A 138,137-nucleotide genomic window follows, 5' to 3' on the forward strand; every position below is an offset into this window, starting at 1 on the left:
ACCGCACCACCTCCCCACCCCAGCCCCGGACCCATCTCCAGCATAGAGGTCAGGCCTGCACTCGGCAGGGAGGCGCTCAGTCCCCTCCCGTCTCCAGCGCAGAGGTCAGGTCTGCACTCGGCAGGGAGGTGCCCAGTCCCCTTCCGTCTCCAGCACAGAGGATAGGCCTGCACTCGGCAGGGAGATGCCCAGTCCCCTCCCATCTCCAGCACAGAGAACAGGCCTGCACTCGTCAGGGAGGTGCTCAGTCCCTCCCATCTCCAGCACAGAGGTCAGGCCTGCACTCGGCAGGGAGGTGCTCAGTCCCTCCCATCTCCAGCACAGAGGTCAGGCCTGCACTCGGCAGGGAGGTGCTCAGTCCCCTCCCGTCTCCAGCACAGAGGTCAGGCCTGCACTCAGCAAATGGGGAGCAGATGCATCATCAACACTGAAGAGACAGACACACAGGCTGCTGAGCACCGCGCCTCCAGAAGGGTGTCCTGGGGCCAGACACGAAGAAACGCTCCCTCATGACCTGTTGATGGACCCTCAAAGGCAAGAAAGTGCCACCTTGTGAACCGAGTGTAGGCAGAAATGGCACAGAATCAAACCAACTTAGCCCGCGATGGCAGGAACCAGGCCTCAGGACAATCTGAGCAGTGAGACACAGCGACCGGTTCCTGAGGTCAAAGTGGGAGTGACACATCGTTAAAGCCGGAAACACGTGACAGAAAGTGTCACGGTCTGACAGAGCAGCTGCATCTGTGGTCAAAGCCCTCACGAAGCCCGGAGCACTCCAACCACCCAGTGCCCTGAGCATCACATTCTAGAACTTGGGAGAACTGCCTCCTCCCCTGCAGACTCAGAGCTGCTGAGTCCAACAGCTTCACGAGGCCCCAGTGCCCACCCACTCCTGAAGCAGAACCTGCTCTGATCATGACCATGTGCTCATGCCCTGCTGTTCCTGTCAGGGCCAAATACCTCAAAGGTCCTGGCTTCAATTTGATGGCTCTTCCCACAACTCTTCTTAATCTGGACACCATTTAAGAGAGCGGGTGTGAACAGTTCAGTAAGGCAAGGTAACCAAACAGCTTCAGGCTCAGCTATGTGTATCAGCATGGGGAAACAGCAAGAGGTGGGAGGTCCAGGTATTAGGATACAGGCAGGCTCAAGTGGGGTACGGGTGGAGGGAGGGTAGAACACACACAAACCCACTGTTGACACTACCTGTCAATCAAGACCCAAATCACCACCCTCATCAGGACCAAAAATACCATGAACCATCACTCCCTGAGCACGTGCTGGTGTTCCACACTGCTTCTCTTACCCTCACACCGACCCTGCCACGCCAGTGCTCTTAAGTTCCCAGGTTATGGGCAAGAAAAGTGAGGGTTCGAGTTACCGTAGCATCGTCAGGATTGAAATCAGACTGGTTTCAGCACACGAGAAGCTATACACGGTGGAGAGCCAGGCTGTGTGCACGCGCTGCACGCAACCGCACCTGCATGGGGGAAGCCAGTCTGGCCAGCTCTGAAGGTCCCTGGCCTGTGGTTCCCAGTTCCACGTTGTCGTCCTGAGAATGAAGTTTCTCCAACGTACCTGAAACGATGGCATCATTCAGCAATGGTGAGGGATGAGGGGACAACTCAAATTTGCCCTGAAAACGTTTTTTTCTCCAGTTAGTCCACTACATAACCTTGGCACGAGGGGGCTATTTTGGGCTACCTTCGATATTTGCCAAATTCAATAATATAACTATAGAAAAAATGTAACAAAAGTAACAGCTATGTAAAAAAACTTTAGTGGCACATGTGCTAGTTTAAGTGTTCATAACTGGAGCCTGAGAACGCAGCCCGAGTGGGCCCTTAGTATTCTAGAATGATACCCAGCCAACATTTAACAGCAGCTGCCTTTGAGGATGGTGGGGAAGTGCTGTCCAGAGGCTTGAGCTTGACCTTGACCTGTTAACGTTTAATTTTTTAAAGGAACACATTGGTGGATTTCCGGTACAAAGACTAAGTTTGAAGATTCAAAGGAAATGCATCCAAAGTTTCCTGGTGGGGGAACAGTGCTGACTTAAACATTTCAACTTTTCTGAATATTACAAATGTTTATGTTGTAATCATGGGAAGACAAATAAACTTTAATATATATTCTTAAAATGAATAGAAAACCCCTAGGTTCTAAAGGGGAACATCTGGCTAAAGAGGTTATTAACTGTACTTCATTAATAGGAATAACCACCCATATCTCTACAGAGTAATGTAACTCAGAACTGCAAGTAAAATGTATGAGCTCAATGGATGAAGAATGCTTGTGTGACTGGTCTTTGAAAGGGTAGCTCTCTCGCACATACACACACTCACACAACTTAAACTGTGCTATATGCAAAAATAAGAAAAGACATTATTTACAGCAGTATTGGTGATCTGAAAATTTTAATTTCTTTTAACCTTATATTTAAAAACAATTTATTTTACAATCTCTTATGCAGATATTCACAAATTCAAACCACTCATTGGGTTCACATTAGCTGTCAATCCACACAGGCTTTTTACTGATATTCAGCGAGTCTCGGCTCTTACACCTGACGTTGCACTGACAGCCAGGTGCACACAGTACTTTCGGGCCTGCTGCATGGACAGGATTCTTATAATTTTCAAATAAATGCCATTTCTTAAAATATTAATTCCAGTGAAGAGATCAGTGAAAACACAACCCATCCAGGTCAAGTTTGCAAGTGGTACTTTCTTGAGAGGCAGCCTTGATTTTAATTTCCTGAGGCTTACAAAGAATGGGTGCCCCATGGGCACAGTGTACCCCCTCCCTGCATCAGCTTTTGTTTGGCCCCCATGAGCACCCCAGGCTTCCCTTGTGGCTCAGCTGGTAAAGAATCCGCCTGCAATGCAGGAGACCTGGGTTTGATCCCTGGGTTGGGAAGATCCCCTGGAGAAGGAAAAGGTTACACACTCCAGTATTCTGGCCTGGAGAATTCCATGGACTATTGGGGTTGCAAAGAGTTGGACACAACTGAACGACTTTCACTTTCATAAGCACCTCACAGCCCTGGGACAGGCAGGGACCTGACCACAAACTGGGACCCAACTTCAAGTGCAGATTCAAGAGTGAGGCCAGCACCTAATCTCTGGGAGTGTCCCCTCCTGGGTGGAGATATTCGGACGTCATCTCTGAGGTCCTCTGCCCAACTTCTAAGCCTTTAAACTCGACACTGGAATGAAGAGCAAATAAAAGGTCTTTTTCAAAAGCTTCTGTTCCTTTTCTGGATCATGACACAGGCTCTAACCTGCAACAGCTGAGAATGAAGACTGAATTTTCTCCGGCATAAGCTGCTGCAAAGTGATCCGCACAAATGTTCTGTGGCTTAAAACAGATCATCTTTTTAAATGTCTGGCATTGCAGATACTTAAGATCTTTTTTGTTATGTGAGACGAGGCTTTTACTAGGGCTTCCACTGTGGTTCAAAGTGTAAAGAATCTGCCTGCAATGCACGAGACCCAGGTTCTTTTAAGTTTCTCACCTTCTTGACAAGGTTCCTAGGAAAGTCATCCCAAACCAGTGACTTCTGCCTGCATTTAGGTTTATGTAAACTAAATCTGGGTAGCTTTGTATTATGGAGCCAAAAGGGAGAATGGCACTGTGGCAGTCCACTAGGCGCTGTCCCAAAGCACGATAGTCCCAGCTCTTGAACAACAGACGCTTACTGTCTCATAGCTCTGGCGGCCAGAAGTCCCTGATCAAGGGATGGGCAGGGCTTGTTTCTGAAGGCCTCTCTCCGTGTCTTCACATGGTCTTCTCTTGGCCTGTGTCCCAATCTCTTCTCGTAAGAACAACAGGGATGTTGGATGAGGGCCCACCTGAAAGGCCTCACTTTAACTTCTGAGAGACCCTGTCTCCTTACAGTCTCATTCTGAGGCACTGCGGTTAGAACTTCAACGAGCACATGAATCCAGGGGATACAGTTCAGCCCAGAACCACTCCAGAGTTTGACTTTCTTCACACCCCTTCACGTAAATATCTGTAGTAGGCTTAACATAAGTATTGAGAAGAGGATTTAAAAACCAAAAGATAGAGCCATGTCACTTGCACAGAACTGATGTGAAGGGAGGCACACCTGTCAGGGTGTGTGGAGACTGGCAAAGGCTCTGCAGCGGCTTCAGGTGGAGAACCGTGATCAGACAGTCAAGTCCAGATTCCAGGGAAGTTTACTTCTGAAACAAAAGCCAGCGTCTCCCTTAATGGCTGTGACTCCAGCACTTTGTGGATGGACATGCCAAAGATGAGCAGAGTCCTCGCCCAGATCCAAACCTGCCTTCCCCACATCCTCCTGGCCCCCCAGACAGCCTCTTGAGGCCCCAGTGCCCTGCCATTGCATCAGAGGAACCTGGGCGGCAGGTGTGAACGCAGCCTCGGCATCCTTCTGCAGCTCAGTGAACCCAGCCCTGGGCCCAGGCGCCTGCACTCCAACAAGTACCTACCTACCAGCCCCAGGAGCTCTAAGCTGTCATCTCTGCACCCATGAGAAAGGCCATGCTTGTCCAAGCTGCAAAGCTGACAACACCTTTATCTCAGACAAGTGCAGTCTAGCACAGGCAGGCGGGTACTCTGTACACACTCATGGTCCATTATCCCCACACCCTCCGGTAGGTCCCTAGAAGCCCCACACATCATACTGCTAAAAATCACAAGAAAGATCCCCAGGGAACCTGCCTGATCTAATAGTTTGTCCCAAACAACAGATTCCTTCTCTATGAGTAAAATCAGCACCTGCCGACAGGGGATCACACTGCCAACAATGACAATGATTCTCATTCACAAGGAAGACTATACTAACGCCTTCAAGTATAAAGATTAATTACGAATGTCAGAGAGCCTGATCTGATTGCGTCAGCCACCTCAAAGAGGAAAGCAAGCGACAATCCTCCTGGAAATTCAGTACAACCTGTCTGAGTAAGACCTCAAGACTCTGGAGAGGCAACCACGTGACCAGAGGGCCCCACTCACGTGGGGAGATGCCTGGGATTCGTCTTTTCTGGCTGTATCCTTCCCTGAGGTCCATTCCACTGGTTTTAAGACAACTGGGTTCTCTGGTCTGAAGGCCACAAGTTGGGAGACTTTTGGTTGTAATCTTTACAGTTCCAAGAATTCATCCTTGATGAACCCAAGCGTAACATGCCCTGTCCAAAATTTATATTTTCTCCTGGTGTGAAGGCCTTTCTGCAGGCTGCATGTATGTACATGTATGTACTGGCTCCTACGGGAGATGAAGTCCTTCCGCTTTGGCAGGAGGATACAGCGTGGCCATGCTGTGTGAGTTACTGGCTCTTTTTCCTGTGTGTCCTCATGTGTGCAGCAATTGAACCAGCTATTTCTGCATTCTTCTTGTTCTGGCCAAAATAATCCAGAAATTCACCATCTGGTCCAATCAAGTACATTATGATTGTATGATCCACCTGCAGAGAAAAGGGAAAAGGGAAGGAAGACGAAAAGTTCACCAAAATAAGCTCCTTACTGTACTGAATAATACAGCAGGTAAGATGCTAACCTCTGCAGCATTTCTATTATTTATGGAATGGGCCTAAGTCTATTACGGTCAATTCACAACCACAAATTATCTAAAATCTTTTTTCAGAAATTTGCCCTGACCATTGCTTTGACACATCAAGCAAGAACTTGGAATTCTTTCAGTTCAATCCTTAACACCCTCATCTACAGAATTCTGAGGGAAGAACACACTTCTAAGAAATGGCTGCTGCTGGCCTTCACAAAGCAGCCAAAGCTGTGGATCACCGATGCCCACTTGGAAAGAGTCCATGTTTACGAGTAAAATATTTTATCTGACCCCTATCATAAAGAGATATCACATGGGGTTAAAAGTGTTGGTGAGAAATTACTTTATTAAGTTCTTGGGTATGTTCTTTTATGTTTTTGGAAGAACTGGTTATCATTTATCACATCCTAAATTCTACTTACCATGTTTTATGAGAAAAAACCCAGAACACTAACCACTAAACACATAATATATATAAATTCCAACATAGTATTTAGTTCTGATATTAGTGATTCAAAAGGAAACATGAAAATGAATGTTCTCTTTCCGTGGGAAGTGTTTACATTACACTGAACAATCGCACCTAAAGAGAATTCCTTGGAGCCATCAACACTATACTTCCCAGGAGTCCCCTTAAATCCATTATCCACTTTCCTGGAAAAGTTCTTAAAGTGTTCCTAGCTCGACCTAAAGTCCAGACCAGCCATCAGTGTTCTGAGTCATATGCTTCACAAATCCAAGGTTAAATGAGCAGAAGACTTGGTCCTTGGAATCCTTGGAATTTATTCCAGGCTTGATTGCTATTCGGCAAGACAAAGACAGGAATGTGATCACACATACCAGACTGGAGACACCCCAAATATACCCAGACACACAAGCTACGTCTGTGAAGTTGTCATGCTTTTTTTACACACACACATTTGAAAAGAGAGAGCAAATGGAAAGAGTCACTAGCCTACTCACATCGGAAAGAATGCAGACCTGGGGGCTCAGACAGCTGCTGATCTCAGGGGTCTGGGGATAACTCACCTCGGGAGGACAGGGACCTGCATTTCTCCAAACAGCTGACAGAGTCAGAACGAGGCCTCCAGGCATCCCCTGAAGCCCTACTCCATAGCTCACATCTCTTTTCACCCCATTTCTTCCTTATTCCTACTCTTTCTATTCTGTTCTCTCTCCTCCTTCAGAAACCAGAATTTCAGTGTGTGTTTGGCTTAATTTTATGAGTATTCTAACACGGAGTAAAAATACTGTCCCACCCAAACTGTCAGACTTGTCAGTGGCCGCATCTCAGTGTTCACTGAGGTTGTGGGCAGAGCAAATTAGCATCTGTTTCTACTGTAAAGTTTGAGTAGTTTCTAGTGCAGAGAAAGGACACTACCATCCACAGACAAGCACTTCCACATGTCATCTTAACCCAGGAGACAGGTACTATCTCCTCTGCAAGCGACAAACAGGCTCCAGGGGGCAAGTGACATAATTAGTAAGTGCCAGAGCAAGCTTAGAACCAGATCTACCCCATTCCAAACTCCATAATCTTTGGACTGTCCCACCACCGTCTCTATAGGAATGCTGGGGAGCAACACGCGGTGTTTCTAACATGCAAGTTTGCACACATACATACATACTCCTTCAGACTCCCTAAGTTCTCCTCGGGGAGCACTGCAGCCACCTGGTCCTGCTGGATTCTTCCAGACAATCCTTTTGCATTTACTGATGCGCCAATACCCACCTATTTCTTTTTATGCAGAAGTGACAACACATTATGGGGCTTCCCTGGTGGCTTAGTGGTAAAGAACCCACCTGCCAATGCAGGAGATGCAGGTTTAATCACTGGGTTGGGAAGAGCCCCTGGAGAAGGAACGGCAACCTACTCCAGTATTCCTGACTGGGAAAGCCTATGGACAGAGGAGCCTGGCGGGCTATAGTCCTTGGGGTTGCAAAGAGTCAGACACAACTGCGTAACCACTACCACATTATACTTGTTTTCCCACTTGGCAATATACTGGATGTTGTTCTGTATCAGCACATGTATAGAAAGAAGCCTTTTAAAAAACCGTTGCTTGGTTTTCAGTCTTTTACAAACAATGCTGTAGGTTATATCTGTAAGGCAAGTTCCAAAAAATAGGGTCTCTAACTTAAAAAGTATTTAAATGCTTTAAATGCTGACGATAATACAAATAGCCTTCTGAAGAGGGCGTATCAGTTGACTCCCATCAACAAGGCATGGAAGTGCCAGTGGGTCCAATTTCACTCACTGTAGTATTTTCTTTCAGTAAGTAAGATCATGACAATATATTTGACCTTTCTGATCCAACAGGTGAAAGATGACGTCACATTATACAACTCACACTTCTTTTATTAAGACTGAACATCTCAGGTTTGAAAGCCATGTGTATTCTTTTTCAAAAGTATTTTCTAACTAACACTTAGAAAATAATACAACATTACACATATCACACAATGGCTTGCACACTTAGCTGTCAGGAATGTGTAGCATGTTCAGGTTATGCACACTATGGGTCTGAGGATGCCACGAGCATTCAAAGCCAGAAGCTCCTCTCTGTTGCTACTGAGATTAAGAAAATCTCATTCCTTTACCTCTCCATCTTAAAGTACTCCCTCACTCCCTGCATGTTCTTAAATCTTAAGTTCCCCTACCATCTCCTCAAGGGACAGAGTCACACTAGTATGGAAAAAAACCAAGAAGCTTGACAATGTCTCCTCCTACTGGCTGATTTTGCAAGTGTAGAGCAGTGAACTCGCTGATTCTTATCAAAACATTGCATTCTATTGTAGTAGGTCAGTATTTATTTCTCAAAATGGGGTCTCAGATGGGTTCTAGAGGGTTTAAGAAATCTCCACAAGATTTAAATATTCACATTTTAAAGATTAAAAGATTAATACCCATATTCTGGATTATTTGCATGGCTATCTTAGGGTTCAAATCTCAGTACCTGCGTTTGGTTTATGTTTATGAGCTCACTGGCACCTTGCCTTTCAGGGCTGGTTATGGTCAGACAAGAAGAGATGCACTCTTACTAAATGAAGACCAACCAGCTCAAAGGTTTCAAAGTATTTTTACTTGTCTGTCTGCCTATCTACCGGTCTACTGCACTGATCAACCTATGGGATCTTAGTTCCCCAACCAGAGACTGAACTCTGGCCCTTGCAATGAAACCACTGGACCACCAGGGAATTCCCTCAAGGTCTTTTAAACAAAAAACGATGAGGGTCAGTTGATGATAGAGGTGGGTGTCTGACAGCAGTGTGACCCAAATCACATTCCTGTGGTAAGCAGTGCTCTGGGTTCAGCAAAGTATCTCTTAACATTAGCTGAATGATTTAACTGAGTATTTTAGGTTGTTTGGTCTAATCTGTAAAATTTAACTTTAGAATTATGAGCTATAAGCACAAGACTAAGGAGTGTTAACTAGTTGACAACTGTGTGTATGTTTAATTTAATAAAGCTGTTCAACCCTGAAGTCTGACTGACTAGCTCAAATGCTCCCACTCTTATCATAAGTTAAGCTCAAAACCAGTCAGTACAACTCTCTTTTACAGAAAGATAAAGAAGTCTGAAAACCTCTCCTTTCTCCTTGGCTTCTTCTCTGCTCTTCTCATGCTATTAGTGTGACAAAAGGAAACCACAGTAGGTCCTCCTACTTCACTTAGAGTGTAAGAAAAAATGCTGATTTTTCTCTTCTTCTCCCATGAACTCAAGTTTCCCTAGGTCTATGAGGCACTGGAACTAAAAATAAGATTACTATGTGGGTTTAAGGCAAAGGGACCAGAAACAGACCTTTAATTTAGGCCAAAGGCTATGGGGCACCCACATGCTCCAGGTTCAAAGGTGGTGGGGAATCACAGTGGGCTGTAGAGGTAGCACTGCAGTGAGACGACCCCCCTGCAAACCCTCCTGGAAGCTGGCCATGGTGCTGCTGGCACACCAGTGATTCAGGGTCCTGACTGTCTTTCTACAGAACCAGTTCTGCAGCTGGAAAGTCTCTTATGATTCATCACTTTGTCGCAACAGTATTACAGAGAAAATAGAGCATGACAACTGAGGAAAAATCTCGAAATACTACTAAAATACAATGTAAGCTCTTCATGGGATAGGGAAGTATGCCCATGTTGGGAAGGAAACTGGGTGGGTAGGAGTGGTGCTTACGCTTCACTGAGAAACCACTGACAAGAAGAGGAACAAGGTGACTCAGACTCCTGGGTACTGCTGATGAATGTGAACAGCTCTCTAACCTAAGAGCTGCAGAAGAATCACCTAATAGAATTTGTTCTTCATTTTAAAAAAGCATATTAAACACCTAATTATGCAGAGCATAGTAGTTGCAAACGCAACTAAACACAAAATAATGTAAATGTATATAGTTGGTATGAAAAGAAATCTTATAAAAAGTCTAACTGCCTATGGCTTTCTTTTCTCTTGGTTTTCAGAATTCTTACTCACTCAAACCCAAAAATGCAGGTCCCTAAGGCCTAACACTGCTTATCAAAAGGAGCATATTTCTTAAGCCTCTTCATTAGGGGGCAGAGAGAACCAATACAGTGTTTATAAACTAAAAGTGAGCTTTGTCCAAAATGATTATTTTATACTTTAGTGAATTTAAGATATCCCAGATTTTAATATACTGCTCTACAATTTTATGTGCCATGAGAAAAATGGGCAATTAAACCATTAGAACAAAAAATATAAATTACTCATCCTTCAAAAACTATATACACTTTTCTATCCTCTCAAGCATCCCTAATTATTAAGGAATTTGCTATCATCTCAGATTATTTACCGTTTTCATTTTGCTTTTAAAGCCAGTTGTCATGGAAAGCTTGTAAATGTCTGAGACCTGGGAGCCCGCCCAGGTGTTGAAACTGAGCAGTTACTTACTATGTAGTCCTCATCTTCGTCCTTGGGGCCAGGGCTGTAATACACTCTGAATGCTCTGGCTACTTGATCAATCTCTTCTTTTGTGCCAGTCAAGCCAATCAGTTTGGGAGAAAATTCTAAATAAAAAATGAGAAAGACAGTGAAAGAGAGGCAAAAACCCAACCATCCCTACTTCAAAAAACAGTTATAAAACTACTGCTACTTTCTTCCTGTGAGTCCCTAAACAGTTTTTCATGTTTCAAAGAAGAAGAAATTCATCTAAAACAAATGAAAATTTTCCTCTGTGATATATGTCACATTCACCAAGACAGACCACACTGGAATTAAACCAGAGATCAATAGCAGAAAGATATCTGGAAAATCCCCAAAACACATGGAAATTAAACACATTTCTAAATAACACATGGGCCAAAGAAGAAATCTCAAGAGAAATTTAAAAATTAAAATGGAAGCACAACTTACTGAATGCATATAGTAAAAAGAAGACATAAAACCTATAAGTTTCTACCTTAGGATCTAGAAAGAGAGCAAATTAAATCCCAAGTATGCAGAAGAGAATTAGAGCGGAAATCAATGAAACTTGAAACAGGGTATTAATAGAGAAGAGCAATGAAACCAAAAAAAGTTCTTGATAATGTATGTCAAATCCTTTCATGAATATCTAATAAAGCTGGAAGCAGTGTATCCTAATTATTTATGTCTTATCTTTTGTTAATTTAGTTGTTTTTAAACATTTATGTGTAGTTCTGAGATATGCTGAAGTTTAAAGATATCCTTATGAATTAAGCATCACAGTTTTCAATTGCATCATACGAGAAAAAACTTGGCTGATTAGTTCATGCCAGGTTCAAAATACCTGTGCCTCATTTTCCACCACATAATCTCACAGCATGCATTTGCTATTAAGTTTTTGGAATTTGTAGAAGTAAGCTGGGGAAGTCACTTACAACACCTGGATTCATCAGACCACTGAGCTGAGTCCAGCATTTAACAGCAGCACTTTCTTTCAAAGGGAGAGGAAGCCCATTATCATTCTCTGATCTAACTCATTCTAAATAGGAAAATCTGCTCAAAAACTGAAAAAGCAAGGTGGTTTGTCTTGCTTCCCCACCCTCTGAGTAAATGAAAAGAAGGTAAGTGAAGCCTGAACAAGCTGCACATCCAAACCTTTTAAAACTATTGCTGAAACTCCAGTAATTTTCTAAATACCAACTTAAATAAATACTTAAAATTCTCCCCAAATGCAACTAGAAATGGTATCATCAACCACTATACTTGCTAATGAAGAATATTATCATAGGGTTTTGGTATTTCCGTTAGCAACTCAAACAAACATCTACTTATTTGGGGATACCTAAGTTTGGTTCATATGTGATGATAAGTCAGTATGACACATATTTAAATTTGAGATCATTTATTACCCAATGAGTTATACCTGCTTTTAACTGCTTTTAAAAAATAACAATGCTATTGCTCCAATTTCTGACAAAACTGTAAGCTGTGGATATAAATTCTGCTTATATATAATAAAAATTCTAAAACTTCAATGAGAAAACAAACCTTTGTAACCTTCGGTTAGGCAAGTATTTCTCACAGATGAAACAAACAAACAAAAAATCTATTAATACAAAAGAACAAACTAATAAACGGAACTTCTCCAAAATGGAAGTGTGAGGTGAAAAGTTAAAATCACTCAGTTATGTCTGTGGATATACAGTCCATGGAATTCTCTAGGCCAGAATACTGGAGTGGGTAGCTTTCCCCTTCTCCAGGGGATCTTCCGAACCCAGGTCTCCCACACTGTAGGCGGATTCTTTGCCAGCTGACTCACAAGGGAAGCCCTCCAAAATGGAAACTGCTCTTCAAAATACATGGCTGACATGACAAGCCATAGGCTAAGAGGAAATATCAGCAAATCATGAACCTGATAAAAGACTTTTATCAGGAATATAAATAATAAACAAATACTTAAGTAAAATAAAACAGCTCCATAAAAATGGGAAAAAGATGTAGAGACACTTTACCAAAGACAATACAGATGGCAAGTAACAGCATGAAAAGATGATTAATATGAAAAGTTATCAAGGGAAATGCTTTATTAAAACCACAATGAGACACCACTAACACACCTACTGAAGCGGCTAAAATTAAGAAGACTGACCCTACCAAGTGTGGCAAGGATGTGGAGGAGCTGGAGCTCTCATATGGTGCCAGTGGGAGTGTAAAAACGCACAACCACTTTGCGAAAAAGTCTGTCAGCTTCTTAAAAAGTTAAGAACTCACCTATTACATGACCTAGCCACTCCACGTGTCCACACAAAGACGTGCACGAGTGCTCTCAACAGCTCTATTTGTAAGAGTCAGAGACTGGAAAGAACTCCAGTGTCCATCAATGGGATACTACTGAACAATAATAATGAATAAACTATTGATACAGACCATAACATGGATGAATCTCAACATAATTATACTGAAGGTGTGTGTCTGTGTGTGCGGGTTAGCCGCTTGGTCGTGTCTGACTCTTTGTGACCCCATGGGGTGTAGCCCACCAGGGTCCTCCATCTATGGGTTTTTCAGGCAAGAATACTGGAGTGGGTTGCCATTTCCTTCCTCAGGGATTGAACCCAGGTCTCCTGCACTGCAGGCTGACTCTTTACTGTCTGAGCCAACGTGAATGAATCTCAGCATAATTATACTGAAGGAAGTCATTAAAAAAACAGCATATACTGTATAATCCCATTTACATAAACATAAATTTGAAAACTAATCTGAATTGACAGAAAGCAGATAAGTGGTTGCCTAGAGATAGGAGGTAGGTGCAGGGGAGAGACATGAATAGCAAGGGCACGTGGAAGCTGATGGGGGTGATGGATACGTTCACTCGGTGTCCTGAGTTCTTACATGTGTCAAAAGGAATACACTATGCTGTACTTTATGTACTTTTTATATATCAACCATCTCTCATTACACGTTAAATAATAAAATATACAGCAGGTCTTACATAAAACACATTTGAAAATAACTCAAAGCTCTCGAGGATATGTATTAGGTGTCAAATGATAAAAATAATTAGATAAAAATAATTAGAAAACTATTCATTAGTCCTTCTGATCAGTAGCTTAAATCAATTTCACCATAATTAAAATCGAAATTCCTGATTTTTAAGCACTCATGTTCCACACACTAGTAAAACAACAAAACCTGTCTGATCAGATTTTTACTCATTATTATTATTTTTTGCTTCCAGTGTTTAATCACACGAATTTTAACAAGTCATTCTTTTCTTTCCTTTTACATATTTTCCCTTACTTGAATTATATTTAATTGAATTATGGTTGATTTACAATACTGTGTTCTCATCACCTTTTTTATCTGAAAAAACTTGAATTCAGAGAAATTACCCAAACTCATAAGAAATTAAATTTTCACCCTTAATTCTACCATAATTTCTAGCCTTTAAAAGTACCTTCTAATAGGCTTTAAGTACATATTCAGATGTTTTAACTGAAATTCTTTCTTAAAACAGCTATGTATCATTTATACTTTAGATTTATAAAATACGTACTGAGTTCAAAAATGTGTTTATATTTAGTTATTTTTCTTTAATCTCCCAATGAACATACTCCCAGAATGCATGTTTGCCCTAATTTTATGAAAGGGAGAATGAGGTTCTGAGCTAGAATTAGAAGCAATTCACTTCAGTTCAGTTCAATAGCTCAGTCATGTCTGACTCTTCGCGACCCCATGGACTACAGCACACCAGGCTTTTCTGTTCATCACCAACTCCCAGAGTTTCCTCAAACTCACGTACATCGGTGATGCCATTCAACCATCTCATCCTCTGTTGTCCCCTTCTCCTCCTGCCTTCAATCTTTCCCAGCATCAGGGTCTTTTCCAATGAATCAGTTCTTCACATCAGGTGGCCAAAGCATTGGAGTTTCAGCTTCTGCATCAGTCCTTCCAAGGAATATTCAGGACTGATTTCCTTCGGGATGGACTGGTTGGATCTCCTTGCTGTCCAAGGGACTCTCGAGTCTTCTCCAACACCACAGTTCAAAAGCATCAATTCTTCGGCACTCAGCTTTCTTTGTAGTCCAACTCTCACTTCCATACATGACTAGTGGAAAAACTATAGCTTTGACTAGATGGACCTTTGTTGGCAAAGCTTGTTAATTAAAGCTTGTTAATATGCAGTTCAGGGTGGTCACAGCTTTTCTTCCAAGGAGTAAGCATCTTTCAATTTCATGGCTACAGTCACCATCTGCAGTGATTCTGGAGCCAAAGAAAATAAAGTCTGTCACTGTTTCCATTGTTTCCCCATCTATCTGCCATGAAACGATGGGACCGGATGCCATGATCTTGGCTTTCTGAATGTTGAATTTTAAGCCAACTTTTCCACTCTCCGCTTTCATTTCATCGAGAGGCTCCTGATGAATTGCTCAGAAGCAATTATGTCCTCTCAACTCAAGGCTCTCTCTTTCCTTTCTGATATATGAAGGCCAAGTTCAACCCTTCCCCGTGACAAAATAGTTTACTTACCAGCCAGAGTCACACTTCTGAGCCACTTTCTATCCACCTGTACAACAAGTGATGGCACCACTCGTCCCTGTATCTCACAAGGCACTGCAAGGTTCCAGTGAGCTGATCTTTCAAAAACTCTAAGCACTAAACAGACGTAAAGTATTGGAAATAAAACATACCTTTTACATAATTGGCGATGGCTTCTTTTGTGTCCCTCTCTGGGTCAATAGTGATGAAAAGCGGAGTTAAATTTGGCAGAGTTGGAATACTGTCTGAAAGAAAGTTCTCATTAATCATTATTCACATTCTAAGGGAGAAGACAAGTAGCAATTACAGCAGTGTGCAGCACAGCAAAGTGGTCAGGCAACACAGGGGGACAGCTAACACCGATGGGGGAGGGAGGGGAGCCGCAGGAAGTGCAGGTGCATACGCGTCTGTGGTGTAGTCAGATACACATCCTAGTGAACACCCGCACCAGTGCGGACATGCTGTTACTCAGAATCACATCATGTGGACATCCTGTCTTTTAATCCAATCCAGTGTTTGTAGGATTCCCGCCCCCGCCCCCCCCCCCCCCCAACCATTTCTCAAGTGCCAGGAAACTGTTAATAAGGTCTGAATATCCTGGAACAATTCATTTCCTAGTCTAACCAGCAGTCACCAGGGGAAAGGCAATGGTACGGTCAGTGACGAAAGGCTACAAATGACGAAAGGCTACAAAAAGTAAGGGACACAAAGCAGAGTTAAGGGAGACCCAGACCACACCAACATTTTTAAGCAATCTAATATTTAGCATCAAAACAAACTTCCTCTTTGGTGGAGAATAAGGTCACCGGAATCACAGCAACTAACAAGTGCAACTGAGATTAACTGAGATTATATGTTCTCACAAACCGAATGAGTAATTAAAACCCTCCACCTACCAGTAACAAAAAGCAAAGTAACCTAAGGGCATCAAGTAAACATGTACTTTTTTACAGAATGAGACAGCTTTCTTACCTATTTCATCCACGACTTGAATCATTTTTTCTAGTTCTTCTGGACAGATATCAGGACAATGAGTAAAACCAAAATAAATCAATACCCATTGACCCAGGTAGTCCTTATCAGTTTTGGGTTCACCAGTATGAGTTGTGAGGGAAAATGGGCCCCCAAGTAAAGGCTTTCCAATGCTTCGCTGCCGTTCCTTCTCCAGCTCTTAAAAAGACACAAACAGGAGAGGAAAAAAAAGTCAATCTAACCACAGGTACTCATATGCCTGATCTATGGTTCACACTATATTAATGACTGAGGGCACAAAATGTGGAAGAAATAGCCTGTTTCCAAGAAGCTTAAAAAAATCTTTTAAGAGAAATAAGTATAAAGTAAAATGAAATGAAATGCTATTGTACATAATAGGGACTATAAGAAAAAAAAAAAGCAGTAAAAAAAATTTTCTTCCTCTTCCAGAACAATTCAGCCCTTAGCCATTAGGTGCGGCCCTGATGGAGTGGAGGAGGGACACAGCAGAACAGAATGTCTGAGCCCAGGTGGGAGAGTTGGGTGGCCTGGCAGTGATGTTGCAGCCTGAGTGTGCAGGAGGATAGCTGCATGGGGACAGGACAGCAGAAATGTGACCTTAGTTACATACAGGGGCCTGATCAAATAAGTAAATATATTAAACATAACTGTTAAAACAAATGGAAAAGGAATTAGAACAATAGAAAGAGACAGTAGAACAAATCATGAAGTACTGGAAAGAAATGGGAGGTAGTGTATGAACTTATGGTTTCAATACATATAGATACAGAAATAAATATAGCTATAAACATGTACATCTCTTTCCTAGTTCTGTCCACTGGAAGGACGCAGGAGCGGACACACCCTAACTGCAATGAGCTCATATCCTGACTTCCAAATGTCATCATCTTCCACTAAAAGGAAATGAGGCTCTTTAGGGAAATGGCTGGTACCAGGGTTAGGGCAGAGAAAGTACACGATCCTAGAACACTTTACCACACTAGAATTAAGGATGAACTCAAGAGAATATTGGAGGACTGTTGGAAGGAAATAACAGCCTGTTCAAAGGAACTCCCATTGACCAATCTGGGATAATGGCAGCATCAAACTAAAGAGAATAATGGACTACAACTCACTGGCTTTCAAGAAAATCATAAGTCCACACTGACATAAGTACATAAATTGAATTTGATGGGGAACAGAATATTTACATACATAAATGGACATCACAAAACACACAATTACATCTTCAGTAGAGAAGAGTGACAGATACCACCTTAATCAAGTGATCAGACTGAATTTTATTAGTAATGGGACAAATTGAAATCATGTGACACCTGATTAAATGCAAAAAGAACACAGCATCCTCAATCTAATCAGGAGAAAATACCAGAAAAACCCAAACTAAGAGACAGTCTACAAAATAACTGGCCTTAAATCTTCCAAGCTGTCAAGGTCATGAAAGTCAGGTAAAGGCTGCAAAACTGTTACAGACTGAAGGAGAACAAAGAGAGAACTAGCTATGAGGTGTAGTTCTACACTGAATCCTTCTGCTGTAAAAGGAGGGCAACAGTTGGGACTTCCCTGGCAGGCCAGAGGTTAAGACTCTGTGCACTTCCACTGCAGGGAGTGAGGGTTCAATCCCTAGTGGGGGAACAAAGATCCCATGAGGAACGACCAAAAAATGTTTAAAAAATAAAAGGAGGGTATCATATGCAAAACTTGAACAAGATCTGAAGATTGAACAGTAGTAATTTTCTGATTTTGTTGATTATATTGTGGTCACGTTGAAGAATGTCCTTGTTTGTAGAAAACACATAATACAGTATTTAGAGATGATGAGGCATCATGTCAGCAAATACTCATTTCTAATACTGTTTCATAGTACAAGTTTTTACAAAACAAGATTATTAACAGAAGGTGAAAACTGCAACTAAAGTCAAAAGAAGCTTGGGTTTTCTAGAACTATCTCTACTATTACTTTCCTAGTTTGTCAAGTTTGTTTCATTTTGAAACTGAAGCAACTTAAGTGCATATTAAAATATGAAAATCATAATTAGCAAAACACTGCTTGCTACATGAAAGAAATATATCTGTGTATCAATCTGGTGCTTATATTCCTAAGGTTCTAAAGCCTACGAATTCTCACTCCCAGATATAAACATTATCCTCTGTATAATGGCATCAAAAGTTACTCTCTAAAGAATCAAAACAGAGTTAAGTGATACTTTAAGGATTTACTAGAAGCTTCTAAAACAAACCTTAAAAGTCCTGAAATATTCACTAAAATATAAAGTTCTTGTAAACAATTTCTAAACTCCGAGTGTTAATCCAGAGCAGCTCCTGGCATTCCCACACCAGGTTCTCATTCACTTCCTTCTGGCCTGGCAGAACCTCATCAAGTGAAACCCTTTACTTCTGTGTCTGTTTCATTGTCATGTGCGCCTCAATGGCTGGACTGCACACCTTAGTCATCTTTGTACCCTCTGGACTTCCTACCATCTACATCCTAATCTGTCTACAATAAGTCTTTTCACACAGTTAGACAGTCTGCCCTGAACAGAAAGGACAGTGGAAAAACAGATGAAACCCAAATAAAGTTTGTAGTGTAGTGAATAGTCATGGTTATACAAGATGTTAACATTAAGTGAAGATACATGAAAGATACGTGGGAATTCTGTCATTTTTACAACTCTACCATAAACATAAAATTATTTCAAGATACAAAGCTTAACACCAACACCACCAGGATGCTAGTCCATAGCCAGGAAGGGTTACATTAAGAGCTCACTGGATGGCATCTACTTACTCTCCGTCTTTTCTTTCTTGAAGTACTTCATTCCGGCCAATAAAGCTCCTCCAATAGCAAATGTGACGGCTAAAGACTTCCAGGAAACAGGCTACTGGGGCAGAGATTTCAAAATTAAAAATATTAGTAAAGTGCATTTAATTACACTAAATTTATTACAGCAGTTTCTAAAATACATACACAGAGGCCTTGATCTTGTTAAACATGCAGGATGTTTTACAGTACCTTGGGATGAAAAAATACAGTTGCAGCTGAGCTCCTAACACAATTACTAAGGCACGTCTTTTCAAGGGAACGTTCCCTAAATCAATTTCTGTTCCCGTGAAAACAGGACCCAAGGCTCAAGCACCATGACTGTTAGCACGTGTGACCAAGATCCCAACTGCTGATTTAAAAATCAGTTAATCACCTGCTTGTGCGGATACTGAGAAATAAACCAAATAAATCTGGGAGGTGAACCGAAATCTGGTTTCCAGAAGTAACAAAGCCAAAGTAGAAAAGACTTAAAAGTGGAACTTCTTGCAAATAGCATCATTATTTCTTTGTACTTTCTTCCAAGTCCCGCGATAAGTAAAATAACTCATTGATCTTCCCCCAGCTCCAATAACCACTTCTCTTACTTATCACTACAGCCTAGTTGCTCCTAAGTTCTTTTGGGGTCCTAGAATCCAGGAAAAACCAAAGGGAAAAAGGTATACTCAGCACGCAACCACGACGCACATTTGCTCAGTATCAGCATACAACACAACAAGCCTCTGAAGGGAGAGTCGAGTGACAATTATAAAAACGTTAACTCTTTAATTGTGGCAAACTTACGGTTGAGACCCCTTGAAAAAACCTGAAACTTACTTTCTTCGCGCAATAGCGAACTAAAATCCAAGTCCGGTATCTTTCTTTAACGCTGAAAGTGAAAGTCGCTCAGTCATGTACGACTCTTTGCGACCCCATGGACTATACAGTCCAAGGAATTCTGCAGGCCAGAATACTGGAGTGGGTAGCCTTTCCCTTCTCCAGGGGATCTTCCCAACCCAGGATCGAACCCACGTCTCCCGCATTGCAGACGGATTCTTTACCAGCTGAGCTACAAGGGAAGCTCCTTTAATGACCGGGGTACGTGCAAAACGGAGGAGAACGCGGGATGAGATTCTGCTGTGACTCAGGTGAGCAGGCTGAGTGGAGGTCAACCTGAGGCCAGGTAGAGTGATTTCTGAGGTCATGACCAAGTGGTATGGGAAGGGCGCAGGGCTGACTGACAGCCGAGACTAGTAAAGGCAAGGCTCTGGTATGTACTCACCCCCGGCTTCGAGGGGCGCATGGGGTCTCTGCTGCCCTTCCGTTCCGGTCCTGACGACCCGGGCGGGGGCGGCATTGCAGTGCTGAGGGGGCGGCTCCCCAGGCAGCAGGCAGCGAGCCCCGAGGCCCGCCATGCCCCCTCTGGCCTCGCGCAGAGCCGCCCCAGCAAGACCCTCGCGGTCCCCTTCTCTGGGCCCCAAACCCCGAATCCGTGAGGCAAGAAAGGCCAAAGTTGGCGGCCCGGAAGCCGCATTATCCGGCCGGGCGCGAGCGACAGCCCCGCCATGAGCTCGAGAGACCGCGCCTCCTTTGACCCGCCCCTCGACGTCCGGCGCCGTTTCCACCTCCTCCGGAAGTGAGGGAGAGCCGCTCTTTCCGCTGGGCTCGATGGTGACGCGGTAGCCCATCCGGTAGCCAGGGAGCATTTCGCCGAGGAGCCGGCGCGCGGTAGGTGGTTCCTCGCGGCCGGAGGCGGGGCGGACCGGGCTGGGCGGGGGTTTCGCGCCCGGGCCGACCGGGTAGACGGCCGGGCTCGAGGGGTGGGGCAGGTGCGGGAGAAGGGGGCAGCCTCCGGGGCTGGGCTTCGTGGCGGGTCCTGGGCCGAGAGGCCTGAATACAGCTCGGGGACCCCAGGCTTCGGCGACCGCAGCAGCTGCTCCTCCCCCGGCGCCCCCAGCCTTGGAAAAGAGAAAGCGGTGCCGGGGGACTGGCGGGACCGGGCAGCCCCCGTCCCCACCCTGTCGGGCGCCCTCGGCCAGCCCAGCCAGGAGGCCGGTCGTTCACCGCTTTGCACCCATTGCACTTGAAATACTGTTTGACTTTAAAAAGAAAAAAAATTGATTAAGATGTTTGAGTAGTGCAGGGTGACAAGGACTAGTCAAGTATGACCGAACTGCCTGGAACTTATATTCCCAAGTTACAAGGAATCGAACTACAAATAACGGCACTGTACGGAGTAGTGTTTGTTGTTATATCCCAGCCCTGGACTTGGTCCCCCTGGGCTCCGCGATTGATACAAGCCTATATTTATTTAAGCCCACTACTAATGAGGGGTGTCTTCCATGGTAGCTCAGACGGTAAAGAATCTGTCAGCTATGCAGGTGACCGGGGTTGGATCCCTGTGTTGGGAAGATCCCCTGGAGATCTCCAGTACTCTTGCCTGGAGAATTCCATGGACAGAGGAGCATGGTGGGCTACAGTCCATGGGATCACAAAGAGTCAGACATGACTGAGCGACTGACACTAATGAGGGGGGAGCACTCATAGGTTTATTTTTCATTCCTTGCGAAAATTTAACTCGCGTTCAGTTGTCTTGCCTTTGCTTCAACATCTGCTGTCTTAGTCTTACCCTTCTCCATCTCTGAGGTGGATTTGCAAAATATGGAAAAAAAAAAAGACGAGAAACCGGCCTTCTTACTTCCTTAACTTTGGATTCCACTCCTTCTGGGGATTTTTTTCCCCCCGGGGTTTCTACTGAGCAAATGCATCTGGCAAAGGTGACCCTGGGACATGATATTTTCTATGAACTGGCATCTTTAGCTAGTGTGTTCCTCTGCTTGCTAACCAGGAAGTTGGTGGTCTGCTATTACCCATGTTTCTTGATTCCTGAATTACGCTAGAATTCTCTAGAATATCTGCTGGAAGTAAATATTTGCTTAGCACGTCAAATCATTTTTAATTGAACAGATTTTTCTGTCTTGAACCTGCCTATGGTTGAGGTTCCTCCCCCACCCCATATCTCTGTTTGTTTCCCCAGGGAGAAGTTACTCCTCCAACAAAAAGACACGAAAGTTCCTTGCTTATTCAGGCAGTGAGCATATAAAATGCTGTTCACCTCTTTGCTCAGTTGTAGGTTAACTGATCAGACAGCTATCAGATAGATTAAAATTGAATTCAATGTTTTTTCAGCTGGTCTGTTAACTTTTGTCAGATTCTTCTAATAGCTTGTTCCTGTGTTTGTTTACTAATGCATTTTTATTACAACTTCTTCATGTTAAATTTACAATGTTAAATAAAATAGTAACTTCTAAAACAGTTCCTGACTGAAAGAAGGTGTCCTGAGCTTTTGATAGAATTATTTGGTGTCTGTGGAAGAAGGGCATGTGTGTGTATTTAAAATTAGTGTATATTTATTAAAAATTACAAATTATACCAGACTTGAATTTGACTTCACAGGAACTTGAATGCCTGTTCATTAATATGTTAATACCCTTTAGTTAATTGCTGCTCTTGTGCAGAATAGAGGTTATCTATTTTACAGGTGAGGAAGCAGAAGCATTTTGAGGATTTGATAATTTGGACTTAACCCATCAGACTTTAAAGCCCATGCACGTTTCTCTACCTAGCTACCTCGTGGATTGACTATTAAGTTTAATATTCATCTTGGCATTTTCTTCAGTCCAGTAGGAAATTAAGACATTTATAACATAGTTACCTTTTTCATCTTCTTTATTTAGAAAGCTATTTGGAGTATGGATTATAAGCCTGAACCTGAACCCCTCAGTGAGAGCTCAGAACTTCTCTTCTCCTTTGGAGTGATAGCAGATATTCAATATGCTGATTTGGAAGATGGCTATAATTTCCAGGGAAACAGACGGAGGTACTACAGACACAGTCTTCTTCACTTACAGGGTGCTATTGAACACTGGAATAAAGAAAGCAGCCGGCCCCGTTGTGTACTTCAGCTTGGAGACATCATTGACGGATACAATGCGCAGTACAAAGCATCAGAAAAGTCACTGGAGCGCGTCATGAACACATTCCAAATGCTAAAAGTCCCTGTCCATCACACGTGGGGAAACCATGAATTCTATAATTTCAGCAGAGACTATTTAACAAACTCCAAACTTAACACAAAGTTTCTGGAAGACCAGATTGCCCACCATCCTGAGACTGTGCCCTCGGAGGATTATTACGCGTATCATTTTGTGCCATTCCCTAAATTCCGCTTCATTTTACTCGATGCTTATGACATGAGTGTCTTGGGCGTGGATCAGTCTTCTCCAAAATACCAGCAGTGTCTGAAGATACTGAGGGAGCACAACCCAAATACGGAACTGAATAGTCCTCAAGGTGAATTATTCCTTTGAGCTGAGAATCTAATACATTGTCTTTAAATTCTTCAGCTACCTTTTATTCAGCAGGAAGATGGACGATTAAGGTAAAAGTATACTGTCCTGTTGTTCAGGGTCAGGATTTCTCACTCGCCTCAAGGCACATGGAGCGGTGGCAGTTGGTTCAAGATTCATTTATGTAGCAGATATCTGAGGGCCTAATACTCGCCGGGCACTTTCACTAGGGCACCTCTTCAGAGCTATAGGCAGGACTGACAGCACCACTTTTTTGTGGACAGAGTGGAGGAAGCAAGAGAAGATAGTGTGCAGGACAGATAATAAATGAAAGAGAAGTGATAAACGCCACCCAGAAGAGAGAGCATAATATTACAGAAAAGGACTAGAGGTACCATTGTAGTTAGTTGGCCAGAAATAGCCTCTCTAAGGAGAAAAGCATTTCAGCTGAAACCTGAGTGAGGAGTCATCATCCTCGGGAAGAGTGGGTGGAGCACAGCGTTGGAGACAAAAACAAAGGCAAGAGATGCAAAGCAGAGTAAGACCTTGTTAGTAAAGAATGCACAGGGGTCTGGGGGTGAAAGTGACTTTATAGTGACTCAGTGGACATGAAAACAGTCTATTTTGTATTCAGTGTAAACAGGGAGCAAGGGAAGTAAGCAGAGGAGTATTGAGGTCAGGAGTAAGACACAGCGTGATTTACATTGCTGTAAATTCTTTTAGTTCCCTATTTTAAGTCAACTGCTGCCGAGTATTCCTGAAGAAAAAAGCATGAGTCTCCCCCATGGTAGCTAAGTTTGGATGCCTGAGTGAGAGAAGCGTTGACATTTGACGGGTGTAAATGACTGGATTCGTTTCAGGACTTCGTGAGCCCCAGTTTGTCCAGTTTAATGGTGGATTTAGCCAAGAACAGCTGAGTTGGCTGAACGAAGTTCTTACATTCTCCGACAGAAACCAAGAAAAGGTGGTGATTGTGAGTAAGTATTTAAATGATTCTGTTACACTAGCATTTTAGAGAATGGGCTTAGTTAAAGCATACTAATGATATTTAATATTGAGATGTCTCTTTTTTATAAAATAAAAGCTTAGTTTAAAACTCTTTGTTGAGAAGCAATCTGAATATAAAATTAATGTTTAAGAATTGTAAAATAAAAAGGAGAAAAACATATATTAGAGATTGTGATTTGGCCTTTTAGGTTTCAAAGCAGAATTTCCCCAAATGGGATCAATTTGTCTAGCAATGTGTGTAAGTGAAGAATTCCAGTCAGGCCCCGGCCCACATCTCAGCCTCAGGAGTCCTCCTGGTGGGTGCAGTGGTCTCTGCTGCCCACTGAAAGCAAAGCTGGAGTCCCAGGAGACCAGTGTGAGAGGATCATCTGGCAGGGCTGCAACTAAATCCTCCATGTGGCTGCAAGGAAATAAGTGTGTTGTTTTCACTTAGAGTCATTTTTCACGGCATATTGCCATCAGAGATCATAGGAATCTGGAGGTGCTTAAAGTACACTCAGATGTAGATGTTTGTGGGCGCATATGCACACACACGTACACACACACATGAACTGAATTTGGGTTGCGGTATGTCTTGTGTACGTGGTGTGGGGGCTGAGAGGAGTTCTCCTGTTTAAAACTGACGTGGCCTGAAGATTGGACCGAGGGGCGCGGGGATAGCATGCCCTTCTGGCTCTTGTCTCTGTGACCCGTGTACTCTGGACAAGTGATCAGTGTACACACTGCAGTTTTCTTACGTTGTATCAAGTGAAACTATGAACATGAAGTCCTTTTGAAAGTGACAGGCTTTCAGATAGTTGGTAATATAAAATTGTATCCAGGGAATTCCCTGGTGGTCCAGTGGCTAGGACTTAGCGCTTTTCACTACTGAAGCCTGGGTTCTGCTATCCCTGGTTGGGGAACTAAAATCCTGCAAGCCGCGTGGGCCAGCCAAAAAATAAATTATATTTCTGTAAATCAGTTTTTACTTCTCTTTCACTGACATGATAAGATGGTGCACAAGATGGTGTTTTATTCTTAAATTTTACTCAGAATAAAGTGTTTCTAGAATATCAAATGTCATTCAAGGCTTGGAAAATTAAATAAAATTAAATAAGGTGCCCTCAAGGGTGACAGCCCTGCTGTGACACTGTTCGGCTCTGTAATAAGTGGTCTCCAGAATGGGATACTTCTTGTCTCTGATTCTTGGTTTTTGCTGCCAAAATGTACCTGTTAATTTTACCTGTACTGAATGTACAAAATGTACCTGTACTGAATGCTCTGATCTCTTTGAACCCAAAGAGATCGAACCATGTAGCTCACGGCGTGCAGCTCCTGAGACGAGCCCCCTTTGTCGTCTCCCCCTCTGTATTCCCGTTTCTTTGCCCTTCTCTCAGTGCACCTGTCTGCATTAGCTTCTGATGGGTTTCTTCCATTTTGCTGTCAGCTCAGAGGCCAGGTAAACAAACCTGTAATAACTGAGTGCCTTGGGTTTTCTTTAGCAAAGTTTAAAATGGCTGATCGACATTTTATTTTGTTTCTTCACTTTCATTTTGGCTACTCAGTGGTATTTGGCCTACTCAAGTTTTGCTATTCAGTTGGAAGGATGGAATTGCTATTAGCGGAGATATGGAACATGGCAGTAGGAGGGGTTTCGGGTGAAGAATTCAGGAGTTCAGGTTTGAAAATATATTTCAAGTGTCAGATGCCTCTTAGACATCAGGAGAGAGATTGAGTAAGCATTGTGGACATACTTGTCAGAAACTTGGACTCGAAGTTTGGACTGGATATCTCAATGTGAAAGTTGAAAGAATAGAGCTGATGTTTAAAATCGTAAATTACTAAGAGATCACTATGCTATTAGGTGTAGATAGTGTTGTGTATCCTGAGGACCAAGCATTCGGGCAGCCCAGATAGGACCCAGAGAAGTGAGAATGCAGTAAAGGAGGGTGAGTATCAGAAGCTGTCAAGGTTGGGAGAAGAGTAGGGGGATGGTGGTGTTCTGGAGCCAAGTATTTCAAGGAGAAGGGAACAACTGATTGTGTCAGACACCAGTGGGACTTGATAGGTGTGTCCAGCATAACATTGGGTCTAGAAAGTCACATGGCCTCCTTGGACTCTCAGCCCTTATCACAGCTTGAAGAGTGGTGGTGGTGATGGTGTGTGTATGTGTCTGTGTATGTCTGTGTGCTAACCCTCTGTTACCGCCTCCCTTTTTTTTTTTTTTTAATAAACTAATAGTTTTTAAGCAGAATAAAAATATTCAGAATAAGATTTCAGAATAAAAATAAACGGTAACAGAAAAAAGGAAAGTGATTTACTGGGAAGAAGTAAAGACCAATGAGCTATAGCACCCATACTTGGGCGTGAAACCGTACCTGCTATGTGATGTGGCCTCACATGTGTCTTGGCATCAAGGATTTGAAGTTCTGCCTCTGCCTCATGGGGAAGCTAGTGTGACTGTTCCCTGCTCTAACTTAGTTTTCTCGTGTAAAATGGCTGTGACCATCACGACCTCCTGGAAGTGTTTAAAGTGGCACAAGTCAGTTCTTTATAAAACATCGAGTATTTATATGACATATAATGACATATAATCCATGGACACCTCCCTAGACTGTTCTGTTACTTAGGAGTAGCTCGTTCTATGTGTGTAACACTCATATACACATAGGAAAGTTGACAAGACTGGATTCCAGTATGGCATCTGCCTGGCCGGTGGCTGCCTTTGCTGACCGCCCTGCCCAGGTCCGTCTCCCCTGGTGTTTGTGCATCTTGAGACCCTGAGGCCGTAGATCTCTAACTTCTGCCTGTACAGCGGCTGCTCTCCCCTTGGGTATGAACCGTCTCCCCCTTTTTCATGCTCCAGAGACGTGGCTATAGAGTATCTAGTTTTTTGCGTATGTTGGTTCTCTGTGCTCTCAGTCCAGGATGAGTGGCAGTACACATTTTCTTTTTCCTGAGTACTCGTTGTTAGCCTGTTTTTTGTGAAAGAGGTCTTTCTTGATTGGTTCATAACTCTTCTTCTCTTAAACAGGCCATCTTCCCATTTACCCCGAGGCCTCTGACAGTGTGTGCCTGGCCTGGAATTACAGAGACGCCCTGGCAGTCATTTGGTCTCACAAGTGTGTGGTATGCTTCTTCGCCGGCCACACTCACGATGGCGGCTACTCTGAGGACCCTTACGGTGTGCACCACGTCAACATAGAAGGGGTTATCGAAACAGCTCCGGACAGCCAGGCCTTTGGCACCGTTCACGTCTATCCCGACAAAATGATGTTGGAAGGGAGGGGCAGAGTTCCAGACAGAATTATGAATTACAGGAAGGAATAAGCCTTCCTTCCATTTTTTGTCTGATTTTATTTGTTTACTTTTATAGGAAGAGACTGACTTGGCTTTGTGGTTTTGTTTGCTCCCCATTCCCCAAGCCTCAGTCTCATTATTTAGGATTCTATTTGCATAACAAATAGCCATAAATGGCTTCAATGTGTGTTAGCTCATAAGATACTCTGAAGTGTCATTTTTGGGTAATATATCCCATGCTGAAAATTGGAAAGAAGATGAATGAAAGTAGCGTGAGTAAACCAGGGAGGAGACTGAGGTGGAAGGTGGATATACTCCTCAAAACAGACACTATTTAGCCTTACCTGAGATGTTTTTTACTTTTTACAAGGAGAATGTATTCATTCACTGTGTTAGCCATGTAACTTAAAATTCACAATAAAAAAGTAAAAGAAGCCCAGGTAAACTTTTTCCGTTTACCCAGCTGTGTGAATGAGCTGTGGACACTTTTTGCTTATAGTACTCATCATATTTGTACTTTTATGGGTTTATGCTCCTGTTTTGTAAGCCAAAAAGATCACCAGTTGCCTCACAAGTGAACAAATGGCACCTCCGTTCACACAGGTAGATGTGTGGTCTCCTTGCACACCTCCTGTGATTTCAGCCAAAGCAGGACTGTGCCTGCCATCCTGCCTGTCTGGGCCCCCAGCCGGTGCTGGGTGAGACTGTAGTAGGTAAATGAATTTAACCCTGACTCCTTTCATAGACAAGTGGGGCATGTTTAACTGAGTTGTCATATATTCTGAGGCTTATTTGCAAAAACATTTACTCAATGGCAGATGAGGACTGTTCAAGTGTAGAGAAAGTTTGATTCAGGGCCTAAGGAAGGGGACGACAAAAGCCAGGGCTAGTCAGCGTAGTGTGCCTGCCGAGTACCAAGGCACTGTGGAGTACAGCATGTGCGTCTCCACTGGCTGCTGACAGATTTCCCCAAACTCGGCGGCATAAACTGTGTGTGTGTGTTCTCTGACAGTTCCAGAGGTCATAAGTCTGGAAACATCTTCACCGGGCTGAGAGCACCATGTTGTCAGGGCCAGGGACTCTGGGGGATACTCTGTTTCCTGGCCATTTCCAGTTTCTAGAGCTGCGTGGCTTGCTGTCCTTGGCTCATGACCCCACCCTCTGCAGAGACAGCCTCACAGCCTTCTCCAGTCTCTTGCTGCTTTATTGTCACGTGCCTTTCTCCTCTTCTGTCTGTGTGGTCAGGTCTCCCTTTGCCTCCCTCTTACAACAGTGATGGCATTGAGGGCTCACCCAGACAATCCCCATCTCAAGATCCTTACTCACATCTGCAAACTGCACATTGTGATGTAAGGTAACATTCATGAGAATTGGGATCCGGTTACGTTTGAGGCCCTTTATTCACTTTCCAGACTTGGCTATAATGTGCCCTCTGCACAGTGTCAAGCATTGCTTGGAGGCTGGGTAGGTCCTTATGGAATTTGAAAATAAGTCTGTTTCTTCATTTCTTGACTACTAGTTATATATACAAAAACTATGAATATGCACCATAAACGTACACTAGAACACTGAAATCCTTTATATAAGGAGACAAACTACCAGACTCACTTTCACTCTCTTGACATAGTTGGTGCTAATACTTTTTGAGTGAAATATTTCCTAAATCTCAGGAAACTTCACTACGGAGTTTGATGCCATCAACTAAGAGTTGCATCCAGATGCTTTAGAACAGCACCGACCAACAGAAACAACTTGTGAGCCACCTTGGTAATTTGAAATATTTTAGCAGTCACATTTTAAAAAGTACACAAACACATAAAATTAATTTTCATAATATAATTTTATTCCAATACATCTAATGTTATTTCAACATGTAATCAATATAAAAATATTTTACATTCTTTTTATACTAAGTTTAAAATGTAGTGTGTGTTTTATGCTTAATCCATCCATTTGGACAATAACTTTCATTGAAAAAACCTGGTCTGTATTTAGGTACAAAATTTACAGTCGAAGAAGTAGATTCACATATTTCAGTTGTTCCAAACAAGCTTAAAGCAAGTGTTCCAAATACATGTAATCAGTTTCCTCATAATTGATGTTTGTAAATTAAAAAATTAAAACTTCTTCAGTAAGTACATTTCAAGTGCTCAATACAGCATGTGGCTTGTGGTCGCCAGATGGTGCAGCTCTGAAATGATCTCTCCAGAGCTACTTTTGGCATTCGTTAAGGATATGTGTATAGATTTTGGTCTTACTTTTCAATTACATGGTAATTAATATTCCCTCTCTGCTGCTTTTTGGTCCCAAATTCCTTTATTCTAACTTTCCTTTCTTTCCAAGACATAGTTGTTCACTTTGTTCACCCGAAGTCCTCATTTAATTCACAGCACCATTTAATTCATGGTACCAGTCCAGTCTAACAATGTTAGTTGAAGGGCACAGCCCTCCTAAACTCCTATCTATCATTATCCAAACCCTGCTTCCCTCTGTTATCCTGTGCGGAGGACTTTATGTTTGGAATGCTCTCATGTTATCTACTTTAATCTTCACAATTACATAAATGAGTGGGTGGGCTGGTATTTATAGATAAAGAATTATCCAAAAGATAATTTCAGTTATCTTTGGAATTCTTGGAATTCTTTAATTCCAAAGAAAGTAGATTTATATATTTCTCCAAGTCACATGGATAGTGATGAAGCAGAGTTGGGATTCATCTTTCTTAACTTTCCTACTACACTATGATAAAACAGAGTCAGACCCTTTTCTTATTAGTCCCATCCAGTCCTGTGTTGTAAGCAGGCATACAAAGTTCTTAGGATTTAAAAAAAAAATTCATCTCTAGTAGTAACTCAACTGAAATAAATTCCTAGGAAGTCAGCTTGTTACAACCATGTTTATAAAAAATCAAGAACTCTCATTTTAGGAACAGGATTCTTCATTTAAATCACTGTCTTGCAGTGAGCTGGCCAGGAGGAGCGCATCTCCTTGTTTATATATATGTAGACCCAGGAGATAAACGGGAGAAGAGCGACTGTGGTAGCAATGGCCAGCTGAATTCTTCCACCACCTGGAGCCCTATAGACACACAAAAATGATTAGAAACAAAAATCCAATTTGGTTTGGTAACAAATAAGACTGAATTTAATAAAACACATCACTGCATTTTTGTACAGTCTTTAATTTTTTAAATTGAAATATAATTCTTACTTGTAGTTCTTTATATGTTCCTACTGCAAATCCTTTTTTTTTTTTTTTAATGTGTATTCTACATAGCTTTTCCCGCTCACTTAATAATGTGTTGTAAGGAACTGAGGTCATTGATTAAGCAGTGTTAAAATGGATCCTCACCTAATGATTTTAGTGTCCCGTTGAGGAAAACTTTCTCCTCAAGGTTTTGAAGATACTAAATTATCTTTTCTAAAAGTTTCATTGTTTTGATTTTTACATTAGATCTATAGTCTGCCTAGAATCGATTTTTATGAAAGTTGGAGGGGTTGTTTCTCTTTTTTCTGTATCGATATTCAATTGATCCATCACTATTTATTGAAAAGATTATCCCAGAGTGCTACCATTGTCCTAAGTCAAGGGTCTATATGCACATGGAACTGTTTCTAGACTTTTGTTTCATTCACTTATCCTTTTGCCAGTATGGGTTTATTGTATATGGCCAAAGAATCATTATTTAGGTGTTCTTTATTTTAATATTGAGATCTTTAATTTCTCCCATAATGTTTTATAGTTTTTATAGTTTTGCTTGTAGGGATTTTGCATATCTCTGCTATATTTAGTCCTGGGGTGTTGATATATTGATATTATAAATGGTAACTTTTTATCATTTTCTGTTATTGCTGATTAAAAATAAGATTTTAGTAAATACTATGTCACATAGTATCCAGCAATCATGCCAAACTCACCTATTTGAAGAACATTTTAGATTTTTAAAAAATTTTCTACATATGCAATTAATGTCATCTGTGAATAAGGAAAATTTAATTTTTCCCTTCCAATCCTTGGGCCGTTTCTTTCTCTTTTTTTTGCCTTATTGTACTGGCGAGGACAAGCGCTAGGATGGTGGTGAGAAATGGCAGCCGGGGCCACTCCTCACTCCTGATCTTAGAGGAAGTATTCAGCGGCTCACCATTAAGGGTTATGCTTTGATATAGCTACTCTATCAGGGAGCTCAGTGCTAAATAAGCTGCCTGCAATGCAGGAGACATGAGTTTGATCCCTGGGTCCAGAAGATCCCCTGGAGAAGGAAATGGCAACCCACTCCAGTATTTTTGCCTGGGAAGTTCCATGGACAGAGGAGCCTGGCAGACTACAGTCCACGGGTTCACAAAGTGTCAGACACGACTTAGAGACTAAACAACAACAACCCTTTATCAGGGTAAGTCTGTTTTCTATGAGTTTTTATTATAAGTGGCTGTTGGATTTTATCAAATGTTCTTTTTGTATAGATATTTTTTTCTTTCATTCTATTAATCTGGTGAAAAACATTGGTTGCTTTTCAAATGTTAAACTAACTGTATTCCTAGAAAAAACCCAGCTTGGTGGTTGGGTCATGAATTGCAGGACTTGATTTGCTAATTTGTTTAGGGTTTTTCCGTTCATGGTCATGAATGAGATGGCTGTATAATTTCTTTTTTTCTTTCCTTTTTTTGGGTGGTAGGAGTAACATTCTTGTCAAGTTTTGGTATCCAGATTATTCTGCCCTCAACAAATAAACTGGAAAGTATTCCTTCTTTTTCTGTTCTCTGAAAGAGTTTGTTGAAGGTTGGCATTATTTCTTCTTTAAATATTAGGTAGAATTCTGCAGTTACGCCATTTAGAGTTTTCTTTTAGGAAAAGTTATCTACTCAATTTCTTTAACCATTCTAAGACCATTCTGAGTATTTCTTCCTGTATCAGTTCTGACAAATTGTATTTCTCAGTGAATTTGTGCATTTCATCTACATTTTCATATTTATTGGGAAAAAGTTGTTAATAATATCTTATGATTTTTGCAGTATCTGTTACATGGGTAATAACTTTCTTTTTCATTCCTGATTGTTTTTTTGTGCCTTCCTGATTATTTTTTTGTGCATTCCTGATTATTGTTTTGTGCCTTCCTTTCCTTGCTCTCTAATTATTTTTACCTTTTTAGTCTTGCTAGGGTTTATCAATATTATTAATCATTTCAGAGAATGAAATGTTGATTTTTTTTTTTATTTCATTGGATTCTGCTTTTGTGTTTATTTTCTCATTATTTCTTTGGGCTTATTTTACTGTTATTTTCCTTCTTTAACTGGAGAATTCTTAACTTCTTGGAAGTTTAGCTCATTGATTTTTCAGCCTTTTTTTTTCTTATACATGTATTTAAGGCTATAAATTCCCCCATAAGCATGCTTTTTAGCCCCCATCCCACAAATTTTATTGTGTTATGTTTTCTTTATCATTTAGTTCAAAATATTTTCTTTTTTTTTTTTTTAAATCTTTTGACCATGCCACGGGACATGTGGGATCTTAGTTCCCAGGCCAGGGATCAAACCCATATCCCCTGCCTTGGAAGTGTGGTAACTTAACCACTGGACCACCAGGGAAGTCCCTCAAAATATTTTCTAATTTTCATTGTGATTTCTTCCAGATGTTCTTTGGAAGTATATTTCCTGATTTCCAAACATACCGTGGTTATATAATTATTATTTTTGTTAATGATTTCTAGCTTAATTGCACTGTGGTCAGAGAACATACTCCATATTACAGTTCTTTGAAATTTGTTGGGACTTATTTCATGCTCAACATGAAGTATTTTTGTAAATATTCAATGTTTACTTGAAAAGAATGTGAATTCTGCTCTTCTTGGTGCTAGTGTTCTATATATGTCCATTAGGTCAAGTTTTTTATTGTGTAGCTAGTCTTCTATATCTTTATTGATTTTTAAAATCTTGTTCTGTTAGTAACTGGAAAAAGCGTATTAAAGTTTCCCAAAATGATTGTTAATTTTTCAGTTTTTCTTTTTTGGCTTGTCAGTATTTATTTTATATATTTTGAGGCTATGTTAATTATATATGCTTTTTATTAATAAGTGGTGTTGAGATCACCAGAGAGCCAAAGGGGAGAAAGATAATATTGCATCCATTCTTTTTGCCATTATACTAGGATAAATTCTAAATAGGTCAAAGATTTAAATGTAAAAATGAAACCATACGTGTATTAGGAGAAAACTTGGGTAAGTTACTTAAAACCTGAGAGGACGGAAAGTTTTCCTACCTGTGACTCCAGATCCAGAAGCAGTAAGGGAATGGATTGATCAATGTGGATACATTAAAGTATTTTTTCATGGCAAAGCATACTTTGCATGAGTAAAGTAAAAGGACAATAAAAGCAAAAGAGAATGTTCATCTTATATCACTGCTGCTGCTGCTGCTAAATCGCTTCAGTCGTGTCCGACTCTGTGTGACCCCATAGACGGCAGCCCACCAGGCTCCGCCGTCCCTGGGATTCTCCAGGCAAGAACACTGGAGTGGGTTGCCATTTCCTTCTCCAATGCATGAAAGTGAAAAGTGAAAGTGAAGTCGCTCAGTTGTTTCCGATTCTTTGTGACCCCATGGACTGCAGCCTACCAGGCTCCTCCGTCCATGGGATTTTCCAGGCAAGAGTACTGGAGTGGGGTGCCATTGCCTTCTCTGATCTTATATCACAGACAGGGTTAATAGCCCTAGTATGTAAAGAGCTTCTAAAAGTAGAGAAGACCAACTGCCTTAGAAACTGGTTAAACCTACATCTCTCAGAGATGAACTAACATGTATAAAAAAATGCAAATGGCTCTTAATCATACAAAAATATGCTTACCTTTGTTCCTGATAAGAGAAATGCAAGTGAAAGCTACTACCCGTTTCTCAACTATCCAATTAGTAAAACTTCAGAAATTTGACAATACACTCTGTTGGTACCGTTTTTAATATCAAGCGATTAGATACAGTCTGAACAGTAGAGGGCTGGATGCATATACTGTGGACATATCAAAATAAGCAAAGTTAAAAAAAAAAAAAATAAGCAAAGTCTTTATATACCACAGAATGATCTCCAGGATGTGGTAAGGGTAAAACGAAGAATACAATTGTGTATAATGTGCTACCACTTTATCTAAGACAAGCCGGAGTACCAATGAATGCATGTATTTGCTCCATTAAGAAAGCATGGAAGGATAAACCACAAAGTAGAAAAAAGTTTTACCTATAGAGAAAGGGGGGAATTAGGGTTGGGGGATAGAGAAGTTAGAGCCCTTTGAATGTCCTCTGTTTTGTAAATCTATATGTAGAACCATATAGATATTTTACATAATTATAAAACAAAATATATTTTAAATAAAGTATCCCTAGAAATTTAAAGTAAAATGAAATAAACTATGTATTCACTTGGTGAGATTAGCATACAGAGTAACTATTCCACGTAATTTGAATGTGCATCCCTTAAATAGATATTCCCTAACAACAACAACACTACCTATTTTCTGTAATTATATTATTATTCTGAGATTGTGTTTGTATTGTGGGATAAGTCAGATGAGTTATGTTGAGGTCTCTGAGACTAGAGATTTTTTGACATGATTAAAAGGAAATACAGATTTAAGATTGCTGATAAGTTTAAATGAAAACCTGTGTTCCTGAATTTGAATTCTAGGATCAACATGAACTCATAAGGGATTTTATCTTTAACTATATATATGTAAAAATATATATACATATAGCTACTTTATATATATTTTATATACTCATACATATGTATGCATATACATTTATGACACACATAATACACATGTGTGTATATACACATACATGTGTACATATATGTGAATTTCCTAATTCTAACCACTAAAAAGAATGAACTCAATCCAGTAGTAGTGAGCACCATTTATACCCACAATGTGACCTCTAAATACTATTAGCTACCAAAAGTAAAGAAGGCTTTTGGGGGAAATGGTTGATTCCAGGTCTGGGGCATAAAATGTACACCTTAGTGTGGAACATTTTGTCATACCAGAAAGCAAGGAAGCAATCAAAATTTACTAAGACCAAAAAAACTAATAAAAGTTTACTAGGATCATGTTAAACAGAATTCTGAAGCCAGTGTGAAAAAGTGCCATTAATCAAAGATGGAACAGTCTAAGCAACTGCCATGGCCTGAAAAAACATCAAGTATGTTGAGATCTATGACTTTATAATGGTACTGTTACATAAACAAAACTCACTGGTCACTTCTGGAAGAGGCCCAGGCAAGAAAAACTCATTATTCTGAAAACTGGGCAATTAAGAGAATCAACTCCTTTTCCTCTTATGATTTGTATCTGAGTAGTCAAAGAATTGATAAGTAGAAGTTTTCGAAGTTTTCCAGGTAATAGCCAAGAAATTATATAATTAGAGTATCAGCATTCTGCAACTCAAATGAATTCGTGGATTTAGGCAATGGTCATGAAGATGTTATACTATGTTACAGAGAAACAGCGAGGTGTGATGTACGTTATTATGGAAGTACATAACACCACCCATGAGGTGGTCTTGCCTGGTGGTGGTGGTGATGGTGGTGATGAGGATGACAAGAGGAGAAGGAGAAGAAGACAACGATGACCAGCCTGTGCCTAAGCCTGGGATCTTACCACCAGTTTTTAGGAAACACGGAGCACAGGAACAAGCATTTATCATACAGTTGTGGAAATGTAAACACTGGCTGGACAACTCAATACTGAATAATTACTGTTTTATTTTTGTGTGTGTATTGGTAGTAGAGTGGTTATTTTTTAAGTGCTTACCTTTTAAAGACACATACCAAAATATATAAAACACAAAACAATATGATGTTTGAGATTTATTTCAAAATAATCAGGATAGTGGTAGATGATACAAGATTGGATATATGAAAAATGTTGAAAATGGGTGATGAGTACATCTGATTCATTATATTTGTCTCTCTACTTTTGAATATGTTTGGATATTTCAAAATAAAAAAACAAAAATTTCTTCATTACCAAAAAATAGTCCCCTACTCTAATGCTGATTTTAAAGTCTACTTTTTAAAATTAAAATGTCTATACAGGCTTTCATTTGGTTGGTGTTTGTATACTGTGATTTTTCCATCTTTTGACTTTCAATCTTTCTGATTCTGTGTATTTAAGAGTTCTCTTTTGTAAGCAGTGTTTGGTTGGGTTTTTAGTCTTTTTATCTATTTTGAAAATCTTTGGATCTTTATTGGAATATTTACATTTAATGTAATTTCTCATATGTTTGAATGTAATTCTCTCTCTCAACATCTGCTTCCTGTTTCTCCATCTGTTCTCTGTTTTTCTTTTCTCCTTTCCTGCCTTCTGTACTCCTTTTCTCTTAGTGGTTACCTCTTAGATTATTTTCCTAAGATTTTTTTTAGATTATTTTTCTAATAATCTAAGGTTTTCTCTTAGATTATTACCACGTGAATCCTTGAGTTATCAAAGTCTGATATAAGTTAGTACTTTTACCCTTTTCAGATAATTCGAGGACCCCAGACTGCTTTAGCTCCATTTTTTTCCCTTCCAACTTACATGCTTAGTTGTCATGTATTTTTCTTTTTCTATTGCTGTTTTACAAAGTTAATATTCACATATATATACCTCCAGTTTTATATTTTATTTGCTACTCACTTTTCCTCATTCTCCAAGCTTCCTTTTGAGATCACTTTCTCCCTGAAGGACACCCTCTTAGACTGGCAACTCCCTGCGATGACTCAGAAAACTTTGTATTGTGATATTCACAAAAGTATCAGTGATCGTGAAACACTGAGCCATCTATTGTTAGCTTCCCTTACAAAAAGGGAAGATTTCTCTCAAAAGATTCCTGGTTACATCTCTGTCAGTATTCTCATTCACCTGCTTGAGCACATCTGATTTTAACTGATGGGTCGAAAACTTACTTTGAAGAGCTGTGGCACAGACCCAGCCATGCTGCGATGATCACGAGACCAAACAGCTCCCTACAAAACAGCAGAGATTTCATTTTTTTTGAAGAGGCTGCAAGTGAGATGCATATCATTCCATTTTCTCCCTGACACTTGCTTCTGCTGATTGTCTGATGACTTCCTCCAAGATACAGAGCATCTACAATGACACTTGATTCTGCTGATTGTCTGATGACTTGCTCCAAGATACAAGCATCTACAAAATACTTTCAAGTCTGGCCATGACTCGTAAATTACTTTTGTCAAACCCTTTAAAGCCCTATATGAAAATAAATTTCATCTTATGAGGCAGATATGAACTTCATGATTGTTTCCCAATTTATAGATGAACAGAGAAACAACCAAAACAAAAACACAGATAAATCTACTTTATGTCATGGGGAAGAATACTACAGTCAAGAAGATAATCCCAGATTTGATAGGCACTCTCTTCATATTGTTTTAAAGGGGTCAGTGTTAGGCAGGTTGAGCTCAAATCAGTAATTCAAGTACACATTGTAGGAGACGAGGTCATGTCTTAGAGGAGAGGAATGATTTGTCGAATGAGTCAGTCTAATGATTTGGGGGTGGGTATATGCTTCTAGAATTATTTGTTAAAAGGTCGTATCTTCTACACAGAGTAGAACATAATTGTATTTGGCCAAGTACCACTTGGAAGCCCCTCTTTGATTTCACTGAATCTCGTGGGCTTCAAGTAGGTGGGGGTTGATTCAAACCGTCTGGTCTGCATTCCCATCCCCAACCCGATCTAATTTCCAAAGATTAGGGCCTGTAACAGCAGCACAAAACCAGTGGGACTTAATCTACAGGACTCTCAGTCTTGGTGTTGGCAGATGTGGGACAGAAAGGAAAGGAACGGGGCTCTTTGTGAGGTCAGGGAGTCAAGGGTGAGGGGAAGCAGAGGAAGAGGTGATAAAACGAGCCAGTGATGGTGACAGAGGGTGCAGAGGACGAGATGTACAAGGGCAAGGCTGGCAGAGGTCCCCCTCTGAGGAGGCCGATCATATTTGTAAGTAGAGTTTGGCTTGTACCAGGACCGAACCCAAATGCTGACGGAGTTTTCACCTCATTAGACTGGACTGAACATTACTCTACACCATCACTGCTCATCACAAGGGGGGCCAAGGTCCAACTGCCTGATGGTAATATAAGGTGATGTGTAGCATTTAAATCCTGGCTCCAGCTCCATCACTGCCTCAGTTTCTTTAGCATGTAAAGGAGATGATATCTTCCCTGCCCCTCGAGGTACTGGGGGAGTTAAATCACCACAGATAAGGTGTTGTGAAGACACAGATTTATAGTTCTTCCCCACCCCCTCCAAAGAGCGAAACCCACCACTCACTCACCTGCCTTCCTCCTCGTGCAAGAGGTTCTGTTTCTTATGAAGCAAGAGGTTGTATGCCAAGCTGATAGCCCACAGGCCACAAAGGATAATATGTATTGCAGACACACTCTTCCAAATAAAGTTACCTAAAAACAGATATCCTGGTGCTGTTAATCATGGAACCACGCCCCAGAGAAACAAGATTTCTTTGTATTGGCTTTTAATCTGCCTTCAGGGAAAGCATACAGAAAAGGCTGGGGTTTTTTTTTTTTTTTTTTTTTTTTTTTGGTTGTTGTTTTGATTTGCCCTCAAATCAAAAGGTTAAAACAGGTGAAAACAATATTTATAAACTTAAGTGGACATTTATTATTTTGGTTGTCCATTATCTCCCATTCGGATGCTGACTGACCCATCTTTTCTCTGGGGACCCACCCTTCCCACACTCTCAGTCCCGGTGTCCCAGACGACTGGACACTAACAAGGTCAAGGTATTCCATCCCTTTGGTGACAGTGATTTGTCTCAGGATGAACAGATAACCGATCAGGAGCACCAGCTCCATCCTGAGCTTTTGCGGAGCTATCAGGGAAGTGGATTCCAGATTCTGCTGGACCCAGCATGGTGAAGCTGTGACCTTTGAGCGGCAGGGCCACCACGTGGAGCCCAGGGCTGAAGTGTAGCTGATGTGCAACTAAGCCTGCAGAGAAGTTTAAGTTCTGAGTCACCACCAGCACCTGAAGCCAGCACCACCCCAGCCTTTTCAGTAAAGGATCCCAGTACATCTCGCTTCAGCTTGTAGGCCATTTGAGTTGAGTATTTTTTCCTTGCTTGCAACTAATGGAGCCCTAATGGATACACCTTAAAGATGTAAACAGAATTCTAGGGGCCTGTACAAGAAGCCCATACATCTGGGTGACAGGAGTTTTCTCCACCCAGGCGGGAATCATTTGTCTTTATTCTAAGGCCCTGAGGAATTTCCAGCCCCACTAGTAGAAGCTGATTTAAAGAAAGTGAAAAAATAACCTGCAGGACTGATATTCCCCACTAATAAGAAAATGTTAGTAAACAATGTAAAAAAAATTTTTTTTTTTCTGCTAGAAGACACTTTTATAGAATGAAACTGTCCAACTTAGGTTTAGTGAATTTTTAGGGCTGTAAAAGGTGAAGCAGCTTTGTTTTGCCCCTGAGGTTGGTGACCTATGGCCCATACAAGCCAGCTAATGTAAATGAATATTTTATATGTATTCTCACCTGGGATGTATGTGTAAGCAGTCCAAGGAGCAGGTTATGAAACAAATACACGATAAAGCCTCTGTGTTACACAGCCATTCACTGACGAACAAGTGTTGGGTACATGAGTTAGACATGATCCTGCTTTTAAGGAGCCCTACAGTCTAGATGGAGGAAGCATATATAGAAGTGTGCAGGAAATTACTGGAGTTACTGTGATGGATTCCCTGGTAGCTCAGACGGTAAAGAATCTACCTGCAATGCAGGTGACCCAGGTTCGATCCCTGGGTCGGGAAGATCCCCTGGAGAAGGAAATGGCAACCCACTCCAGTACTCTTGCCTAGAAAATCCCATGAATGGAGGAGCCTGGCAGGCTACATACCATGGGGTCACAAAGAGTTGGACACAACTGAGCAACTTCATTTTCACTTTCACTGTGATGGTACACAGGGAGACTAGAAAGGGCAATATGTATTAATGAGAAATCCAGAGATTTCTATAATTACAGACATTATAGACAGTTTCTATATAATAGTAGCAATGCAGATACATAGGTATCTGATACATAGCAGTTCATTCATTTTGAATGAATTCAAAATCAGAAAATGATGAACCAGAGTGGTACTGGGAGAAGGATTTGTATGGAGTAGATACATAATAGACATTGATCCCCACTGAGTATGGAGACAAAGTTAGCAGTTTGATTGTTGCTGATTTTCCATTAACTTAGTGGCTTAAGAAATAAGCACAGTGACTGAAGCCCTTCTCTCTTGGGCTACATGGCCTAACTGCTGTTCCACATTAGCATCAGAGATGCTGGGATCCAAGTGCATAAAGCCTGTCTTAGTATGGCACATCCCCATCAAGTTTTCCTGAAGATGGAAGGGGATGATCTAGATTGGAATTCACCTCCTCTTAGGATCAGAAAGAAGAAGAAAGACATGGAGGGCTCCAGTTTTTTACTGGGAGTTGGGCAGACAGACTCTCATTATTAAAAGGAAATCTGATGTTTCGTATCACCATTGAGAATTCAAGGTTCATACCTGTGACAAGAGGGTTAAGTCCAACAAGCAGGGTCAGAGTGGCAGGAATTGTATACACAACCTGTGAGCAGAAAGAGGAAATTACAGGGGTAAGAAGGATGCCCAATATAGGAGATGTTCAGAGACGTTTAGGGAGTAAAGAAAGACGACACCAGTGGTGGCCCCATGTGCCATGATTTACCTCCAGCTTTTAGTAACAACCAAGGAAGTGGTAACCTCTGCTTTTATGGCACTTACCATGTCAGGGTGTCATTTTATCTCTCTTCTCCTAGACTGTAGGCTCTTCCAGGAAAGACTTATTCATTTTCAAGCTCTAGCAGTAAGCAGAGCTCTGATCTCAAGACACAGTGACCTCCTAATCTCTCCCAAGCGACATCCATGCCTAAATGCCCTTCCCCTACTTTTCAAAAATTGCTCTATGAAAAGTAGGACCCAAGCAGCCATATTAGCTATGTGGCCATGCTGGGTCTAAACCCATGGACCACCTCCAACTAATAAAAAAATTAAAAAAAAAAATAAATAAAAATAAACCCATGGACCATCCAGCCCCATACTCCATCTCTGCAAGTGAGACCACAGAAAGTTTACTAACAGTGTATGGATCACATGTGCCCAATAAGTTCAGGTTCTTCATTTCTGAAACTGGTAACTTGTTTAGGAGTTGCAAAGACTGGCGTTAAAGAGGCCTCATTCACAGCAAGTAGGCAGATTCTAGAAAAACCTATTGCTTGTGTGTCATGGGCAGAGGACAAGCAGAGGTGGGAGGTTTATAAGAAGCATGGGGGCCTCCCCAGAAATGTAGCTGTGAGCCACATCAATCGTGATGCCTAGTTAGAAACGATTAGTTTATCTGGACGTTGTCAGGGCTCAACATTTTAAGTGATCTGCTGTCACTGTGAAAACACACCTGTCTTGACCCTGGGGAGAGATGGTATCTGTATTAAAGACCATGTTCATCCCTCCCAAAGGGTCCCCAGTGATGACTGGAATATCAGCTGGTACCAACATTTGCAAGGACAACCATGCTGCTGAGGGTTAGACCAGACGTTAGAGTGCATATGAATTATCTGGAAGTCTGATTAAAATGCAGATCTGATTCCAGAGGTCTGGGGTAGGACCCAAGATTCTGCTTTTCTAATAAGCACCCAGGGGACACTGCTGCTGTTGTTCCAAGGGCCACACTTAGAGCAGTAAGGGGTTAGTTAGTTCCCACCAGTAAAAAAGAGACTGAGACAGACTGGCAGACAGAAATTAAACACATACACATCATACGATATTTAACTGTGCTCTCCCTAGGAAGTGTTTGGCAGAGATTTTTAAATGTGCATTTAAGTATAACAGATATCTGTGATTCATAGATTAAAGGGTCTAAGATCTTCTTATTTCAATGTATTATAAACACATGAACAGGACAAATCTTTAAGTAATAGTTTCCTATGGTAGCTGTGCCATGCTAATCCTTATTTAAATGCTTATCTCTGTTTTGAATGAGATTAAGGATTCTTTTTACATGCAGAGACTGAAAGTAATTGTTTTTAGTACACAAGTAAAAACAATGCACAGTATAAACACTCAGTAATGAACTCAGAAGAATCCACATATAATGGTCTTTTATCTTTTTGTTGGTGGATTTTTTAAACTAAAGGGTATTGTAATATTTATTTACTGTATTTAGTTTAATTGAACATATAGCCACTGAGACCCATGACAGTCATTTCTAACAATGCTCTCCCCGTCTCCGTGCCACTTTTATAAAAACTAAAAAAGCCAATTTGTTTTCTTAGCCTTTTTAGCAGTGAGGAGCCATCATGTTCCAGCAATGAAATGTACAGAGAAGTCTTCTGGAGGCAAGGCTGATATGCAGAGCCCTTAACACTCAATATGAGTGGGTACTGACCAAGCAGGATGGATCCTAGACCATAAGCCTTATTAGTAGTAATATGTACTAACTGGTTAGCAGCCTGTCTGGGGAGCTTCTTGGGAAACATTTGCTCCCTGATGAAAGGGAGAAGCAGCACAGGAGGAAAACTGGTTCTTCCTACTTGTGATGCTTTTGTCTAGGGATGAGATGTCTGGAGCTGCAGCAGCCATTCTGTAAACATGAAAGGATATATCACCTACCCATTGAGGATTGGCAGAGAAACAAGAAAGCAAGCCCAGGTCCTTGATGACACTGTTGACCATTAAGCAGCTGCCTCTAGACTTCTTCTCATGAGATGGTCTGTATGTTTAGAATCTGATGCTAGTCAGATATTCTGTTATTTGCTTCTGTATGCATCCTGATACAAGTATACTCCATGAACAATTTGTGGTAGGGAACATGGGCATCAGTCAGGTACAGTACAAGCCCCCAGGACCCTGTAACCTAGTATCAGTTCATCCATGTGTTCATTCTTCCACTCTAAGAGTCAATCTGGGAAGGACTGCCATAGGAAAGCTCTATGCTAGGTTGCCAAGCAAGAAGAGGGAACTGGCCCCTGACCCCTGGAAGCTGGCATATACAGAGCCAAATCTAAGGCAAAGCAGAATGAGTTAGTGCTACAGTGAAGGTTCAAAGGAAGGATGCCTGGAACTTATGGGAAAGAGATGGAGAGATTTTGTGGTGAGATAACATTTCAGATAGACCTGGACACTTAAATAGAGTCTGACACAGGAATTCTCAGGGCAAGGCACAGAAGTACTATAGGTGGACTAGTCTTCCAAGACCAAGTTGGGAAGGTAGGTTAGGGCCATATTGTGGAGGGCCAACTTAAGACATCTTGGGAAATGACGAAAGTTTCTGTCAGGAAGCAATATGTGGGAAGAATTACAGGAATGTAAGAGATTAGAGGCAGCTCAAAGAATTAGAAAGGACCCATAAGGGTCCACATGGGAGGTAATGGGGGGCTAAACTGGAGGTGAGTGAGGATGTCTGTGGGGGTCTGGTATTGATGCTCAAATTCCATCATCCAAGCATGATGTAAAGGGTAAAATGTACAGATACCGTACAGATAAGCAATTAGACCTATACTGCTTTTTGGTGGATTGCTTTGTTCTTCATTTTGTTTTTTGAGGGGCTCTCAAAGGCAGTAGTAAGAAAACAGAGATATTAGAGATGGCTGAGGTTTTGAGCAAGGATGACTCAGAATGACTCTGCTGATAACAGAAATGGTGAGTCAGGAGGAAGAATGGGTTTTAGAAGGAAAGATGCATATTTGAGGAGCCAGTGTGACGTACTGGGGGACGGATCTAGGAGTCTTTTGGAAATTCACCATTAAGCTGGATAGTTGGAACTGCAGGAGAAATAACACTTGGAACTAAGGACATGGACCAGAGTGCTGAGGAAGAGGCCATTTGATTTGATGCAGGGGCCTGAGAATCTGGACAATAAGAATATCAGAATGTGGTTATATTTATATGTGATATTATATGTACTGTCATTCCAAATGCTTTCACTTGTTGCTACTTGTATAAAGTCAACATTATTCCAAAGCTTAAGATCATTTCATCAATGATATTGTATAGTCTTAGGTGCCTCTATTAAAAGAAACAAAATCCAGGTATTTCAGAAAATGTGTGGAACAAATCCCCCCCTCCTCTAAATGGTTTAGTCAAAGCATCAGTTCAGTGTATACTGTAGGTTTTATGGGCTTTAATTACTTTTTGTGGCTATAACTCACTGCATTAGCAGAACCACAAACCTTAAGCCTGCCATATTCTGGTCAAACGTTTGTTGGAGTTTCTGGGTAGAAATTCATGAGGATTGGTTCACACGACCTTGAGAGGTCTACTCTGCCTGTTTTATTCAAAGGGAATACAGCTGAAAGGCCCCTGTATCTCTGGAAAATTCTGAATTCTCAATTTGATCCTTCTCCTCCTAATGTTTTCACATTTCCCTGGTGGTTCAGACGTAAAGAATCTGCCTACAATGCAGGAGACCCAGGTTCGATCCCTGGGTCAGGAAGATCCCCCGAAGAAGGCACTGGCTACCCACTCCAGTCTGACGACCTACAGTCTATTGGGTGGCGAAGAGTCAGATATGCTTTAGTAACAAACACTTTCACTTTTCCTCCTAATATTTTAGGAAAAGGCGCTTACTAAGGATTTGATTTCTAAGCTCTTAGGTACACGAAGCAGGGAGGAAGGCAAACAGACACACTGCATGTTTCGTGCAGTTCCCTGATTCTTTTAGGTATGGGAGAGCAGTCCATACTCACCATCCACAGTTCTGCATCCGGATCGTTCACCTGGAACGCCAGAACAGCAGCATTAGCCCCAGGCTCTCACAGTTCTGTTCCAGTATTTGGTCTGCTCTTCATTCATGTCAGCCATTTACTAAGCCCAGCAGGAGGATACATAGGAGTAAGACAGTCTAGCTGATGGGGTGTGTGTGTGTATGTGTATAGGGGGTGTTTCTGGCTGTGTGTGTGTAGGGGGTGTTTCTGGCTGGCCCCAGCACCTGGTTTGAACACACAGCCACACTTATTTGTAAAGAAGTGCATAGAGGCTCTGCGAAGTGTGGGCCAAGCCCAGAACGGGTGTTTAAACGGCCCTCCAGTCTCAAGAAATGAGGAAAGCTAAGGCGAGGGGGCCCCAGATCTTACTTGAAAGGATAATTAGCTGTGAGGGTTTTTGTTCTGCGTGCTCTCCGAGCTGTGCACAGCCTTGCCCCCGGGCTGCCTTTTTATAAAGGTCCCCCGCAGAGACACGCTCCAAACCAGCTCCTTCCAGCCAACGAGCAAACGGGGTCATATGACCGCATCTGTCTCAGCCCAGACGGGGTGGGGGTTCCCCAAGCACCAACCCTAACTCCCGCCCTCCCCGTACCGGGCCGGCTTCTAAGACCCCGCCGGTCGGTTGGTCTACACCGCAACCGGCCTGGAGTCGGAGCCCGGGGCTCCCCTCCCGCCGCCCCCGCATGGCCCGGGGCGCTGACCTGCACAAAGGCCGCCAGCGCGAAGAAGGCGCCCATGAGCCAGTTGCAGGCGCGCCACAGGCCCCGCGGCCCGCGCCCCGCCGCCGGCGCCATGGTCGGGCGGACGGGCTGGGACGGGCCGGGACAGGCCGGGCCGGGCCGGGCGCGGGTCCGCAGGGCGGTGCGGCCCACCTCCGGCCCCTCCTCCTGCCCCGCCCGCTCGCTCGCTCGCCCGCCCGCCCGCCCTCTGGAAGGTCCGGGGTCACGGGCCGGCGCGCGCCAGGGCGTGGGGGACGCCGAGCGGGTTTCCCTGTGGGTCCCCATTCGTTCCTTCCCAAACGTGGGGAGGCGCGGGGGTCTGCCCATTTCACAGACGCGGAGAGTGAGTCCCAGGGCGCCCGCGTGGCCGCCCCAGCACACAGCTGGTCCGTGGGGGCAGGAACTTGCCCTTGAACCCAGAGAGGTGTAACTCCCAACACCAGTTTTCACTAAGGCTGTCTTCCTCATATTTAAAAAAAATTAGAGGAAATTAGAAGGGAGGGAGAGAGGAGCGAAGGAATGAGAAAAAAAAAAGGTGTGTCTATGTATGCGTGTGAGTGCGCGCCTTCTGGTTAGTGTTGATGCATTTCTTTTCAAAGCTCGGAAACTTTCAAAGCGCTGTAAGCATTATGGTAATTTCTTAGAGTGACGACAGTGATATTAGCATCTCATACAGCTCACAGCTTTTCTGAAGACAGCCTTGTTTATCTTCATGGGCTTTTATTATCAGAGGTATTTACATATTATACATATTTACAATTCTTTCCCACCACCAAAACCAACAAGATCCCCACACGTTTTGCTCATGAATTTCTTATGAACTAAAGACACTTGAAATATTCACTGTTCTCCCCTCGCTTGTTTTACGGGGCCTTTTTCTTTCTTTTTTTTCTGATTAGTTCTTCGTGGGGCTCATTTACACATCCATAGGCCTCATCATTTTTGCTGTTCTGAAAAGTCTTAATTCCTTCAAATCATCAGCGTGTACTCCTGTGCTCCTCTCCTTTTTGCTAAATCTCCTAAAACTCTTTTAGGGTTTTTTTCTTTCTTTCTTTCTTTCTCTGTTTCATTCGTTTCAAAGAATGCTTATTTCAGGAACACGGCCGCCTTACTTGGTGTAGGGACCACAAAGGGGACTTACTGTGGGCACTCCAGGAAGGTTCGAAGACTGGATCTTTATAGAGAAAATTACCGTCAAATGAGGTCACATGGGTGAACCCTTATCCAGTATGACCAGTATCCAGGAAGAGATATATACACAGACATATGCTGAGTACATAGCGATAAGACAGCCGTCTGCAGACCAAGGAGAGAGGCCTCGAGAGAAAACAAGCCTGCTGACACCCTGATCTTGCCCTCCCAGCCTCCAGAATTATAGTCAGATAATAGATGTTTGTTGCTTCACCTCCCTAGTCTGTGGTACTTTGTTGTAGTGGTTTTGCAAAGAAATACAGGAAGTGATCACAGTACCTGCTCTGCCAGCCAAACAGAGGTATGGGAGGCAAGAAAGAGTGGTGGGCAAATGCCTTATAAACCATCGCGTGCTGTATAACCACCCAGAGTTTCCTATTCTCAGTATTGACCAGGACATTCATGGCCATTGTGTGGACATCTGTTGTTTTTGCTGGTGCAGGGTTCATCCCCCTGCTTCTAGGGTCAGCATCCCAGTTATTGGGGAGGGACCCTGTCTCCCAACCTCAGGGCATGTGTACTAGGAGGGCTGTCATGAGACAAGCAGGTGACCCTTGTCTGCTGGCTGGCACAGCCCATCCTCCTGACCATAGCCTCTGGATCTAAGGTGGTGTGTGATTCAGATTGCCCAGGTGCAGTCCTAGGACCTGTATTGGAGGGAGGATTGCCAGATAGCATACAGGGTGTTTAATTGCATTTGAATTTCAGATCAACAAGGAATAGTTTTTTTATTGTAAGTGTGTCCCAAATATTTGCTAAATCCAGTAACCCTAGCTGGAGCATTAAAGAGAAGTGTGTTGAGCTGGTACTGTGTAAGATAGAGTTGCTGGGAGAAAGCTTTTCTGAAGTTGAGTCCAGGTGGGGGAAGCAGAGCTCAGAGATAAGGAAGGCAGGTACCTGGTAACATCAAGTGAGGCTCTGAGTCTAGTCCCACTGGGAACATCTCGCCACCCTTCAGCTTCATGAGTCAACACAGTCCCTCCTTCCACATAAGCCTGTGTGGGTGGGGTTTTTTTTTTTTTTAACCACTCACAACACAGAATGATGACTTTAAAATCACAATTTGACAGTTACGCCAATGCTTGAAATCCTCTAAATCTTCCTGCTGTATGTTTGTCCAGCTTTTGCAAACACAGGGAAGAGAAAGCTTAGCCTGAGAAGTCATGAGAAATAAGTTTAAGTGACTCCAGTTTCCCAGAGAGCTCTGCTTGAGAAGTCACTCCATTTTTTCCCTTCTCATCTATGGTGTTACCCGCCGCAGGGAGGATGAAGTTTGGAAGGGAGCAGCGGCCTGTCAGTGCTGGCTTCCCTCTGCAGAAAGGCTGGCAGGAGGGGCCTTCACGCTGCTGGACTGCCCCAGCCTGCCAGGTCAGTGACAGCGTCTGAGAGCAGGTGGGGTACTGGTGTATATGTGTGTCGTCCTTGCTTCTGGACTGTCCCACAAACTGTTGGAGGAAAGGACTATAACTTACGTATTTTTATTCCCCTCCCACAGTACCTGGCATACCTGGATAACTGGTATCCGACAGTGAGTGGGGATGCCTTGAGTTGTAAGGATATTGCTGAAAACTGGGTTTGATGGTGGTGGTTTGGGGTGGGTGGAGAGAGGGGTACATACTAGTTAACAGGCATTGGGCCTGCTGGCTCAGGCAGTCATCTGAGCACTTAATTTAGGTTAACTCATTTCATGTCCATAACAGATCAATTACATAGACACTGTTATTACCCCCATTGAATGGATGAAGAAACTGAGGCATAGACTAGCCTTTGAATACACTGGTTGAGAAAGACCCCAGCTTTCTGAGCTTTGAGTCAGAACTGGACATCTCCAAGCCAGTGGGGAGGCTTCCTCTGGGTTTGTGGAAGCCGTGGGTGGAGTGGGCCCAAGGCTCTCCCACCCATGAGAGGGAAGTAGCTGCTCCTGTGGCATAGCCTGGGGAGGAGACCTTGAGACACACGCAGGAGGGGCCGTCCCTCAGGGCCTGCTTGGAGCCATCTTCCTTATTTCTTAGATATTTTCAAGATCAGAGAGATTTTCCACCCAGACCTTGACTTGCAGAGCCTGATTAAACAAGGCTATATGTGGAGGGAGGGAGGTAGGTCTTTGCAGCCCCTTGTCTCCAATCCTGATTCTGATTTTCAGACCAGGCTGAGAACTGTGGGTGTCCACAAGGTGGCGAGCTTCTGCCACCAACGGCCCTGCCGGGAGGAGGGAAGGGAAGGCAGAGAGGGCCGGTGGTGCTCCCCGGACTACCTGTACTACGTGGCTGTGATGTAGCCTTTCCAGGTGGGTATGAGGTTGGTATCAGCCTGAGGTGAAGACAGACAAATAGAACTTTGTACCAGGAAGTGCTGGTCCCCGCTGGGGTGTTACTGACACAGAGCTACACTTTGCCCTGTGTCCTGGCAGAGCTTCAAACTGTTTGCCCTCCCAAGATTCCAGCAAAACCAAACGTGCTTAAGAGGAGCCATCGCTTCTTATATTAGAGCATTCCAAAACTAAATAATAAGGAGAATAGCTGTCATTTATTGAGTATTTTCTGTGAGCCCGGCTGCTATCCTTTCAGCTCCTTGACATCTTAGAGTCACAAATTCTACGTTTCTAAACCTAAATTCTTCCTCCCATCCCACAGGACCTGCCCCCCAGCCACCCACCCCACGCCTCGCTCCCCCACCGACTCCGGGACTGAACCTCCCGTTTAGTCACTCTTTGCATTGGTTGCCTGGGGCTGCCTTAGCAAAGGATCCATCACCAAACCAGCGGCTGCAAACCGCAGACATATGTACTCTCTCAGAGTTCTGGAGACCAGGAGCTCAAATTCAAGGTGTCAGCGGGGAGCGTGTCCTTTCTGTCTCTTCCAGCTTTGGGGACCTTGTGGCCGCACCAGGCCAGTCTCCGCCTTTTGGGCGTCTGTGTCTTCTCCCCTCTGCCTCTTACAAGTAAACTTGTCCTTTAGTGTGGGTCCACCCAGGTGACGCGGGATCATGTCATCTCAGTCGTACCTGCAGGACCCTCTTTTTAAGTAAGGTCACATTCACATATTCCAGAGGCTGGGACATGGACATGCCTTTTCAGCGGACCGTCATTCAGCTCACCGCACTTTAGGAACCTAGGAGCTGTCCTTGACAATGAACCTAGGAATTGACACCTCCCTTCCCCTCCCACCTTGTGATGTCCCCCACTGATTCCGGTAGATTCTTCTGCCCGGTGTCTCTTCACCATCACTGCCAATACCCAGTCCACGCTGTCAGCACTTCCGCCCTCATCTCCTGACTGGAATCCACACGCCCACCCTGCTGTGGACTGAACTGTGCTCCCCGCGCCCCCATTCGTGTATTGAAGCTCTAACCCCCACCGTGACTGCACTGGGCAAAGGCCCTTTAAGGAGATGCTGCTGCCGCCGCCGCTGCTGTTTAATCACTCAGTTGTGTCCAACTCTCTGCGACCCCATGGACTGTAGCCCGCCAGGCTCCTCTGTCCGTGGGATTCTCCAGGTAAGAATACTGGAGTGGGTTGCCAGACCTCCAGGGGATCTTCCTGACCCAGGGCTTGAATCTGCTTCTCCTGCATTGGCAGGTGGATTCTTTACCACTGAGCCACCTGAGAAGCCCCAACTAAAGTTAAAAGAGGTTGTAAAGGTGGGGCCCTAGTCTGAGGGGACTGGGGTCCCTTTAAGAAGAGGAAGAGGCACAAGTGATCTCTGTCCACACGTGCACCGTAAAAAGAATGTGAGGACCCAGCGTAAGGCTGGCGGTCTGCGAGCTCGGAAGAGAGACCTGGTGGCACCTCCATCTAGGGCTCCCATCTCCAGGGCCCTGAGACGATGCGTTTCTGTTGCTCTAGCCCCAGCCTGTGGTGTTTTGTCACGGCAGCCCGAGCAGCCCCAGCGACGACTCTGAGCTTCCTCCCGCCCCCTCACCAAGGCTTCATGAAAGACATGCGTCTCAAACCTCTGCTGGCTGGCCCCTCGCCCCTTTGCCCCTCCTCAAATCCGTGCAGGTGCAGCTCTGAGCGGGGAAGGATGAAACAGGACAGTCTTATGTGATGCCGCCCTGGCTGCCCGTGGCTCTTCAGGTAAAACCCCACATTTTGAACACTGTCCACGGAGCCCAGCCTGTCAGCCTCCACGTATGCCCCATCCCCTCCTTCCCCACCAGTGGCCATGTACAGGACCGTCTGTACACAGTGGTCATCGGCTCCTCCAGCGGATGGCTCCCACCTGGAAGGCTCTCTTGGGCCTGCCTCGCTCTGGCTCATACGACACTCTCAGCACCTTGAGCGCCTCTGTCAGCTGTCACAGCCCGCCTTGCAGCACCGAGAACAATGGCAATTAATTAATCGTGCAGCTAGTTGTTTGGTGTTCATGTTGCCCGTTGGGCTGAAAGCCTGTGAGGTCTGGGCCCGCTTTTGTTCCCCATTGTTTTCCCAGTGCTTAGGGAAGTCAGAATAGCAGACACTTGTTAACTGGAGCTCATGAGTGAGCCCGGGATCAAATACACAGCTCTGATCCTAGTACACATCTCACATCCTTTAGATTCTTCTGCTTCCAGTGTTGAGATGTGAGAAGCAGGGCACGTGCATGTCTGTAACTGGCCCAAGCAAGGCCTCCTGGTTATCACAGCTGGAGCTGAACTCGGAATCCAGAGCTTTCTGATTTCACAGACAATTCACAGCCACAACTCGGGCCCGGTTTGCTTCAGACGATGAGCAGATGCTTAACAGAAAGGCAGAAGCATCTTAACCAGAAATTCATCAGAGGGTAATTTCCTTTATTAAGATAATCATTGCGATCAGCAGCAGGATGGATGAACCACCTGCGATACAGTCATTAGTGGAACACAAGTAGCAGGGAAGGGAAATGGACTGCCCATAACCCGCTATTGCATCCACCAACTGCAGAAACACTATGCTGAGCTAAACAAGGCAGACACAGAGAGTACACACTCTAGGATTCTATTTATGCAAAACCCTGGGAAAGGCAAAGTCATCTACAGTGAAAAACACCAGATCAGCAGTCGCCTATGGGGTGGAGGTGGGAACCCACTGGGCAAGGGGGTGAGGGAACTTTCTGGGGTGATAAGGAAACCTCTGCATCTCGACAGAGGTTTCAGTTACCCAGGTGTGAATGTGTTTGTCCAAGTTCAGCATATGTATGCATGATGGGTGTTGATTTCTCTGTTTTTGCAAAATTTATCTAAAAAAAAAAACACCTCTTAAGCAGATAGTGAATTCTCATTAATGATACACACACCAACGTGTTCAGAGGTGAAGTGTACTAGCATCTACCTCTTACTTCAAAATGCCTCAAAAAATAAAATCAATTGATAAATAGATGGGTAGATGGGATAAGGCAAGTAGAAAAAAATGCTACATGTAGACGCTAGGTGGCGGTATATAGGCGGTCACTGCACAATACTTTCAACTTTGCTCTGTTTGAAAATTTTCATAACGAGCTGTTTAAAAAAAATAACATAATCTGGAAAAAAATGTATTTCAACGGTAGCTAACGTTTGCTGTAATCCATAAGACAGTCCAAAGATGCAGGAAAAGAAAATCACTCATTGTCGTTTCGTGCTAGTTTCAAGGGGTTGATAGGCACAGAGAAGGGAGACAGCGGCCACCCGCTCCCCTAGTCATCAAGTGGGCAGCAGAGTTAGCCCTCAAAACTAGCTCACCAAAAATTGTCCAGTTACAAACGATAACGTTTTTAAGATATCATCTCGAAGCTAGGCCGAGAGAAGACCTGGTAAGTTTTAGGAGTCAAAACAATGAAAACGAAATGCCAGGCTCGTGTTTTGAACCATGCCAAACTGCTTTCTAAAAGGACTGCCTGCTGACACTAGCCCCTTGGCAGTAAAGTCAGGTCTGTCTTCTCAGGGGCCACAGGAGTGAGGAGCCTGGATGGCTGGGGTGTGATGCCCTTGATGGGGGCACAGATACATCCACACTGCGAGCCTCTCACTGCTGACGTGGCCTCGGGGGCACCACTGAGCCTCCCTGGCCTGTCTGCTCATTCCAAGGTCAATCCCTGGTTTTCCATTGCTCCATTTACCAGCAACTTATGACACAGCTGATCCAGGCCTCCGTGGAATACTTGCTGCCCTCAGGCAGGGGTCACCTGTCTCTCCTGGGTCCCTCCCAGCCTCCCTGGCACTCTTTCTCAGCCTCCTTTGCCCCATCCTCACCTTCTCAGTCACACGATGGATTCCCCAGCGTTAATTCCTCAGCCTTTCGGTCTCCCTGCGCCCAGCCCCAACTGTGATAACCCATCTGAGGTCAAATCCTGGATCTGCGCCCGCCCCTCATGGGCTCCGCCCTTGAGTCAATGGCGCCACCAGCTCTCCCAGGTATTCCAGCTGAAATCCTTGCAGCCATCCTCCACTTACGCTTCTCCTCTGTACTTAATTCAGCGATAAAACCTGTTACTTCTGCTTCTAGAATCCATCCACAGCAGCCCCTCCTCCCCACCCTAAAATCTCTCACCTCGACGACTGCATTTGCTGCCTCACTGTGCCTCCACTTCCATTCTTGTCCCAGACTCTCCTTTCCCCTCAGAAGCCAGAACCATTCTTAAAAAAACAAAAAAACAAGATTCTCCCCATCTCACAACTCTCCAGTGGCACTGGAATAAAGTCCCAAATCTGGATCCTTCCCACATGACCCATGACCTCCCTGGTCCGGCGTTCTACTGTCTCCCCTTTGCTCGCTTTGCACCGTCCCTGCTGGCTTCCCAGCTCCTCCTCCAGCAAACCAAGCAGGCTGTCACCTTTTCAGACATGATTTCCTGCACTCAGACCATCCTTCCCTCTCCTGTGGCTTGATCTCTCACTTCCTTTAGGGTTCTCTCAAATGGCACCCCGTCCTAAAGACTGTACAACTGTTGGAAATGGCATCTCTTCACGTTCTATCCCTTTACCCTGCTTTGTGCTTCTCCTGAGCACTTCTCATTGCTCGATATTCTGTATCTATATGCTCATTTTAAATGACCTGTCTCTTCCCACTGAGAACCCAGGCTTCATGTATTTTATCTCTCACTGTCGCCCCAACACCCAAAACAGCCTGGCACTCAGTAGTTGGCCAATGAAGAACTATAGGATGAATGAACAGGTGAAGAGTTGCCCAGCTCAGCGCTGGCCTGGAAAATGCACCCACAGAATGATTTTTCATTACTATAATGATGGTCCTTTATGGAGAAAAAGGACAAAATTTGTAGGGGAAGTCTCAATTGTGGTCCCAAAGTTGGGAGCTGAGTGGAAAAAATCTTTAGTCCCTTGGTCAGGTTCATTATGGGTGTGGATCAGACGTTGCTTTGGTGAACTGGGAGCTAGAATGTCACATGATCCAGAAATGGCTGCCCCCACTTCCTGGTCAGTAGTCTGCCCTCCTGCCCAAAGCCCTTTCTTCATTTGATTGCCTGATTCTACCTGGGAAGCATTTCTTTGAAATGACCCTAACATACCACCACTCAGAGCCCAGAGCTTTCCAGTGGCTGCAAGGCAGTGCTGTTGGACATTTTAGCAGAGCCAGTTAAAAGACTGACCAGAAGTCTGCCAGGCATGCTCTGAAATTAGTTCAGCTTGGACACTGCCCTTCTTATCTCTGCAAACACACAGGTATGGCCCATTGTACCACCTGCAGGAAGTGGGGCCTTTTGATCTCTATAAGGAGACCCATGTTATGGCTCTTAAAAATCAAATTACATTCTTAGTGTGTTTTAAGGTCTCATAGTCTATGGAAATAAACAGGATTCACTTATCAGAAAGGAGATTGAAAGTTCCAGAATCATACTACAAACATTGAGCACCTACTTGGTTGATAATATAGTAACTGTGTTTGATCAAGTTCAAATACCTGATAGCAGCAAAACAGAGAGAAGGAGATGGGGAAAGACACACCTGCATGCAGACAGAGAAAGGGAGGGAGGAGGGATAGAGGCAAGAGAGAAGGAGAAAGAAACCCTTCACACTTGATGAGCACAATCCCAAGGGTTTGTGACTGATGTGGGTGTCACTTTATTTTGCTTCTGCACCTTGTTGGTGAGCTGGGAACTCGGGGCAGAGTGAGCCATGCTCCTTCCTTCCTTGTATTTTCCTTTCTTAGATTCTAAACTATCTGGGCAGAAGATAATTTGCCCACATTCCTCAATACTTGACTCATTCTCCCACCTGCCTGTGTGATCATTCATTTCTAGTGGGCACTTGTTGTTTTCCTCTGTGAATCCATCTACTCTCTATCCTCATGCTTGGAACTTGGCTGGGGTTGACCCCACCCCCAACTCTAGCATCCCCTTGGCCACAGGAATGGGTTCAGAGAAAGGCCTGTGCCCCAATTTAGGCTAAAGAGAGAGTGACCCTGCCTTTCCACCCCCCCACCACCCCTAGAACATATGCTACCATTATCGAAAGTGACCTGCTGTCTTCTCCTGGACCTTGTGGTGTGAGGACATGATCTGGGGATCTGGGCCACTAGGAGGTGATGACACTAACACCACACAAGATGAGAGGGACAGAGACAAGACAGAGATATTGAGCAGAGATTGATTAGGCCCTGGATGCCATGGTTTGAATTACTGATCAAGTCTCATTTGAAGCTAGAACTATTTCTGAACATCCCAGATTTTTTTAGCCAGTACACTCCTTTTTTGCTTTAGCTAGCTTTAATTGGGTACTTCAGAGAAGGCAATGGCAACCCACTCCAGTACTCTTGCCTGGAGAATCCCATGGATGGAGGAGCCTGGTAGGCTGCAGTCCATGGGGTTGCTAAGAGTCAGACACAACTGAGCGACTTCACTTTCATTTTTCACTTTCATGCATTGGAGAAGGAAAGGGAAACCCACTCCAGTGTTCTTGCCTGGAGAATCCAAGAGACGGGGGAGCCTGGTGGGCTGCCGTCTATGGGGTCACACAGAATCGGACATGACTGATGCGACTTAGCAGCAGCAGCAGGAATTGGGTACTTAACTGGGTGACTTGTAGCCCCAAAGAATCCTGACTGACATGTCATCTCTAGTTAACATTTAAGGGGTGACTGCCATGCACTAGGGTCTGTGCCCAGCAGGCCCAGTGAACCTAAGTGAAGTTGGGAGCCGCCCACACTGTGGGGAAAACTCACTGGGAAAGACAGATAATTGTATAAGCGATGACAATGAAGTATGTTCATTCTACTGTTAAAAAGCAGACTGGAGAGTACAATAGGCCCATTTTTTTTTAAAGGTATTTACAGATTTTTATCTGTGCCTTTATGTAGAATAAAATCTGGTAGCATGCTCTGATCTCTGGGCACCATGCAGTGTGATCTATTTTCTTCTCTTACAGTTTGCTTTATTTTTGCAATGAACCTCCATTGTTCTAATAATCAAAAGGGGGAAATGTTAAAATCAAAATAAGCATGGTAAGTGTTATGCTGGGAGAAGGACAGGATGCTGTAAGAGTGCTCAGCAGCTGCACAGTTGTTCAGGGAACTGAGAAGGAGGTTCAGGGAGACCATCCTGCCTCAGTCTGTAGGGTCTCATCCTTGGCCTGGTTCCCAGTCAGGGGAGCCAGCTGCCAGCCCCTTCCCCAGGCTCACTGGAGCAGGTCCCTGGTCCGGCCATGAGGTACATCTCCGAAGCTCATCCTTCTGCATTGCCAGTGGAGGGGGGGTGGGGTTACTGGAAACACAAAGCCCTTTCCTCTCAGAGCTCCAGAAGCTGAACATTAAGAAACCATTGCAAATAGAGTAATTGCTCAGAATGAGCATTAGCATCCTATTAAAAAGAGGCAGTGGCTGTGACTGTAACCTCTAATTCAGCAGCGTTTCCTGAGAAGCATGTTAATGTGATTTGAGCTAATTCCCTCCCTGCTGCCTGGGGGCCCAGTCCAGAGCTGTCCCAGCTCCTGCCCTCAGTCTCTGTGGAAGCATGAGAATCCTTCACCCCTCTGCCTGGAAGGGGAATTTGGGGGCTCAGGTGCAGGCAGGCATCAGTCAATCAGCAGACTAGCTGTTGACTCTCCCCTCTTGTGCTTGACTTTGGATTGGGGGCTGAGGTGGGAGACGGGGAGGGGATGGGAACAAGGCGGGGGAGGGAATGATGTTTATTAAATCTCACTAAGTGCCTTAGTCGTTAGGCATTTGTCTAAGGTGAGTTCTGCTGTGCTAAGAAATGAACGAGTTGGAGAAGAGCATCGTGCAGTAGCAAAGGTACTCCTGGTTCAGTTTTCCATCCTGATCCTGGTGTTGGGGGATGCACTATGGATGAGAAAGCTCCGGTTTTGCTGTCAGGAGCTTATATTCTAATGAGAGGGACCTTGAATCAGCAGTTGCACATCGGCTGCTTTAGCTACAACAGTGTTTTTATGATGCATGAGCACAAGGTGCTTTGAGAGGGTAAAAGAGGATGAGGTAGGAGATGACCTGGCCAGGGCAAGGGGGTCAGAAAAGCTTGCTGGGGAGGAAAGATGTGAAGAATGAACAGGAGCTCACAGAGACCCCAGTCATAACAGTCTAAATATCTCCAGACTTGGCCAAATGTCCCTGCAGGGGGCAGAGAGACAAAATTATTCTGGGTTGGAGTCCACTGATTTCCGTGATTCTGAAAGGAGAGAGGGAAAAGCAAAGTATTTCTCTGCCTCCCTTGGGGATTTCACATGAAGGAACAGACACCACCCAACACCTCCCAGCATCCCCAACATGTGGCCTCATCCTTACCCCTCCACCATTATCTTTCCTTGCTAGACAGAACAGAGTGGTGGCTGCCTGCTCGCCTCACAGGGGATGGCCCAGCAACCACTGTGTCTTTCCAGGAGGACCTGATCCATAACTTGACAGGCCCTGGAGGAAGCCCTCTGAACAGGTGATGGTCCAGATGAGGACAATCTGCTCCCATCACAAGTGCCTGGACCTGGGAGCAGGCAGGGGCTTCTCACCCCAAAGACCCACAGGTCCTCCATCACCTGGAAGCTCAGTGAGGTGGTTACCTAGCAACGGCACAGGCCTGGCAGCCCCGGGGAGCACAGGGTGTGGACACAGAGCATAGGACACAAAGGGTCTTGCGTGCTCATTGTGGGGCTTTGTGTAAGAATCTGCTCTGGGAGCTCCTGGCCGCCTGTGGGCTCTGCTTGCTGGGGAACAGCAGACTGGCCTCTCCCCTCCTCAGCAGGGCCATTAATCAGAGCTCTGAGCCATGAGGGCTCTGAGAAAGGACTTGGGGAGGAGATGTTCTGGGCCTTCTTAGGAAGAGCTGCATGGAGGTTAAATTCATTCACTCACTCAATACATGGTTTTTTTTTTTTTTTTTTTTTTGCCTCTACTACGTATATCAGTCGAGCCACTAATCTCTTTGTACGTCTCTGGAAGTATCAGGTTGGTTGAGACATGGGTCTAATATGCTGTGCAACAGTGTGGAGTTTAAAATATGGACCTTGATCTCCAGGAGCTTTTTTTATCTGCTTGGAAAAACCATACATTCCCAGGAAAGCTATAGAACAATATAAATATCCCATAAAATATAAGCAGGCAGGAGGAGTTGCCAGGCAGTCAGTGATGGAGGGGTGGGGTGTGGGGACCTTTACTGTGAGCTCCTGAGTCATGGAGGGAGTCGGATATGGGGACCCTTACTGTTGTGAGCTTCTGAGTGGGAGACCCTGAGCACAGGTCAGTCCAGTGAAGAGCTCGAATGCTGAAAGTGGGGCTCAGGAAAGCGAAGAAGGTGTCCGAGTGTATCTCTACTGCTGAAGGCAAAGAGGGCTTTGATGGGTTGAGAATTGGTCCTCTTTTACTATCACAGCCGAGTTGGCTGCCTTGAAGTGCTCTCAGACTCATGTCTGAGTTGCTGGTCTCAGCACCTCTTTGAAATCCCTGCTCGGCTTTTGTAGATAATGTGCTCTCCTGAGTATCACGTCTGAAGCCAGGACTTGGGACTTGCTGGACCATGACTGTTCCGGCCAGTTGCTGAGCTGTATCTCTCCACCTCTGGGACCGGCTGGTCTGCGGCTGGGTGGGGCTGGGTGGGGCTCGGTGAGGATGTGTGAGTCACCCTGGACAAAGAGATTAATCCAGGAGCTATCTGGTTTGGACACTGCCTGGTAAGCTTTCTGATTCTGTTTCAGCAACTGCCTGTCTCCCTCATCTCCGACTCCTGTTTCCAGGAGTTTGCGCTTGTCTCCCTTGAGGCTGGCCCTGGAGGCAGTGGCTGCTCACTCTTCCCACTCATTTCATCTCCCATGAGCTCAAAGCCAACAGTTAAGGAGGCCATTGCTGCTCAGCCAATTTCCTAACACCCAAAGGGCAAATGGCATTTGCCTGGTTTGCTGTTCTAAAACACCCAGCACTTTCTCCTTTCTGATTCACGTAGGCTGCCCCCCGGGGGAAGGTGGGCATGTGTAATCAGGCTGTGGAGGGGGGAGCCCTGGTGGGTACCTTTGTGAAAGAGCCCACATCCCCTATCCTCTTGAGTGGGGCAGCCCCAGGCATCGGGGGAGCCACCAAAGGGCTGGAAAAGGGCATTTTCGAAGAGGTGTCCACAGTGGTGAAGCTTGTCTTCCCTCACCATCAAGCAAACACATTTTAATTAAATCACAAAGATAAAAATCTCTGGTTCCCTCTTGAAATCCATCAGAAAAATATGCTGGAAGAACTTTATGGACGGTGAGTATCCCAGGGGGGGAGTGTTTTGTAGTTGAGAACATCAGCAGGGGTGGGTAGGGGAGAAGCAGAGGAGTGGTTATCTTTGCAGCCCCAGCCAAGCCTCTCACCAAAAAATGGCCTAGAAAAGAATTCTCACCTCCCGGGGTTATGTTTATTTGAAATTTGGAATAGCTGTTTGTCTCAGTTGGCTGATCCTCCTCTCAAGGAGAAATTATAGGAATTAAGATAGGGAGGGGGCGGGGAAGCCCTGAATGGAGCGGCGTGCTCTTACTATTACTGCCATAAATAGGTGGCTGTCAACTCTTCCACTGCAGAGCCCTGTGGAGAGAGCCAGGCTCAGAGTCCCCTCCTGATTTCTAGTCACTTCTGTGCTCTGAGGGCATGGGCTCCTTCCTGAGGATGTGGAGTCTCAACTTTGCCATGTGCCTGCTGTGTGACCTTGTGTAAGTTACTGAACCTTTCTGAGCCTCGTCCACTTAACAGAGCTGATAATCAGCTGTACCTTTCAGAGTTGCTCTGAGAAGGCAATAAGACTGTCCACAATTTCCCCCTTCCCCTTCGTCCTCTTCTTCCATCAGGGGCTCTGCTCTTCCTCCGGCAGCTTCTGGGAATGGGTGAACTCTGCTCCCCTCCCTCATCAGCCCATGCCCTTTGGTTACACCTTGCTCCACCCTTGGCTCGAAGTGTTGATTTCTCTATGTTCCTGTCTCTCACACCTCCTTCTGGGACTGGCACCCTCAATGCTACCACCCCCCACCTCCATGGGCTCCCATCTTGATCCTTGTCTCTGTCTCATCGCACAGAGGTGATGAGAGACCCCTCCCGGCACAGAACCTGGCATGTCCCTGCTCCCAGCTCTGTCCACCCTGCCTTTCCTCACCTCCCTTTCCTCCAGCCCCTCTTGGATCTCTTTCCCCCAGTGGTTCTCAGATTTTCGTGTGTGTCAGAATCACCTGGAAAGCTTGTCTGCTGTCGTTTCCCCCCCAAGCTCTATTGGGGTACAACTGACAATTAAAAATTGTGTACATTTAAAGGTGCATGATTTGCTGATTTGTTATACGTATACATTGTGAAATTACCCTCAGTCAACACAGTCAAGCTAGTAAATTTACCCATCACCTCACATAGTCACATCCTTTTCTTTGTTCTTTTGGTAGTGAAAAGAAACTTAAGGTCTACCCTCTTATTGGGCTTCCCAGGTAGCTTCAGTGGGTAAAGAATCTGCCTGCAATGCAGGAGACAACGGAGACATAGGTTTGGTCCCTCGGTTGGGGAGAGAAAGAAATGGCAACCCGCTCCAGTATCCTTGCAAATCTCAGGGACACAGGAGCCTGGCAGGTAAAGTCCATGTGGTTCCAAAGAGTCGGACACAACAGAAGCGACTGAGCACGCAGGCACCCTCTTATCAAGTTTCCAGCATACAGTGCAGTTTTGTTAACTATAGTCACAATGTTATACATTAGCTTTCCAGAATTGCTAAGGGGTTGATATCCGTAATAGACAAGGAACTCATACAATTCAATAGCAAAGACAGTAAACAGCACAATTAAAAAATGTACCAAGCACCTGAATAGACATTTCTCCAAGGAAGACACACAGATGGCCAGCAGGTGCAGGAAAAGCTGCTCAGCTTCACTGATCATCAGTTTAGTTCAGTCACTCAGTCATGTCCGACTCTTTGTAACCCCATGGACTGCAGCACTCCAGGCTTCCCTGTCCATCACCAACTCCCAGAGCTTGCTCAAACTCATGTCCATCAAGTCGGTGATGCCATCCAACCATCTCATCCTCTGTTGTCCCCTTCTCCTCCTGCCTTCAATATTTTCCAGCATCAGGGTCTTTTCCAATGAGTCAGTTCTTTGCATCAGGTAGCCAAAGTATTGGAGTTTCAGCTTCAGCATCAGTCCTTCCAATAAATATTCAGGACTGATTTCCTTTAGGATGGACTGGTTGGATCTCCTTGCAGTCCAAGGGACTCTCAAGAGTCTTCTCCAACACAACAGTTCAAAAGCATCAATTCTTCAGTACTCAGCTTTCTTTATAGTCCAACTCTCACATCCATACATGACTATTGGAAAAACCATAGCGTTGACTAGATGGACCTTTGTTGGTAAAGTAATATCTCTGCTTTTTAATATGCTGTCTAGATTGGTCATAACTTTTCTTCCAAGGAGCAAGCATCTTTTAATTTCATGGCTGCAGTCACCATGTGCAGTGATTTTTGAGCCCCCAAAATAAAGTCTCCCACTGTTTCCATTGTTTCCCCATCTATTTGCCATGAAGCAATGGGACCAGATGCCATGATCTTAGTTTTCCGAATGTTGAGTTTTAAGCCAACTTTTTCACTCTCCTCTTTCACTTTCATCAAGAGGCTTTTTAGTTCTTTGCTTTCTGCCTTAAGGGTGGTGTCATCTGTGTATCTGAGGTTACTGATATTTCTCCTGGCAATCTTGATTCTAGCTTGTGCTCCATCCAGCCTGGCACTTCCCATGATCTACTCTGTATATAAGTTAAATAAGCAGGGTGACAATATATAGCCTTGACATACTCCTTTCCCAATTTGGAACCAGTCTCTTGTTCCATATCTAGTTCTAACTGTTGCTTCTTGACCTGCATACAGATTTCTCAGGAGGCAGGTCAGGTGGTCTGGTATTCCCATCTCTTTCAGAATTTTCCACAGTTTGTTGTGATCCACACAGTCAAAGGCTTGGGCGTAGTCAGTAAAGCAGATGTTTTTCTGGAACTTTCTTGCTTTTTCGATGATCCAATGGATGTTGGCAGTTTGATCTATAGTTCCTCTGCCTTTTCTAAATCCAGCTTGAACATCTGGAATTTCACATTTCATGTACTGTTGAAGCCTGGCTTGGAGAATTTTGAATATGACTTTGCTAGCGTGTGAGATGAATGCAATTTTGCAGTAGTTTGAACATTCTTTGGCATTGCCTTTCTTTAGGATTGAAATGAAAACTGATCTTTTTCAGTCCTGTGGCCACTGCTGAGTTTTCCAAATTTGCTGGCATATTGAGTGCAGCACTTTCACAGCATCACCTTTTAAGTTTTGAAATAGCTCAACTGGAATTCCATCACCTCCACTAACTTTGTTTCTAGTGATGCTTCCTAAGGCCCACCTGACTTCACATTCCAGGATGTCTGGCTCTAGGTGAATGATCACACCATCATGGTTGTCTGGGTCATTAAGGTCTTTTTTGTATAGTTCTGTGTATTGTTGTCACCTCTTCTTAATATCTTCTGCTTCCCTTAGGTTCATACCATTTGTGTCCTTTCTGTGCCCGTCTTTGCATGAAATGTTCCCTTGGGATCTCTCATTTTCTTGCAGAGGTCTCTAGTCTTTCCCATTCTATTGTTTTCCTCTATTTCTTTCTCTGATCATCAGAGAAATGCAAATCAAAACTCACACCTGTCAGTATGGCTATTATCAGAAAGAGGAAAGGTCACAAGCCTTGGTGAGGTTGTGGAGAAGATGGGTTGTTATTGCTTTGCTGCTAGGTCGTGTCCAACTCTTTTGCGACCCTATGGGATCACCAGGCTCCTCTGTTCATGGGATTTTCCAGGCAAGAATACTGGAGCCATTTCCTTTTCCAGAGACTGTCCAGTTTGCGATGTCTAAATATTTACTATCTGGTCCATGGATCTAAGAGCCTGGCAGGCTACAGTCCATAGGGTCATAAAGAGTCAGACATGACTAAAGCAACTTAGCACACCTTTACAGAAAAGTTTGCCAACCCCTCTTCAGAGCCTGAAGGGGTCTGGTGGACAGTGACGGAGGACTGTCCTGTGCCTGACCCAGACCTGTGCCCTCCACACCATCACCACATATTAAAGAGGAAGGGTGGGAGCAAAGAGGCATTCCTGGGTGAGGACTGCCTGCCATCCAGCACCCTCAGGATATTGCTGAACAAGGAGCATGAGATCTGAGTTCCCACCCCCCAGTGGGGCATCCGGGTTGGGTGGGCTGGGGATTTTCCACTGCTGCCTCTTTCATGACCCAGCTGTGTTCAGCTCTTTTTGACCAGCCATGGCCTCTGCTTATCTACCCGGGTAAACAAGAGCCCTGCACACAGCCCCTAAAGAAGGAGCCGAGACAGCCAATTCTGGGGTTGACAAGTCACACAGTGCCATGTGGATACAACATTCAGTTCTGATACTTCAGTAGAAAGGGAGGCATTGTAGCTACTTGGCAGGGGGAAGGACCCCTCATTCGTTCATTCACCCACTCATTCGTTCATGCATTCTTTACTTGTGGAGTGCCTGCTGCATGCTTGGCCCCACGTAAAGGACACAGTAAAGGTACTGTCCTCCTCTCTTGAGTCTGACAAATTTTGGAGTGACTGTCAAAGAAGGAGTGATCACCCTAGGGAAGCATAGGGGCAGTTTGAACCTGAAAGAGGCACTTAACCTGTCCTGGGGTGGGTCAGATAAAAGACACTAAGCCCTGTTCATAAACCATGAATCTACTCTGTTCCCCTCCTTTTAACAGAAGTGCCTTTAAACCCTTAGATCCATCCCTAAATGCTCTGGCATCAAATCTATGCTCTGAACTTCATATCTCCATGAGACAAGCCCTCTGCTCCTGAAACTGATCAGGAACCTGTGGAGCCTTCCTCGAGACAGACCACCCTCTGTGTCCCCTGTCTCTTGTAGAAAAACTTTAGCCTCTTAGGCCCTCCCTAAGTTCCAAAGAGCAAATTTAATCAGAGAAGTGAGAAAATGCAGAAACAAATGGAAATAGTCAAACAAAACCAAACCATATAGTTTAGCTGAAACACAAAACCAAGGATCTTAATGTCCTTGAATTATTTTGTAGCTACTAAAACCCACACCAGGTAGAAGAAGTTAACTGCATGCTGACCACCAGCACGTGGACCCCAGGATGGTTGGAACCAGGTTGATCATGTTGACTCCTGAAATACAACATGGTGACCTCACCACCAGTCAGTTAGGGGAATGTGCACGAGGTGATCAGACACCCTCAACCCTCTCCTTCAACTTGCCTTGAGAAACCCTTTCCCGAAAACCCTCAGGGTAGTTCCATCTTTGAGCACAAACCGCCTGTACTCCCTGCTTGGCACCTTGCAATAAATGCTGCATTTTCTTTCATTGCAACCCAGTATCAGTACATTGGTTTTGCTGTGTTTCCGACAAGTGGACCTAAGTTTGGTTTGGTAACATCCCCACAGCCTTCCTCCTGTTTCTGTTGCACAAACCATGAGAACACCAGGCTGCTTGCAGTGACTGAGTTGGGTGGGTGCAGGGTTGCAGATTCTGTGATGTCACCTACTCCAGGCCCCCTGCTGGCTGATCCTCCTTCCCTTTCTCCTGGCCCGTCTCAGTCTAAATCAGCTTTCCCAAGGCCATCACAAACACTTCCTCACCTGTAAAGGGTGTCAGTAGTATGGGTTGGGAGTAGTTTTGGTTGATTGTTTTATGTGGGGGCAGTTTCAGGACCATGCAGGCTTCATCTCTGGACTCTTTGCAGGCTCACCTGCACCATGCCTCCCCTGAGGTTCTCAGCAAGTCTCAGAAGTGAAGGAATGAGTGGGCTCCCAACACGATAGATGTGAAGGACCTAAGGAAGCAGGTGTTGTCCAGTTCTTGTTCTTTACAGCTGACTGACACCTTACAGTTTGCAGTGTACTTTGAAATCTTACTTCTTTAATCCCCCAGATGTTGTGAGGTCAGCAGAGTGGGTGTTATTTCTCAGAATTCTTCCGTGGCAAGCAATGGAAGGCCTTCCCTGGTGGCTCAGATGATAAAGAATCTGCCTGCAATGCAGGAGACCTGGGTTTTTTTTTTGTTTGTTTGTTTGTTTTTGAGACCTGGATTTTATCCCTGGGCTGGGAAGATCCCCTGGGGTAGGAAATGGAAACCCACTCCAGTATGCTTGCCTGGAGAATTCTGTGGACAGAGGAGCCTGGTAGGCTACAGTCCATGGGGTCACATAGAGTCAGACACAACTGAGCTGCTTTCACTTCACCTTCAAGCAGTGGAAAATGGCTTTGGCTCATTAACTCAGAAAGGACAGGATAGGGGAGCTGACTGATTTAGTGGAAAATTGAAGGACCAGCTCTCCAGAAGGACCCTCCAGAGCAGGAGCAGGGCTGTCTCCAGGGTGGCCCTATAGATTGAATGGCCCTGTGTCCTCTACTCAAGGCTCCAAGTCCAGGGACGGTGTCTGATGGGCTGAGTGAGGGCAGGTGCCCCACATCTCAGGCCGTGTGCCGGACAAAGGGCCCCATGAGGTTCACAGGCGTGGCTGACTCACAGTGTCCAGTCCTCGGCTCATTCTCTCCACCTGCTCTGCTTCCCCAAACAGTTTGCCAGGTCTGCATCCTCCCCCAGTCTTTTCCCAATTCAGATATTGGTACCTCTGTCCTCCTGGCTACCCACACTGGGAGTGGGGAGCCCTCCCTCTTCTCTTCCAGGCCTCCAACGTGGTGCTGACTTCACCTCTTTTGCCCATGACCCTCCTCTCCATTCCTACGAGCACAGCTGAAGTTCAGGCCTGTGGCATCTTTCCTTCTGCTGAAGGCTCGGCCCTCGGGTCTTTCCCACATGCAGCCAGCAGCAGGGGCCTCTTTGAATATCGCAGACCCGATCCTGTCACCCCTGTCCTTGCTCTGCTGTGCTGTGCTTAGTCGCTTCAGTCAGGTCTGACTGTTGGTGACCGTGGGATTTTCCAGGCAAGAATACTGGAGTGGGTTGCCGTGCCCTCCTCCAGAGAATCTTTCTGACTCAGGGATCGAACCCTCATCTCCTGTATTGCAGGTGGATTCTTTATGGATGAGCCACCAGGGAAGACCCTCTCCTTCATAAAGCTTCACATGGTGCCTTTCTGCCCACAAGCACAGCTTTCAAAGTTCTATGACCTTGACCTACAGGAAGAAATTTATTTTACATTGCAACTGATTTTATAATGCAGTTATTTGTATAACTGAGGCAACATTTTCAAGAGTCATTATTTACCTGAGTTCCCCTCCTATATCACTTTTAAAACCTCTGGCCAAGACCCACTGAACTGATTTCACCATCCACTAGTGAGTGCCGTCTATGGGGTCGCACAGAATCAGACACGACTGAAGTGACTTAGCAGCAGCAGCATCAGTGAGTTATGATCTGTTCGAAATTCACTGGCTGGGAGAAACAAGCAGAGCTCTCTGAGAATGGCACAGAAGGCTCTTCAGTGACTCATGTCCTGCCCAGCTCCCGGGCCTCACCTCTCCCCAGTCCTGATGCAGATTCTTGTCGGTCTCTGCTCTTCATTTCTTTGAGTTCCTTTGTACATCCCATGCTAGGCCTCACTCTGGTGCTTTTTCTCACGCTACTCCCTCTGCCTATATCGTCATCCTCCCTGTCGTCACCTGCCCTCGGCCCTTGTAATTCAAGCCTCAGCTTATCCCTGGTTTGTTAAGTCAGAGCCTCCTCTGTGCCTGCACTGTACAGGGTCATGGCACCTGCATAGGAACCACTGCCTCAGCATCATGAATGTTCCCCATCATAGGCTGATTGGATCAGAGTAGTGTGGCTTGTCTGCATTGCTACCTAATTACCCGGGTTGATTCTTACGCATATTGGCGTTAATGTTTGACAACACTTTCTGGTCTGGAGACCGTCAGTCCCTCCAGGCTGCAGGCTCTGTTGCTCACTCACATACACCCTGTGGAATTGGCCGTCCAGCACCTCCCCCTCCATATGTTTGGAGGATTCCTGACCATCTTGTCCTGATAGAAGACAAAGCCCACTTCCCCACAGAAGCTGAAAGACCCAAGTCCTGCCCTCCCTGGCACAGGGACATGGGCATGAGGACTCAGCCAAGTGGTCTCACTCTCCTGGTAATTTGAATTGGAAGCTGGTGACCTGAAGAAGCAGGGATGGGGGCCGGAGTTGGGGAGGCATTTGGGTGGTGGCCCCTGTAGAGGCGATAGTGAAGCAGAGCAAGCTGGGGAGTCCGGGCTTCCGGGGACAGAAGTCATGTGACCTGCTCTTTGGTATGATTTTGGCTCAGCCTCCCTCTGAGCTGCCCATTCCCAGAACCTGGCTTCCAGGGCTCATGGCCATTTCACTCAATGTCCCCTCAATAATTACTTTTCTCCTTAAATAAACCAGAATTGACTTCTTTTGCCACTTGTGTGTACAAACCCTCACAGAAGCACCAGCACCTCTCAAATAATAAACATTTGCTGATTAATGCCAGCTTTCATCCTTGTCTCTTTCAAGGCCATCCTGGGTCCTCACCCTGAACACTCGGTGACCAACCCTTGACCTTGGCCATCTTTCCAGCCAGTGAGCCCTGAGGTCGTCAGAGACAGAGCTTGTGTGTCTTTCTCTGGGAGACAGGGTTCATCCCAGCCTGTCCTCAGTAATGGCTGTGGTTAAGGGTGTGACAAGCTGGCAGGCTGGTGGGGTGGGGAGAGTGCTCCTCCCCTTGGAACGGGGATAATGGATTCAGGCTTTCAGATTCCCATGCAAAGCACAGAAAAGCAGCAATTAGAGTGTTCTCTGGCTCTGGCTTGTGAGCGGAGTGGATCTGATTATCCTCTGGGGGCAGGGATTCTTGCAGAGAAAACACATTTTCTCTTCACTGATGATCATCTTCCCACTTGCAGAGATCACAACCCAACCAGCTGAGAGCAGTGAATAACGCTTAGGGGTCCAACAGAGAGAGAAAGAGCCCAAAAGTTGAGAAAGACTCCCTGAGGTAGTGGTGGGGGGACAGTGAGACGATGAGGACAATGGGAGTAACAAGACAGTATCTGCAGGTCTGACCGGAAATGATTACATCACCTGTGGGGCTTGTTACAGGGACTAGTTCCCAAGGTGTGAGCAGCATTAAGAGAAGTCAGTGGGGAGAGTCAGTGAAGCCCCCAGGAGCACATCCCTACCAACCCCGGCCCGAGAAACTGGAGAGGGGCATTGTGGGAGAGGGGCATTGTGGGAGAGGGGCATTGTGGGAAAGGGCATTGTGGGAGAGGCCTACAGGGGCCATGGCCTTAAGTGGAGGGACTTGGCTTGGTGGCCACGCAGGACAGAGGAGGATCACCAAACACCCTGCCCTGTCTCTGCTCCCACCCTCCGGCTCTGTGTCAGCACTTCTCATTGGTTGAGGCCAACCGGAAGCCGGAGGACAAGGGAACCATTGATGTGGCCCACAGAGGCCAACCTCCTGGTGGACAGAGTGGGCCAGAAAGAGTGGAGAGTGGGGCAGGAGGGGCTGACAGAGGAAATCCAGCATGGGAGCTTCCACGTCACTTCCTACGAGCATTATGAGCACACAGTATACATAGCAATTCATGTTGCATGTATGCAACTGGTGAAATTCTCAGAAATTCTAGGGTCACACCATTTTACAGATAAATAAAATGAGGCTAAGTAATTTAGCCAAAGTCAGTGAGGGAGTAGCTGCAACTCAAACCCAGGCCATCTGAGCAGGCTTTTATGTTCTTTACCACCACATTGAGTTATCCAGTGAGGTGGCCAGTAGCTACACATGGCTGTTTAAATACAAATTAGTTGAACTTAAATAACATGAAAAATTCACAAAGTCCCATGAGCCACATTTCAAAGACTCACTACCCACATATATCCAGTAGTTACCACCGTGGACAGCACAGATGAGAAACACATGCATCCTCTCAGAAAGTTTGGCTGGAGAGCTCAGCAAAGCCCTGGACACTGTGACCCGGACCCTTTCAACCCCCTAATCCCTTGCAACACACATACACACATACACACACTCCTCCCAGTAGCTGTGTATTCCTGGGGCAGACATGACAGGGGTCACACTGATTTGAAAAATTTTAGGCCATTTCATTGCCCTTTTGATGGCTGTCAGATAATGTGGCCTCAGCACAACTCAAATAAGAGATAAATTTGAGATAGTTTGATGTAGGCCATGCCCTTTCTCACATTCTAAAATCCCTTTTCTGTTCTGCCCCCTATTATTGCAGTACCCAGGACATCCCATAATAAGCAGCAGCATTTATATCAAAAGAGGCAGGAGAAATGGTTGGCTCTCAACCCTGTCCCATTTCACAGATCCTTGTCCTCAGGGCTTACGCGATGCTAGCTTGCTGTGATCTACAGCATCCTTCCACCAGCTCCCAGGAGACAATTCTCAGTTGGATTTAATGATCTCCACATGTTGACACCAATATATCAGCTCCTAAAGGTCCAGAATTAGCAGACAAGATGAATCCTGAAGATGATATAAATCCTACCTATCAAACAGGGTAAAGGTGAAGTCTAATTCTGTCTGGACTGTCGGGACATCGTGAAAAGGAATGTGAGCCATATCACATGGCTCATATCTACACATAAAGAGATACAGGGTCTTGGGAGTCTACAAAAGCACTTTCTGGGAGAGAAAGCAAAAAGGTATAACTCTAAACCACCTGGAATTCTACCTCCCAGCAAACATTAGTACTGGTGTTATATATATATTTTCTCTCACGTGATCCATTATACGTTGACATGAATGATTTTGCTGTGGACGATCTTCTTTGTTCAGTGTACTTGTGGACATTTTTGCATCTCATTAGATATATAGTATATAATATAGTGGTGGCTACCCTTGATTGCTGCTTATTATGTGCTGAGGTCTGTGCACTTGACATGTATTATCTCAGTTCTCACAATAGTGATTGTAAGTTAGGCATCATTATTGTTTTTAATTTACAGATGAGGAAACCAAAGCACAGAGGGATCAAGCATCTTGCCTAAGGTCACAAGACTAGTTTAGTGGCAGAACAAGGACTATAACTAGATCCGTTTGATTTCCAAACTCATGTGATTTCTGCCAGGATGCTATTCTACAACAATGTTATGCAAACTTCTTTAGCCCTGGAATGCATTCTTCTAGGGACTTCTTCTGTAAGCCTAATATGTAAAACAAAACGAAGTGGGCTATACTGAATAGGAGTGGGAAGCGCTCAGTCTTACCTGTTCCTGTCCCTTGCTCCTCCCTGGCTGATAGTCCCCCCCATACAACCCTCACCAACCAGAGGCAACTGCTGAAGCAGCCCAAGGAACCCCTTGGAATTGGGAAAGACCAGTTTGGAAAACACAGTCTGCATATTCTTTTAACAGACTTCACGGGATTCACTTTTATGGATATAGCATCACTGATGCAACCAGCTGCCTCCTGCTGTGAAAAGCAATCTTGATGATGCATTTTATACATAATCATGATTTTTTTTTCCTGGATACATTTCTGAAACTGAAATGTTTGGGTCAAAAATATGCCAATTTTGATACCAAATCTCCCTTGGGAAGATAAAACCACATAAATTCCCATATGCAAAACCAGGTTCTGCACATTCTCCCCACAACGAGATGTTACTGCTTAAAGCCAATTTTTGTCAATTGTATATGCAAAGGTACATTGCAATTGTTTTAATTTACATTTTTTGAGTTACTGAAAATGTCAGACATTTTAAAGTTTGTTGACTAACTTACTTTCCTTCTTTTGTGCATATCCAGTTCATATTCTTTGCCTTTTATTTTTCCTCTACTGGGGCAATGGTCTTTTATTTTCTAGTTATAACATCTATTTTTAATGTAGCAATATATTAATCCTTCATATGTCACATAGAATATAGACTGTTAATATATTAATATACATATAGAATATGTCACATTGAATTCTACCTTTTATTTATGCTGTTTTTTTAATTTAAAAGTGTTAATTTTTAGACCATAGGATCAGATAAACATTCTTCTATATGTTTTAATTCTTTGATTTTTAAAAAATCTGAATTCTTTAGTCTGCTTGAAATTCAATTTGTTACATTATATAAGGAAGTGAACTAACTTCCTTCTATAACTAACTCACTGTATTTAATTTTCTTGTCTTATTGCAATGACTAGAACCTACTAGACTTATACTATATAAACTGCGTTGCATTATATATATTGTACCTGCAGAGATATGACTTGGTGTGGTGGTTCTCAACCTTGAGTGATGTTACCTCCTCAGGGGACACTTGGCAATGTGTAGAGACATTTTTGGTTGTTACAACTGTGGTGGGGAGGAAAGTGTGTGCTACCGGCATCTAATAACTGGTAACCAGGGATGCTGTTAAGCATCCTACAGTGAACACGACATTCCCCCACAACAAAAAAATTACTGGCCCAAAAACATCAATAGTGCTGAGGTTGAAAAACCTCATGTTAAATAATAGCAGAATTAGCAAATCCCTTTTGCTTTTTGTACTTACTCCATTGCAAAGCAGAGTTTTACTAGTTAATGACAGCCTGCCTTATGGTCTCTGTGATGATCCCTCCGGAATGCCTCTGTAGATTTACTCTCTGCCTACAGAAGAGAGATGCAGACAGTGCTATGAAGGATGTAGATGCCTCGGTCAACGCTGAGAAAAGGAGGAAAAAAAGCAATGCAGTCACGAGTAACACATGAGCAGTGTGTAGTGTTGGGTTTTCCTGTCTTGAGACCTCTGTGTTCCCCTGACAAGGAGGAATAAGAGCCTCTTCAACTACCCTCCTGTTGGTTATCTCTAGGGACTCACAACCTCCATCAGTTAAAGATGCATTCTTCACCTTTGTGTAGATGGTCTTCATGAAGACCTGGGTTCGAAACCCCAACCCCCTCACTTGCTGGCTGTAGGAGTAAGACCCTGGGCAAGGTCCTTTCTTCACTGAGCCTCTGAGCCTGTTTTCATAAAACATAACCTGGGATGCCATGAGGTGTACTTTCAACTTTATACGTAGATGTCTGACTCAGTATCTAGAATAAATGTATGCGTGTATTTAGTCGTTAGGTCATATCCGACTCTTGTGACTCCACAGACTGTAGGCTCGTCAGGCTCCTCTGTCCATGGGACTTCCCAGGCAAGAATACTGGAGTGGGTTGCCATTTCCTTTTCCAGGGGATCTTCCTGACCCAGGTATCAAATCCATATCTCCTGCATTGGCAGGCAGATTCTTTATCACTGAGCCTCCAGGGAAGCCCCATCTGGAATATAGTGAATGCCTATTATACCTCCCCATGGAGTCCCAGCCATGGGCAACTAATGCTGCTGATCTCTTCATTCTTGGTTCCGAGAAAGGCAAGAAAAGCAACCTGTAGGCTGGTGCTCTGGCACAGCCCCTGGGACCCCAGAAGCCAAGAGGGACAAGTTACAAGCACTTGCACAGAGTGTTATTTTTTACATCTTTGCTGTAAACTATGAGATATGTCATTTCATTATTACCCTTTTCCAGATAAGGAAACCAAGGCACACAGAGGTTAGTACTCTGGCTAAGGTCACTGAGTCCTTAGATGGGGAAACAATGGAAACAGTGACAGACTTTATTTTCTTGGGCTCCAAAATCACTGCACATGGTGACTGCAGCCATGAAATTAAAAGACGCTTGCTCCTTGGGAGAAAAGCTATGACCAACCTAGACAGCATATTAAAAAGCAGAGACATTACTTTGCCGACAAAGGTCTGTCTAGTCAGAGCTATGGTTTTTCCAGTAGTCATGCTTGGATGTGAGAGTTGGGCTATAAAGAGAGCTGAGTGCCGAAGAATTGATGCTTTTGAACTGTGGTGTTGGAGAAGACTCTTGAGAGTCCTTTGGACTGCAAGGAGATCCAACCAGTCCATCCTAAAGGAAATCAGTCCTGAATATTCATTTGAAGGACTGATGCTGAAGCTGAAACTCCAATACTTTTCCCACCTGACGTGAAGAACTGACTCTTTGGAAAAGACCCTGATGCTGGGAAAGATTGAAGGCAGGAGGAGTAGAGGACGACAGAGCATGAGATGGTTGGGTGGCATCACCAACTCAATGGACATGAGTTTGAGAAAGCTCTGGGAGTTGGTGATGGACAAGGAAGCCTAGGGTGCTGCAGTCCATGGGGTCGCAAAGAGTCGGACACCACTGAGCAACTGAACAGAACTGAAGGTCACTGAGCTAGTGAATGGTGGAGTTGGGTTTTTATAGCTTGCCCATAATCAGTGGTAAAGAATCTTCCTGCCAATGCAAGAGACGTGGGCTCGATCCCTGGGTTGGTAAGATCCCCTGGAGAAGGGAATGGCAACATACTCTAGTATTCTTGCCTAGGAAATCCTGTCGACAGAGGAGCCTGGTGGGCTATAGTCCTTGGGGTCGCAAAAGAGTCAGACATGACTTAGTGACTAGACAAAACCACTTAATCACTTAGTCACGCTGCCTCCCCACCCCTCGCAGCTCCCGCCCCACAGCTGCTGGGCTGAAGGACCCCAGTCCAGCTACCGCACCTCCAGGGTTCTTCCCATGACTCCTCTGGAGCCCTGAGCTTTTAGCCTGAGGCCCGGGAGCAGTGCTGAGTACGGGGTGGCTGCTAAGAAGAAGAGGGTGCTGTTTCATCTGAAGTCCTTGCTCACAGCAGCTGCCCAGGCTGCCACCAGTTGACAGAAAGAGTCCTCTGCTCAAGTGCCATCACCAGAGGGCCTTACACTTCCCAGCACCCCGGAATGTCCCCACGGAGCTCTGATGGCAGCCTGCCTGGCTTCGAGGTCTTGGAAAATGTACTTAAACGCTCCATGCCTCAGCTGGCGTCTGGGAGGAGATTCAATTACATGGTAATGAGCCTGAATCCTGCAGAGCCTGCCTCTTAATCACCAGCTGGAAAATGCAACCATCTAAGACACAGGCAGGACACCCTGGCCACGACCTCACTAACCTAATCCTGTTAGCCTCCTCCGCTCCCCTTGGCTCAGCTGCAGGACTGCTAGGGTGACCTTCCAGGACAGAGGCTTCCTTGTCCAGGGATGCTGCATCTGGGTGGGCCGTGCTTTGGGCGTGGTGCAGGCCCGGCCATGGCAGGGATGGGTGGGGCAGGAGCTCTCCTGGCTGGACCTAGAGAAGGCCAGGGAGAAGGCTACATGCCCAGGTGGTACCAGCCTCCTTTTCTGCAGGAATCCCATTGTAGGGTGCTGTCTCCCAGCCCTGGGTAGGGGAGTAGAGGCTGAGTTGGAACACACAGCTACCCCAGTCCCAACATCACTGGCTTCAACACAGGTGTGCAAGATGCCAGACAGGTGAGGGAGATGGGAGGTATCTGACTGTAGACTTGACTCGTAACCCAGTCTCCACCAAGCACAGAAAATGTTGTGTGATTTACCAGGTGACATGCTTAAGTTCAAGAAATCCAGTTGTTCCAGCTTTCTGTGTGGACGGCTCTGTGGCAACCTCTTCCCTTGTGCCATTAATGGCTTGACCCGAGACCTTTCTGGATGCCGTAGTTCTCTGAGCTGAGAGAGCAGGAAGTGGGCTGGGGTCTGGCGGGTTTCCTGAGTTCTGATTTCTGCGATGATTTCAGTAAATGCAGGGGAGTCCCATAATCCTGGAGGGGCTGTAGAAAGCTGGGAATCTCCTGTTTAGGTTTGGGTATGAGTTAGTTGGAAAAGGGGAGAAGCCAATGACAACCCACTCCAGTATTCTTGCCTGGGAAATCCCATGGACAGAGGAGCCTGGTAGGCTACAGTCCATGGGGTCACACAGAGTTGGACATGACTGATGTGACTTAGCAGTAGCATTGGCAGTAATTGGAAAAGAGGGCAGGTACTAATGTGTTCCTTTGTTATTCAATCGTCAATTGTGTCTGACTCTTTGCAGCCCCGTGGACTGTAGCACACTAGGCTTCCCTGTCCTTCACGATCTCCTGGAGTTTGCCCAAGAATACATCCCTTATATTGTGTCAAGTCATCATACGTGTGTGTCTGTGCCTGTGTGTGTCTGGGCGTGTGTCTCTCTGCATCCCTGAGTATGTGTCTGTCTGCAAGTACCTGTGTGTGCTAAGAAGGGCCTCAGAGGGCCGACTCTGGCCTCTGTGATGTTCAGAAGTCTTTGGTGTGTCTGGTGTTCTAGTGGCCATAAACTCTCTGAGATTGAAGCATGATGGCTTTCTCTCCTGCCGTGTCATTTCTCTAACGCCGTGGTTCTCAATCCCGGCTGCACGTTACTTCACCTCACATGGAGAGCTGTATAAAATACCGATTCCCAGGGTATCACCCCACACTGGTTAAATCAGAATTTCCGGACTCAGGACCTAGGCCCTGCTGTGTGTCTGAAACTCTGCAGGTCACTCCAGTTGCAGCCAGGCCTGGGCTCCCCGGCTCGGAAAGCAGGGGAGCTGTGTGTCAGGACACTTCAGTGAGACAGGGAGACACAATTTTGAACTTGGAGCTGGGACGGAGAGGGGGGTGCCTTTCAGAGCTGGTTCCCTCGTGAAACCGTCTAGGCTATTTTGTCTTTCTGGTCCTTAGTTTTTCCTTCATGGTAAGACAGGGATCATTACAGCTTCCTGCCTGCCTCCTCTCTGTGGTTTGAGGTCATTTATGTGAACGGGCTTTGAGATTCTGAAAGGTCACCCAAATGCGAGGAAACATTATTAGCATTATTTGTGTTAGCCCTTTGGAGAGATCGAAAGAGTGAGGCCAGAGGTGGGTGGGCAATTACAGCGAGATTGTAGTGAAAGAAACGCTGTGGGCATGCACCCTGGTTGCTCTGTGATTTAGCTTTGCTGTTGTTGTTTAGTCGCTAAGTCGTGTCTGACTCTTTTGCAGCCCCGTGGACTGTAGCTCACCAGGCTCCTCTGTCCTCGGGGTTTCCCAGACACGAATACGGGAGTGGGTTGCCATTTTCTTCTCCAGAGGATCTTCCTAAGCCAGGGGTTGAATCCGAGACTTCTGAACTGGCAGGCAATGCTTCACCATTGAACCTTGGATTTGGCTACTTGCAAGGCTTCGCTGGTGTCTCAGATGGTAAAGAATCTGCCTGCAGTGCAGAAGACTCAGGTTTGATCCCTGGGTCAGAAAGATGCCCTGGAGAAGGGAATGACAATCCACTCCAGGATTCTTGCCTGGAGAATTCCATGGACAGAGGAGTCTGGCAGGCTACAGTTCATGGGAGGGTGAGGGGGGCGGTTTCTCAAAGAGTCAGACACGACTGACTTGCTAACACACACACACACACACACACACACACACGGGAAGCCTTGCCAAGTAGTCAAATCACACACACACACACACACACACACACACACACACACACACGGGAAGCCTTGCCAAGTAGTCAAATCCAGTTAACACCTGTGCTTATAATTCCAGGAGCTGACACTAGGTGGTGCCTGATCTATGATGTGAACAGGGAGGGTGTCATTTAGGGCTGGGTTTTGCCCCCTTTGATTACATTTACTGACATAATCACACCAGGAGAAGGGCTTGAATGCCCTTCTCATACTGTCATTGCACAATCAGGTGGTGGTCTTCAGTCTGCCCAGAGGCGCCTTCTTCGTTTCCTCCTCTCCTGAAACTTCTGGTAGCTGCAACACCGGCCCTCATTCCAGGGCCTGGAGTTGGCTCTGCCTGCCCGCCCAAGCTTCAGAGCTACATCAAAAATCTTCGCTTGCTGGCAGCGTCCCAGGGAGAGGCCCTCTTGGCTCCTGTGCAGACTTAATTAGCTCTTGAGCTGCTCCCCTGTCAACCTGGCCTTCTCTGCTCCTCCCTCCCCGCTGGCATTCAAGGGGGGAGAATCTTATTTCGTCTCCCAGGGGCCCGTTCCTTGCAAGTCGCTTTAGCTTCCTTTCCTCTCTGTGATCAGGAGAGCAGGATGGAGGTATCAAGGCGGTAATTGTAGAAGCTGACTGACACTTCTTCCTGAAGTTAAGGAAGAGCAGCTTTGGAAATGAAATTACATCTCCCTTTCTCCCTGCGGTCTTTGAGCCTGACCTCTGGGTACCAGTTACTTTGCATAAAATTACTCAGTCCTTTCAGACAGCCAACCCAGTGACTTCCATCTGGCTTTCTTATGGGAATCTAGGTTGTTTGGGCTCCCCTCCACTCTTTCTTTAACAGTTTGAAAACACATCTGAAATCCACATTTGTGGATGTTACACATAGCTCGGCATGGGTTAAAAACACACAAAAGTTTTGGAACAGCACACCTGAGGCTTCCCTGGGGGCTCAGACAGTAAAGAATTGGGAGACCCAGGTTCAATCCCTGGGTCAGGAAGATCACCTGGAGAAAGGAATGGCTACCCACTCCAGTACTGTTGCCTGGAGAATCCCTTGGACAGAGGAACCTGGCCCCAGGAGCCAGAGGAGTACGTGGGGTCATAAAGAGCCGGACACAACTAAGCGACTAACACTTTCACTTTTCACGTTCACAGTGACTGCCTCTGGGGAGGGGACTATGTGTTCAAGCTAGTCTGTGTTCTCTTGTGAGATCTCCCATGACAGGAAGGCTCGGGGGTTCTTTGGCTGATTCAATGCAGTCTTACTTCACTCCATCAGACCCTAAAAAAATAGAAACAGAAGGAAGAGGATGCCCCTTAATCCACTGTGTCACTCCCAGCCCAGATCCCCTGTCACCCTGCTCTTAGGCTTATGGGAGCTTGGAGGCACAGAGCGTGGTTTTTCCAGATGAGAAACTCTGATAGGGACAGAGGTGAGAGGTCACTGGGAAACTGCTGGGTGCGGTCAAAGTGAATTCCTCGCTGGCACCTGTGAGAGGAACAGGTGGAGGCAGGGAGCCTGTGCAACCTCTGGAGTCCACGAGACCTTTCACAACAGTCTTTGCCAGGTTCTCTCCCCGCCCCCAGCTCTTCCCAAGTGCTTGCAGTCTCTGTCTTGGTCAAATTCCCCGGGACCTCGCCCAGCTTCCTGCCAATCCCCTCTTTACTCCTGCCTCTCCTCCCTTCTTCCTCAAACCTCCTTCAAAGTCTGTGAGGAATCCTTCCTGTCTCCAAAAATGCAAGTCTTTTCACTGTAGAATGAGATGGCCCATCAGGCCTGATCCTCAGTCAAGGAAAGTTCCCATCTCTGGACCGTAGGTCTTCTCAGAAGGCAGAGATAAGGAGCCAAATCAAAAAAGCATTAAAGTTTCATGTAACAGTGATCTGGCCATTGATGAACTGGTGATTGAAACCTCTCTGTGTTTAAACACGAAGTGCCATTGTTCAGTCGCTAAGTCATGTCCAACTCTTGGAGACCCCATGGACTACAGCACACCAGGCCTCCCTATCCCTCACTATCTCTCCGAGTTTGTCCAAGTTCATATCCCATTGAGTCAATGATGCCATCCAACCATCTCATCCTCCGCTGCCCTCTTCTCCTTTGGCCTTCAACCTTCCCCAGCATCAGGGTTTTTTCCCATGTACTTAACAGAAGTACTTAATGTATTTAAACAGAAGTACATATGAATAAAATAGAAGGCAGCCCAGTGTGCTGAAGTCCATGGGGGTCACCAAGAGTCAGACACAACTTAGTGTTGGAACAACAAAAAAGTCAAGGTTCACTAGCTCTGCCTTTTGTTCCAGCCACAGCGGGCATTTCTCTGCAGCTCCACCTCCAGGACTGGGCATGCACTTTCCCCTCTGCCTGGAGCACACTTCACTGCCTCTTCACTTTTCTGACCCCTGTTTTTTTTACAGGGATCCCTTTGGGCATCCTGGCATGTCTTCATCCCATAGAAGCATCATATCTCTGACAGAGTTATTTCTTAGCCTGTGCCAAACTTTCATTCAACTCATGAATGAGGTGTGGTTAAGTCATTCCAACAAGGTCTCCAGTTCATCCACGCCTCCCCATATCAGTACTTCCCACCCTGCCACATAACAATGACGCGATAGCAAAGAAAATACTAACAGAGACTGGAAAAGTATGTGCCTAGCAGTGCTTGCCCTCACTTGCTGCTCTTGGAATCCAGCAACTGCTGTATGAAAAGTTGGGGTTAGTCTGCTGGGTGATTGGAGACACAGTTACGGTTGTCCCTCTTGCTCCGCTCAGCAGCTGGCCAATCACCTGTCAGGGAAGCAAGGACATTTTAGATCACTCAGGGGCCGGGTCCCATTTCCGTAGTATAGTGGTTATCAAGTTTGCCTCATACTCAGGGTAGGCAATGGAGAAGGCAATGGAAACCCACTCCAGTACTCTTGCCTGGAAAGAGGAGCCTGGTAGGCTGCAGTCCATGGGGTCGCTAAGAGTCGGACATGACTGAGTGACTTCACTTTCACTTTTCACTTTCACACATTGGAGAAGGAAATGGCAACCCACTCCAGTATTCTTGCCTGGAGAATCCCAGGGACGGGGGAGCCTGGTGGGCTGCCGTCTATCGGGTCGCACAGAGTCAAACACGACTGAAGCGACTTAGCAGCAGCAGCAGCAGCAGGGTAGGCAAACACTGTAAGGTGTTCTGCCAGCTAACTATAAGCACATAATCATGTCCAGTAGAGACCACTTGTCCATCCCAGATCGGAAGAACTTCCCAGCCAACATGCAGAATGATGAGTGAAATAAATGGCTCTTGTTTGAAGCCATTCAGTTTGGAGTTTTGTTGCACAGTTGAAGCTACTTGATACATGAGGGGATTAACAGAAAGAAAAATGTCTGGTTCACTAAAAGATATGAGAAATTGGGATTTATACAGTCAGTGGGAAAAAAAAATGCTGGAAGAAAAGTACCATTTCACTTTTTGCAATTCAGTGTAAAACTGGTTAATATTCAACCGGGCAATAAAAACATCACCCATTATCTTCCATCAGAGACTCAGAGATGATAGTGTTTAGGAAATGAAAGAAAAAGTTTACCATCAAAGATGTCAGGGAGTGAGACTTCAGAAGGGCTGACTTGCCAAATATAAAACATAATGAGCCCTTAAAGAAAAAAAGAAACCTCTATAAAATCACCAAGGTTATCAAGTTTAAATTAGCCTTTTCATGATGAAAAACACCAACTTTCTCCGATCATTATCATAATCCCAAAGGTCATGGCATATCTTCAGATAGCAGGATAGCTAACAAATCAAGGGTAAACGGAAATTGTTAGAGAGGTGTTGCAGGTTTATGGGAAATAGACAAGGTTTTATGGTGTAGGCGACCACAGGTAGGCAAGGTGACCCTGTTCTTTTCACTTTAATTTTCTTTCTAGCTGTGGTATATAAAGAGCTTGATCACATTGGAATTAGAAAGTATAAGTGATTTTTATTTCCACACTTGTGACTTCCCTGGTGGCTCAGATGGTAAATATCCCCCCTGCAATTCGGGAGACCTTGATTCAGTCCCTGGGTTGGGAAGATCCCTTGGAGGAGGAAATGGCAACCCTCTCCAGTATTCTTGCCTGGAGAATCCCTAATCCAGAGGAACCTGGCTGCAGTCCATGGGGTTGCAAAGAGTTGGGCATGACTGAGTGACTAAATACAGCACTTATTTACTGGACAGAAAAAAAAATTTGTGTCTCTGTTTTATAAAAGGTAACTTCTAATATCATGCATGAGTTCTAATTAAGAATTTGTTAAAAATACATTCTCTTAGAGGGTCAGATGACCCTTCAGCAGACTTTTTTGGAGAATGCTCCATTGCTAAGCAATCTGCGTGCAATGCTGGAGATGTGGGTTCAATCCGTGGGTTGGGAAGATCCCCGGGAGAAGGAAATGGCAACCCACTCCAGTATTCTTGCCTGGGAAATCCCATGGACAGAGGAGCCTGGGTGGGTAAAATCCATGGGGTCGCAAAAAGTCGACCCGACTGAGGGACTAACACATACCAGCATCGCTTTAAATTCCAAGTCATGGATAATTTTCCCAAACACATAAGTCTCTGATGCACGAGTCCAGGTCAGGTGCCCCTCTGAGTGTTGTCACAGCACCTGGACCCACTTATCACAGTCCACTGTCATATTGTAAAGCCAGCTTGGGAAGGCTCCTCTAGACTCTGGCGTCCCTGACGGTGGGGACTTTCCCAAAGTCTTGCACAGGGCCTTGTTTAAACCTTGTTGAATGAATGGGTCAGCAGATTGTTTCCTCAGAGACCCAAGGACAGTGTTCCCCGTACTTGGCGGCCCCAGAATTTCCAGGGGTGCTTTGCTAAGCAGCTCCCCAGATGATGCCCATGAAGTGATGGGCTGGAGCCACCTAGTTCCGCCTGGTGAGCGCTGACTCTGGTGAGCACATTTCCTCAGGACTCTGGTTCAGTGACGTCACGTTGGTTGTCTGACTGGGCCTGGCGGGAGCATTTACACCGTGGAATTGGCAAAGGCTGCCAGTGAGGGTTTTGGTTTATGAGAGCCAGCTTACCAGCATGTCACTGACCTCCTTCCTCTCTGGTCCAAGGACTAATGTTTGAGAATCATTGACCTGGGATAGGGTCAGTCAATGGCAGCCAGTGGGCTAAATCCAGCCAGCTATCTACTTTTGTGCTGCCCATGGCTGGAACAGTTTCTACACCTTTAGAAGGTTGTCAGAGGAGGAGGAGAATAAGAGAAATAGGAGGAGGAGAGGGAGGGGAGGAAGCGGTTGGGGGAGGGGTGTGTGTGGATAAGATTCTATATGGCCTGCAAAGCCTAAAATGTTTCATATCTGGCCTTCTATGGAAAAAGCTTGCTGACCCCTGACCTAGAGAAGCTTCTTAGCCCTGACTGCACTTTAAAATCACCTTGGAGACTTTTAGCACGTTTTAGTGCTTGGATCCCATAACACCCAGAGTGGGATCTGGGTGTCTGTGTATTTTAACAGCTCCCCAGGGGACTCACATTTTTCTGTCTGGAGTCCCAGGTTTCCTGGCTGTTTCCCCACCTTGCCTCTGTTCCCATTTCCAACCTCCTCCCAGCTACCCTGAGTGTTCCCTGTATCCCGGGGGAGGGTCTCTTTAGGGTTGCCTGGCATCTGAAAGGCATTTCTTTTGCCTGGAAATGAGTGATGGGGGTGGGGCTGGGAGTGGGCAAGGCTTCCAGGTGAGCGCAGCTGAAGACTAGAGGTGTGAGGAGGGTGCTGACAGCCGAGCTGTTCTTCACTCACCATCTTACTCCCACTCCAAATCCTGGAGCTCGCCAAACACATTGGGCAGAAATATTATTCCTCGTTTGGGGTAAACTGGGTGGGGGAGAAGTTGTTAATCTTCTATGTCTGAGTCAGGGATTTGACTTGCCCTCTCACGCTCACTGAGCATCCTTGAGAAGGAAGGGGATGCAGGATTCTGGAAGCTGCACCCCTCACCTGTCACCCAGGTGTCTGCTTGCTTTGAGGTGTGACTCCAAAGGAGTGAGGTGGGCGATTGTTAACCAACATACTGGCTCCAACAACAGTACATCTCTGGGGCCTTGGGTAGAACACGTCATCCCAGAAGACTGCCGTTACCCAAGCAGTTGGGAAACTTTCTTGGGAGTTACTTCCAGAGCCTGCAGCAAGTTCTTCTGAGTTTATTCTGTGTTGGTGATTTTCTTTGGAGGAGAGCTTACTTTTTAGGAATCACTAAGATCCAATTGGAGTAAAATGGATCAATACAACTTGAGGTTAAAAAATAATCCAACAATTTGTACAAAAGAAAGAAATTGAAAGTACCAATAGGTGGCCTAGCTTCATGGTTAAGAACATGGGATCTTGATCATTTGGGTTCAAAGCCAGCCTCTACCACAGCCACTGCTAGCCCCACAAACTTGATCAGGTTGCTTAAACTTTGTGCCTTACTTTTTCTCATCTATAAAATGGGATCCTACCTCACAGAGTTGTTGTGAGGATTAAATTATACGTTAATACAATAGAAAGGGCTCAAATCTTCATTGTTAGTGTTGGAGTCCTTGTGCAGCCCGTACTGGCTTGGAGGCTATTAAAAAAAAATTCTAGAAATGTTTTGGACCATGGCAGTGGCATGATAATATCAAGCCTACAGCTTCCCAACTTGGCTGTTTCAAGTTATGTATTTGGATGTATGTATGGGGCTTCCCTGGACGCTCAGAGGGTAAAGAATCTGCTTGTAATGCAGGAGACCTGGGTTCAATTCCCTGGATCAGGAGGACGCCCTGGAGGAGGAAATGGCAAATCATTCCAGTATTTGAGCCTGAAGAATTCCATGGACAAAGGAGCCTGGTGGGCCACAGTCCATGGGGTCGAAAAGAGTCAGACATGGCTGAATGACTAACCCTTTCACTTTCACATTCATGGTTACTTTAAAGTGGGTTTCCAAACTTTACCTTCTTCTGATCACCCAAGGAGGATGCTAGCCTAGCCCGTTTTCTCCCCACTGTCATTGCAGGTCCTCCCTTACAAAGTTTCTTTTGAATTTTGTAAGGCCAATTGGGAAGTAAAGGGAGGGAAGGGAGGTCTGAGGGCAGTTTGTTGTTATTTAGTCACTAAGTCACGTATGACTCTTGCAATCCCGTGGACTTTAGCCCACCAGGTTCCTCTGTCCATGGAATTTCCCAGGCAAGAATATTGAAGTGGGTTGCCATTTCCTCCTCTGGGGGATCTTCTTGGTCCAGGGATTGAACCCACATCTCCTGCATTGGTAGGTTGATTCTTTACCACTGAACCACCAGGGAAGATCCTGGGGGCAATAGCCTGCTCCATTGTTTCTGTGTGGGAAGAGCTTAGGGGTGCCAGAATGATTGGAAATGGGGAAAATGAACCTGTACTTGACATTGGACATGTCTACTGCCAATGCTAAAGACTGAGGGGAAGTTCACATTCCCCTGATCCCCCTTGGCACCCGCAGAGGGAGGTTTGGAGTACAGTTCTATGACTTTTAACCCATGAATAGGTTTGTTAGCCACCACCACAATCAGGGGGGGTTCCAAGTGGCTCAGTGGTAAAGGGGCTTCCCTAGTGGCTCAGACAGTAAAGAATCTGCCTGCAATGCAGGAGACTCAGGTTCAGTCCCTGGTTTGGGAAGATCGCCTAGAGAAGGGAATAGCAACCCACTCCAGTATTCTTGCCTGGAACATTCGGGGTTGCAAAGAATTGGACACGACCGAGTGACTAACACTTTCCCTTCCCTTCAGTGGTAAAGACTCTGCCTGCCAATGCAGTAGGTGCAGGAGACATGGTTCAGTCTCTGGGTTGAGAAGATCCCCTGGAGGAGGAAATGGCAAACCGCTCCAGTATTCTTGCCTGGATAATCCCATGGACAGAGGAGCCTGGTGGTCTGTGGGGTCAAGAAGAGTCCGACACAACTGAGCACATGAGCAGCAACAATGACCATCAGGATACAGTGTGGTTCTATCACCCGAAACCCTCCCTTGAAATTCCTTTGAAATCACACCCTCACCTCAGCACTAACCCTGATAAGTACCTATCTCTTCTCCATCTCAGTGGGTTTGTCTTTTCATGCTTTATCTACAATCACACAGCCTGTAACCTTTGAGACTGGCCTTTTTCACTCATCACAGTGCCTCTAAGATTTAGCCAGGTTGTTTCTGTAACATGTTTCTTTTTTTACTGAGTAGTATTTCACTGTATGGCTGTACCATAGTTTGCTTATTGAATCACTCCTTAAAGGATATTTGAGTGGTTACCAGTTTGGGACGATTATGAGTAGAGCTGTTATAAATATTTGTGGTTTTGTGCGAACATAACTTTCCATTTTTGTAGGGTAAATACTCGGGAGTAGGTTTCACGGGTCATCTGGAAAGTGTGTGTTTAACTTTATAAGAGGTTGTCAAATGCGGAAAACAATTTATGGTTATCAAAGGGGAAAGGGAGTGGGGAGGATAAATTAGGATTATGGGATTAACATATAGACACTACTATATATAAAATGGGTTTCCCTGGTGGCTCAATGGTAGAGAATCCGCCTGCAATGCAAATGAGGGAGATGCAGGTTTGATCCCTGGGTCAAGAAGATCCCCTGAGTGGGAAACGGCAACCACTCCAGTTTTCTTTTTTGCCTGAAAAATTCCATGGACAAAGTAGCCTGGTGGGCTACAGTCCAACTGGTTGCAAAGAGTCAGATATGACTGACTAAGCACATAGAAATAAGTGTGTAGTAATGTCTTGAAGTGGATTTAATTTACACTTTCCTCAGGCCTACTGATGTTGAACATATTTACTATCATATGGTGAACTTTGGTGAAGTGTCTGCTAACTCTTTGCCCATTTTCAAATTGGGTTTGTCAACTACAAGTGCCATGGGTGCTTGCCATCTGCCTCCACAAGGATTAAATCAGATGCTGCTGCAGCTCTGGATTTTCAACACCCCTCACAGGAGGTCAGGGTGAAGAGCAGAAATGTGCTGGGGGAAAAACTGGCAGAACAGGTCTTCAGATAGATATTTTCAGGAGCCTACTTTGTGAGCTCAATTCTTGTATCTCCTCATATCTCGAAAAGCATTAAAAATCCTTCATGGTGACAACTGCTCCTCATGACTCACAGCAACCTTGTACAAAAAATACGTGCTTGATTGCATGTACTCTCCCTTCCCCCAAATCACCTGTATACTGACTGATCTTCCCCCCTGCCTCTTTGGAACAGTTTCTCAGAGCTATCTGAAATGCTGTCTCCTAGGCTGCAGCCCTCATTTTACCCCAAATAAAACTTAACTTGCGACTCTCAAGTTGTGAATTTTTTTTAAGTTGACAGGTTGTTTTCTTATTACTGAATTTTGAGAATTCTTTATATGTTAAATTCTTTATATATTCTGGATGCAAATGTTTTGTTGGATACGTGATTTGAGAATCTTTTTTTCCTAGTCTATAGATTCTCTTCTCATTTGTTTAATAGTGTCTTAGGCAGAAGAAAGGATTATAATTTTGATGAGGTCCAATTTATCAATTTTTAAGAATGGATCATTCTTTTGGTGCCATGTCTAAGGATTTTTTGTCTAACCGGCCTCGCATTCCTGGGATAAGCACCATTTAGTTGTGGTATATTCTTCTTCTGTATTGCCGAAATCAATTTGCTTACATTTTACTGAAGCTATTTGCATCTATGCTCATGTCACCAAGGCCTCCCTGTGTGTAGTCTGGGCCTTCAGAGACATGTCAAAGCAGCTGGTTTTAGTTTTAAAAAAACAACTCACCTGAAGTTTGCCCTCAGAAGTTTTCCCTTCCTGGTAGGTCTCAATGCTGGCTACACATTAGAGTCACCTGGATACTTTAGAATATGTGTGAACATGCTGCCCTCTCCCCCATTCCCCATCAGAGGTTGATTCAATTGGTCTAGGAGGTGATAGATAGGTAGATAGGTAGGTAGATAAAACCACCAAGAATTATTTTGGTGGCAGAGAATGCAAACATGCAAATTGAGATAAAAGCACCCAGTAACCGAAAAGTCCATATCCCCCACGTCTGCTTCAGAGGATTTTGTCCTCTCACGGCTGTGCAAAGAAATTCCCCACACAGCTTTCTGTCAGCATCATTTTCAAACATACACAATATAGAGATAACCCAGTTCTGATGATTATCAGCATTTCATCCATCTTGTTTCATCTTTTCTGCCCCCACCCTGTTTTTTGTGTTAGATCATTTTAAACAAATCCTCAATATCATGTTATTTTTTGCTGGATTTTTAAAAAAAAATCCTCCCCAAGTGATTTTAATGTCAGCTGAGATTTGAAATGCATGCAGCAAAGCCTCTTAAAATCATGGGCAAATGTTTAAGCCATTTAGGAGACCAAATCCTTCACAGTGCGTGGTAATCAAATAAAGCCTCAGAATCCAGCTGACACGAAGGTAATGCATGTGTAGCTTCTCATGTGCTGAGTAATCCCGCATTAACAGTAAGTAGCTCATGTAAGTAGGTAATTAGCACCATTCAGCTAAAATGAGTTTTCATAAATTTTTCTCCCTGCCTTTGTTCTCCAAAATCTATAAACAATATTAATGCAGTTTAATTTTCATGACATACTCATAATCACAAAAACACACCACTCTACAGACCTTTCTCCCCAAAAGCCAGTGCAGAGGGTCCCTGGACCTGCCTGGGACCCAGAGGTCTGGTCCTTTCTATTTAAACCCCTCCTGTCTCCCCTAGACTCCATACTGCCATGACCTAAGGTTGTAGGTAAGATACATCCAGTGGCTTCCAATTTACCTGATTTGAAATCATTTGCAATACAACAGTAGGCTGTGAACACATGATATTAGATTGACTCTGCTCTCAGTGGAAAAACAGCTAATAAACAATGGAAAGACAAATGGTCTTTTGATGGGAAAAAAGAGAAAGAATTATTTAGAATGTTAATCATTCATTCCTTCCATGAGTACTTGCTGAGAATCTGTGCTGTGCTTAGTCGCTCAGTCGTGTCTGACTCTTTGTTAACCCGTGGTCTGTAGCCCTCCAGGCTCCTCTATCCATGGGGATTCTCCAGGCAAGAATACTGGAGAGGGTTGCCATGCCCTCCTCCAGGGGATCTTCCTGACGCAGGGATTGAACCTAGGTCTCCCACATTGCAGGCGGATTCTTCCGTTTGAGCCACCAGGGAAGCCCAAGATTGCTGGAGTGGTAGCCTATCCCTTCTCCAGGGGAACTCGCTGACCGGAAATCAAACTGGGGTCTATTGACTATCTGCTGCTGCTGCTGCTGAGTCGCTTCAGTCGTATCCGACTCTGTGCGACTCCATAGACGGCAGCCCACCAGGCTCCTCTGTCCCTGGGATTCTCCAGGCAAGAACACTGGAGTGGGTTGCCATTTCCTTCTCTGATGCATGAAAGTGAGAAGTAAAAGTGAAGTTGTTCAGTCTTGTCCGACTCTTAGCGACTCCATGGATTGCAGCCTACCAGGCTCCTCTGTCCATGGGATTTTCCAGGCAAGAGTACTGGAGTGGGGTGCCATTGCCTTCTCCGACTGAGTATCTGCTATATGCCAAATATTGTTCTAGGTGTTTGGAATATATCAAAGAGCCAAAGAGACAAAGATCCCTGCTATCAGGGTGCTTACCAAAGGAATTGTATTGCACCTCCCCAGAAAGAGCCCCACGATCTGCCTTGCCCACCCATCAGCTTTGTTACTCCTGTAGTCAGTTGTTGCCAGCACATTCCTGTCGCAGCCTCCTTGTTCCAGGAGGCCGGCACCATAGAAAGCATCTATAGCAAGGGGAGGTGGGCAAGATGTGGAAGGAAGCTGGACTTGGGATGGACTGACACTTGGGCAGAGAGGATGAAGAAATTAGTGTCAAAAGCACAGACAAACCCAAGTGATCAGTTATCTGATGGTGGACCAATGAGAAGGACTTGGGATGAAGTTGGTGGGTGTTGTACATATCTGTAAATTGCAGGAAAGCATTGTGATCAACTGACAATATCTGCTGTGGACTCTGGAATGGGGTGTAAAGGAGGTAATTACTCTCATAATCCCTGTGCTAAAAATTTGAAATCCCTCTCTCCCTAACTCCCTTCCCTCCTGCCTTGCCTCCAATTATCTGTTTTCTATTCTTGTGGAGTTTTCTTGAGTTTTATACAGAGGAAATCATACAAAATCTGCTCTTTTATAAGTTCATCAGTTTATAAGTTCAGCAGTTTATAAGTTCATCAGTTATAGGTTTCTTTCACTCCGTGTTATAATCTGGAGATTCATCCTCATCGCTGACTGTATCAATAATTAATTATTGCTGAGTAGTACTATTCTGTTGTATAATATGCAACAATTTGTATCTCTGTTGACCTGTTGAAAGATTGATGACTATTCCAGTTTGGGCTATTACCAATAAAGTTGCTATAGTCATCTGTGTACAAGTCTTTGTAGAGATGCAGATTTTCTTTTCCCTTGAGTAAATATCTAGGACTAGAATGACTAGATTACATGTTAGGGGTTTGTTTTACTTAAGAAGCAGCCAACTGTTTTCCAAAGTGGTTGTACCATTTCACATTCTTGTCAGCAATGCACAAGACTTGCAGTCACTCTATATCCTGGCCAATGATTGGTGAGGTCGGTCTTTTAAATTTTAGTTCTCTGAATATGTACATAGGGATATTTAAATCAGTATTTTAAAAACAAAGTTTAGGTTAGTAATCTGAGACTTTCTTTTCTAATACAAGAATTTAAAACTATAAATTCCCTCTGAGCTCTGCTTGAGCTGTATCTCACAAATTTTAAGTTGTATGTACTTTTTGTTTAATTCAAAAATGTTCTGATTTTCCCTTTGAGTTATGGACTCTTTACAAGTGTGTTACTTAGTTTCCAAATATTTGGAAGATTTTCTAGATATCTTTGTGTAAACGGTTTCTAATTTAATCCTATTGTGGTGAGATAATATGCTTTGTATAATTTCAGTCATTTAACATTTATTGACACTTGTTTTATAGCCCAGAATATGGTTTGTCTTGGTGAATGTACTATTGTTAGGTGGACTGTTCTATAAGTGCCAGTTGGTCAAGTTGGTTGGTAATGTTCCAATATTGTATCTCCCTGCAGATTTTTTCTCTCTACATTTTTTTTATCAACTATTATGGCAGAGTGTTGAGATTTGCAACTATCACTGTGGAGTTGTCTCTTTCTCGTTGCAGTTCTATTAGTGTTTATCTACTACATGTTGAAACTTTTTTTATCAGGGACATATGTGTTTAGGATTGCTATGTTATGAATCCATCCATTTATCATTGTGAAATGACCTTCTTTATCTGTGGTCATATTCTTTGCTCTAAAATCTATTCTGTCTGACATATTGTAGCCACTCCAATCTTCTTTTGAATAGTGTTAACATGGAATATCTTTTCCAACCTTTTTGCTCTTAACAATTTGTGTCCTTAAAGTACATTTCTTGTAGGTGGCATATTTTGGTCTTTTTTTTTTTTTTTAATCAAATCTGACAATCTCTGCCTAGGAGGTGTTTCAACCATTTATGTTTAATTTGATTGTTGATATGGTAAAGTTTATCATCTTATGATTTGTTTTCTATTTGGCCCATCTGCTATTTGTTTTCTTCAGCTTTACTTTTTCTATCTTCTTTTCAGAAAATTGAATAACTTTATTATCCACTTACCTTTTCTTTCCTGGTTTATTAGCTATAGTTAGTTCAGTCGCTCAGTCATGTCTGACTCTTTGTGACCCCATGGACTGCAGCACGCCTGTCCATCACCAACTCCCAGAGCCTGCTCAGACTCATGCCCATCGAGTCAGTGATGCCATCTAACCATCTCATCCTCTGTCATCCCCTTCTCCTCCTGCCTTCAATCTTTCCCAGCATTAGTGTCTTTTCCAGTTATTAGCTATAAAGTCTGCTATAAAAATCTATTTTCAAGTAGTATCTATCACTTCATGTATAGTGTGATTATACTTTAATTTGTCTCCTCCTGGCCTTTATACAATTTTTGTCATGTATTTTACAAGCAGGTAAAGTATATAATTTGATCATATTGAATTTTGCTTGTAAATTTGTTATGCAAGATCAGAGTAGTATTTAGTCTAGAACTAATGCTCTCCACTACTGAGGCAAAAGCCTTCTGAGTACTCTGCTTAATGCATGACTTATGTGAGTTTTCAAAGTGGTTTGTGGGTCCAGGCTCTGTCAGTTGCTGGTGGCATGGCCTTGGACAAGTCACTTAGCATCCTGGACCTCAGCTTGCTCAACTCTGCCCTGAGATGCTTCAGTTGACCAGTGTCCCAGGCAATGAGGGGCAGGCCCATCCAGCCCGAAGCAGTAGGACAGTCTTAGTCATCAGAGGGGAAGAGGGATCCATCACCGGCCTTCTTCTCCAGTCTCCCATGAATTCGTGTCTGAACAGGGGCTCTGTAGGCAGCAATAGGAGAAGTCATTTCTTTCTCACCTAGAAACGCAACTGGGTTCAGAGATGACCTGACCGAGGGGAGTAGGCGATTATTCCACAACTTGTCACAGCTGTCCCCTTAGCCTTGCAGCTTGTAGGGGCTCCAGTGTGTTTAACGGTGGAGACTGAAGATGACTCCAGTGTTTGCAGGAGGAGGAGGGTCTGGGGGTCTGCCATGGGGGGTGGGGCAGGAGGGAGCAGAGACAGTAGCTACTGGCCAAAAGCCTCCCTGGACTAGGGCTGGCTTGTTCATGAGTCTGTAAGACGCCCTTTGAAGAAACCCAGAAACAGGGGTGGGGTGGGGTGGAGTTCCTGGAGGGGGCAAAGTCCTGAGTGACTGCAGCAGGAGCCTGCAAGCGTGTTGTTGACTGTCTCACTGTTTACTCCTCCTGCCTCTGTTCACTCCGGCAGCCAAGGTCCGGGATCTCTCATTTCATCTCTTCTTCCCCAGGTCCCTAGGGGTTCACAGTGGTTGTAATGGATTGTTTTAAATGTTTCAAAAACTCTAATGGAAACCATAATACATCTGTTTTCTGCTTTTTGCAGATCCAGTTATGGATGCGTTTGATTAATAAATAATGGGGAAATGAATTAATTATTCCTTAATGATTAGTCTCTTCAGCAGACAGCCTATGAATCAAGACAATATGGGAGAAATGGGAGAAAAATAATAAAGCAGGGTCTCAATATTGAATCGGTCAGAAAGTAACACAGGCTCAGAGGCTCCTTAGGGTTCTTTCCAGGCCCAAAACCCTTCTAGAAAAAGGCTGCATGGTCCAGAACTGCCCAAGGCTGGTGGTAGCAGTGGTCTGGGGGAGTGAGGGAGGAGAAAGGCATGTTACAGCTATTTCTTCCCATCTCTGCAGATCAGGAGGTTATTAGGCCAAGAGTTGGTATGTATGAGAAGCATGTCAGGACTCTCTTCTGAGTCACCATACCTCAAGCAGAAATTCAAAAAAACACTGAAACTCAAGATCAAGGCAAAGTCTGCCTGCTATATTAGGTTGGCCAGAAAGTTCATTCGGATTTTACTCTATTATCTTATGGATAGATAATATCCCGACTAACCCAATAGAAATATTCAGCCCAGTGGTTCTCAAGCTATAATGTGCATCACAGTTACTAGGAAGACTTTTTATTTTTCCTTCTCTTCCTTTCAAAGAAAAAAATTTATATGGGAGTATAGCTGATTAGGGCTTCCCTAGTGGCTCAGTGGTAAATAATCTACCTGCAAGGCAGGAAGACTCAGGAAACTCAGGTTTTATCTCTGGGTTGGGAAGATCCCCTGGAGGAGGAAATGGCAACCCACTCCAGTGTTCTTGCCTGGAAAAGTCTCATGGACAGAGGAGCCTGGAGGGCTATAGTCCATGGGGTGGCAAAGAGTTGGACATAACCAAGCACGTGTAGCCAATTAACGATGCTGTGGTCATTTCAGGTGAACAGCAAAGGGTGGAAAGACTTTTAAAAACACAGATAAGTGGGCCCAACTCCCAGAGTTCCTGGTTGCAAAGGTCTGGGGCGGGATCAAGAATTTCCACGTAGAACGTGGTCCCAGGCCAGGCTGCTGCTGCTGGTCCAGGAAGCGCACGTGAGCAGCACTCATTTCCCACTTGCTCGCACTCCCTCAGGGCCTTATGCCCTTTCCCTCTGGACTCTTCTCCTGCCTCTTCCCTCCTTTTTTGTCCATCTGCTCCAGCAGCTTTCCCCTCTTGACTTTCTTCTGAAACAGCAGGAAACTTAAATGTCTTAAAAACTGAAATGCAGAAGAAGCAAGAAGAAAGAAAAACCACCCCTGGCCAGCAAGGGACATGAGTGGCAGCTGACTCAGGACAGCATGGGCTGGCCAGGATGTGAGGTCCCTCAGAGCTGACAGAGCCACCCGGGGCTGGTCCAGCCCGGCCAGGACTCCATGCGACAGTGGATGAGGCAGCGGTGGAGGAGATGGGGTCAGCTGGGGGGCAGCCTACTAGCTGGGCTTCAGAGCTCCTTCCCCAGAGAGCATCCAGGACTTGAGTGTGCACAGGAATCCCCAGGACTTGGAGAGTCTGGCTGCAGGGCCCTGTCCCAGCGGCCTCTCAGTTCAGGTCTGGGACAGAATCCCCAATGCAGGAAAACCGGGATGAGCTGGTCACCCAACCAGGGCTGGAACCTCACCCTTCTTAGAAGTTCCCAGTGAGGCTGACCTTCTGGTCCCAGGACCGCACCTTGAGAGTCCCCCCTCATTGCTCCAGGCGACTGCAGAGGCTAGAATGGCTGCAGTAGCCTGGACTCTTCAGAAGGGCAAAAGGAGAAGGGGCGACTGAGGATGCAATGGTTGGATAGCATCACCAACTCAATGGACATGGATCTGAGCAAACTCTGGGAGATGGTGGAGGACAGGGAGGCCTGGCATGCTGTAGTCCATGGAGTCACAAAGAGTCAGACACAACTGAACGACTGAACAATGAACAATATTAGCATCTCCTGTGTCACTTTTCTGCCAGATATCATTGTGTTTACCAGGAACCAACACAACCCAGGTCTGTGCTGGATGTGCCCGAGTGACGATGTATGGGCCTTGGTATCTTATACAGGGTATCTTATATATACCCCAAGCTTTGCCTGATCCTTCTTACAGCCCTTCTTCCCTGAGAACAAGCAGGGGTGTGGGGAAAGGCAAGACACTGGGCATGCCTGTGTGAAGTAGTTGTTGCCGAACCACACTTGTCTGCCTGACTCTCTCTTCCCTTAGTTAGTGTTCATCGCTCAGTCTTGTCTCTTTGTGATCCCAGGGACTGTAGCCCACCAGGTTCCTCTGTCCACGGGATTCTCAATGCAAGAATACTGGAGTGGGTTGCCATGCCCTCCTCCAGGGGTTGCTCCAATCCAGTGATCGAACCTGGGTCTCGTGCCTTGCAGGCAGATTCTTTGCCATCTGAGCCATGAGGTCTTTACCCAGAAGGTTCTTTTGTCCTTCACCTAAATACATTTTGGAACTGGCCTCCACCTTGAGGGGCTCAGCTTCTGACCCACCTCCTTCACGACACTGTAATTTTACTGAGAGATGAGTTGACTCAGAGGGGCTTTAAGGCTGTTGATTGGGGGTGGGCTGCAGAGCTGAGATGGGCCAACCCTGCCTCCCTAGAATACCCATCCGCCCTGACTTTGTGGGTCCCTGTGGGTCCTGTCTGCAGTAAAGATGGAAACAAGGTTGTGTGAAGTGTAGACTTATTAGTGGCAGTCTTGACTGTAAAAACCTTTACAGGTGACCGGTCCTGCAGTCCTGGAGTCACTAGGCGTCTGAGGAGGTGACCTAAACTTCATAGCTCTGTTTTGACTTCTACAAAAGGGGAAACGATACTCTGTGAGGTATTTACATTCAGGATGTTGTGAGTCTCAGAAAGCCAGCACCAAATGACACCTGGTCCTGTGACTGTGATGTCATTATTGTTATAATATTATCCCCGAACAGGCCGGGGTCACCTGGAAGGTCACTCAGCTTGTAAGTGGCAGAGTGGATTGAGTCAGGTCACTGAAAAAGACCAGTCGTCTCTTCAGGGAACAGATAGGAAGAGGGGCCATGAGGGCGGTAGGAGGCATTCCACGCCTAGCCGACTAGGAGGACGAGCCCCGATCAGACCTGGCCCAGCTCTGTGTGGCCCTGTCTGGTGGAAACACAGCCCCTCCTTGTCCTCCTTGCTTTCCCTCTGCTTGCCTTGGGTGGGGGGTGCTCACGGGCTCACGGCCCTGTCACCTGCAGTGACACAGAGCCGCGTGGAAGCCTGGTCAGGGTCACGTTCCTGGTGCGCGGCACAGCCAGGGTGAAGCCGGTTCATGACTCACCTGCAGCGTGAGGTGCTCACCTGCGCTGGCTGCTGCCCAGCTTGCTCCAGCTGCCCGGGGCTCCGCAGGGCTCGGGAGAGTCTGTCAACAGCTTAGGGTGGGGTGGGGAGGGCAGTCAGGGAGGGCTCACAGGCAGCCTGCAGACCTGGGCCCAAGTCCTGGCTCTGCCGCTCTTCAGCTGCTTGAATTTGGGAAACCCAGGTCACCTGCAGGCTTCAGAGTCCCCTTCTCTAAATGGACAGATTTATTCAAGGTCCTCACTCTTCAAAGTGTCTTAAGGACACTTTAAATGCAGCAGTGATACAGCCTGGTGCCTGTAAGAAATGGAAGCCCTCCCTGAATTGGAGTCTTCTTTCAGTGAGACCCCCAGGGAATCTGCATCCCGTCGGCAGGGTGCTGCTCCCATCATCTCTGAGATGGAGTGTGGCGCTTGTGGCCTCTTCTTCTGTGCCATCAGGGATCCCTGAGATACTGTCCTGCCCTGGCAGATGCTCAGTTGCAGACCAAACCTTGCCCTATGGGAACACCCCGACATTGCACACACATTGCCTAGGTGTGCCTTCTCAGTTCTGGCTCTTAACCTGGGTCCCCAGGTGCATGCATGCGTGCTGAGTCACTTCAGTCATGTCCGGCTCTTTGTGACTTTATGGACTGTAGCCCACCAGGCTCCTCTGTCCATGGGATCTCCCAGGCAAGAATACTGGAGTGGATTGCCATGCCTTTCTCCAAGGGATCTTCCTGACCCAGGGATCGAACCTGGGTTCTCCTACCATTGCAGGCAGATTGTTTACCGCCTGGGCCACCGTCTGAGGGGAAGCCCTCAGGTTCCCGAGTCCAGCCTAATTCTGAGAAGCCAGGCTGGTGGCCGAGCACAGAGCTTCCAGAAGCTTCCATGGTGTTAGGATAACCCGTGTACTGTCTCCATCCACCCGGTTCTGTGCGTTTCTTCCCAAGAGGTGCTGAGCTGAATATAAGATTCCAGGATTTGCACAGAGGCAGGTGAAACAAATGAGAAGAAGTTGCCCTAAAGCTGGGAGTTTGGGTATTGTTATGGAACCACATAGACTCAGAAACAAGTTGTGTGTGTATGTGTGCATGCTAAGTTGCTTTAGTCATGTCTGACTCTTTGCGATCCACTGGACTATAGCCATCCAGGCTCCTCTGTTCGTGGGATTCTCCACGCAAGAATTTTGGAGTGGGTTGCCATGGCCTCCTCCAGGGCATCTTCCCTACCCAGAGATCAAACCCATGTCTCTTATGTTGCCTGTATTGGCAGGCAGGTTCTTTACCACTGGTGCCACCCGGAAAGCCCCGGAAACAGTTAATGTAGAGTTAAAACAAAAGGCCAGTTGACTCTTTTATTTAGGTAACTACCTCACACCATAAAAGATCCGAGGCAGCTTCCAAGAAACACATACATGGTTAGGGTGAGAAATAAATAAAAAGTACAAAATTAGACCATGGAAAATATAAATTAGTGATGATGAGCTTGTGAAGATTGACACACCCCACCCCCCCCACCGCCCTGATCCAGGTACTCTAGTTGGGTTGCACTGAATTAGATGCAGTTGAATCAAGATAAAAATAGAATACTGCTCTTAGGATCAAGAAATGAGTGACTCAAGGACAGTGCAGCAGAGCCCAGCTTGCTTGTCAGAAAAACCCCAGAGGGTTTCATTTGACCGAAAACTTGACGTGAGCCCCCCAACCACGGTCCAGCTGAGCAAGTGGGGGGCAGCGTTGGTGGTTCCCGGTGTCCAGAGCCGAGGAAGTGGGCCCCTGCCCTCAGCACTGGCTCTGCATCTGCCTTGTCAGTCGGCAAGCTGAAATATACACCCACGTGCTGACTGGATGACACGGAAGGATGAGTGAGGTAGACCATCTCACACAGTCTATCTGAAGAGCCGAGGGAGCAGCAATTCCACATGATGCGTGCTCGCAGAAATCTCGTTTGGATTTCTATACTTGGTTCCAATATATATATATATATTTTTAAAGGGACATTAATGAGAGGAGCCTTGGAAGATGGGACTTCTCATTGACTGCCCAAGCTCACAGTGGAGTTACTGCCATAAAACCCCACTGTGCCAATGTTAGGGGCTCTCCAGACCCTCACAGACAGTTGGGGCGCCAGTGGCAGTCAGCCAGTGGCCAGGGGCAGGGGTTTGGGTGTCTTGATGGAGCGTGGCCCTCATAGCCATCCCTGGACATCCTGATGGGTGTGCCTCTGGCTTCTGTGGGTTCTGTTACAGGAGGTGCTGCAGAGACAGGGCATCTGTTTGCTGCTTCTCCATCAGATGGCACCTGGGCTGAATAAATGAAGATGAAATAGATCAGTCTGAGACTTGAACCTGTCAACTCAAGCCTGGACAGGGTGAAACAAGCATGGTTCTCAGAGCCTGCTGGACTCGGGTGTGAATTCTAGTGCTGGCTCTCGACAGTTTCAGAGCTAGTCCTGAAACTACCTTGAGACTCAGTTTCCTCACCTGTAAAATGGGGATCTGAACCCCAAACCCACAGAGTTGTAAGCATCAAATGAAGTCTTGAAAGTAAGTGACGAGCCCAACGAATACTGACCCACCTTCCTTTCCTCCGCCATCCCACCTGCTTCAATCCTGTCCACAGTCCTGTCTTCAGCCCCTGCCTCCAACTCCATGTATGAGCCCCTTTCTGAGTGAAAATTCTGCACATTCTAGGTCTGTTGGGCAGTTCTGCTGATCGGTATCCCCTGCACCCCCAGCTCTGCATGTGCAGAGGAAAACACCAGATTTTGAGCAAGCCCGTGCCTTCCCCTGACCTCTCCTGATTCCATTGTGGGAGTGTTTTCTGAAGCCTGTGACACGACCACTCCCCCTCCCCCTTGAGGGAGACTGGGATGTCTCCTGGGTGTCTGTTGTCCACCCACGGGGTCTCTGTCCCTCTCCCCTCCTCCCGGCAGCCATCACTTTGGTTCAGTTTCTTGTTATTGCCCCTGCTTTCAAATGCCACCCCCCACCCCGCCCCTGCAGTCTACATGCCTCTCCTCCCCAGCCCCTGCTGCAAGTGACACCAGGTTGCTCTTCCTTAATCAGAGCCTAGCCAAGTCACCCTCCAGACCACGGAGTCATCGAAAGTCCCTCCTTGCTTTCCAAGTGCCAGGGTCCTCATCTGGCTTTCAACGTCCTAAAGTTCAGCAGCGAGGACCCCGAACCCCGGTCCCCGGCATCTGCGTACCCTTTCTGGGCTACCCTCTTCTTCCCTTCCTTTCCCTCTGGGCCTTCCCAAGTGCCGGCTCTGCCCGGCGCGCGCTTATGGGTTGCTCGGGACCCAGAAGCTGAAGCCACATGTCACCCACCTTCTCCCCCAGCCCTCTTCTTCATCTGGGCTTTCAGGCCCCTGTGAGACCCTGCTTCTTCCATGTACATTTTCGAGGCCCTGTGTACTTGCTTGCTCTTTCCTTCTAGACTAACATTTCCCCCAGGACTTAGAGAAAGTTTAACTCTTCCTGCAGCCCCAGAGCGCGCACCGCACGGGTAGGCAGGCCTTTCCAGCCGGCTCTGCTCTGAGTCGACCTGGCAGCCTCACTGGCCCCGCCGAGGCAGAGAGGAGAGCCTGTGAGCAGGAAGAAGTGCTCATCCCAGGGCTCGGGGCTGGGCGCCTTTCCACACCTTTCGGCGTTGGTTGCTGGGGGTGGAAATGCTTGTTGCTGTGGGGGTGTCTTTCTGGCATGTGCATGGCAGGGGTAAGGGCCTGTTTGTGTGTGAACCGGGCAGATGGGATGTGGAAGCCATGTGATTGTGAGGTTTTTATGTGTGTGTGAATGTGTGTGTGCAGCGGGTGAGGGACATGTGACATGTGTGCGTGCGTGGGGTGTTGATGTGTATGGAAGGTGTAGGTGAGGAATGTGGGTGTGTGTGGGTGTGTGGGGAGAGTGTATCGGGAATAGATTGTGTGCGAGTTGGGTGTGTGTGATGGGAGAGGTTGGCATGCACGTTGAGTGTGTGTGCCTGTGGGCATGTTTATAAGGGGACGCAAGGGAGGTGTACATTGGGAGTGTGTGCAGAGGGCGGGGATGTGGGTACATGTGTGTGGTGTGTGTGTGTGCGCATTTTGGGGGGAGTGTAAACTCACCCCCTCTTGTGAAAGGACGTGTCCTCCCCTGCCTTTGTGGGAACTTTATCTACAAAAGATGCCCAACCAGGAGAGCGTGGAGCAAGCAAAGCTTTGGAAAAATAGAGTGACCGAATTATAAAACCACTTGGTACATAGTCGAGGGATAAAAACAAGCCACTCATCCCAAAACTCCTGGAATGTCCTGGAGGTTTTAGAGACTGGGTGACCCTGCCCCGTCCTGACTGCTGCCTGAGGGGCGACCTGCTTGCTGGTCTCTGGGTGGGTGGGGTGGGGGTGTCCTAGCAACCACCCCACCAAGCCTCTCGGGCATGCCCTCTTCCCTTTGCTCCACTCCAAGGACTGCAGAACTGGCTGAGCCAGTTATAAACTGCCCATAAATTGCGAATATGGTCAGAGAGAACATCAGGGACACAGGTCACAGAAAGGAAGTGGGTGGGTCGAGGTGTTTCAGAAATATCTTTTAGCACCAAACTTGGGTTCAAATTCATGAAGTCTTATGTCAAAGTCTGGTATGAGCCTTCATACTGGACCCCACGGCTCTGGTGTGTGGGGTAGATGGACTGTAAACGTTCTGCCTGCCTGCTGCCACCCCAGCCCCCAGCGGCCTCTGCAGAAAACAATCCGAAACCTTTCCTGGGGACCAAACCTTCTATTCCAAGAAGGACGTCAGATAACTTGCCCGAGGTCTTCCAGGGTGTGGTGAGCAGCCCCTGAACAGTGGGTCCCGGCCGGCCACAACCTGTAACTCTGGACGGCCCCAGATACCCTCAGGAATGCAGGGTCCAAGCTGAGCTGGATGGAAGGGCCAGCTGACTCTCGGGTCCTGTAGAACTCGGAGTTTGGGGACTGAACCGGTGAAGGAGATATTTGCCTGATTGTGTTCAGTAAAACCACAGTGGACCCACAACTTTTGATGTCCCTTTGAGCTCAGACAGAAGTCTGGAGTTCTGGGGCGACCCTCACCCATATCCACTGGGGAATCGTAACACCATATGCTGCTGCTTGAGGAATTGGTCGGGAAGGCTTCAGGGATGTCTGTCTCCGAGGAAGGTCCCACCCCGCTGTAATGGGCTGGCTACTCGCATCAGGACACAGGTTTATCGGAGGGCCCCTTGTTTCATCAACTATCACTCGTACGGTGCTGTACGCACATGAACTTAATCTCTGCAGCACCCTTATGAGGGTGGGGATATCATTAGCATCATCTCTGAAATAGAGGCTATTATTAGCACCCTCTCCATTGTCCAGATTTGGAAACTAGGTCACGGAGTCATAACTAGTTTATAACTAGTCTGTAACTTGCCCCAGGTCTTGTAGCTAGTAAGAAACAAGACTGGATTCAAACTAGACAGTCTGAGTCTTGACCAGTGGTCTTCATCACTGGGTTATTGAACTACTTTCAATTCAATGAAGGGAGGATGTGAAGGACAAGGAGACTGAACTGGGGACCCCTTGTTGTTTAGGCGAGCGACTGAACTCCCCAGATGGGCTTGCACATGTCACCGTCATTGTCATCCGTGCGTTTGGCCAAGGTGGTCTTTTGGAAACAGATCAAATTATGTCAAGTCCCTACCCCTTCGTACATCTCTTTAATGACTTCTTGTTCTTGAAATCACAACTAAAACGACTTTAGGCCCTGCCTGGTCTGGCCTCCCCCTGCTGCAGGGCCCACCCTCCGCTGAACTTGCCACCTGTCCTTCAATCAATCTGCTCTCTTCTCCTGTTGCCCCAGGATCTTTGCTCAAGCCACCTCCTCCCTCTGTAAAACTCCACCTTCTGGGTCAGTTTCTCTACTGAACATTCCCAAGGAGCAATATCCCTTTTCTTCCTAAGCCTCACCAGACTGTCATTGTATTGATGCCTCGTTGGTCAGGCTATTTGACTCATGTCTATCTCTCACCTGATGGGAATTCCCTGAGGATAAAGAGCTTGTATGTCTTACTCTTCACAGCATCCCCAGCTCCTTGCACAGTGCCTGACACATCCTTGTGTTGCAACAACAAGGGCAGGTCATTATCCCCAATTTACAGGTGTAATTGTAAATAGGGAATACTGAGGCGTGATGCCTCCTGAGCAAACAAGTGGTGCTGCTGCGAGCAGGACCCAGGTGCTCTGACTTCTCATCTCTGTCCTTTCGCCTGCCGGGGACAGTTCAGCCTCCCCTCCTGAAACCTCTCCAAATCACTGTTCCCTCTCCACCTTCCAAGGGTCAGGTAGAATCCCCCAGAAAAGACACAGTTATTATTGCCTCCTTCCAACCCGAAGATGACCTTTGCTTTCGCATGCAGCTATCAAAAGGGAGTGCCCAGCTGTGCCTAGGGGCAGGGTCCAGCCCACCTGGAGGAGGAGATGATGACCAAACTAACCAGGACCCCAACTTCAGTCCTCTGGGGAGAGCTACCCACTTCTAGTTCAGGGTTGTGGGGGCCAGACCAGCTCTGTCTTTTGCATTCCATGTTCACGTGAAACACCTTACAATTATCTGCCTCCCTGGTTACACATGGTCAACCCAGTGCTGGCCCAGCTGGGATGAAATGGTCAGTCACGGTCCCTCGGCTTCCAGGTCTCTCAGGCTGGCTGGGGGTGGGTGGGTGGGGTGATGGCTGCCTGGGAGCATGGGGTGGGGGCACCACTGAGAGAGGAGGCAGGTGCGCTGAGAGGGGACGTGGAGGCAGGTCCTGACCCCTTCCAAATGTCCCATCTGGGCAGGTGCAGGAGGAAGGAAATGAGAAGGGCCATCCTGGAAGGTTCTGCTCCGCTTCCTCCTGCAGCAGGCAGCCCTCAAGGTGAGGGCATAAGCAGCCATCAGGGAACTTTCCATCCTCTTGCAGCGCTCAAAGTTCTCCCCAGCAAGCATTCTCCTAAACAGAGTCCAGGTGGGCTCCTTGCTCCATGTTCTAAGCTGAAGGGATAACTTCCTGTTCCACACGGCAGGACCATTGTGGTGGATCCGAAGTAATAGTGTCTGTGGAGACCCCCTTTCCAGTTTCCGTGAGAAAAGGGGTCCCCAGGGAGGGAAGTGCCTGCCGCTGGAACCCAGGTGGACAGAGTCCCTAGCCGCGAAGCGGTCCTCAGGCCACCTGTCCCTTCAGTCTCCCCTCTGTTCGGTCCAGCCTCCCGCCAGGCCTGCAGGCCAGTCAGGGGCACTCACCTGGTCCTTGGCTGGGCAGCATACCCCTGCTCTCCTCCACCTGCCAGGAAGCTCATGTCCTCCTCCTCTGCCCACGGCCAGACTACAAGTCCAGTTTCTCAAGAGGCACCTCAATGTTGAGGGTGTACCAGGCGATCCAGAAGAGCAGGCTGAAAGCCAGGATCAGGGACCCCGTGTAGATCAAGAAGTCCCAGAAGTCAAGGGAGGCGAAGATGCCCACGAGCAGAAGGACCAGGCCCACAACGTCGAGCAGGAGGGCCAGGCCGAAGAAGAGAGCACAGCGTCCAAGGCTACACGTTCCCCACAGCTTCCCCAGGAGCATCGCTGGGAAGGCAGGGGCGGGAGGGGCCCGGCCTTGCTCCCCGGGCCGGCCTGCATGGGCAGGGGATGGTGCTGCCAGCCGCTGCCTTCTCTCCCCGCTGGGCATGAGCAAGTGAGAGAGAGAGAGCCGCCCTTTCTGGAGCCACACGGAAGTACAGGTGGATGTCCCTTTATGAGTGCGGCAGCCAGTGGGGCAAGATATTTCTTAACTGTTTCATAGCTCAGGTATGACCCTGATGGAAGCAGCCTGACATCACCGCTGGTGCAGCCTGACATTGTCGTCCCCCGGGGGGCTGAACAAATGGCGTGGCAGGGGAGGGGTCTGGGTGCCCTTGTGGGTCTGGAGGAGGGGCTGTCCTGGCCCCTGGCCTCTCCAGTCCTGGGGGGGTCCTCCTGGGCTCCTGAGATGTGCCGTCAGCTGGGGGCTTCCCCCCACCCCCACCCCGCCTTCTGCCCTACTCTTCTGGGCAGGGACGGGAGGCTTCGTGTAAAATTTAGAGAAGAGGGTTTGTCCTTGTAAATAGATCTTGAAATTGTGCTATAAGAAGCAGTCCATGTCAGCAACAGGAAAAGCCTGTGTGTCTTGTAGATTCTCTGCTCTGAAGCCCCCCAGGCCTGAGCTGCCTGGAGTTGGGCTGGTTACAGCCCTCTGGCCTGAAGGCAGATCCTGGGGAGGGGTGGCGATGGAAAGGACGGGGAGGACGGGGCAGGGACACCAAGGAGGGCGGGGACGCGTGGCCTCAATCTGGGTGGGCTGGGTGTGGGCCAGAAGGCAACTCCAGGCCAAAGTCAAGAAATGTTTACCTGGTTCTCTGGCAGTAGGTGTTTTCCAGACTGACTGACTCCCCGTTTGCTTTCTGTGTTGGGGCCGCTGCCCATGATCCTGAGGGGTTATGTGTGAAACAGGGTTGTCTTATCACCCAGCCCCTCCCAGGGTGTGGTGGAGAAGCAAGTGTCAGCTGAGAAACACACTGTACTGAAATCGTTTCTACGTTTTCTTTGACCTTCTCCTGTGGATGAAAATGGTTTCCTAGATGGCTCTGGGAAGATAAAAAAATCTGCCTGCAATGCAGGAGATTCAAGAGACACGGGTTCGATCCCTGGGCTGGGAAGATCCCCTTGAGGAGGGCAAGGCGATCCCCTCCAGTGTTCCTGCCTAGAGAATCCCACGGACAGAGGAACCTGGTGGGCTACAGTCCACGGGGGTCACAAAGAATCAGACACGACTGGAGTGACTGAGCACATGCTCGCATGTGGATGAAAATAAATCTAGGGGGGTTCAAATTTAGTTTCCTACGAGTAAACTGAGCAGGATGAGTGAGAAACCTTCAGGTAAAAAGCATCGCGGAGGAGAGAGAGTGTTATAAGTTATAGATTTTAGGATCTGAAACACAAGACTTGACTAAAGTCAGGGAGCCAGTCCAGAACATCAACATCTCGAGAAATCGCTAAAGCCAAGCCCCCACCCTGTATCCACATTGTCTCCCCATTCTGTCCTCAGGAGGGATTAGGTACCTACCCAAGAACACGTCCCAGGACACAAGAACACCTCCCAAGGCGGGAGAAGCAGCAGCTTTCCCGTCTGCTGTCCCCAGCTTTGACTAGAGAGTCTCTTGGGAAACTCGCTGAGGGACAGCCCTGCCCTCTTTAGGGGCAGGAGAAGGGCCTCTAGGGTGGGGGGTGGGCAGCCCCAGGCTGGTGTTCCCGCCTGCCTGTCCACAGGTTCCCAGACTCCTGGGCAGCATCCTGTGGACGTGTGTGTGAACAACAACTTTAGTGGGAAAATTTCTGGCTGCTGGGAGGTCTCGGAGTCCTGGGCCACCCAAATGGTTGGTTACCATTCTTCTGTCTGACATGTGGGGTCAAAGGGAAGCTGGTGTGGGGAGGGTGGGATTGGGGGTTGAGGAAGAGTGAATTAGGAGCTTGGGTTAACAGAGGCACACCTGTGTTCTCTGTTAGTTGCTCAGTTGTGTCTGACTCTGCGACTCCAGGGACTGAAACCTACCAGGCTCCTCTGTCCAGTGAATATTCAGGCTTGATTTCCTTTAGGATTGACTGGTTTGATCTCCTCGCTGTCCAAGGAACTCTCAAGAGTCTTCTCCAGTAACACTGACGAAGGCATCAATTCTTTGTTCGAGTGATAAAATATGATGGAAAAAAATTACAAAAATGGGGAAATGCAAGACAGCAGGCATCTGTTATTCTTTCTGAACCATGAGTGTGGTATGTAGGGCACAGCTAGATGCCTGAACCCCAGCCAGTGACTCTGAGTGCTGGTCCCTTAGGGCCCTCTCCCACCCCTCCACTTCTGGGGATCCTTGGGGCTGCAGCCACCCCTGCAGCTTAGAGAGATCTCTGTTTCTGCTGTCACCACACAGTCCTGCCTCCTCTTGGCAAGGGGGACCCGGTCACTCTCTTGGCAAAGTCACCACAGTCTGTCATGCCTGTGACGTCACACCTCTTCATGACCTGGATCCTACAGGTCAGGCAGAGACAGGGACAGGCCAGCCAGGTTCTGAGCTGACCCAGAGCCACAGTTCTGGGCCTGACTCTTTGAATGACAAAGGCTCAGTCACTGCCTGAGTGGCAGGGCTCAGATGCTGAGCAGGTCTGACTACACGAGCCTGTGCCACTCATCAGCTGTGTGACCTTGGAAAAGTCACTTGCCTTCTCTGGGCCTCGATTTCCTCGTTGCAAGATAATCCCTTATTTCACAGGATTACTGTGAAGATTAAGTGAGTTCATAGGTGTAAAGTGCTTGGAACCTGCACGCTGGGACACAGACAAGTGTTACTGTGTGGTTGTCACTGGTGTCTTTTATCACTTCCTTTCTGCCACAGTGCTTCTGTAGGGAAAACCCCAGGTTGGGAGGGACCTGCCACCGACTCTCCTGCACCATTCTCCTCTCCCCTTTATCAGTCTTGGCTTCACCTGGGGCAGCTCCCTGTTCCCCTGTCCCCCTGCCCCCACCCCCCACCCCCACTAGGTCCATGCTGAGCCCTCCCTCCATCCTTTTTTATTATCATTTACTGACTTGTGGTTGTTCTGGATCTTTGTTGCTGTTTAGTTGCAGTGAGCAGGGCTACTCTCTAGCTGTGGTGCAATGGCGTGTCATTGCGGTGGTTCCTCTTGTTGCCGAGCATGGGCTCTAGGGTTCTCAGACTCAGTAGCTGTGGTGCCCGGGCCGAGTTGCCCCAGGGCATGTGGAATCTTCCTGGACCAGGTATTGAACCTGTGTCCTTTGTGTTGGCAGGCAAATTTTTGGCCACGGGACCCCCAGGGAATACCCTGCTTCCATTTGTGATGGCTACAGATTCATCCTTGATGAAGCCATTGGCCTCGTGAAATGCTTTTCCAGCCCCCAGTCTCTCATCTCTACTGTAGCTGCTCTTTATCGTCATCAGTCTCAAATCCCTCCACTTGCCTACTCTTCAGTTCAGGTCAGTTCAGTTGCTCAGTAGTGTCCGACTCTTAGTGACCTCATGGACTGCAGCACGCCAGGCTTCCCTGTCCATCACCAACTCCCATAGCCTACTCAAACTCATGTCCATTGCACTGGTGATGCCATCAACCATCTCATCCTCTGTAGTCCCCTTCTCCTCCCGCCTTCACTCTTTCCCAGCATCAGGGTATTTTCCAATGAGTCGGTTCTTCACAGCAGGTGGCCAAAGTAGGAGTTTCAGCTTCAACGTCAGTCCTTCTAATGAATATTCAGGACTGATTTCCTTTAGGATGGACTGGTTGGATCTCCTTGCAGTCCAAGGAACTCTCAAGAGTCTTCTCCAACACCACAGTTCAAAAGCATCAATTCGCTGGCGCTCAGCTTTCTTTATAGTCTAACTCTCACATCCATACATAACTATTGGAAAAACCATATCTTTGACTAGACGGATCTTTGTTGGCTAAGTAATGTCTCTGCTTTTTAACATGCTATCTAGGTTGGTCATAGCTTTTCTTCCAAGGAGCAAGTATCTTTTAATTTCATGGCTGCAGTCACCTTCTGCAGTGACTTTGGAGCCCCCAAAATAAATTCTGTCACTGTTTTATTGTTTCCCCATCTATTTGCCATGAAGTGATGGGACCAGATACCATGATCTTAGTTTTCTGAATGTTGAGCTTTAAGCCAACTTTTTCACTCTCCTCTTTCACTTTCATCAAGAGGCTCTTCAGTTCCTCTGTTTTCTGGCATAAGGGTGGTGTCATCTGTGTATCTGAGGTTATTGATATTTCTCCCAGCAATCTTGATTCTAGCTTGAGCTTCATCCAGCCCGGCATTTCACATGATGTTCTCTGCATATAAGTAAAATAAGCAGGGTGGCAATATACAGCCTTGATGTACTCCTTTCCTGATTTGGAACCAGTCTCTTGTTCCATGTCTAGTTCTAACTGTTGCTTCTTGACCTGCATACAGATTTCTCAGGAGGCAGGTTAGGTGGTCTGGTATTCTCATCTCTTGAAGAATTTTCCACAGTTTATTGTGATTCATGCAGTCAAAGACTTTGGCGTAGTCAATAAAGCAGAAGTCAATGTTTTTCAGGAACTGTGTTGCTTTTTCAGTGATCCAACGGATGTTGGCAATTTGATCTCTGGTTCCTCTGCCTTTTCTAAATCCAGCTTGAACATCTGGAATTTCACAGTTCATGTACTATTGAAGCCTGGCTTAGAGAATTTTGAACATGATTTTGCTAGCGTGTGAGATGAATGCAATTGTGCAGTAGTTTGAGGATTCTTTGGCATTGCCTTTCTTTGGGATTAGAATGAAAACTGACCTTTTCTAGTCCCGTGGCCACTGCTGAGTTTTCTAGATTTGCTGTCATACTGACTGTAGCACTTTCACAGCATCATCTTTTAGGATATGAAATAGCTCAACTGGAATTCCATCACCCCCACTAGCTTTGTTCGTAGTGATACTTCCTAAGGTCCACTTGACTTCATATTCCAAGATGTCTAGCTCTAGGTGAATGATCACACCATCATGATTATCTGGGTTGTGAAGATCTTTTTTGTATAGTTCTTCTATGCATTCTTGCCACCTGTTCTTAATATCTTCTGCTTCTGTTAGGTCCATACCATTTCTGTCCTTTATTGTGTTCATCTTAGCATGAAATGTTCCCTTGGTATCTCTAATTTTCTTGAAGAGATTTTTAGTCATTCACATTCTATTTCTTTGCACTGATCACTGAGAAAGGCTTTCTTATCTCTCCTTGCTATGCTTTGGAACTCTGCATTCAAATGGGTCAATCTTTCCTTTTCTTCTTTTCCTTTAGCTTCTCTTCCTTTCTCAGCTATTGTCTCTGCCTTGTCAGACAACCATTTTGCCTTTTTGCATTTCTTTTTCTTGGGGATGGTCTTGATCACTGCCTCCTATACAATGTCACGGACCTCCATTCATAGTTCTTTAGGCACTCTGTCTATCAGATCTAATCCCTTCAATCTATTTGTCACTTCCACTGTATAATCATAAGGGGTTTAATTTAGGTCATACCTGAATGGTCTAGTGGTTTTCTCTACTTTGTTCAATTTAAGTCTGATTTTGGGAATATGGAGTTCATCATCTGAGCCATAGTCAGCTCCCAGTCTTATTTTTGCTGAGTGTATAGAGATTCTCCATCTTTGGCAGCAAAGAATATAATCAATCTGATTTTGGTATTGACCATCTGGTGATGCCCATGCGTAGAGTCTTCTCTTGTGTTGTTGGAAGAGGATGTTTGCTATGACCAGTGCGTTCTCTTGGCAAAACTGTTAGCCTTTGACTTGCTTTGTTTTGTACTCCAAGGACAAATTTGCCTGTTACTCCAGGTGTTTCTTGAATTCCTACTTTTGCATTCCAGTCCCCTGTAATGAAGAGGACATCTTTCTTGGGTGTTAGTTCTAGAAGGTCTTATAGGTCTTCATAGAACTGTTCAGCTTCTTCAGCATTAGTGGTCGGGGCATAGACTTGGATTACTGTGATATTGAATGGTTTGCCTTGGAAATGAACAGAAATCAGTCTGTCATTTTTGAGACTGCATCCAAGTACTGGGTTTTGGACTCTTTTGTTGACTATGAGGGCTGTTCCATTTCTTCTAAGGGATTCCTGCTCATACTGGTAGATATAATGGTCATCTGAGTTAAATTTGCCCGTTCCAGTCCATTTTAGTTCACTGATTCCTAAAATGTTGATGTTCACTCTTGCCATCTCCTGTTTGACCATTTCCAATTTGCCTTGGTTCATGGACCTAACATTCTAGGTTCTTATGCAATGTTACTCTTTACAGCATCGGACTTTATGTCCATCACTCGTCACATCCACAACTGGGTGTTGTTTTTGCTTTGACTCTATCTCTTCTCTTCTCCAGTAGCATATTAGGCACCTACTCTTATGTTTGTGTATGTGTGTGTGTGCGCGCTCAGTCATGTTTGAGTCTTTGCAACCCTGTGGACTGTAGCCTGCCAGCCTCCTCCATCCATGGGATTTTCCAGGCAAGAATACTGGAGTGGGTTGCCATTTACTTCTCCAGGGCATCTTCCTGACCCAGGGATGGAACCTGGGTCTCCTGCACTGAAGGCAGATTCTTCACTGTCTGAGCCACTAGGGATGACTAGTTCCTTTCTTAATCCCATTTAATTAAAAATTACTTTAAATGTGTAGTGTGACATGGACTGTTTTTTAAAAGTCTTTATTGAATTTGGTACAGTATTGCTTCTGTTTTATGTTCTGGGTTTTTGACCTTGAGGCATGTGGGATCTTTATCTCTGCAACTGGCGATAGAACACATACCCCCTGCATGGGAAGGTGAAGGCTTAACCACTGGGCCACCAGGGAAGTCCCTAAAAAATTATTTTTTGAAGTTATTTAATGGTAGTGAAATATGCACAGCATGAGCTTATCATTTTAACTTTGTACCTGCACAGTTCGGTGGCATTGTTGTGTAACTATCACTACCCTTCCTCTCCAGAACCTTTTCATCTTCTTCAAATCAAACTCTGTCCCCACGAAACAACTCCTCATTCCACTCTCCCCAGACCCTGGCAGTTACCACCCTTCTTTCTGTTTCTGTGGATCTGACTGCTTTAGAAAACTCACATGAGAGGGATCTCATTATACGTATCTCTTAGTAAGTGACTTATTTCACTTAGTATAATGGCTTCAAGTTTCCCCCACAGTGTAGCATGCATCAGGATCTCCTTATTTTTTAAGACAGAATAATAATACTCCACTGTATTATGGACCACATTTGGTTTATCTGCTCATCTGTTGATGGGCACTCATATTGCTTTCGCCCTCTAGCTATCATGAATAATGCTGTTGTGAACAAGGGTGCACATATATCTGTATGAGTCCCTACCTTCAATTCTTTTCAATACATACCTAAAGGTGAAGTTGCTGGATCATAGAGGAGCCACTCTTTCTTTTGAGAAACTTCCATTCCACTTTCAGTAGAAATGGCACTGTTTTCCATTCCCACCAGCAATTCATGAGGGTTCCAATCTCTCTGCATCCTCACCCACACTTGCTGCTTACTGTTCTTTTGATTATAGCCACCCTAATGGATAAGAAGCAGATGCCTGTTTAACTGGATGGTTACTTTTATAGCACCTGGTACATTTATGGAGGTAACTTGTTGAGTTTTCCATCTTTCTCGCTAGGCTGGGCATCCCTTTCAGTTGGGAAGCAGCTCTGCCTTCCTGTAACCCAGCGCCCACTGTTTATGACTAGATTCATTTTATAACCCTGGGAGCCCCCAGCTACTGGGAAAGCTGAGAGTGACTCACCAGAGTTCCCCAAGTTCTGCACAGATCCCTTCATTGTCCCTTTGCAGTTTTCATCTCCTGCTTCCTCCCTGTTTCTGAGGAATTAGTGCTCCCACAGCTCCTTCCAAAGCAAAACACTTTCAGAGGACACCCTAAAGTCTTATCATACGGCAGAAATGGTCTACTGGGCTGCTAGTTTTTCTTTTCCATGCCCTTTAGGTTTGCCATCTAGTAAGTATATTATGCTTGCACAATCACTTCAGTCATGTCTGACTCTTTACCACCCCATGGACCGTAGCCCGCCAGGCTCCTCTGTCCATGAGATTCTCCAGGCAAGAGTACTGGAGTGGGTTGCCATTTCCTTCTCTAGGAAGTATATTATGCTTACACTATAAACTATGGTGTTGGTCCAAAAAAAAAAAAAAGGAATAAATTTTAGTGGATATGAAGGCGTTTCCACAAACTCAGGTCTACAGAAAACTTTCACAATGCTTTTTTTTTTTAAATCAAATTAAACCAACCTTGAATATTAAGTACAATTTTGATCTTGCAAAGCTGATAGAAAATCCAATCAGTAAATACCAGAATCTGTTGTCATCAGGGCTTGCAAAGTCCCCAGCCGCCTTCTGCAGAGTACAACCTTTAAGGAGAGCCCTTGGGAGTTCAGGCCACACCAGCCATGCTTAAGAAAGGTAGTTGCCTAGAGCTTCATGACATTTTTTGCTCAGTGACTCAGTTGTGTCTGATTCTTTGCAACCAATGGACTGTAGCACACCAGGCTTCCCTGTCTTTCACTCTTTCCCAGAGTTTGTTCAAACTCATGTCCATTGAGTCAGTAATGTCATCCAGCCATCTCATCCTCTGTTGTCCCCTTCTCCTCCTGCCCTCAGTCTTTCCCAGAATCCGGGTCTTTTCCAAAGAGTTGGCTCTTCTCATCAGGTGGCCAAAGTATTGGAGCTTCAGCTTCAGTATCAGTCCTCCCAATGAATATTCAAGGTTGATCTCCTTTAGGATTGACTGGTTTGACCTCCTTACATTCCAAGGGAATCTCGAGTCTTCTTCAGCACCACAGTATGACATTCTGGATGTCAGCAAATCCAAAGGCATCATTCCAATATATCCACTGGGTTTGGTGCTAGAATCTTCTGTCACCATTTTTCTTGCCTGCCTCAGGAGCAATTACCTGCAAAGCCTGCTTGCAAGTGCCAGGGTGAAGCTGCACAGGTCTTAAATGTCCGTGACCCTCTTCCTCTCCCAGTCAGGCCCAGGGCCAAGCTCTCGGCCTCTGCTTGGGTGCCTCTACCCACAGTCTCCACGTCTAGCAGCCTCTCCACCTGGGGCTGAGCTCAGCTCTCTGGAGCTATTGAGACTACTTTCCATGTAAACTCCGCTAGAAGTGAGCAAGGGAAATGTAGTAACTGCCTGCAGGGAGCTTCAATGTGGTGTTTCTGATCTTCATGGCACTTTCCTTAAGGTCATAACCAGCTCAGGCCTTTCTAACAAAATACCATCGACTAGGGAGTTTATACAATAGATGTGTATTTCTCACGGTTCTGGAGGCTGAGAAGTGCAAGATACAGGGAAGATGAGTTCCTGGTTTGCAGATGATCACCTTCTTACCATGTGTTCATGTGGCCTTTCCTGGGTATGTGGGTGTAGAGAGAGAGCTGTCCTGTTTCTTCCTGTATTTATGATGTCATTAATCCATCCTGAGGGTGTCACCCTCATGACCTCATCGGAACCCGATTACCTGCCAAAAGCCTGCCTCCATATACCATCTCCTGGGGGGCCAGGACCTCAACATATACATTTTGGAGGGACACAAAGATGCAGTCTGTACCATTTCCCTTGGTGACTCGGGTCCCAGCTCCTGGCACATAGTGGCTCCTCCTTCCAGAGCTGGGAGAATAGGCCTGCTTCCTATTAGATCTGGCCCAGCAGAGTCAGTGCCGCTTCTGCTCCCATGAGCCTGTCATGTGGTCACAACCGGACCCCAAGTGTCCCTGGACGTATGGACCTGATGGGTCAGCTGCTTCACTCCCACTCTGAGGGGGAAACATGGATTTTTCTGGGCAGTGAGCTGCCTAGGCCTCAAATGAATGGCCATCCTTGAGAGATAGAAATTGCAGGCTTTGATTAGGGCTTCCCAAGTGGTGCTAAAGTGATGCAACGGCATCTGGTCCCATCACTTCATGGCAAATAGATGGGGAAACAGTGGAAACAGTGAGAGACTTTATTTTGGGGGCTCCAAAATCACTGCAGATGGTGACTGCAGCCATGAAATTAAAAGACACTTGCTCCTTGGAAAAAAGCTATGACCAACCTAGACAGTGTATTAAAAAGCAGAGACATTACTCTGCCAACAAAAGTCCATCTAGTCAAAGCTATGGTTTTTCCAGTAGTCATGTATGGCTGTGAGACTTGGACTGTAAAGAAAGCAGAGCACCAAAGAATTGATGCTTTTGAACTGTGGTGTTGGAGAAGACTCTTGAGAGTCCCTTGGACTGCAAGGAGATCCAACCAGTTAATCCTAAAGGAAATTAGTCCTGAATATTCACTGGGAAGGACTGATGCTGAAGTTGAAATTCCAATACTTTGGCCACCTGATGGGAAGAACTGACTCATTGGAAAAGACCCTGATGCTGGGAAAGATTGAAGGCGGGAGGAGGAAGGGGACAACAGAGGATGAGACAATTGGATGGCACTATCGACATGATGGACATGAGTTTGAGCAAGCTCCGGGTATTGGTGATGGACAGAGAAGCCTGGTGTGCTGCAGTCCATGGGGTCGAAAAGAGTCGAACATGACTGAGTGACAGAACTGAACTGAACTGGGAAGTAGCCCTAGAGGTAAAGAACTGTCCGCCAATGCAGGAGACTTAAGAGACATGGGCCTGATCCCTGGGTTGGGAAGAATCCCTGGAGGAGGGCATGGCAACCTACTCCAGTGTTCTTGCCTGGAGAATCCCCATGGACAGAGGGATCTGGTGGGCTACTGTCCATGGGGTCACAAAGAGTCATACATAACTGAAGCGACTTTGCAGGCACACACGGTTGATTGGGAGGGATTGTGGAGCAGAAGGGAGGCAAGAGTCAAAAAGGTCAGAATGAAGGTATTGGCTGGTGGCATCAGGCCCCCAATCACCAGACAGCACAGTGCAGGGTGATCCCCTCAACTCAATTCTCTTTTCCCAATCAGCTCACACTTTGTTGTACAGACTTGCATTCTTTCCTTATGTAAAACCATTCAGGAGAATATACTGCCTGGTGTAGTCCATTAACATTAATAATGACTAATATTTAGGGCTTAATACATAAAAGCCTTATGTGGATTATCTCAATTAATGTTCAGGAAGAGGCAAGCACTTTTATTAACCCCATTTGCAGTTGTGAAGATGGGAGTATGGGTGAAAACAAACACTAATCCCAAAAGATATCTACACCTCCATGTTCATTCTGACATTATTTACAATAGCCAAGATACGGAGACAGCCTGAATGCCTATCGGTGGATGAATGGACAAAGAAAATGTGGTATATATGCAATGGAATACTTGTTGTTTGGTTACTAAGTCATGTCCAACTTTTTGCAACCCCATGGACTGAACCTGCCAGGCTCCTCTGTCCATGGGATTATTCAGGCAAGAATACTGCAGGGGATTGTCATTTCCTCCTCCAGGGGATCTTCTTGACCCATGAATTGAACCCATGTCTCCTGTGTCTCCTGCATTGGCAGGCAGATTCTTTACTGCTGAGCCACCTGGGAAGCCCCTAAATTATTATTACCTCAATAGGAAAATTAAAAATAAATGAGCACACACACACTAAAATGGAGGCTTGCAGAAATGAAGTAAGCTGTTCAGGGTCAAAGACCTGGCAAGACCAGATGGGACGTGAGCCCAGGTGGGCTGTCTCTAGAATCTGTGCTCCTGACCAATATAGAATCCTCTGTGTTTGTGAACTTGGGTCACTTTAGTTTTGACAAATGCGGAGATTGAAACCTGAGAGAAAAAGAACTGAGTGTCTAGGTGTCTCCTCCCATTAATGATTCTAGGTTATAGAACCCTCTATAAACCAACCACCCTCTCCCACCCACCCCTGCCTCGGCTGTTAGAGTAGGTGGGGCAGCCCGACTAGTCACAGAGGCTTCTAGGTGCCCTGTGTGAACCCCACTCTTTCCATGCCCACCACGTGATGCCCAGGCTGAGGGAGGTCCCTGATCCCCAGAGACAGGGGGACAGGAAGTCTAGCCCCGTCGTGGTCTTTCTGCTCTGGCTTTCCCCTCCCATGTCTCTCTCCTTAGAGATGTCGTGAATCCTGGAAGGATTTGGAGGAAAGATACACTGTACTGACTTGGTGTAAATCTTTGTTTGTAAGATTTGTGAAAGTCTTTGTTCTAAATACATCAGTTTTGGGTCTCATCAAGTAGTGGAAGAAAAGAACATAGAGGCTTAGAGGAAGAAAAGAACTCTGTTCTCAGACTTGTTACCTGTGTGTAAATAAGAATTTTATTTGGCTGCAAGTAATGGACCCAAAAAATAGTGGCTTAAATGAGATGTTATTTGTATTTCCTGTAAGACATGGTGCCAGGGATTCCAGTCTCTTCCCCTGGACCACTGATTCATTCAGGAAGGTTCTTTTTCCATCTCTCAAGACCAGGCTTGCGGGGAGGGAAGCAGGAGCTTCTGTTCTGTCTGGTCTGGTTTCAGCATCTCAGAATGGGGTCATCAGCTCCCATGGGGCCCCCGAGGAACCAGACATGAATCCCACACAGTCCCGTTTCTCCCAGATAGCACATTGCCGGGAAGGGCGTGTGGTGATGGGGTAGGGTGGGGGGCATTTTAGAGGAATGAATTAGTGGAAGAATTTGCAATTCCTGATGGAACAGAATGAAAACACAGTGGACACTGTCAAACAGGATACAATTTAACATCCCATCAGTTTTTTCAGCACTTAGATTAAATGGAATTCTCCCAAACAGAACAGCTATGGGTGGGATAATATAATCCAGTAGCCAGACGCACAGATGCTGGTCCTGACCTTGCATCCATGGCATGGAAGGAGGCATGGTGGGGATGTTTTTTGCCAGAAACATGGCATCTGACCAGGCACATGCATTCCTCAGAATTCCGTGTGGCAACGGTCTTTGGCAAAAGCCCCTCAGCCTGACTCAGGCATGCTCCTTGGTCCACAGTCATACGGGGAAGCCCAGAGGAGAGAGGTGGTGAATGACGCTTGGAATCTCTCCTCATTCTTCTTACTGAGAAACTAGCTTAAGAAGCAGGGAATGTGGGCGAGACTGCGGGAGCCTTCCAGGTGAGTCCAGACCTTGGATGCCTTCTAGAGTCTTGTGGTCCCCAAACTGCCCTCTGCCAAGACAACAGGTAGTAGCAACATGCACCTGGCCCCCGTCCCATGGCAATGCCCAGATGACAAGGTTGCAAGGGGAGGAAATGAGACTTGGGACATGTGGATGACCATCAAGCCAGCCAGGAGTCCTCCCTGCTTGCTCCCAGGTGGGAAAGCATAGAGGACTCTGAGAGTGACAGTGTAGGGCTGTTATGGAATCTGCTTTCATGTCAGAAACCATCCGTAAGCCACCTGAGGCGCTGGGACCGCAGTGAGTGACATAGTGAGTGGTGACTCCCCATGATGGGCCCTGACTGCCTGTGTGCAGGGGCCAGGTGACCGTGTTGTCTGAATGAGAAACATGGTCATTCTGGCTCCAACTCCCCAAACTCTGGGTCCTTGGGTGGGTGGGGCAGGGGAGTGTCCCCCTGTCACAGGTACCTGTCACTCTCAGAGTCCTCTATGCTTTCCCACCCAGGTACCTGCTTCCACAGAATTTCCCATGATGCAGAGCGAACAAGGTGGTGTCCTGACTCTGCATATGGAACCACCACCGTAAGGATGGAAACACCTGGAGGCCTGTTACAGAGAGGTTGCCATAGTGACGCAGTCCAGAGCCGAGGTGGAGGCGGGGGCAGAAGGCTGAGGTGACCCTTCCCTGGTAATTAGATGCTGTCCACTGGGCCACAGGCCTGTGGGAGCCTGGCTTCCCCACAGGTACCCTCCTGGTCTGGCCACCTCTGGATGCTGCAGGACACCCCTGGTTTGGGGAGCACTTACCTCACGGGTGATTTCTGTGTGGTTAGCCCCGGGGAACCCCCTACCCAGTCTCTGCCACAGACCCAGGAGGGCCTCGAGGAGAAGCCGCAGTGAGGCACTTGGGGAAGCAGGAGGCAGGGTGAGGAGCAGGCCAAGGGAGGAGCTCGGGCGGCCATTCCAGACCAGGGAACTTGCTCCACGGTGCCCCAGTCATATCCTGCTCCCCTCCCCCAGCTCCGCACACTGTTCCCGCCAAATGATTTCCCTTCCTGCCTATGCCCGTTCTCCTCTTTCCTCCAGTTCTGTTGGTTCTGTTGGCTGCACAGCCTTCAGCTAGAGCAGACCGCCCCCCGCCCGCCTGCCATGTTCTTTCCCCCACCCTCACTGCCCAGAAAGGACTCAGCACCCGTGTCTGGCCACCTGTTGGCCTGGCTGTGTCTTTCTCTTCATGTGGAAGATGAATGCAGGGACCAGCTGTCCGTCTAGCTTGCTCCATCCTGGGGCCTGGCCCCGAGCTGAGCCCTCACTGAATGTCTGTGTGTGGGTGGGTGGGGGCTGGGAGAGCAGAAGTCGGGACTTTCTGAAGTAAAAACCGTCTTTGGAAACCTCCAGACACTCAGCTGTGGAGTCGAATCTCTGGGTTGTGATTCTTGATGGGGGTGAAGCAGAGCAAATGCTTACTGCAGCCCTCCGCAGCGGCTTTCCACCCGGCTGTTCCAGAATCGTGGGGTAGAGGCCGGGGTCAGGGGAGAAGGAAGTTAGGGCAACATGCGCTTGTCCTTGGCTAAGTGTCCAGTTCAGACGGAAGAGTAGTCACAGAGAAGGAGTTAGAAGGTCAAGGGGAGACTGTGATACCCCCTGGTGCATGCCACCACCTCTGGTGTAAATACTGTATAACTGAGGGTTAAATTGCTTCTCCAACTAACTCCCAGAGCCATTTCCAGGGGAGAATGTGCCTTCTTGGAAAGTGTTTCTCCCAGCCACCCTTCACTTCTCACTCTTTGGAATGTTTGGTACTTGTGACTTATCTGATCTCTTGAAATATAAGCCAATGTCTCACCCACAGAAAGAGCTGGAGTGGGTAAGCTCGATGGCCAGGATTTCCCTCCTCTGTGCAAAGGGCCTCTGCTGGTCAGTCTGGGTTCTAGAAGGAAGCAAATGCAGAATCCAGTTCAGGCACTCAGAAGTGTAAGCAGGAGGTTCTTCTCGGGGGATAGTCCATCTCAAGGAATTTCCCAACATGCATAGTGCTTGGCAGAGCACGTTCATTAGATGAGTGACACCTGAATGCACAGGCCGGGGTGACAGCCATGGAAGGCAACGGCTGCGGCCAGGATCTCGGGGGAAGCGTCAGACATAACAGAGACTAAATGAGATCATCCAGCGGTGCCTCCCAGCCACACGGAGGGTGCAGCCCTGAGCTTGCTTTTTCCCATGGGGCCCAGAAGAAGGTTTGCCTGCATCAGTTTTATGGCAGACTCCACCACCCAAGAGACCAAAGATGTTGGACTTTGGCCATGACACCTTCTCCTGGACAAGGTGTCGGGGTGGTGGGGAGGACAGAGGGCAAGGTTGCCATCAGCGGTTCAGGAAGAAGGACTTGAGGTTCTGGAAGAACACTGACTTCTGTCTCTGCTTCTGTTTCTTCTTAATAATGGGCACCCAGACCAGCCCACACACCAGCATCATGAGTCCCAGAGACAGGAAGGCAGGCCCCACCATCTTCAGGACCTTGAGGCTCATACTGCCCAGGTTCAGGGTGTAGGCCAAACAGGTGATGACCACACCGAAGAGGAGGATGGCACCACCCACGGACATGATAATGATGGGTTTGCGGTAGATTTCCCAGTTACTCCGAGGGGTGGCGGTCCAGACGGACTCGCTTCTGGAGCTGATGCACAGGGAGCTGGCCGTCTGGCTGGGCAAAAGGTCCTTGGACTCGGGAGACTTCTCTTCGACCTCCAGGGCCTTGGGGAGGGCCTCCATGGTCACCGTTCCTATGGCCTGGGCTCCTGGTACCGGCAACAGTCAGAAGCAAGGGCGAGGACTCCTCACACACCGTTCCCGTTCTCAGCATCCGTCTCCAGCCTGGTTCTCAGTGCTGAAGTCAAAAGGAAAAGCAGATGAGATCTACAAAAATAAGAAGCCTCTCAAGCTGGTTTTTTTTTTCCCATGTGAGAGATAAATGGGCTTCCCTGGTGGCTCAGATGGTAAAGAATCTGTCTGCAATGCAGGAGACCTGGGTTCAATCCCTGGGTTGGGAAGATCCCCTGGAGAAGGAAATGGCAACCCACTCCAGTATTCCTGCCTGGAGAGTTCCATGGACAGAGGAGCCTGGCGGGCTACAGCCCATGGGGTCGCAGAGAGTCAGACACGACTGAGCGACTAACACTTTAATCAGCTGTTCTTATTATTTAAATCAGGGAACAATGATGTCCTTTAAAAGAACAAATGAAAGCTACAATTTACGAAATGGCATCTTATTTTCAGACTCAACCATTTTCTAGCTGTGTGATCTAGACTGAGTTACGGCCCTGGTCTTTGGTCTCCCTTCCGGTCCCCGCTCCTGGTGCCCCACATTCTTCCTCTTCCTTTGTGTTTCCTTTTGGGGCACCTCAGGCCCCTCTCAAACAGCATTTACTAATATCCCTTTTTGTGAGCAGGATGGGAGAGATTTCTGTACACAGCAGTGAATTTACTGGGAAGGTGGTCTGTGTTGGATGAGGACTAAAGCCCTGAGGGGCTGGGCTGGAAGGAGTCAGTGGAAGGTCTGGGGTGCGGGCCTCCCAGACTCTCCATGGATTTGCATGTTGGTTCAGCCCCCAGGGGAGCAATTTGAGAAGGGAGATGGAGGTCCTTTTCCCTTGGAGGCCACTTCTGGGGTGTCAGGAGGCAGGTGTAGCGCATGGAGATGTATCCATATCTGTTGCACAGAACTAGGGAAGGTCAGGCTGCAGGCTGGTGCCAGGATGGAACCCCGGCCTGAGGCTCTAGAGCATGAGGAGAGGATGGACCCTATGTCTGTCTGTGCAGGACCCCAAACATGAGCAAGAGAATCCAGATGCTATCTTCCATTTACAGAAGATTCAAAAATGTGTAAGACCATCAGTGCTGCGTAGTGGCGACCTTCAGTTGGGGTGGTGACCGGAAGGGGGACAGACGGAAACTTCTGGAGTGTCATAATGGTCCAGCTCTCTATCTGGCCACAGACGGTTACATGAGCTGTTTACTATGACATGACTACTCTCACATGCACGTGTTAAAGATCAGTAAAATGGCATGGACCTAGAGATGGTCATACCAAGTGAAGCAAGCCAGACAGAGAAAGAAAATATCATATTGTTTATGTGTGGGATCTAAAAAAGTGACAGAAATGAACTTAAATACAAAATAGACACTGACCCATCAGCATAGAAAACAAACTTATGGTTAACAAAGGGAAAAGGGGGAGAGGGATTAAAAAAAAAAAAAGATCAGTAAAATATTTCAGTAAGGAAAAATTTTAAAATATAACTAAATACAATATGTTCCTTTTCTGGATTCTGACTAGAAGAAACCAACCGGTACATTTTGGGATAGTTTTAGGGAAGTTTGGCTTTGGTTTGGATGTTAAATGTCACTAAGGATTTAAAATGTGTATTTGGGGGCTTCCCTGGCAGTCCAGAGGTTAGGACTTGGTTCTTTCACTGCTGTGGGCCTGGGTTTGATCCCTGGTTGGGGAACTAAGATCCCACAAGCCCTTTGGTGTGTCTAAAAAAAATACCTTGTATTCGGTATAATGACGATACTGTGGACACAGAAGGAAGCGTCTTTAATGAGAATGGAGGTACATCTTGAAATCACATACAGGGATAAAATGTCTCGATGGCATGATATACATGAAAACATGAACCTCCATATCAAATATGACAGAATGTTAAAGGTTATAAAATCTTTTTATGGAAGATGGATGTATGGAAGTTGATTATCTTACTATCTTACTTAAGTTGTTTATTCTACTATAAACATGTTTGCAAATGTCTGTAAATAGATGAGACACTGAATATACAAATGGTCAACAGTCAGACATGTATAAAAGCAGAACTCTGACCCAGAACTTGCAGCAACCAGCCTGAGAAACCAGCCTGAGAAATCACCAGCCCAGGAAGCCAACCTTCTCTCTGGAAGTCAGACTTTCAGGAAATCACACCACTATTCCTAGTAACCAACCCCACAAGCCTAACAGTAACTGCAGACAACTACTTTTGACAAAAACACCAAAACTATTCCATGGGGGAAAGGGAAGCCATTGCAACCAGTGGTGCTGGAATAACTGAATATTCATATAGAAAAAAAATGAAACTTGTCCCCACCTCATACCATCAACAGAAAAATGAATTTGCGATGGATCATGGGCAAAACCTGAACATAAAAGTGAAAACCATAAAGCTCTTAGGAGAAAAAAATAGGAGAGTATCTTTGTGACCTGGAGGTTGACAGATGGCAATAACCGAGGAAGAAAAAAATCAATAAATTAGATTTCATCATAATTTAAAACTGCTCATTAAAAGCTACCGGAAGAAAATGAATAGGCAAGCTATGGACTGGGAGAAAATTTTAGCAAAATATGTATTGTCAAAAGATTTGTATCTGGAATATGTAAAGAACTAGGACATGGGATTAATATCAACACAAACAGCACAATTTGAAAAATGAGCAAGAAATTTTAACAGATCCATTACAGAGGAAGACAGATGAAGAAGAAATCCATGAAAAAAAACCTTGAGATTGCCATGCAAATTAAATGAAAGATGAAATGCAAATTAAAACCACAAGGAGATTCAGTCAATCACTAGAATGGCTAAACTTTAAACATTTCACAGCAACCAGAGCTCTCATGCTGGTGAGTTGCTGGTGGGAATGTAAAATGGGATAGCCACTTTGGAACTAGGTCAAATAGTTTCTTACAAAGTGAAGCATCCACCTTCCCTTTGAGCTAGCAGTTCCACTCCAAGATAAATGGAAACCTATGTGCACCAAGACTCGTTTAAGAATATTCATAGCAGCTTTGTTCATAGTAGCTCTAATCCAGAAAACAACCCCAATATCCACGAACAGGAGAAAAGATAAACACACACTGTATGTTCATAAATATACAAAATACTAATCAACAATAAAAAGGAACCACCTTTGGATACACACACAACTTGGATGAGTCCCATAGATGTGGTGGGTGAAAGAAATCAGAGATGAATGAGCACATATAGTATATGTTTCCACTTACATGATCTTCTAGAGCTTTCTAAGGACTAATCTAAGGTGACAGATCTCAAAACAGTGGTTGTAGGGGTGGGGAGGAAATAACTGGGACTTTCTGGGGTCAATGGAAATGTTCCATCTCTTTATGTCAGTGTGGGTTACATAGAGGATCCATTTGTCAATGTGGTACACTAAGATTTGTGCATTGCAATGTGTATAAATTATACCCAGTGAAAAAGAACTGTAAAAGTCATAGCAGTAATAATCAAGTGGGTCAGTCTAGGGAGCAGGTGAAAGTGTAGTTAAACCAAGAACAGGGGAGTGTTGATAATGGTTGAAGTCCTGTGATGGAAATCGGGATCCAGGGTAGAGGTGTGGGCAGGAGGCACGTTGCCCCAGAAAAGGAAAGTGGGGGTATGGGCAGGGGCAAAGTGACCACAGAATAAGACAGAGAAGGAAATCTATGAGGTGAGAGTGTCACCTGACTCTCATAGGAACCCTCTGTGCTGATTCTGAGAAAGAGGAGATCCTGAGAGAAAGAGAAGGTACATCTTTGAGAGACTGGGATTTGGGGACAGAAGATGGACGTGGAGATGGAAGTGGAGATGGAGGTGGAGATGCAGACAGAGGTGGAGATAAGAGATGGAGAGGACGACAGAGATGGAGGCAGAGATGAGAGCGGATGATTGAGGCAGAGGTGGAGCTGAGAGATAGAGGGAGAGAAAGAACAAGAATTTTACTGTTTTCCCCTCATCTCTGGAAAGATATGCTCAGACAGTAAAGTGTTTGCCTATAATGCGGGAGACCAGAGTTCAATCCCTGGGTCAGGAAGATCTTCTGGAGAAGGAAATGGCAACCCAGTCCAGTATTCTTGCCTGGAAAATCCCATGGACGAAGGAACCTGGCAAACTACCATCCATGGGGTCGCAAAGAGTCGGATACGACTTCACTTTCACTTTCTTTCTTGAAGGAAAACTCTTTCACAGAGCCACAAGGCCCTGGACAGAGCAAAGACAGGGTTTGGTTGGCAGAACTAGTGTCCAGAAGGGACTGTCTCTAATCTTGTTAGAGCTTGTGTCCTTATCTGTGGCTATTTGTAATGGACCAGGTATTTGGAGAGCCTGCCTGTGAATCTCTCCAGTGTTTGACCTTTGACCTGTGTTCCCCAGGTTGCTCCACAGCTCTCCCTGACACCGCACCCAACTCTAGACGCGGAGCCACAGACAAAACTCAAACCATGTCCCTTTCCGAGGAGGAGCTCTGGGTGTCCACATTTCCTGGCTTAGCAGCATCTCTGATGAACGAGGTAAAGTGACATCTCAAATGAGAGGGGAGAGAATGCAGGGACTTTCTGGCTCTTTCTCACGCACTCATAGGTTCATTCCCCAGTGGGCGGTTGGGTGGGTTGCATGGATCGTGCAAGCTCATCGGTGAGCGATATCGCGTGTCCAGGATAGTAAGGACCATATAGTTTTCCCTCCAGTAGATTCTCGAGTGTCAGAAATGCACCACTTAATGGACAGCAGTTGAAAGTGAAATAAGTGGGTCACTGGAGGTGACCAGAGGCGTGTCTGTTCTTACAGGGCTGGACGTTCTCCAGTCCCTCCCCGAGTCCTTGCAGGGCTGGGCCTGGGGCTCCCTCGGCTTCCCGTGCCCTCCAGCAGGTAGCTCAGCACCTGGCTGGGGCTTGGGGATCACCAGTCATGTGTTAAATGACTCACTAAGCAGTGGAACTGTGACGGGAAGACTGAGCATCGCAGGGTCAATTCTCCATTGCTGTTCCTCCCCATCCATCACCTGTCCCCTTTGCTCTTATAGGGGGTGAAAGGATGGGACTGGCTAACTTGGGGGCAGGAGAGGCAGCTGTGATGAGCAGGGGGACCCTCTGACTGCCCCCCTCCCTCCCTGGTCTCTGATGGACAGACCTCTCGCCAAGACTGGGTGCTTTCTGCTGGCTGGCCTTCCTGAAGTCTCCAGGGTGCCCCAGCGGCTTCTCCAAACAGAAGCAGTACCTGGTACATCAGAGGGGGGTCGACACTTCATATAATAACAATAACTGTCATTTCTCCGACTCTTACTAAGGGCTGAAGACCAGGCTGAGTGCCTTTTTGGCAGTGCATCATTTCCCTCTCCTGACAAGTCACTGAGGATGGGACAATTATCATCCCATTTTGCACGTGAAGAAACTGAGGATCAGAGAGGTTAAGTGATTTGCCCAAAGTTACTCAGCAGGTGCATAGAGAACCAGGCTAGAAATGGGAGTTGTGGATCCTGTTTGGCTGCGGAGCCTGGGTTTGAGTCTATCCTGCTCCTTGTTGGGAAGGTTTTGAAGTTTTGGTTTTCTTTTTAAACTATGGGAGTGGTGAGTGGAGAGCACATTTGAAATGGGGGCAACGGGCTGTGAACAAAATCGCAGGGTGGCTGCTTCAGGTGAGGCATTAGGCTGACGCTGCTGGGTGAAACTGCTGAGGATGTGTGAGCTGGAGCCAGAGGCCTTAAGCTGCAAGTAGCAGAGCAACAAGAGGCCTGTGACAGTGGCCACAAAGCCCTCCCCCAGCCCCCACCGCCATCATCCCAGTAGAGCACAAAATGCCTGGTACCTGCCACTTTCTTCACCTGGAGCATCTCTTAATAACTCCAAGAGGTTATTGTTGCTGTTTAGTCGCTAAGTCATGCCCGACTCTTGTGATCCCATGGACTGCAGCACACCAGGCTCCCCTGTCCATGGGATTTACCAAGAATACTGGAAAGTGAAAGTGAACATGTTGGTCACTCAGTCTTGTCTGACTCTTTTCGACCCCATGGACTGTAACCCAACAAGCTCCTCTGTCCATGGAATTCTCCAGGCAAGAATACCAGAGTGAGTTGCCATTTCCTTCTCCAGAGGATCTTCCCGACCCAGGGATCGAACCTGAGTCTCCTGCATTGGCAGGCAGGTTCTTTACCACCAAGTCACCAGGGAAGCCCCAGTTCTATGAGGGTGGTACTGTTGTTATCATTCCCATTTTACAGATAAGGAAACTGAGGCCCAGAGCTGCCTAAACCCAAATCCTGGTCCTTATACTCTACTGTGTTTGCTCAAGGAAGAAGCCTGCCCTTCCGCTTCACTTAACACTGTCAATATAAATAGATTCCCTGATTTGGCCAATAAAATGTCAAAATGCCCAGTTAAATTTGCATTTCTAAGAATGTTCCAAAGGTGACCTGGGGCATCCTTACACAAAAAAGCATTTGTTGTGTGTGAGAAATTCAAAAGTAGCTGGCATCCTTGTTAATATATCTGCAACCCTGATATGGTAAGAGGCCCCATTGTACTTGGGGCTGGAGTTATCAATCCTTTCTCAAGCTTCTCATCCCTGATAGGAGCTGGACTATTCTGGGAACTGCAGGGGAGAGAGCAGGGGAGGCAGGGCTCATGTCTCCCAGCCAGGAGGTGGCCCAGAGGGAAGGGTCCTCTGGTGGGACAAGAGGGGAGGGCAGGTTGCAAAACACAAGTGACAGAGATAAGAAGATTCCTGAGAAAGACGCAAGCATGAGTTTCTGTTTGGAATTCCTGAGACATGGAGGGTCTAGCCTCTCCCCACTGGGGTCCCCACAGTACCCCCACCCAGCTGTCACTGCTGGCCACTGGCCACCCCCAACCAGACATTCCATTGGCGACCCTGTCCCGATGAGGTGAGTGGTGCCCTAGGGCTTTAATTGATAAGGTTTCTGAATCCACGGCTGCTGTCCCCAGGGCAGGGCCACCCTGCTCCCAGGGCTTCTAGGAAGGGAAGTTCTCCAGCTCCATCTAGACAGGGCCACTCACCTCACGCTTCACTCCACGCAGCCGGAGTACAGGCCCTGCCCAGTAACAAGGTGGAAAAACAGCTCAGGTAGTAACATCTGCTTTTCCCTGGGTGTGTGGTCCCCAAGGCACACATCTCCCCTGCACGTTTTGTCTGTGTTTATATGGGCCAGCCTGGTTTCCCCTTCCAGACACGGAGCCTGCCCAGCCCCTGCCCACACCTGCCCTGGGCGCCTGCCACACCTGCAGCTGGGAGGGATGGACTGGCAAAGCTGAGGTCTGATGGGGATGCCTAGGTCTAGTTCTGAGGTCCCTCTGTGCCCGCCGGGACCCGAGGACGCCTAGCACTTTGAAGTCAGGCTGTTGGGCTCACCTGAGTCAGCTCGGGAGTGTGGTCCCCGCCCACGGCTGTGGAGGGTGAAGGCTGGTTGCCCTACTACAGGGCAGAGGCAGCCGCCTGCACCCAGCTTCCCCTCCTCCGGGTGCAACATGGGGTGAAACCCACCCCATCACCTCTCTCCCCGCTGCCTTCCCAGGGCGCAACCAGCCCACCTCCCCTCAGCCAGCTGTGCGCATCTGCCTCCCACCTCCGGCTCACAGACTCACCGTGCTCTAAAGCAAAGTTAAAACCGGCTCCTTCCTCCAGGGAAGTAGAAGGAGGGGCAAAGGGCCAGTGGCCTCCTTACTTACTGTGCTCAACGCCCCCCTGGGAAGATGGGGGAGACCTGGGGATCGCACACAGCTGGCGCCAAGAGGAAGCGGGCAGTGAGTTCCTGCTCAAGTCCTGCACCCCAGCCCCGGGAAGAAGCCTCCCCGGCCCCTCCAGGAGCCGCGTGCAGCGAATCCCAGCGCAGAGCCGGCTCCAGCGGGGTGAGCTCACCAGGATGTGGGCTAATGGGTTAACCCTTGCTGGGCCGCCGGCAGAGGCGCTTGTGATAGGGCTTTGGCTCAGCTCTGCTCAGCCTCTAGTAGATGAATCTGGTGAAAAATTAATGAAGCTTCTCTGCAGTTGGTCTTCAGGTTTCGGAGAGATTTGGATGAAGCTGGTGTGTGGGCGGGGCCGCTCCTCCCAACCCCAGGCTCGGAAATCTGAAGATGTGGGTCCCTGGGTCAGTGCAGTGTGTGACCCTGATGGTGGTGGCTGCCAAAAAGTGGATCACTCAGAGTCTACACTAGCTCGGTCCAGGGCAGGTCTTGGCCATGGGACCTAGGAGGCCTGTTTGTTCTGGATGTAGGAGAAAGCAAGTGTAGACTTTTTTTTAACATCCTTGGTTCCAAGACGGCAGGGGTACCTCTGGGAGCGCCCCGAGGCCTATGTGTGGGCACCCTATGTGACCCGAGGCCAGGAACCCACAGCCAAAGGTCAGAGGAGCACATGGGGTCCTACCCCACCCCCGCCCCGTCCCCACCCCCAGGCCCAGACATCCCTGAATTGGGGGCAAAGCAGCATGTTCACCTTCGCTTTCCCCCCTTTTCCTGACTGCACCCCTGTGCTTTTCATGTTACTTATCCTGGTGATAAGAAGCCAGTGAGGAATGTCACTGCAGTGGAGGGGCAGGGTTTCCATCTCTCTTAGCAGCTACCACATTGTGCTGTCAGAAGCCAGGTGTGAGGTGATGAAGAATGAATGCGAGTCTGCACCCTGAAGCCAAGAAAGCTAGGCGGACCCTCCGTTCTCACACCAACTCCAGGAGGATAAGCCTCTCTTCTCCCTGGTTGGGAGCCCCAGGGTGAGGCTGGAGGGGTCCCTGCTAGGGTAACAGGACTGGGTGAGGACTCCCTAGGTGGCCTATAGGGGAGGCTCTCCTAGGAGGGAGCTGGGACGTGCAGACCAGGCAGGAGTGGGAATCTTGTGAGATGAAGTTTCCAGCGAGGGAAGGCTCTGCAGAGGTTGATGTGGGATGAGGGGCCTGAGAAGCAGAGGGCCGGAGGGCCAGCCATCCACCAAGCTGCCGGAGGGGCTTGAGCTGAGGGGGCTTTTCCTCTGGCCTCCTCTGGAAGCTGAGCATTCTCTGTGCAGGGGCTGAGTGACCAGGAGACCCGGACTTGGAGGCTTTTGAGAATGTTGCTTGCTCTGCTTCAGGGGCCTCTGCAGTCCTACAGTCGGTTTCTCAAGCCCAGTGGCCTGGCTGGTGAAGAAGCCCGGGGGGTGACTTACTTTGCATGGCAAATAATCAGATCATTTCTTTTCCCCTGGTTCAGATTTCTCGGCTTTCCTCCACCCTCTGCAGGGTGTGGCAGGTGGTGGAGTAACAGCCATCAGAAAGACAAACCCTTGTTTAGCATTTCCTTTGTGTCAGGCACCAGTCTAAGTACTTTCTATGTACAGCAATTCACTGATTCCCCCACAGAATCTGATCGGGAGGGATGTGAGGTATATTGCTATCCTTATATTTGGCTTTGCACACATTACTTAACTTCTCTGAGCCTTAATTTTTTCATTTGTTAAGTGGATGTGATCATTGCTACCTTAGACAGCTTTTGTAAGGCTTGTATAAGAAAATGCATATAGCAAGGGCTTGATGAATATATCTACAGCTTCCCTGTAGCTCAGACGGTGAAGAATCTGCCTGTAGTGCAGGAGACCTGGGTTCGATACCTGGGTTGGGAAGATCCCCTGGAGAAGGAAATGGCAACCCACTCCAGTATTCTTGCCTGGAGAATCCCACAGACAGAGGAGCCTGGCGTGCTACAGTCCATGGGGTCGCAAAGGGTTGGACACGACTGAGTGACTAACACTACTACATACTGTATATGAATAAGTAATTCACATATTAAATAATCATAATATGTAATATGTGATATATTAATCACCACATATTACATATAATGTGTTTATCATGTAGAGTGCATGTGTATGTATAATATCAATGTATATATGTACACAAGTGTATGTATGTATGTGCATATATATATATACACACACACACACATACATAAGCACATCCACGACCTGGGGGGATCTGGGCCCAGGAACAAGTGTCCAGGTACGAGCTGGGCTGTCTGCAGGCTCCTCCCTCCCTCACAGGACAGAGGAGGTTATCACAGGCAGTTGTGGTATCGAGGGGGCAGAAAGCAGGCCCAGGCCCTGCTTGCGGGATATCTGTGTCCCCCCATTGCCCACCGTGTAGCTCACAGCTGCTCCAGCTCAGCTCTGCCCCCTCACCTGGCTAGCGCAGAAGTCCATGTACCAATGGCGCAGGATGGCCAGCCGTCACCCACATGTCAGGGTATGACAGGGCAGCCATGCTCATTCTTTTTCACTTGTCACCCTTCTACACGTTTTTTTTTTTTTTTTGACTGCCCCATGGAGCTTGTGGGATCCCAGTTCCCCGACCAGGGATTGAACCTGGTCCATGGCAGTGAAAGCACCGAATTCTAATCACTAGACCACCAGGGAACTGCCCCTCTTTCTACATTTTTTTAAAAAAGCATTTTAAAGCAAATCCAAGAATTTTTCCCTCAGTAAATCCTTGCAAGTGGAGATGTGTTTGTCTAATGAGGACTTCCTTTCTTCCTCTCTTCCTCTTTTTTAAAACAATAACCACAATGCTATCATAAGCTCACTTGAAATGTACACATTCCTTAATGTTAATAACCACCCCACACTCACAGATCCCCAGTTGCCTCAGAGACGTCTTTTTATGATCAGGTCTCCATGAAGAGGGTTGCTTGGTTGTCGTGTCTCCCAAGCTTCCTCTCATCTGTAGGCACCCCCGCCTCAGCTCACACCGTCTAGTTACTGAAGATTCCAGGGCGTGCGGCTTGGAGAACCCGCATTCCAGACCTGGCCGGCTGCTTCAGATGACTGAAGACTTCCTGTAACAGAAGTGGAAATTGGAAACCATGCTAACTTGCAGAGCTTAAATGATGTCATCTCGCATTTTCCTCTTTTCTGCAAGGGCTGGGTCTGGACTTCTGCCTCTGCCCGGGATCCTAGGACAGGGCCTTGGCTAAGAGGTGCTGGTTGGTGGTCAGCGTGGAATGAACAGCCAAGAGAACATTCACAAGGCACCTTACAATTTATAGAGGCCGTTTGCCATACTAAGTATATCATATATGAATACGTAATTCACATAATTATGTCCGTGACACTTGGTCCTCAAAGCAGCCCCGTGACACAGGCATGGCCACACTTTGTGTCTGTCTCTCGGTAGGTCACCTCGACAGGAGAAGCCTTTTCATTTTGCAGGGCACGGGGAAATCATGCCAAGCAATTGCTTAGATCAGAGAGTCCCATGGAGAAGCCACCACCTTCGGCCTCCCCCTCCTCAGCCCCCACAGTGTTAATCTCTGCTTCCCTTCCTCTTCCATCAGAGGGGCCCTGGACAAGGAGCCGGGACTCTGGCCCTGAGTCTCTCCAGGCCTGACCCCTTGGTCCTCTTGACAAATTCAGTAAAGTCAAGTGTCCCCTCACCAGTCTCTCTGGCTGGTCAAGCCTCTTCCTCTCTAAGCCACACAGTGCCCAGAGCTAGGTTCTTATAGCTGTTTCCTCCGGTGCTTCCATCTTTTGTTTTTCTCTACTTGTGTCTTGAGACCCTTTTTTTCCCTTGTCTATCTGTCTGTCTTCCTCCTGGGCTGCTTCTATTTCTCCTACATGACAGTTCTCAAGATGCCTGATTTCCTTGGGAGACACTCAGGAGACACTGCCCGTTTGTTTCCTAGTGCATATTAACTGAGCAGGTGGTTTGCAGCTGGGTTGGGTCCTTCATGAGGCATCGGATCGCCCTGTAGGCAACGGGAGTTTTATCAAGTGGGGGCTGGGGGGTAGAGAAGCGGGGACATGAAGGAGGAAGAGACTGGTGGCATTTATGGGGATAAATGAGAGTGGAATGGGGCAGGAAAGATCATCTTCTGGGGATGTGGTTCCCAGGGTCATCAATACCTGCCAGGACCTGCCCTCCTCATCCGGTGATCTGAGATCCCTGAAGGAGCAGGACCAGAAGGTGGACAGCCCCTGGCAGGGTGTGGTCAGAGGGCAGGAATCGCCTGCTCCTGGGGCGCGGCTGCCATCTAGTGGTGAGATTCAGGTAGTGTTGCTCTCTGAAGTTCAATCAGTCCATGCCCAGCCACAGGTCTCTGGCCTGGTGTTTAACACCGGACTTGGCCTGGTCCCATCACTTCATGGCAAATAGATGGGGAAACAATAGAAACGGTGACTGACTTTATTTTCTTGGGCTCCAAAGTCACTGCACATGGTGACTGCAGCCATGAAATTAAAAGATGCTTGCTCCTTGGAAGAAAAGCTATGACCAATCTAGACAGCATATTAAAAAGCAGAGACGTTACTTTGCCAACAAAGGTCCATCTAGTCAAGGCTATGCTTTTTCCAGTGGTCATGTATGGATGTGAGAGTTGGACTGTAAAGAAAGATGAGTGCTGAAGAATTGATGCTTTTGAACTGTGGTGTTGGAGAAGACTCTTGAAAGTCCCTTGGACTTCAAGGAGATCCAACCAGTCCATCCTAAAGGAAATCAGTCCTGAATATTCATTTGAAGGACTGATGCTGAAGCTGAAACTCCAATACTTTGGCCACCTGATGTGAAGAACTGACTCATTTGAAAAGACTCTGATGCTGGGAAAGATTGAAGGTGGGAGGAGAAGGGGACGACAGAGGATGAAATGGTTGGATGGCATCATAGACTCAATGGACATGAGTTTGAGTAAACTCTGGGAGTTGGCGATGGACAGGGAGGCCTGGCATGTTGCAGTCCATGAGGTCTCAAAGAGTCGGACATGACTGAGCGACTGAACTGAACTTGGAAACTTCAGTTTGAACTTTGGAAAAGTCAACTGGTCACAATGTTTGCCGATAAATACCTCAAATAGTCTCCACAGTTTCAAAGTCTGAAAAAATTATTTTCTAGCTTTTGAATAATTTAGACAATTCATGTAGTCATCGTATCATCAATAGATCCATTTCATGCCAGCACTTCCCTGGTGGCTCAGCCGGTAAAGAATCTGCCTGCAATGCAGGAGACCCCGGGTTCGATTCCTATGTCAAGAGGATCCCCTGGAGAAGGAAATGGCAACCCGCTCCAATAGTCTTGCCTGGGAAATCTCATGGACAGAGGAGCTTGGCAGGTCCCAGTTCCTGGGGTCACAGTGAGTCCGCCATGACTCAACAACTAAACCACCATTACGAGCCAGGCCTGTTTCATGCTAGACATTATAAATAAAGAGGTGACCTCTATGAACTGTATGACTTATGTGGCAAATGAAAGCCAGCTACACCAACGATTTCAATCTAGAAGGAAAAATGCTTCAATACAGATATGTCTGTGCTGTGCTTTGAGAATACAAAGGAGGGTTGTCTTAAGACAGATTGGCCTAGAGTGGTAGCTGGGAGGGAAGGGATAGGCTTCTTGGAGGAGATGATGGCTAAGGTGAGCCATGAAGAGCGTATCAGAGCCAGAGAGAGTGATGGAGGAGTTGCAAGTGGTGGAGATGGAGGGAGTGGTGAAGGAGACAGAGAAAACAAACCATGGGGGCATGTTTTCAGTTTCTCCTTTTATGAATTCCTCAACCTGTGACTATAAGGGCTTCCCTTGTGCCTCAGCTGGTAAAGAATCCACCTGCAATGCGGAAGACCTGGCTTCGATCCCTGGGTTGGGAAGATCTCCTGGAGAAGGGAAAGGCTACCCATTCTGGCCAGGGTCGCAAAGAGCTGGACACGACTGAGCGACTTTCACTTTCACCTCATAAGGAATTCAATCTAAAATGTGCAGAATGTGTTCTAACCAAGTATTTGATTTATTATTTTTAGGATTCAGAGTTTTTCTCTTTTTTATTACCTATTTATTGATTTTTGGATGCACTAGGTCTTTGTTGCTTTGCTCGGGCTTTCTGTAGTGCAGAGAGCGAGTGCTACTCGCTGCGGTGGTTTCTCTGGCTTCGGAGCACGGGCTCTAGGCACACAGGCTGGGTAGTTGTGGTCTGTGGGCTGTGGAGTGCGGGCTCAGCAGTTGTGGCGCACAAGCTTCGTTGCTCCGAGGCACGTGGGATCTTCCAGCACCAGGGATCAAACCCATGTCCCCTGCGTTGGCAGGTGGATTCCCATCCACTGTGCCACCAGGGAAACCCCTTGACTTATTATTATACTAATATTATAGAATTTTGGAGCTGGAAAGGATCCCAAAGAACTTCTATCTACTGTGTTTACCAATTCTTCTGCTTGTATTTACACTGTGTCCGTTTTCTCCTGCTAGAACGGCAGCACCTTCCTGTGCTTTGGGCTGTTAGGCTGGGGCCTTGATGAAGTCCAGTGTGGACTGTGTAATAGTCCGCCCAGGGGTCTCCCTGCCTGGGTTCGTTCCCTCATCAGACTTCATTGCAGAAGGAAGAATCCGATGTATTTCTTCCTTCCCTTCCTTTTTCCTTCTCCCTTCCCTCCCTCTCTCCTTCCATTTATTCTTTTTTTGTTTGTTTGTTTGTTTTTAATCCAACAGATAGTGGTGACTACCTGCTATGTGCCAGGCTGAACACTTTGCAATTGGAGGGCAGAGTCAGTGGGACAGAGTATGTAGGACTGGGAGACACACAGGGACACCCTGGAGGTGGAGGTCAGCCGGGCAGCCCATCCTCGGCGGTGATCTTTGTAATCACTTCCAGAGCACACCGGACTTTTTGTGGCATCGGTTCCTGGAGGCTCTGGGTGCTCCATTTGGCTTGAGAACCCCTCTCCTGAAAGTCAGAATAGCAACTAAGGGAAGTGTGGGGAGCATAATAACCCTTTTAAGTAATGAGGTCACTTGTTCTGCTGATAATCTCACCCGGGACTTTGAGAAGGACTGCAGCAATGGATTATAACCCCCCAAGGATGGACATTTCCTCCTTAGCCTGTAAAGTCCCCATCCGGTCCTGCAAAGCCAGTCACTGGTTTTAAGTGATCTTATCTTGTCCTTCCCACTAATTTCTCTGTGAACCTGTTTGACTCAAGCCAGCCTCCCTGGTGGCAGGGCAGTGGGGAAGCGATCCTCAAAATGGATTATGCAATGTCTGCCATTGTTTGTAGGATGCTGGACCCCTGTCCTAAGAACGATGACACTGCAAAGCTATGATGTCCTGCTTTGTTCCTGCTAACCTTACAAAGGGCAGAACTCTGGAGTCTGACCTCTGCCTTCGCCAAGATGATGACTTTCACACACTGTCTCCTTCCATCCAGCCCAGACAGGTGGACATGCATCATGGATCTTGACATGTGAATGCAGGGCTAGCCCTTCCCAAATAAGAGCTCTGTGAAATTTACAGGTGCCTGCAGGCATAATCAAAGTTTTTTTTTTTCTTTTTAAAAACACAAAAAGAAAATTATTCATCAAATCTTTGCTAAAAAGGTAACATTAAATCATCGAGTCTACTAAAACATGACTCAACACTTACATCATTACATAAATTATGTTCAATGTGGGTAGTTTGATTTGTTTAATATGATGTAAGATCGGATGTCTCCAAACATAAAGGTAGCTACCACCTTTGCAAGTCCCCAAACGGCCTTGAGAGCTCCTTGAAATTCAGGTAAGATTTTTCTAGAATCCTAAGGAGAGTCAAAGTCCTCCCTATGGTTTCTGCTATTTGCTGAGTTTCTGCTGCAGGCATGCCTTATAATTACATGGTTGCCCCGGCTCCAGGAACTGCCGAATTAATGCTAGACTGCGATCTCTCTGGGCTTCCCTCAAGGCTCAGTGGTTAAGAACCTGCCTGCCAAGTAGAAGACCTGGGTTCAATCCCTGGGTCAGGAAGATCCCTTGGAGAAGGAAATGGCAACCCACCCCAGTATTCTTCCCTGAGAAATCCCATGAACAGAGGAGCCTGGTGGGCTATAGTTCTTGGGGTTGCAAAGAGTCGGACACATCTAAAGTGACTTAGCACACACACATGGATAGGTCACAAAGTGATTACTCCTGGGATCCTGTAAATTAATGTCTGAGGCCCCCTCGGAAATGTTTTCCAAATCTCTGGGTACTCAACTGGTTGTCAGTTTGATTCTGACAACCAGTTGACACATTATACATTGACACATATAATGACCCCTCGACTCCCTCCTCAGGTTCCATTATTTGTTAGAACAGGTCACACGACTCAGCAGTAGTTGACTTCCATTTCCTGTTACTGTGAAGGATACACTTAGGCAGAGCTGGGTGCACTAGATACCCAGAGTGAGTACAAGGATGTGTGTGTGTGGCAGGGGGGCAGACTTTCAGTGCCCTCACCAGCACACCACCCCCCAGCTCCTCCATGGGGTCACCAACCCTCCTCTCTGAGCCTTTTCAGTTTAAGGTTTTTCTGGGTGTTCCATTTCATAGCGTTAAAACTTCTGGCATTCCCGCCCTTGAATAAACAAAGTATAACAGCCCACAGGGGTGAATGTGGGGTGAATGTGCATCTTTTATCCCCATCATTCACTTACATCTGGGCAGGAGGATCCCTGTCCTGGCCCCCATGCTTAAGAGTAGGGCTCAGCAAATCTTTTCTGTAAATATTTTAGGCTTCGTGGGCCCCAGTGTCCTTGTCACAACTACTCAAGTCTACTGTTGCAGTGCAAAGCTGGCCACAGACAATACGTAAATGATGGGTGTGGTTGTGTCCCCATCAAACTTGATTTACAAACACAGGCAGTGGGCCGGTCTGGCCCCTGGACTATAATTGGCCCCCAGACTCTGGTGCTAAATCTGCAAACACAGTTTCTTCAGTTATTTAAGCTAATACACTCCTTTTTCTCCCTTAAGCCCATTTATGAGATGAGTTTCTCTCTTGTGAACTAGAGACAGAACTTTGTCGCTCAGTCGCTCAGTTGAGTCTGATTCTTTGTGACCCAATGGACTGCAGCATGCCAGGTTTCCCTGTCCTTCACTGTCTCCTGGAGTTTGCTCAAACTCTTGTCTGTTGGATCGACGATGCCATTCAACCATCTCGTCCTCTGTCCTCTTCTCCTCCTTCTGGTCAGAAATAGTCCTTACTGACACTGTAACAGTGAGGGGGAGGATAAGGAAGAGGGGCTGCTTCAAGTCCTTGCTTCTCAGACCTTCCTGCAATAAGAATCACCTGGAGAGGACATTGACCCGAACACTGCTGGGCTTACCCGCACCCGTGCTAGTTCAGCAGATCTGCAGGGGGACCCAGAATTTGCAATTTTAACAAACTCCCAGGTGGTGCTGTTGGCTGCTGGTCCCTGGACCACAGGTAGAAAAAGCTGTCCCAGATCAGTGGCCCTCGGGTCTCAGAGAACCTCAGAGGATTCTGATTTGAGCGTCGGAATCACCGGAGGGCTTGTAAAAACACAGGCTCTCCTCAGAGTTGGTGATTCAGTTGGTCTGGGGTGGGGCCTGATAGTTTGCTTCCTAACAAGCCCCCAGGGGATGTTGCTACTGGATCCGGCTTTGAGGAATGATTTTGGAGGACCCTTGCGTAGCCCTCTTCCAGTGTGCCCCTCCCCCAAAGCAAAGATGTCTGTGGGGTCAAGGACCCATCCTCTCTGCTCCTAGGTCAAACTCTGGGCACTGGAGATCCCAGACTTTTTGCCCAGTTAGCCTTGAGCCAGCTTCCAGAACCTGCATGGGATCATTTCATGTGACATGGAAAAGAGAATGAATGGAGGTGGAGGTATTGGTTAGGTTGGGGGGGAGGGGGGTTGGTCCAAAAGCTGTGGGAGGCCCTTGCAACTCAGGATGGAGCCAAGGTGGGGAAGAATGGGAGGGTGAGACCCACACCACCACCCCCACCCCCACCCCTGCCCAAACCGCCCTTCCCCAAAGGAGCAGGTGGAATGGCTTCCTCCATTTGGGGCCACCCTGATTGGGAGCAGGGCTCATGAGCCATGGTCTCTGGAGTCGGACACACTTAAATTTGATCCTTGACTCTGATACTTATTTACTTAGTGACCTCAGGCAAGTTACTTAACCTCTCTGAGCCTTCTCTATAAATCTACACAATCCATAAACATGCTGAACATCTACCACATCGCTATTTTGAGCTTCCCAGGTGACTCTGGTAAAGAATCTGCCTGCCAATGCAGGAGATGCAAGAGACGCATGTTCAATCCCCTGGAGGAGGAAATGGCAACCCCCTGCAGTATTCTTGCCCGGAAAATCCCATGGACAGAGGAGCCTGTAGGGCTACAGTCCATGGGGTCACAAAGAGTCGGACCCAACTGAGCAACTAACACTTTCCCTTTCGCTTGACAAATGCAGTAAGGTTTTTGAAGCATTGAGCATAAGCCTTGGCACGTGATAAACGTTGGGCATTATTATGCTTGTTACTCACAATGACAGTTTCATTCAGTCCTAGGGACGGACGTGTTATTTGTGACTGTCCTTCCTGTGCATCCTCAGAGCCCTGGTGTCCTCAGTACCTTGTGAGCAGGGACGCAGCTCTTCGGTAGCTGCTTCCCGCTGTCTGCACTCACAGCCTTGGGTCTCAGTCTTGAAGAACACAAGTAAAGGATGCTAGAACCCAGAAGATAACATGCCTTTTTATAGATAGCTAATCAAAGCTAGTAGTTTTATAGGAAAGGCGTGCTCATCTTGTTTTTTGCTGCTGTAATTAAAAGGTTCATGAAACTATCTATTTGTAGTCCAGACAATGACATTTATTGAAAACAATGACCCATAAGTATTTGACCCTTGCCCCTATTTTCCATATGGGCCACCAAGGCTTTAATTATGTTTTTGTTGCTTTTGTGACTACCTACGATGCGGCGGTGACATATGAGCGCTTCGGTGGTCTGCGATGCCGGCGCTCAAGGCGTGTGGCTGTTTGTGAATGGGTGTGTTTCCTCGTGTGTGTACCCCGGGTCTAACCTCCAGCAGTGGCCCTAAGACTACGACTTATTGTTTATTTGCACCAGGTTGTATCATTAAGAATAGTGATGTGGGTAGAACTTTCTCCAGTCACAGAGATGTCCTCTATGTACGTGTCTGTTACCTGTCCATTAACCACCTACCCACTAAGCAGGGCTTCCCTGGTGACTCAGTAGTAAAGAATCCGCCTGCGGTGTGGGAGACCTGGATTCCATCCCCGACTCAGGAAGATCCCCTGGAGGAGGGCGTGGCAACCCACTCCAGTATTCTTGCCTGGAGAATCGCAAGGACAGAGGAGCCTGGGGAGCCGCAGACCAAGGGGTCGCAAAGAGTCGGACACGGCTGAGCGACTAACACACGACAACCACCTGTGGTTATGAGCATGGAAAAGGTGGCTAATGTGACTAAACTAAATGTTAAATTCTGTTTAATTTTTTCATTAATTTACATTAAATAGCTGCCTAAACACAAGCGGCTGCTGAACTGGACAGTGTAGGTTAAGAAGGTCTTTGCTCATCTGATCACTACAATCCCTCTGAGAGAGCAAGGGGAAAATGCATCATTTTCTGGACAATGAAATGGTTCACCAGATGTTCACCTGGGCAGGCGAAGCAGGTGGCCATTGCATCATGTGATTTAAGATGTGTATTGCAAAGGGCCCTTCCTGCACTTCCTTAGAATGGCTCTGCCATTGGTGTATCACAGGGGATGTTATTTTCAGCAATTAAATGAAGACACTGGCAGGAATTTTTTTTTTTTACAAGGCACTGGTCTACCCTATATTCCCAAATAATTGAGCATTCCTTGGCTAAAAAGTAACATGATTAAAATAGAGTTTTTTTTTTCCTTGCCTTTGGAAGGA

At 46.3% G+C, this 138,137-nt stretch overlaps 5 protein-coding genes and 1 long non-coding RNA gene across 9 annotated transcripts; 2 read left to right on the forward strand and 4 right to left on the reverse strand.

The window, feature by feature from the left end:
- Window positions 1-2,400: 2,400 nt before the first annotated feature.
- Window positions 2,401-20,401, reverse strand: LOC122694741 (protein SCO1 homolog, mitochondrial). Its single transcript, XM_043903861.1, has 6 exons — window positions 20,072-20,401; window positions 18,778-18,868; window positions 15,969-16,166; window positions 15,149-15,241; window positions 10,449-10,564; window positions 2,401-5,450 (listed from the first exon to the last, which is right to left on the reverse strand). The coding sequence occupies exons 1-6, from the start codon at window positions 20,354-20,356 to the stop codon at window positions 5,313-5,315; spliced, it is 921 nt and encodes a 306-aa protein (XP_043759796.1). The 5' UTR covers window positions 20,357-20,401; the 3' UTR covers window positions 2,401-5,312.
- ADPRM (ADP-ribose/CDP-alcohol diphosphatase, manganese dependent) lies at window positions 14,728-27,859 on the forward strand. Of its 3 annotated transcripts, none has more exons than XM_043903860.1 (5): window positions 14,728-14,877; window positions 21,027-21,030; window positions 22,685-23,142; window positions 23,999-24,115; window positions 27,160-27,859. In XM_043903860.1, exons 1-5 carry the CDS (start codon window positions 14,820-14,822, stop codon window positions 27,453-27,455), a joined length of 933 nt encoding a protein of 310 aa, XP_043759795.1. In that variant the 5' UTR covers window positions 14,728-14,819; the 3' UTR covers window positions 27,456-27,859. The 3 variants fall into 3 exon arrangements, with proteins under 3 accessions (XP_043759795.1, XP_043759793.1, XP_043759794.1); XM_043903859.1 differs by lacking the exons at window positions 14,728-14,877; window positions 21,027-21,030 and adding exons at window positions 20,460-20,517; window positions 21,831-21,832 and having other exon boundaries at window positions 22,527-23,142; XM_043903858.1 differs by lacking the exons at window positions 14,728-14,877; window positions 21,027-21,030 and adding an exon at window positions 20,432-20,517 and having other exon boundaries at window positions 22,527-23,142.
- Window positions 27,860-30,367: 2,508 nt separating this feature from the next.
- TMEM220 (transmembrane protein 220) lies at window positions 30,368-46,264 on the reverse strand. The gene is made up of 6 exons (XM_043903862.1): window positions 45,905-46,264; window positions 45,186-45,215; window positions 40,990-41,050; window positions 38,741-38,864; window positions 37,350-37,409; window positions 30,368-30,503 (listed from the first exon to the last, which is right to left on the reverse strand). The coding sequence occupies exons 1-6, from the start codon at window positions 46,247-46,249 to the stop codon at window positions 30,368-30,370; spliced, it is 756 nt and encodes a 251-aa protein (XP_043759797.1). The 5' UTR covers window positions 46,250-46,264.
- A 2,012-nt stretch (window positions 46,265-48,276) lies between these two features.
- LOC122693439 lies at window positions 48,277-50,597 on the forward strand. Its single transcript, XR_006340899.1, has 3 exons — window positions 48,277-48,481; window positions 49,257-49,400; window positions 49,747-50,597. It is a non-coding gene; the product is annotated as an uncharacterized LOC122693439 (long non-coding RNA).
- Window positions 50,598-96,373: 45,776 nt separating this feature from the next.
- On the reverse strand, window positions 96,374-102,867 carry TMEM238L (transmembrane protein 238 like). Its single transcript, XM_043900938.1, has 2 exons — window positions 102,294-102,867; window positions 96,374-97,333 (listed from the first exon to the last, which is right to left on the reverse strand). Exon 1 carries the CDS (start codon window positions 102,718-102,720, stop codon window positions 102,376-102,378), a length of 345 nt encoding a protein of 114 aa, XP_043756873.1. The 5' UTR covers window positions 102,721-102,867; the 3' UTR covers window positions 96,374-97,333; window positions 102,294-102,375.
- Window positions 102,868-114,848: 11,981 nt separating this feature from the next.
- PIRT (phosphoinositide interacting regulator of transient receptor potential channels) lies at window positions 114,849-126,305 on the reverse strand. Of its 2 annotated transcripts, none has more exons than XM_043903864.1 (2): window positions 126,171-126,305; window positions 114,849-118,556 (listed from the first exon to the last, which is right to left on the reverse strand). In XM_043903864.1, the coding sequence occupies exon 2, from the start codon at window positions 118,439-118,441 to the stop codon at window positions 118,034-118,036; it is 408 nt and encodes a 135-aa protein (XP_043759799.1). In that variant the 5' UTR covers window positions 118,442-118,556; window positions 126,171-126,305; the 3' UTR covers window positions 114,849-118,033. The 2 variants fall into 2 exon arrangements, with proteins under 2 accessions (XP_043759799.1, XP_043759800.1); XM_043903865.1 differs by lacking the exon at window positions 126,171-126,305 and adding an exon at window positions 124,294-124,372.
- Between the last annotated feature and the right edge of the window lie 11,832 nt (window positions 126,306-138,137).

The sequence above is a fragment of the Cervus elaphus genome, chromosome 5 (genome assembly GCF_910594005.1).
Source record: "Cervus elaphus chromosome 5, mCerEla1.1, whole genome shotgun sequence".
Taxonomy (NCBI): Eukaryota; Metazoa; Chordata; class Mammalia; order Artiodactyla; family Cervidae; genus Cervus; species Cervus elaphus.

Excerpts from the sequence above, each read along its gene's own strand:
- ADPRM (XM_043903858.1), top strand. The coding sequence starts at position 22,542 with ATGGATTATAAGCCTGAACCTGAACCCCTCAGTGAGAGCTCAGAACTT. Across the intron at positions 23,143-23,998 it reads GGAACTGAATAGTCCTCAAG|GACTTCGTGAGCCCCAGTTT; the intron begins GTGAATTATTCC and ends GATTCGTTTCAG. Across the intron at positions 24,116-27,159 it reads AGAAAAGGTGGTGATTGTGA|GCCATCTTCCCATTTACCCC; the intron begins GTAAGTATTTAA and ends TCTCTTAAACAG.
- PIRT (XM_043903864.1), bottom strand. The coding sequence starts at position 118,441 with ATGGAGGCCCTCCCCAAGGCCCTGGAGGTCGAAGAGAAGTCTCCCGAG.
- TMEM220 (XM_043903862.1), bottom strand. The coding sequence starts at position 46,249 with ATGGGCAGACCCCCGCGCCTCCCCACGTTTGGGAAGGAACGAATGGGG. Across the intron at positions 41,051-45,185 it reads CGGATGCAGAACTGTGGATG|GTTGTGTATACAATTCCTGC; the intron begins GTGAGTATGGAC and ends TTCTGCTCACAG. Across the intron at positions 30,504-37,349 it reads CTGTGCCACAGCTCTTCAAA|GGCTCCAGGTGGTGGAAGAA; the intron begins GTAAGTTTTCGA and ends GTGTGTCTATAG.
- TMEM238L (XM_043900938.1), bottom strand. The coding sequence starts at position 102,720 with ATGCCCAGCGGGGAGAGAAGGCAGCGGCTGGCAGCACCATCCCCTGCC.
- LOC122694741 (XM_043903861.1), bottom strand. The coding sequence starts at position 20,356 with ATGGCGGGGCTGTCGCTCGCGCCCGGCCGGATAATGCGGCTTCCGGGC. Across the intron at positions 16,167-18,777 it reads CAAGAAAGAAAAGACGGAGA|AGCTGGAGAAGGAACGGCAG; the intron begins GTAAGTAGATGC and ends TGTCTTTTTAAG. Across the intron at positions 10,565-15,148 it reads CATCGCCAATTATGTAAAAG|AATTTTCTCCCAAACTGATT; the intron begins GTATGTTTTATT and ends TTTTTTATTTAG.